The sequence below is a fragment of the Periplaneta americana genome, chromosome 6 (assembly GCF_040183065.1).
Source record: "Periplaneta americana isolate PAMFEO1 chromosome 6, P.americana_PAMFEO1_priV1, whole genome shotgun sequence".
NCBI classification, from domain to species: Eukaryota; Metazoa; Arthropoda; class Insecta; order Blattodea; family Blattidae; genus Periplaneta; species Periplaneta americana.
This window is the reverse complement of record NC_091122.1, coordinates 51,132,475-51,276,653: the sequence shown is the minus strand read 5'-3', so window position 1 is coordinate 51,276,653 and position 144,179 is coordinate 51,132,475. Positions and strand designations below refer to the sequence as shown.

General features: G+C 35.5%; 1 protein-coding gene across 2 annotated transcripts; it reads right to left on the bottom strand.

Annotated features, from left to right (window-relative positions):
• Nucleotides 1-61,214: 61,214 nt before the first annotated feature.
• LOC138701331 (protein IWS1 homolog) lies at nt 61,215-122,435 on the bottom strand. 2 transcript variants are annotated; one of them, XM_069828099.1, is made up of 8 exons: nt 120,823-122,435; nt 98,284-98,397; nt 97,875-97,994; nt 81,957-82,169; nt 69,989-70,151; nt 67,647-67,779; nt 64,523-64,634; nt 61,215-61,843 (listed from the first exon to the last, which is right to left on the bottom strand). In XM_069828099.1, exons 4-8 carry the CDS (start codon nt 82,140-82,142, stop codon nt 61,721-61,723), a joined length of 717 nt encoding a protein of 238 aa, XP_069684200.1. In that variant the 5' UTR covers nt 82,143-82,169; nt 97,875-97,994; nt 98,284-98,397; nt 120,823-122,435; the 3' UTR covers nt 61,215-61,720. The 2 variants fall into 2 exon arrangements, 1 of the variants encoding a protein (XP_069684200.1); XR_011332507.1 differs by lacking the exons at nt 61,215-61,843; nt 64,523-64,634; nt 67,647-67,779; nt 69,989-70,151 and having other exon boundaries at nt 82,155-82,169.
• Nucleotides 122,436-144,179: the final 21,744 nt, after the last annotated feature.

Genomic DNA, 144,179 nt, shown 5'->3' with positions numbered 1-144,179 from the left:
ACACTTTCGTAATTTTCTCTATGCTCTTGTATTGACAATGCTAGATAGTGAATCAGAAATTCACTGATTTAAGTGTGGTTGTTAACAGGGGTTTTTAAGGGGCAAGCAAACTCCTTGTAATGGCTCTCTGTAAAATAATAGGAATAGTGGACGTCTCATGTATATATACTTTATCCTTGATTTTTACTAAATTGCACATAGTTGTGACTCCAATCTCGTATTTTCAGATGAGCCACAGTTTCTCGTTCCCCAAACCACTCAGTTATTTGCAATGTTTTTATACTTAGAACAACATGATTTCTTTTGTTACCTGTGGAAGACATTTTATATAGAAGTTACACAGTACGACAACTGAAACAGTAGACTATACTGTGTAAGTTTAGAGACTTGTAAAAACTCTCTCTATAAAAAGTAACGTGCTAATATAACGTATAGTACTTCATATTATATTTCTATAACAAAAAAAAAGCGAAAGACAGTCGGATAATCCGCCAATCGGTTAATAAGTTGATGGATAGTCGGGGTTCTACTGTATAGGTTAAAAATATTTTCAATTATTTGTTATGGAATATTATCACATACTAGGATTTCTATAAGTTTGTTGCTGTTTATATTATCATGATCGAAAGCTTTCTTGAAATCAATAAATGCAATATGTTTTTCTATATTAAACTATAACATAAAAGTAACAAAATCTAAAACAAAACGTATGGTAGTAAGTAAAGAACCAACAAGGAAAGGACGAGAAAGGTGAGAAGGAAAAGGCGAAGACAAAGAAAACAATGAGAAGACAAGGAGAACAAAGGGAATACAATGAGAACAAGGGGAAGACAAGGAGAACAAGAGGATTACAAAGAGAACAATGGGAAGACAAGGGAATAAAGGGAAAGAGAAGGAGAACGGAGAGAGGCGAACAATGGTTAGAAAATAAGAACAAAGAGAAGACAAATATAACAACATGAATACAAGAAGAACAAAGGGAATTGCATTTTTATGTAACAGTCGATTCCCAAGTTACCCCCGTAGGTCTACCTAGTGAGGAGAAAGACACAGTTCTGCGTCAAATTCTGTATTTCGCTTTATCGTATATATAACGCAAGGAATTACGTCCTTATGACAGAGGAATAGTAAAATGTCGGGTTAATACTGCTCGTAACTAAATCAAAGTGAGGAAGTCGTATCATTAAATGTAGATGAAACGCCGTTGTAAACATAGCTCGCTGCTTACAATATCGCTCAACAGCTTCACGGGCGTAACTAAGTGCTTCCTTTCATTCTAGACTACAGGTAAACCACATTCTACTGCGTTCCAATATGATTTTCTGAATCCTGACGATATTATCGCCTTTCCTTTTCAGCTCTCATCCCACTTCTGTCCCTAAACTGCTCCCAAGGTCATTTAGTAAGAATTTATTTCCGAGAAAGGTGATGAATTTAATCTAGACAAGTTAATTATAGACCAATTTCTCTGCTCTCTGTGATTTCTATTATAGAAAAGATACTAATTCAACAAGATCTGAGAATTCTTACGTATTTTCAAATGATTTAATTAAAAATGTAGTTGATGTAGGTACGTACTTGTATATCCTAAAGCAGCGGTGACAAAAATATAATCGTGCGCCGAGCCACTGTGTAACCTGCAACGTGCATAACACCTATGGAGGGAGGTGGACACCCGAAGGGGAAATGAAGCAACTGTCTGACTTATTAACGGATTTTCATTTTCCTTACGTCAAGCACTTAAATATAATGTTATACAGTACAAGGCTACAAACTAATGTTTAGTACGTGTAACGAAGAAAGAAATGAACAATAAATGAACAATATCACAACCTAAAATTAACTGTCTTCAGAATGTCTCTGCGACAAAGTTTCAAAATCAGGAATTATGTCACTCACTGCCAGTCCTAGTTGATCACAAATATATTTGTCTGTCAGTCGTGATCTAAATTTGGTTTTTACTATTTTAATTGTTGAAAATAATTTTTCACAAACGTAAGTTGTAGCGAACATGGCTTCAACAGAGCAAGCGAAAGAACGAAGCTTCGGATATTTATTTTTTGGCAAATATTTGAAAGTTCAACATTTGTCAAGTCCTTACATCTAGCTTTCATTTGACTTGACATCACATTATAAATCAGTGAGTTCAAATTGAAGAGCTAACCGCATTATTCGTAGATCTGCTGAAAAAGGGTCGAAGTACAGAGATGATGATGATGATGATGATGATGATGATGATGGTGATGATGATGATGATGATGATGATGATGATAACTCTGAACCTTTTAATGTTTCATGAGTAACATGTAGTATAAATCCGTTTTATGTTATACAACCGTCTTCCTCGTAATACTTGTGAACAAATCATACATTTAATATTCTCATCATATTGACAGCAAAAAAAATGCGTCCTCCCATCCTACTTGGAACTTTCGTACATGGTTTCGAGAGAGACATATGCCACTCCAGGTCAGAGACAAATACAAATGGAACGGAGTTTGACTCCAGTGAGTGAGAGGGTGGGGGTTGGCGGAGGTTAGAAGCAAGCGAAATGCACAGCTATCACTGCGAGCCACAATGTGTCGCGAGTCACGTTCTCGTCACGGCTGTCCTAAAGGGACAAGTCCAGGCTTCCTAGCAAAATTTTGGAAATCTCTTTCCCTCCCAACATATATTTTAAAAGAAATAACTATTGCCGCTATCAGAGATTCCTTACAAATTTTTAAAAACCATTGTTATTATTACCTTAATTATTGAACTTTTCAAGATTTTTCACTGCTGTAAACTTTAATTGTATTTAACTGAACATTATATTTAACGCATTATATAAATGTATTATTATTATCTGGTATGCTTTGTCTACGGTCAACATCCAAATTTGAGGAAGCAATATAAAAATATTTTAATTAATTGGATATTACCAGATGTTCATCCTAAATGTGTCAAATTTACTTCGCCTGTACCAACTTATAACAAAGGTGTTGAATTTAATCTAGACAAATTATAGACCAATTTCTCTACTCCCTGTGGTTTGTATTATATAAAAGATACTAATTCAACAAATGTAGGATTATTTTATGAGTAACAATATGATTTCGGAATCTCAATATGTTTCCTTAAAAAAACAGATTAACTTAAAAACCACTTAAGATGTTGCACTGAATATTACTGATGGATTTGAAATTTAAAATTCAACAACAGTTCTTCTATTAGACGTAACTAAAGCTTTTTACACTGTTTCACATGAAATTTTAATAGAGAAACTTAGGTTTCATGCAATAACTGATATGGAATTATACTTGTTGAAATCTTACTTATGTAACACATTAAAATGAGTAAATTGGGAGCAATGACATTGGACCTTATAAAAATTACTAGCGGTATGCCTCAGAGATTCATTTTTGGTCCTTTCTTCTTTGTTATTTACAGTATGTACTCGTATATGATTCTCCAAATTATACTGTATATCTGAGAAATGTGTAACGTATGCAGAAGACACAACTCTTCTAATCCCTCACAATAACTGAAACGCTATTGAATTGGATAGAAAATGTGTATTGAAAAAATATTATATATGGTTTTAATCATAACAATTTAAAAGTCAATAAGACAAAAACTGAAGAAATTACATCCACTTTAAGTAACAACGAAAATATAAATCATATTAAATTGTCAGGAATGTATTTGGTATACTAACCTTACTTGCATACAGGAAATTTATTAAAACAGTATATACAGTTATTTATTTGTTAAAATTACATACAAGCCAGATTCGGTTACTTGTAGCGTATTATGCCAGTCGTAATTCACATTTACAGTATGGTATCCAAATTTAGGGTCATTTTCTGCTGCTAGTCAAGTTTTTAAATGGGAGAGAAAGGCTCTGCGAATTTTTAAAAATGCCAAATCTAATGTATCGTGTAAAATAAAATTTATCGCTTCCGGGTTAAAATTTGTATTCTATTTTATTGGGTTATTTTACGACGCTGTATCAACATCTTAAGTTATTTAGCGTCTGAATGATATGAAGGTGATAATGCCGGTGAAATGAGTTCGGGGTCTAGCACCGATAGTTAGCCAGCATTTGTTCATATTGGGTTGAGGAAAAACCCCGGTAAAAACCTCAACCAGGTAACTTGCCCAGACCGGGATTCGAACCCGGGCCACCTGGTTTCGCGGCCAGAAGCGCTGACCGTTACTCCACAGGTGTGGATTCCGGGTTAAAATGTCCACTCCAAAATCTGCATTAAGAAACCTTATGTAAAATCCACCAGTCATGCTGCAGGCACAACCGCACAATTCTTGTCAGAACTGTTTGTAGAATACTATTTATTCTTCTTTAAGACCAGAATAAAACTATAAGTTTGTTAGTAACTTCAAAATATTACAGCTCCTGAAAGGAGGGGGGAAGGTTTATATGATAAATGCAGGTGTGATTTGTGTTTAGTGTTAGAATAAATGTTACATTATGCTGTATTATAACTAGGCCTGTGATATTGGAGGTTTACAGTGAAAGGAAGCCAATTCACTACAGGATATACACAGAGCACGCAAGTGTATGTGTGTAAGGAGAGAGACAACCGCCGCGGTACAGTTCATTCAAGTGTAATGCAAACTGTCGTGAAGTGTAGTGCGCTCCGCAGTATAGCTCAGAAGGAAAGAAATACGTCTCGAAACGAGAATATTTAGTTTCACAGTATGGTGCAGTTTGCATTCTAAATAAAATCTGTATTGTAAACTTTGCAATGTCAGCATTACATCTGCTAAAAACAAGGAATATAATGTTCAAAGGCACGTAAGTACAATGAGACATAAACGGCTGGAACAAGGAAATGTGCAGAACGTTTTTTCCAGCGTAAAGAAGGTGATAGAGATGTTCGATAAGAATGATGCAGCTTTTATAGATATGGTTCAATTACTTCTTAGTGACCCAAATATTGAACAACAGTGTCATTTTATTGTATCAAATTTTGGATTTATTCCTCATCCGATTCAAAGTTTAGAAAAGAGTGGAGTTAAACTGGTGGAACAAATTTAAGTAATGAATAATATTGTGTCTAAACTAAATAGTATGCAAGGCGACATAGGCAACAAAATCTGAAACAAAAATGAAGTATCTGCAGTATTACAAAATAATAATGGGTTCAGTTCACTTTGTCAGGTAGCTAATTTTCTATCGGGTGACAGATACACAGTAGATAATTTAGATGTCAAATATTTCACGTATGCACACTGTCGTTTCGCACCTTTTCTGCATTCAAATCCATACTAGACAGTAGTAGACAATCATTCGCTTTCGAAACTTTGAGAATGCATCTTGTTGTTCACTGTAATTACAAACTAAACACGCAATAGACAATATATCTAAGCCCACGTGTGTTAAGTGGAATTTTCTAATAGTTGAAATGAGTTAAATAAAGATAGAAAGTAATTCGAAGGGACGTGTGTATTATTCTATTCTACAGACTGTACTGTACAAGACTGAGAGGTGCAGCGTACTCTGTGTACCTATACAGTGGCTCCCATAAATATTCGGTTCGTGATTGATTTTACAGTATTTTGCTATTGTTGGTTTGTTCTGTGTTCAAGCGAACCTGCATTTCCTTGCAGATACATTATTTAAACACTTTGTACATAACATTAAATAATTTACATCGAAAGTTTAATATTCACGATGTAATAACAAATAATCGGCAAGTACAATCAAAGTTCACTCTCCTTAATATTCGGTTTTGATTTCTTTGCTTTCAATCTAATGCACGTTTTCCGTTGACATCATTGTAGGGTTCAGTAGCGAACGTGCAATCATTCTGTCTACACGTTGTGCACAACCCTGGCGAAGTTGGATTAGTCTACAGGTCGTCAAATCGGTCGCAAAGGAAACAACACAACTTTTGTGATCTATCATGACGAAGAGGGGCTAAAATACACAAAAATAGCCAAAATATTAGTGTGAATAAGAATACAGTTGGGGATATAGTGGGAAGAGACAGAAACGAAGGCAGAATCGAGTCCACACCACAGAAAGGGCAGCCAAAAAAATTAACTGAACGAGAAGACCATTCCATCCTGAAGAAAATAAAAGAAAATCTTCGACTAAATGCAACGAAACTTGCAGTATGTGTTCTTGAGGAGTTTAGCTAGCAGGTAGATGCCGAAATAATTCGAAGAGATTTGAGGAAAGAGGGGTTTAATGGGAGAGTATGTAGGACAAAACCCTTACATAAATTAAATAAATAAAAGGAGGCGGCTTCAGTTCGCAAGGGAACATGTCCATAAAGAGGAAAACTGGTGGGACGTTGTGATGTTTGCTGATGAAAGCAAATTTAACGTCTTCGGGTCGGATGGACAACAGTACGTGTGGCATAAGAAAAATGAAGATCTCGGAAAAAAAAGAATCTGTTGCGAACAATGAAACACGGTGTGGGCAACGTCATGGTATGGAATTGTATGGCTGCAGGTGGAGTTGGTGAACTTGTTTTTGTAGAAAAAGAATGGATCAGCATGTGTATTTGGACTTTATTAGAAATAATTTAAAATGAAATGGAGAGAGCTAGGGATTAAAGACAGTTTCAAGTACTATCAGGACAATGATCCTAAACACACAGCTATAAAAGTGCATTTATGGCTTCTATACATCTGTCCGAACCCCAGCACAATCACCGGATTTAAATCCGATTGAGAATCTGTGGAAGAACCTTAATCGCAATATCAGACAAATTTCTATCACTTCCAAGACAGAACTGAAACGGAGATTAACGGAAGAATGGAGGAAAATTAGTCCCCAATTTACTACGAAGTTATCCAGAAGCATGCCAAGGCGTTGGAGGACTGTTTTGAGGCAAAAGGGGTATTCAACAAAATATTGAATTGAACAAACCGAATATTAATGAGGCACTATGTTCTATCAGAAATAATGTAATAATTTTTATAATTTTTTATTATGCAACAGAGAAGATGTTTTTCATTTTGTTGTAATTCTATGTAATTTTACGGAGAGTATACTTTTAAGTTTATTATAGTGCACATTTTTACTTTCACTATTTTTTTTTTTTTTTTTTGAAAATAACTAGTGTATTTATTTTAATCTTACATGCCAGTCAAACCGAATATTAATGGGAGCCACTGTATATTCTGAAGTGAGTTGGCTTTCTTCCACCGTAAACATGCTCCAATATCACAGGCCTAATTATAACACTGCTTACTTATTTGTGGTACTATCGTGATTATGGATCTTTTCCTGGTGCGCTTGTATGGCCGCGATCTTAGTGAACCGAAAGAGGTGGCCCCTTTCTGTGAAGGATTTTATATAGAATTGGACTTGTACAGTACTGTCAGTGTATACTGCAATAATATACAGCAGTTCCCTGACTCTGTTATTATTGTTATTAGTTATTATATCTTACGTCCATCAGTAAACATTGAATGTGGTACAGGTATTTGACTACGATTAGTGAGAACTCCAGTCGAGGAGCGACCAGGTCGACAAAGAAAGAGGCAGCTTGCTTTCCTACGTACTGGTTTGTGCCCACGTAACCTGAAACCTAAACACACCTGAATCCAAAGGATCGGTACGCAGTGCAGTGGAAACAAGTTAAGGACACCTGCACAAGGAGCACTTCCGAAGTAAATCTCCACCTTGGGTGCCTCAGCCCTCCCCCCTTACCAAGACTAGGGGGACAGTGCCACGTCATGCTTGCGAATAACCTGACAGTTGTGCGGATGCAACGCAGTGGCGAACTGGCTCTCGCTGCAAGTTTGCGTGAATGTTGTTGATGCAGGATGTATCGCTTGTTGGATGCTCTCCCAGAAATTATCTAATGCAAGTTAAGATTGTGGCAGTTATCCATTGTGAGGTGGTTTACGAAAAGAAGGACCCGATGTTTTAACATACACATCTTTCACAGATCTGAAACTAAAAATGTGCTGTTAATTCTTTTGTACAGATTTTGTTTTTCAAATGTTTAACTAAAAATTACATTATTCTTTCGCACTTACTTACTTACTTACAAATGGCTTTTAAGGAACCCGCAGGTTGATTGCACATATTTTTCAAAGCATGTTATGTTGTTCACCATGTATGGTGGGTCCCTATCACCACGGCATGGCGCGTCCTCAGGTTGCGGATAGAGGAGACGGCCTCCAGATATGGAGGGTAGCTGCGAATATATTGAATAAGCAGTCGTGGACAGCCGATAAGGGGTGGTCCTCCAGCTTGGGGGTTGGGCGAAGGGCTAACAACCCATCACCGTAAAAAACAGCTTGTTACGAATTCCTACAGTAAGCCTCGGAATAGGACTGATTCTCTGGCACGACCACAGCAAAGGAATAAGGTTTTGAGATTTGGCACTTGGAACGTAACTAGTCTTTATAGAACAGGAGGGGTAACATTAGTAGCAAAAGAACTAGCTAGATATAGAATAGACTTTGTGGGAGTACAAGAGGTTAGGTTAGATGGGAATGGCATATCACAAATAGGAGATTACTTGTTGTATTATGGGGAAGGAAACAATAATCACCAATTAGGAACAGGATTCTTTGTACATAAAAGAATAAAATCAGCAGTAAAAAAGGTCGAATTTATCAGTGACAGGTTATCATATTTAGTACTTAAGGGTAGATGGTGCGACATCATAGTTATAAATGCTCACGCACCTACAGAAGAGAAAGACGACCATATAAAGAATAGCTTCTATGAGGAATTGGAACATACTTTTGATCAATTCCCTAGGTATCACATGAAAATTTTATTGGGGGATTTCAACGCTAAAGTAGGACGGGAGGATATTTTTAGACCAACTATTGGAAAAGAGAGCCTACACGCAATTAGTAGTGACAATGGAGTTAGATTAGTCAACTTTGCCACATCGAAAAATTTAATTGTCAAAAGTACAACATTCCCCCATAAGGATATACATAAATATACTTGGACTTCTCCAGATGGATTGACACACAACCAAATAGATCACATCTTGATAGATAAACGGAGACATACTAGTATAGTAGATATTCGAACTTTCAGGGGTGCAGACTGTAATTCTGACCATTATTTGGTGATTGGAGAATTAAGAGAAAGATTATCAGTAGCCAAGCGAGTAGAGCAACAAGTTAATATTACTAAATTCAATATTTTGAAATTAAAGGACGAGGAAGCTAAGCAAAATTATCAGGTCGAAATTTCGAATAGGTTTGCCACTTTAGAAAGTTCCGACGAAGTTGAGAAAGAATTAGATGTTAATAGCGTGTGGGAAAATATCAGAGATAGTATCAAAATTGCAGCTGAGCAGAGCATAGGTTATTATGAAACTAAGAAAAAGAAACCGTGGTTTGATGAAGATTGTTGCATGGTAGTAGAAAGAAGGAAACAGGCAAAATTGAAATTCTTACAGGATCCAGTTGAGGAGAAGAGAGATAATTATTTCAATGAAAGACGGGAAGCAAGTCGTACACTTAGGAATAAAAAGAGAGGTTACTTGAAGGAAAAACTGAATGAGGTAGAAACAAATAGTAAGAATAAAAACATTCGAGATTTATATAAGGGTATAAAGGAATTTAAGAACGGATATCAGTCAAGGGTAAACGTGATCAAGGATGAGAATGGTGACTTGCTTGCAGACCCTCCATCAATCCTAAACAGATGGAAAAACTATTTTGCGCAACTACTAAATGTACATAGGCCAAATAGAAATGATCGGGACGATATTGAAATACAAACTGCTGAGCCATTTATACCCGAACCCACCCTTTCAGAAGTCGAAATTGCGATAGAAAATCTGAAAAAGTACAAGTGTCCAGGTATCGATCAAATTCCAGCAGAATTAATACAAGAGGGTGGAAGTGCATTATATAGCGAAATTTATAAACTTGTACTTGCTATTTGGGAAAAGGAAATTGTACCAGAACAATGGAAGGAGTCCATAATTGTACCTATTTTTAAAAAGGGGGACAAAACCAACTGTGGTAACTTTCGAGGAATATCACTTTTGTTGACGTCGTACAAAATTTTGTCCAATATTCTTTTGAGGAGATTAACTCCGTACGTAGATGAAATTATTGGTGATCATCAGTGCGGTTTTCGGCGTAATAGATCGACTATTGATCAGATTTTTTGTATTCGGCAGATAATGGAGAAAAAATGGGAGTATAAGGGTACAGTACATCAGTTATTCATAGATTTCAAAAAGGCATATGACTCGGTTAAGAGGGAAGTATTATATGATATTCTTATTGAATTTGGTATTCCCAAGAAACTAGTTCGATTAATTAAAATGTGTCTCAGTGAAACATACAGCAGAGTCCGTATAGGTCAGTTTCTATCTGATCCTTTTCCAATTCACTGCGGGCTAAAGCAGGGAGATGCACTATCACCTTTACTTTTTAACTTCGCTTTAGAATATGCCATTAGGAAAGTTCACGATAACAGGCAGGGTTTGGAATTGAACGGGCTACATCAGCTTCTTGTCTATGCAGATGACGTGAATATGTTAGGAGAAAATACACAAACGGTTAGGGAAAACACGGAAATTTTACTTGAAGCAAGTAAAGCGATCGGTTTGGAAGTAAATCCCGAAAAGACAAAGTATATGATTATGTCTCGTGACGGGAATATTGTACGAAATGAAAATATAAATATTGGAGATTTATCCTTCGAAGAGGTGGAAAAATTCAAATATCTTGGAGCAACAGTAACAAATATAAATGACACTCGGGAGGAAATTAAACGCAGAATAAATATGGGAAATGCGTGTTATTATTCGGTTGAGAAGCTCTTATCATCCAGTCTGCTGTCCAAAAATCTGAAAGTTAGAATTTATAAAACAGTTATATTACCGGTTCTTCTATATGGCTGTGAAACTTGGACTCTCACTCTGAGAGAGGAACATAGGTTAAGGGTGTTTGAGAATAAGGTGCTTAGGAAAATATTTGGGGCTAAGCGGGATGAAGTTACAGGAGAATGGAGAAAGTTACACAACACAGAACTGCACGCATTGTATTCTTCACCTGACATAATTAGGAACTTGAAATCCAGACGTTTGAGATGGGCAGGGCATGTAGCACGTATGGGCGAATCCAGAAATGCATATAGAGTGTTAGTTGGGAGACCGGAGGGAAAAAGACCTTTAGGGAGGCCGAGACGTAGATGGGAGGATAATATTAAAATGGATTTGAGGGAGGTGGGGTATGATGATAGAGACTGGCTTAATCTTGCACAGGATAGGGACCGATGGCGGGCTTATGTGAGGGCGGCAATGAACCTTCGGGTTCCTTAAAAGCCATTTGTAAGTAAGTAAGTAAGTTATGTTGTTCAAATATTGTGTCTCAATTAAAGATCCGCTGAGTGATGATCAGGCTTTGAGACTTCGGACCCAATAGATCAGTTCAGTGGGAAAACCGTATAACGGCGTACTGAGTATAGTGGTAAAGCGTACAGTGGGTGGGGGTACTGTAGAATGAATGCCAACAAATACGCAAAGGAAAACACTCTGGGTTTGAAGGTTCTGACGAATAATTTGGTTTTCATACAAACCTATTTTCAAACTGTGTCTGAAACTATTACACGGTTAGAAAAGTCAGAGCATGAGATGCCGGAAGCCTTCAAATTAATTTAGAAAATAACACAGAGAATTAATGAGACACCAAGTACACCGGTTACTGAACGTGTAAAATAGAAGTGGAAATCAATTTTATGTAAAAATAACGGATATGAAACATTGTGTAACATAAACAGCAAATTAGTGGACATAGAGTAACCCGGGAATAAAGGACTATCTCTTAGAGACTGCAATGATGTTAGCTTTTTTCGTTTTGCTCCTATCACGTCATGCGACGTAGAGCGCAGTTTTCTACAGTACAAACTTTGCATATAACCGAAAAAGATTTACGTTTGAGACACTGAGAATGTATCTTGTATTAGGTACACTTAGCGGCAAAAAGAATGGGCCGGCCGACAATTTCTAAGTTCCAGAGACATACATTGCGCATGCTCGTCTCGTCAACGCCGTAGTTTACTAGGTAACACATAATTAAACCATTTAAATTTGCTGTATTTTGTTTAAGAGGCTAAAATATGTAATAAAATCGAATGGCGGGTTGATTCTAGATACATCAGGGCCCTTGAAGAGTGAAATAATAATAAAATTGATAAATACAAAATCAACCGGAGCGAATATGAACAGGAAAGCCATGTATTATGCCGAACCGATATAAACAGTTACAGTAGCGTAAGTTGTTACGGCATTGGTATATTGAACAAGTTAGTAGTAGTAGCTCAAGGTTCGAATCTCCCCCAATCTCCATTTTTTTTATTACAAAATTGCCGTTATATGTGTCTCGCAAAGCTATAATTATGTGGCGATATCTCTTAGAATATGCCCAAACTCTAATAAATAATATACCTCCCTCTCTCTTTCAAGCAATACTGCTATCTGTTAATATAACGTTCTGTCTCGTCATTACGCTTGAAGATGGCACAGAAACAATAACTCATTGGCCTGGTTCGCATAGGTTATTCTGCTACTCTCCGACAGGACTTCGGTTGGAGAAATGTCATTTTCTCCGAGGAGGTAATTGTCTCCAATAGCAATGATAGTACTGACATAGTTTATTGTATGATTTATTGGAATGCATCCACGGTCTGTTAACGGCAGAAGTCTACGAACACGCCCGAAAACGATATCCAGAAGGAACATTTTTCTTCCAGCAGGATAATCATCCGATACACACCGCCAACCGGATTCAAAGATGGTTTACGAGGAGGCTTGATGTCGACCCAGTCGACTGGCCTCCAAATTCACCAGATATGAATCCGTTTCAAAATTTGTGGGCTGCAGTCAAAAGGATCCTGCAGAACAACCATCCGTTCGGACACCTGAGGAATTGTGGGACAGAGTTCTAGATGCGTGGGAGAAGATGGCCAAGAATTTAGACCTGTTCCATAATCTTGTGGACTCTATGCCGCGCAGAATGAGGGCAGATGTTGACGCAGGTGGTTTGTGGACGAGATACTAGTCCCCACCACAGCCTTGTTTTGATAATATATTAACAAATTGTTTGTTTTTGTTAATTTAATTATTTATTTGTGTTTGATATGCGTCCGTTTTTTAGGATGTGAAACAAGTATTTTTGTTTATACAGACCAGGTCTCACCTATTAATAGCCCACAGATGGTGGGCAATAATATTTTTAAAAGGCAGGCATAACGAAGTTTGTTAACAAATGCTATTTCACATTTACATTAATAAATTAAGTAAAAGTTAAAATAAAAAAATAATAATAATTTTACCGTAGCAGAAGGCGAACTCACTACCTCTGACACGGATGTCAGACTTCTTACCACTGGGCCACACGCTGCTCGTAAGGTTTACTGCATTATAGACGGATGACTTTCAATGAAGAGACACCACAGCAATGCCTTGCACTGGGTTACGTTTACATGAGTGAACCGCGCGATAGAACTTAGCATTTCTATCGACCAAGAGTCGGCCCATTCTTTTTGCCGCTAAGTGTACATTGCAATTCGGTACTGTAACTGCACTTCCTAAAGACGACCAATAGGATAAATGCAAAAATTAAACTTGCTACATGCTTACTTCCACCATTAACACTGTGTATAATTAAACACAAATGCTTATAAAAGACAGGAGAATAAATGCTTTTCACATTATTTTGACATTATCATTGTGTAATGTATATTTACTTTCAGAATGTACATATGTATGTGTTCCCCATACTACCGTACTCTATTCTAAATAGGAACGTTGTTACCTCAACACATCTCTATCTACCTGCAGCGAGTCAACAACCTATAGTGCATGCACAGTAAACTTATTGTATCGGGTCCAAAGTCTCGAAACCTGGTGATGATGTTAACTGTTGAGGAAATAAATGTTTTGAGTTCGCCACATGCTTCGTGTTATGTTACACATACTGTTCTCCAACAAGGAGATCAACCGTGAAAGGAATGTGCTTATTATTGCGTCATATATTGGAACAAAGTAGATAAATAATATTACCGTTATAACGTCAGTTTTAAAACCATGCGCTCTCCTGCATATGTTATTTCCTGTATGAAGAGATTAAAAGACCAGGAGATTAATTGTGATCTAATTTTGTAACTAGGGTAGTATCAATATGTCTGTATCAATGTTATGGTTTGTGCTGTGAGAGCTAGCCAATAGAGATAAGAGTACCCACGTGTGTGACCTTATGACATCTTATGACATCAACATTCATTCACAGCATTACCCCATTCCGTTTCATCCGGCAGAGACTTTCTCGTAGTTGGAGCACAGTAATAACAATCTTGCGAATTTGACACTTGGTGATCGATGACATAATCGCTGAGTAATGTTTTAACTCGTGTATTGTTGAGGAAATAAATATTATGAGTTCGCCACATGCTTCGTGTTGTTACACATAATAACAATCTTGGGAATTTAACACTTGGTGATTGATGACATAATCGCTGAGTAATGTGTTTATTCGTGTATTGATTTCGAATGAAGACTCATGAATTTTTTCTTTTCATGGATGATGAGCTGACGTATTTAGAAGTGTAATGGGAGAATTATTGTGGTGTAGAATAATTGACATTGAACAAGTTTAGATAGTGGTAGGGATAAGAAGATGCATAAGGTGCATTCCAGTGGAAGAATGATTAGTTAAAAAAAATACCACACTCTGACTTAAAGTGAAACGTGATATGTGTTTGTGACACATGCAAAAATGCAGCAATAACAAGACATGTACGTGCTACGTGGTCTACCCCACGCTAGGATATAAGGAATTTCACAATGAGTGCAACCTTATTCATAATAATGAATTTCAAGCAGCACTGTCAAGCGTACCACATAGAGAGGTGCGATGGTTGTCTCCACACGATAACATGTGTGAACTCTAATTTATGGGATCCGACAGTTGCTGTATGTGAGTGCGCTGAGACGTGCCATGTATATCTGGCAGCGCTTATCGCGAAATTGTAAGCACACGTAACTATTATTCATTTATATTATATATGTACTTTTGTTTTATATCATACTAGCCGTACCCGTGCGCTCCGCTGCACCTGTTAGAAATAAATATAAAGTAATTACATAATTAAAATAGGACGTTTGATCTAGGGAACAACTTTTACAACAGCGCAAGATAATCTGCTTCGCTCATTACCCAAGTTTTTTTGCATTGCATTTATTGCATATATATTTTACGTATTTTAACACGATTCAATTGAGCATAGTTAAAATTTGAATTATAAAATAATGAATTGCTAAGCTAACGTACTATTACTGCATACTAAATCAATACACTCTCGTTGTTCGTTAATTCTCTGAGAATAAAATGAGTGTACATAAATATTATTTTAAGAAATACAGAAAACGAATGTACAAAATAGCCTATCAAATTTTCTGTGCATAAGAAGGTATTTTAATCTTACCTGTCCTCGATTTACTCAGACGTTACTGTAATAACATTATAGCATCACAGTCTAGGATATACAGTCGCGAAGCTCAATACGTAGTAAATATGCAAACATTAGATAGTTGCTCACCACTAGGATCGCTAATATCGCCTCATGACAGGCAATGCAAAATAGTACTGTCACAGTCTATTGTTTCTAGCACCCTCAAAACTCAAGCTTCGTGACTGTATATAGTAGACTGTGATAGCATTATGTCCATCTAGAGAAACTACACTTTCCAATGGTGAAATAATAATTAATTATACAAATCGGTTAATTTAGCTTCTGATATTACTTCATACAAACACAGAAACATTCTCTGTAGGCTATGTTTAATAGCTTTCGATTGTTGATGTCGAAGGCCCCTGTTTCGATTGTTTTTGTCCAAGGCCCCTTATAAACGAAGTCATTTGTTCTTAATTCATTGCACCGTCTTAGATGGCGTTATTTTAATTTTAAAACTCATTTATCTCATTAAATATCAGTCCTATCAAAATTTTGTAGAGAATAAAACGTATCGGAAATCATTTTTAAAGAAACTTTTGTAATGTAACATATTTCACAAAAATCAATAATAAGCGAGATATTTCGATTTATTTAATTCAGGTCCCCTTATAACACCCCGTTTAAATAAAGTATTTCGAATGCCATATAACCTAAAATACAACGAACTTAATTTATATTCCAATTTTTATATAAATCGGTTCAGCCATTATCGCGTGAAAAGGTAACAAACATACAGACAGACATACAAACAAAAATTTCAAAAATGCGATTTTCGGTTTCAGGGTTGTTAATTATATATGTTAGTACCAATTATTTTTGGAAAATCGAAAATTACAAGAAAAATTTCGGCTACAGATTTATTATTAGTATAGATTTACTGTATTTATTTTTTATGTTTTTTTTCCGAATGGTATATTTTATACATTATTTTTGTTTTATTTTATATCTATTGAAATTGTATTATGTTTTATGTATGGCTTAATTCATTTTTAAACACAAGTTCATGTACAGTAATAGTGTAATAGTAGCCATTGCATTAATAATGTGTTATAGTATGTTTTATTTAACGACGCTCGCAACTGCAGAGGTTATATCAGCGTCGCTGGATGTGCCGGAATTTTGTCCCGCAGGAGTTCTTTTACATGCCAGTAAATCTACTGACATGAGCCTGTGGCATTTAAGCACACTTAAATGCCATCGACCTGGCCCGGGATCGAACCCGCAACTTTGGGCATAGAAGGCCAGCGCTATATCAACTTGCCAACCAGGTCGACTTAGTAATGTGTCACAATATATATATATATATATATATATATATATATATTTTTTTTTAAATTTAGATGATGTTGCAGCAACCATCTGAGCCAGCACTTCATCGCGAAAATGTAAGCACACTTAACTATTATTATATTTTTATTTCATATTCACTATATTTATTTTTTTTATGTTTTTTTTTTTTGCGAATGGTATATGTTATATATTAATTTTTGTTTTATTTCATATCTATTGAAATTATATTATGTTTTATGTATGGTTTAATTCATTTTTAAACACAAGTTCATGTACAGTAATAGTGTAATAGCAGCCATTGTATTAATAATGTCTCACAATATTTTATTTTTTATTTTAATTTAGATGATGTTGCAGCAACTATCTGAGCCAGCACTTCATTGTGAAAATGTAAGTACAATTAACTATTATTATATTTTTATTTCATATTTATTTGTTTTTTATGTTTTTTTTTCGAATGGTGTATTTTATATATCCAGTCCATCAGCTCAACTACATCCCCTAAAATGGAAAAAGTAAAAGAAATTCATTGCATGGTAAAACAAAGTCAAATGCTAAATAAAAAAGTGGTCTTCCAATGGATCCGGCTCACTGTGGACTGAACGGTAACGAGAAAGCGGACATGTTAGCAAAGAAAGGAACTAAAATCAACTTAAAAACAAATTTCAAGTTCCCATATGAATCAATCAAACGAGTCATAAAAAGAAAAGTAACAGCGAACAAGCAAAACATCAAAATTCAAAATGGAAAGAATCATTCAAAGATCCAAAACTAATTCCTGATCTACCTCGAAAATCTGCCGTGGCCATGTTTAGATTGATTACTGGTCATGATTGCCTCAGTAAACACCTCCATCATATTGGAGTACTGAATTTACCTAAATGCTTACTGTGCACCAGAGAAGAGGACATGGAGATGGAGCAGCTGGCTAATTGTGAAGCTCTTAGGACATTTGTGGACCTTCCATCAAAATATTGGGAAGCAAGAAGGATGATGACTTCATTGTTAAATCCAGAGCATTATATACGCACATATATTATTTTTGTTTTATTTTATATCTATTGGAATTATGTTATGTTTTATGTATGGCTTAATTCATTTTTAAACACAAGTTCATGTACAGTAATAGTGTAATAGCAGCCATTGGATTAATAATGTCTCACAATATTTTTTTTTTTATTTTAATTTAGATGATGTTGCAGCAACCATCTGAGCCAGCACTTCATCGCGAAAATGTAAGCACACTTAACTATTATTATATTTTTATTTCATAATTACTATATTTGGAAAGTCCAGGATAACAGAGAGGGTTTGAAATTGAACGGGTTACACCAGCTGCTTGTCTATGACGTGAATATGTTAGGAGAAAATCCACAAACGATTAGGGAAAACACAGGAATTTTACTTGAAGCAAGTAAAGAGATAGGTTTGAAAGTAAATCCCGAAAATACAAAGTATATGATTATGTCTTATGACGAGAATATTGTACGAAATGGTAATATAAAAATTGTAAATTTATCTTTTGAAGAGGTGGAAAAATTCAAATACCTGAGAGCAACAGTAACAAATATAAAAGATACTCGGGAGGAAATTAAACACAGAAGAAATATGGGAAATGCCTGTTATTATTTTATTTTTTATTTTAGTTGGTTATTTAACGACGCTGTATCAACTACTAGGTTATTTAGCGTCGATGAGATTGGTGATAGCGAGATGATATTTGGCGAGATGAGACAGAAGATTCGCCATAGATTACCTGGCATTCACATTACGGTTGGGGAAAACCTCGGAAAAAACCCAACTAGGTAATCAGCCCAAGCGGGGATCGAACCCGCGCCCGAACGAAACTTCAGACCGGCAGGCAAGCGCCTTAACCGACTGAGCCACGCCGGTGGCTGTTATTATTCGGTTGAGAAGCTCTTATCATCCAGTCTGCTATAAAAAAATCTGAAAGTTAGAATTTATAAAACAGTTATATAGCCGGTTGCTCTTTATGGTTGTGAAACTTGGACTCTCACTTTGAGAGAGGAACATAGGTTAAGGGTGTTTGAGAATAAGGTGCTTAAGAAAATATTTGGGGCTAAGAGGGATGAAGTTACAGGAGAATAGAGAAAATTACACAACGCAGAACTGCACGCATTGTATTCTTCAACTGACATAATTAGGAACATTAAATCCAGATGTTTGAGATGGGCAGGACATGTAGCACGTATGGGAGAATCCAGAAATGCATATAGAGTGTTAGTTGGGAGGCCGGAGGGAAATAGACCTTTGGGAAGGCCTAGACGTAGATGGAAGATAATATTAAAATGGGTTTGAGGGAGGTGGGATATGAAGGTAGAGACTGGATTAATCTTACTCAGGATAGGGACCAATGACGGGCTTATGTGAGGGCGGCAATGAACCTCTGGGTTCCTTAAAAGCCAGTAGTAAGTAAGTAAGTAGTATTTTTAGTAGGTTATTTTACGACGCTTTATCAACATCTAAGGTTATTTAGCGTCTGAATGAGATGAAGGTGATAATGCCGGTGAAATGAGTCCGGGATCCAACACCGAAAGTTACCCAGCATTTGCTCATATTGGGTTGAGGGAAAACCTCGGAAAAAACCTCAACCAGGTAACTTGTCCCGACCGGGAATCGAACCCAGGCCACCTGGTTTCGCGGATAGACGCGCTAACCGTTACTCCACAGGTGTGGACAGTAGTAAGTAATTACTATACTTATTTTTTATGTTTTTTTTTTCGAATGGTATATTTTATATATTAGTTTTGTTTTATTTTATATCTATTGAAATTACATTATGTTTTATGTATGGTTTAATTCATTTTTAAACACAAGTTCATGTACAGTAATAGTGTAATAGCAGCCATTGGATTAATAATGTCTCACAATAATTTTTTTTTAATTTTAATTTAGATGATGTTGCAGCAACCATCTGAGCCAGCACTTCATCGCGAAAATGTAAGCACATTTACCATTTTAACTTCGAAACGTATTTATCTATAGTAATGTCACGAGAGGTCTGAGATTTATTAGAACTATTTCGTGAATAAAATAAAAATAATATATCCCTAAAATTCGCTCACAAAAAGTTAATAATTGTACATTTATCAATACTTAACCTATTCAGTCATTGTCAAGTTGAAATAGATCAATATCGATTACTGCAATGAAGAAAATGGATCTTATTCAGTAATGCCAATTGTGAAAAGCGAAATACAGGCTTAATAATGTTAATTATATGTACTGCGCTTTTCTCTTATTATTAGGCCTATAACAGAAATACATTTTCATTATCTGCTGAAATCATAATTTAATTTAAACATTTTATAATATAATTACAAGTAACCTGATTAATACATTAATTAAATGAAGAATTGGTGAAAACGCAGTTATCAAATCTGAATGAAGGAGTGTAATTTTTTTTTTCCAGATACCTACAATGGACAGCTACATAACAATGCTTATGTTTTCACAGCGAGACATGTTGCTACACAGTGAAGCCATCTCTGTATAGATAATTAAAACACAAATTGTATTATGTCATACGGAAGGCAGTTTGATCAAAGATCTTGGGTTTGGGTTTGATATGCGATTATGTTATATAAATATGAGCATCTGACTTTCTATTAATTGTTTAATTTCATTCACATAATACAAATTTGATACGCTACTGTTATAGGTTAGGTTACCTGTGGGAGCAGGACCAATGTCAGCTGTGCCTTATTTCGACCGTTACTCTGTGCTACAGAATAAGCATTTTTATAGCTCGACAAACGCATTCTCGCTGTAGTGTGTAACGGAACTAAAGCTGCATCTACACAGTTCAATATTCCAATCGCGTATGCATGCAATCTGGGAAGAATATTGAAAGAATCAAGTTTAAAAGGTACGTTCAATTAAGATGAATGAAGATTTTGTGTCTACATCGTGCGCCGTTTTGAACGTTGTCTTCGCTGCGTAAATACAGTATATTAATTAATATTAAATATCAATCCTGCATACATTGCTTTAAAGTTGAAATAAAAGTTTAACCGTGTAGTTGCATCTTAATGTATTCATGATCATCAATTTACGGGGAAACAATTGGCGACAACGACTAAACAAAAGAACGACCTTGCGATAAATTGATAGCGATAAATCTAGCTGCAAAAATTATCGCAAAGTGTGACTGTGATTGGTTGGAATTCAAAATTTCATTACACTTCATTGGTCGAAAATGGAATGACGTCATATAAACGAAATAGTCGTCCAAGATTTCGTGGCGCATGATATCGGCATTTCCTACCGTTTGTTCCCAATCTCAAGACACTCAGTCTGAACTTTTCTATCATCTGTATTATTTTCATCCTAGAGCAACCATGGGGAAAAATGGTTCCGAAGGGCCACTGCACTCAACGTCTCCTTACCTCACTCCACCGACCATCTCCTCCGCCTGGTGCTTCGTAAAGACACGTTTCATTCAGTGGCGGGTATGGCTTCGATCTCGGGACGTCAGTTTCAGGAAGAGTGGCAAAAAGAATTTTTTGTTACTTACAAGAAGAAGAAAGTCTGCTGCTTAATATGCTGGTTTAATAATGCGCATTTAAAACGCTTCACTATTAAACGCCACATAAGGCGGACTTTGGTGATCTTACAGGTATTTATTTACAATTTGAAAAGCTATTTTCGTAATATTTGTGTAAAGATACAAAACAAGATATGTATATGGTATTTTCGGGGTTTAGTTACTTATTATTTTATTAAATCTGGAACTGAACTAACTTATTTAAAACTTTGAGTGCATATTAGGCCTACTTGATGCGATGTCATCAGTTCTGTAATATACTTTTGAATCTATTTATCTCAGGGTAGAGAGAACGTAGATTTAATGAACTGAAATAAAGTGAAATGCACCCCAGGATGAAACCTCTCGACAGAAAATATTACGCGCAAGTTATCGAATATCCTGGCTTATAGCTGAAAGAAACCGCTGTTTTTCAGATGGGGAATTCGTTAAAGATTGCTTAGCGACTACTACTGAGGAGGTTTCTCCAAATTCAATGACTGCTATAAACTTAGTTGCTCTGTCTCGTCGGACGGTCACCGACAGTATTACATAAATGACAAATGACATACAGCAGCAGTTAGAAACAAAACTGGAGCACCTACTTTTCTATTCTTTCGCCCTAGATGAATGCACAGATACAAAAGATACAGCAATACTAGCTATATTTATAAAGGGTGTGGTCCAGAACTTCAATATAATTTGCCTAATCACAGTAATTATTGTATGACACATGTACTTCATATAAACAAAAGACTGTAAAGATTTGGAAACAAGAAATAACAGCGGAGGAATTACTGACGCGCAAGGTGTGTCGAATCCACCACTGCACTTGACTCAGCAAAACAACTGCGTTACCCCTCGCCTGCCAATCTAACGAATGTGGAGTGAGTAGGACACGTACCCTCCCTACTTTGCTGATAGTCCCCATAGCTGTCCTAGAGGTTTCAGACACCCGGTATGAAAGTAAGAAGTCAACTCTAATTTTTAAGGTATTATCAGGTATTAATCAACGCTCCCTGTGAACGGAAAGGAGACAGTGACTAAATACGATATCTTTGATCTGAAGAAAAAAAGAAAGACAATATAGACGATTCTAAGTCACTACATTGAAATGCCTTCCATTTAAATGTTATCGAAAATGGTTATTTAAATAAACGATCTAGACCGACGTATAAACACAGGCGGTAGTACAGACAGGCTGTTTAATGCAGGACAGGTGTTATTCATCATGTGTCACTCTGTGAACGCTATCTGGATATGCGGACAATGGCTTTCTTTTGTGTATATAAACAAACATGTCCATATATTACTAGTGCGGCACTGGTCGCACATGGTACACAGATGGATTGGATGCTGTTGTCTTTTTAAAACCACTTTTCTAGCTATTTCTCCCGAGGTGCCTGGCGACTTTGGTCAAGGTCACGTCCGTACCTACTATGCAGTACGTGAATCTGTACAGTACCCACGATGAAGATTGTAAGAAACCATCTGTAAACCTCCTACTTGCAGTGAAGGACATCCGTTCAGATTAATCGTAACTGCGCATTAACTGATAATTTTCTTTTCTTCCGCTTAGGTCAGGGGTTCCCAACCGGTGCACAGTGTGCAATAACGCAAATCTAGCTGGACAAAATTCATAACTTCTCTGCATTCCAACGGACTGTTATGAAATTTTGTACAGACCTTATACAGGGATATCATTTTATTTTTACTTCAATTTTTGCTGTACCTGAGTTTTTGAATGTACTTCACCCCCACCCCTTCTACTAATAAAGTTCAACCGTCCTCCACACAGATCCAAGACCGCATACACGGTCATAGTAAACAGTACGTTCCAAAAATATGTTCGCGTTTTCTAGTGACGAAAGAGCTTTCAATATTGAATCATTTTCGGACAGGTACTGTCGTCCATTTGCCTACGTCGTATCCCGGTTTCCCCCACTAGCTTTTATTCGCCAGCTAGTGGCTGGGCTGTCTTAGCTCTTATCTGAGAACATTAATTTCTGTTAGGAATTGGACGTCTACGTAATATTATACCCATTAAATTGTTTAAAATAACTTAAATAATAGGGCCTCGTTAAGTAATTAACTGTCACGTGATTTCCTCCCTTTCTACGACGCTGCGACATAACCACTTGGATGGACAGTGATAGCATGTCTGAGTAATTGTCTTTTCGGATCGGGTAGAAGTGAATACTGAATTTACAGTACGTAAGGTACTTTTTTATAGAGTAGGTACACAATTATTTCAACATGAGTTACTAGTACGAAGAACGAAACTGGTAATTGGGATTAGGTACTATAGTCTATAGTGCGATAATATGCACATTAGAACTGAAGCCTGTATCGAAATGAACGGCCACCATTTTCAAAAATGTGTTTAAATATCCATATTATGATTATTTTTCAATTTAACTTCATTCTCTATGTACGCTAATGTGCTGTAGACAGTATGATATACACTGCATAATGAATACGTCCACATGGACAGCTCACTTCGTGAGTAAAAACACTCATTGTTAATACTGTGCTGTATTTTGATTAAACAAAAACCTAATGAAAATGATCAAGCTCAAAATCGCAATATTTCGTAGTTTACGTAAATGGACGAACTAATTTTCTTCCCTCCTATACCTAGTAGAGTGATTTGTTTGTATATTACGCCAGTATCATCGAGCTCCAGTCGTGGAAGGGGGTAGCAAACGGCGTTGATCCAGACGTATAGGCAAGTTAATATTAAAAATGTTAGTAAAAATAAAATGATGTCCCTGTAGATAGCAGATATTCTTTGTCGGACTACGATTGTGTAAGATTAACTACCCCTTTATACGGGGTAGTTTTAGACAAAAATAGTAACTTCTCTCCTATCTAACAGATTTTTATGAAAAATTGTACGGAAGTTACAGGTAGTGGGCCAAGCGCCATTTATTAAAAACGAAAATAGCAAGTGAATACCATAGTTTAAAGAAAATTGACATATCGTTTAGTTTTAATGTGCATACTTTATATTACTTGCTATATGTTCATTGAATTATGGTTCTCACTTAATTTTAACCTTTGTTTCCTCCGTTTTTAATATATGGCGCTTGGCCCACTATGGCTCTGAACCCTTCAATTTACTGCTGTTCCTAATGAAAAAGTAAGAAAGGATGACTGTATCCGTGGTGATAATTCTCCATTACCTGTTTTGATAAGAACAATATTAAGGCCCGGTTGCAGAAACACCGATCAAAATATGATTGGCAATCAAGGAGGGTTTGATTGGCCATCAGTTCTATTTCTGTTGCAGAAAGAACAATCACTGTTTGATTGGAGATCAGTCTTCCATCAGATTTGATCAACAGATTTTTGCTGGTTAAGTCACTGATCATCGATTAAGTAGGCTATTTATGTTGTTCTGTTTATAATGCAGTTACTGTAATGTATATAGTAAATAGTTACAGCGTAACAATATTGTTTTCGACATAATGGATTCTTCTGATGAAGAAATTTTGGAATGAAAAAAGTATTATTAAGAAGAAGGCGTTTCCGTGATAGACATGAATTGTTTTTATGTATAATGACAGAAAATTTGAGCAAAGATTTAGGTTAAGTAAGGATTCGTGTGTTTTGTTATTTTCAAAAATTGATATATGCAGACAGACAAATCGAAACCTTCCACTTTCTCCTATGAACCAAGTTCTAATAATGCTGAGATTTTATGCTGTTGGAATTTTTCAGGCGGTCTTGGGTTATCTTGTTAGGGTCCACAAATCAACTATTTGCCGAGTAGTTAGGAATGTTACGTATGAAATTGCTTTGTTATGGCAGGGTCTCATAAATCCCCACACTTCAAACAGGGAATGATTTGAAATCCAGAGAGAATTTTCAGTATGTCAGGATTTCCAAGAGTAGCCTAATACTGGTTGTATAGACTGTTCACATCCCCATCCAATCACCTGGTTGAAATGATGCCGAACTTTATCGAAATAGGAAAGGTTTATTTTCTGTGAATATACAGGCAATATATAGTCTACACCATCATTGAAATTCTGGAATGATGTAGCCCGTTGGTAGGGTTCTACACATGACAACACAATATTTTTAAGGAGTAGGTTACGAGCTCCATTTGTAAACAGAGAGATGAGAAATGGAATTATTTTGCGTTATGGAGGCTATGCATATTCCAATTTCTTGTCGACTCCCCTAGCAAATCCCACAACAGAAGCCCCCTCACGTTTTTTTTTTTTTTGTTGGCTTCATTTTTTTTTTTTTTTTTTCACTATATTGTAGTCTATATTCAAATAGAATCCACCTGTTTCCTTTCTACAAAAAAGCAACAAAACATTCACTTGAACATTCACTTGTTTTCCTAGTCACCGCCCACTTGATGCATTCGTTTCGCGACTTTTAAATAACATCAAATTGGCTGTGGTTGCTAAATAGCACTGTTGTCAAATGTATTTCTTTCTCAAATCAGCAATTAGTAAATTGAGACAAGTTGATTGGAGATTCACGTTTGTGCAACGCAATGAACAATCAAATAAATCAGACATCAACTGATTGGCGATCAGAGACTGATTTGATTTGCGTTTCTGCAACTGGGCCTAATGTTTTGCAGTAATATATTGACTTCGATTGTTTTTTCCCTGTACTCTTCAAATGTTACAATTAATGACAGTTCCATGTTGACCTTGTGCGCTTAGTCCAAGTGTTTCAATGCTAGTATTTCCTCAAACGTTCCACCAGGTTCGAATAAACCACTGGGAAAACGAATTATCACTTATTAGTTTGGAGCAGTTTAAAACTATAAATATATCTGGACTTCATTGATCAATTGGGCATCAATAAGCTTAGTGACTGGCTGAAAAATGTTAACCTGGAATTATTCGTAGTAAATAACCATTCCGTCAACCTCGTGGCAATTGCTGTAGAGCAGTCTTGAATCATGGCATTCATTTTGAAGATGATGCGGGGTTCTCGTCTGCATGTTCTATAGCGTGATGAATTTCACTGTCTCCTCTAAACAGACATCTATTTGTTCCTCACTCCTACAAGTGACACCAGAATATCTAAATATATTACTGAATGTACGAGGTTCCATTCCGTATTAATCACACTAAAGAACAGTAAATCGGGTGCTTTTGTTCGCGCTTGGAGTGACGCTGGTCATAAATTTTGAGGAAAAGGTAATATCAATTAGCCTATACAATACGGTACTCTTCATTTATAAATACAAAAAGATTCTTCGATATTATCAATTCCCTCTTCTCCCTTTGTGTATGTATTCCTCTGTGTAAGGAGGACGGAAACCCTTTCGCTTGTAGCTTATTTGTTGTTGTTCAACAAAGAGCGATGCAGGGTTTAAGCCAAAGTCGAATTTCTCGCATTTTGCTACTCGACATCTAAAAATGCAACAAACTCTGAATATAAATGTGCAAAAATGCGACAACCACATTGGACTTCAGAAACGAAGATGGTAATAGGGAAAATGAAATCATAGACGTGTTTGAACTAATCTGAATTTAAATGAAATGCTAATGGCATGGACAAAAAGGTATTGAAAACCTTTTAATTGTAGATCATTTGTTGTTGTTCAACAAAGGGCGATGCAAGGTTTAAACCAAAGTCGAATTTGTCGCATTTTGCTACTCGACTTCTAAAATGCAACAAACTTTGAATGTAAATGTGAAAAAATGCGACAACCACATTGGACTTCAGAAACGAAGATGGTAATAGGGAAAATGAAATCATAGACGTGTTTGAACTAATCTGAATTTAAATGAAATGCTAATGGCATGGACAAAAAGGTATTGAAAACCTTTTAATTGTAGATCATTTGTTGTTGTTCAACAAAGGGCGATGCAAGGTTTAAACCAAAGTCGAATTTGTCGCATTTTGCTACTCGACTTCTAAAATGCAACAAACTTTGAATGTAAATGTGAAAAAATGCGACAACCACATTGGACTTCAGAAACGAAGATGGTAATAGGGAAAATGAAATCATAGACGTGTTTGAACTAATCTGAATTTAAATGAAATGCTAATGGCATGGACAAAAAGGTATTGAAAACCTTTTAATTGTAGATCATTTGTTGTTGTTCAACAAAGGGCGATGCAAGGTTTAAGCCAAAGTCGAATTTGTCGCATTTTGCTACTCGACTTCTAAAATGCAACAAACTTTGAATGTAAATGTGAAAAAATGCGACAACCACATTGGACTTCAGAAACGAAGATGGTAATAGGGAAAATGAAATCATAGACGTGTTTGAACTAATCTGAATTTAAGTGAAATGCTAATGGCATGGACAAAAAGGTATTGAAAACCTTTTAATTGTAGATCATTTGTTGTTGTTCAACAAAGGGCGATGCAAGGTTTAAACCAAAGTCGAATTTGTCGCATTTTGCTACTCGACTTCTAAAATGCAACAAACTTTGAATGTAAATGTGCAAAAATGCGACAACCACATTGGACTTCAGAAACGAAGATGGTAATAGGGAAAATGAAATCATAGACGTGTTTGAACTAATCTGAATTTAAATGAAATGCTAATGGCATGGACAAAAAGGTATTGAAAACCTTTTAATTGTAGATCATTTGTTGTTGTTCAACAAAGGGCGATGCAAGGTTTAAACCAAAGTCGAATTTGTCGCATTTTGCTACTCGACTTCTAAAATGCAACAAACTTTGAATGTAAATGTGAAAAAATGCGACAACCACATTGGACTTCAGAAACGAAGATGGTAATAGGGAAAATGAAATCATAGACGTGTTTGAACTAATCTGAATTTAAATGAAATGCTAATGGCATGGACAAAAAGGTATTGAAAACCTTTTAATTGTAGATCATTTGTTGTTGTTCAACAAAGGGCGATGCAAGGTTTAAGCCAAAGTCGAATTTGTCGCATTTTGCTACTCGACTTCTAAAATGCAACAAACTTTGAATGTAAATGTGAAAAAATGCGACAACCACATTGGACTTCAGAAACGAAGATGGTAATAGGGAAAATGAAATCATAGACGTGTTTGAACTAATCTGAATTTGAGTGAAATGCTAATGGCATGGACAAAAAGGTATTGAGCAATAGATGTTCAGGAATGGATTTCAAAGAGTTGGTGCAATTCATGTAACTTAAGTGAACAATTTCTTCTAATTGATTTATATAATTCCATCGCATACTGTAAATTGTGAGCGAAGATTTAGTTGCATGAATCTTATAAAAACTGGAATTAGAAACCGCCTTTCAGTAAAAAAAGAGCACTCTGCTGACAATAAATCTTGAAGAGCCTGCCAGTAAAGAATTTCAATGTTTAGAGTGACCATCAAATAACGTATTTCAATGTGATGTAAATTCAGCAGTAATTGATTCTAAACATGCCTACGTCTAATGATTTACTTACATAAGTATTAATCGACCAAGGGGAGTGGAGCCGCGGGCGTAATGTGAACTATAGCAATACGCTATTAGGAACGTAGGACCAGTAGCGCCACGACTTCGGGCTGCAGGGCTCAAATCCCTCTTCTCCCTTTGTGTACGTATTTCTCTGTGTGAGGTGGACGGAAACCTTCTGCATATAGATCATTTGTTGTTGTTCAACAAAGGGCGATGCAGGGTTTACGCCACATTCGAATTTGTCGCATTTTGCTACTCGCCTTCTAAAAATGCAACAAACTTTGAATATAAAATAATGTGCAAAAATTCAACAACCACATTGGACTTCAGAAACGAAGATGGTAATGGGGAAAATGAAATCATAGACGTGTTTGAACTAAGCTGAATTTAAGTGAAATGCTAATGGCATGGACAAAAAGGTATTGAGCAATAGATGTTCAGGAATGGATTTCAAAGAGTTGGTGCAATTCATGTAACTTAAGTGAACAATTTCTTCTAATTGATTTATATAATTCCATCGCATACTGTAAATTGTGAGCGAAGATTTAGTTGCATGAATCTTATAAAAACTGGAATTAGAAACCGCCTTTCAGTAAAAAAAGAGCACTCTGCTGACAATAAATCTTGAAGAGCCTGCCAGTAAAGAATTTCAATGTTTAGAGTGACCATCAAATAACGTATTTCAATGTGATGTAAATTCAGCAGTAATTGATTCTAAACATGCCTACGTCTAATGATTTACTTACATAAGTATTAATCGACCAAGGGGAGTGGAGCCGCGGGCGTAATGTGAACTATAGCAATACGCTATTAGGAACGTAGGACCAGTAGCGCCACGACTTCGGGCTGCAGGGCTCAAATCCCTCTTCTCCCTTTGTGTACGTATTTCTCTGTGTGAGGTGGACGGAAACCTTCTGCATATAGATCATTTGTTGTTGTTCAACAAAGGGCGATGCAGGGTTTACGCCACATTCGAATTTGTCGCATTTTGCTACTCGCCTTCTAAAAATGCAACAAACTTTGAATATAAAATAATGTGCAAAAATTCAACAACCACATTGGACTTCAGAAACGAAGATGGTAATGGGGAAAATGAAATCATAGACGTGTTTGAACTAAGCTGAATTTAAGTGAAATGCTAATGGCATGGACAAAAAGGTATTGAGCAATAGATGTTCAGGAATGGATTTCAAAGAGTTGGTGCAATTCATGTAACTTAAGTGAACAATTTCTTCTAATTGATTTATATAAATCCATCGCATACTGTAAATTGTGAGCGAAGATTTAGTTGCATGAATCTTATAAAAACTGGAATTAGAAACCGCCTTTCAGTAAAAAAAGAGCACTCTGCTGACAATAAATCTTGAAGAGCCTGCCAGTAAAGAATTTCAATGTTTAGAGTGACCATCAAATAACGTATTTCAATGTGATGTAAATTCAGCAGTAATTGATTCTAAACATACCTACGTCTAATGATTTACTTACATAAGTATTAATCAACCAAGGGATGTGGAGCCGCGGGCGTAATGTGAACTATAGCAATACGCTATTAGGAACGTAGGACCAGTAGCGCCACGACTTCGGGCTGCAGGGCTCAAATCCCTCTTCTCCCTTTGTGTACGTATTTCTCTGTGTGAGGTGGACGGAAACCTTCTGCATATAGATCATTTGTTGTTGTTCAACAAAGGGCGATGCAGGGTTTAAGCCACATTCGAATTTGTCGCATTTTGCTACTCGCCTTCTAAAAATGCAACAAACTTTGAATATAAAATAATGTGCAAAAATTCAACAACCACATTGGACTTCAGAAACGAAGATGGTAATGGGGAAAATGAAATCATAGACGTGTTTGAACTAAGCTGAATTTAAGTGAAATGCTAATGGCATGGACAAAAAGGTATTGAGCAATAGATGTTCAGGAATGGATTTCAAAGAGTTGGTGCAATTCATGTAATTTAAGTGAACAATTTCTTCTAATTGATTTATATAATTCCATCGCATACTGTAAATTGTGAGCGAAGATTTAGTTGCATGAATCTTATAAAAACTGGAATTAGAAACCGCCTTTCAGTAAAAAAAGAGCACTCTGCTGACAATAAATCTTGAAGAGCCTGCCAGTAAAGAATTTCAATGTTTAGAGTGACCATCAAATAACGTATTTCAATGTGATGTAAATTCAGCAGTAATTGATTCTAAACATACCTACGTCTAACGATTTACTTACATAAGTATTAATCGACCAAGGGGAGTGGAGCCGCGGGCGTAATGTGAACTATAGCAATACGCTATTAGGAACGTAGGACCAGTAGCGCCACAACTTCGGGCTGCAGGGCTCAAATCCCTCTTCTCCCTTTGTGTACGTATTTCTCTGTGTGAGGTGGACGGAAACCTTCTGCATATAGATCATTTGTTGTTGTTCAACAAAGGGCGATGCAGGGTTTAAGCCACATTCGAATTTGTCGCATTTTGCTACTCGCCTTCTAAAAATGCAACAAACTTTGAATATAAAATAATGTGCAAAAATGCAACAACCACATTGGACTTCAGAAACGAAGATGGTAATAGGGAAAATGAAATCATAGACGTGTTTAAACTAATCTGAATTTAAGTGAAATGCTAATGGCATGGACAAAAAGGTATTGAGCAATAGATGTTCAGGAATGGATTTCAAAGAGTTAGTGCAATTCATGTAACTTAAATTAACAATTTCTTCTAATTGATTTATATAATTCCATCGCATACTGTAAATTGTGAGCGAAGATTTAGTTGCATGAATCTTATAAAAACTGGAATTAGAAACCGCCTTTCAGTAAAAAAAAAGAGCACTCTGCTGACAATAAATCTTGAAGAGCCTGCCAGTAAAGAATTTCAATGTTTAGAGTGACCATCAAATAACGTATTTCAATGTGATGTAAATTCAGCAGTAATTGATTCTAAACATACCTACGCCTAATGATTTACTGACATAAGTATTAATCGACCAAGGGGAGTGGAGCCGCGGTCGTAATGTGAACTATAGCAATACGCTATTAGGAACGTAGGACCAGTAGCGCCACGACTTCGGGCTGCAGGGCTCAAATCCCTCTTCTCCCTTTGTGTACGTATTTCTCTGTGTGAGGTGGACGGAAACCTTCTGCATATAGATCATTTGTTGTTGTTCAACAAAGGGCGATGCAGGGTTTAAGCCACATTCGAATTTGTCGCATTTTGCTACTCGCCTTCTAAAAATGCAACAAACTTTGAATATAAAATAATGTGCAAAAATTCAACAACCACATTGGACTTCAGAAACGAAGATGGTAATGGGGAAAATGAAATCATAGACGTGTTTGAACTAAGCTGAATTTAAGTGAAATGCTAATGGCATGGACAAAAAGGTATTGAGCAATAGATGTTCAGGAATGGATTTCAAAGAGTTGGTGCAATTCATGTAACTTAAGTGAACAATTTCTTCTAATTGATTTATATAATTCCATCGCATACTGTAAATTGTGAGCGAAGATTTAGTTGCATGAATCTTATAAAAACTGGAATTAGAAACCGCCTTTCAGTAAAAAAAGAGCACTCTGCTGACAATAAATCTTGAAGAGCCTGCCAGTAAAGAATTTCAATGTTTAGAGTGACCATCAAATAACGTATTTCAATGTGATGTAAATTCAGCAGTAATTGATTCTAAACATGCCTACGTCTAATGATTTACTTACATAAGTATTAATCGACCAAGGGGAGTGGAGCCGCGGGCGTAATGTGAACTATAGCAATACGCTATTAGGAACGTAGGACCAGTAGCGCCACGACTTCGGGCTGCAGGGCTCAAATCCCTCTTCTCCCTTTGTGTACGTATTTCTCTGTGTGAGGTGGACGGAAACCTTCTGCATATAGATCATTTGTTGTTGTTCAACAAAGGGCGATGCAGGGTTTAAGCCACATTCGAATTTGTCGCATTTTGCTACTCGCCTTCTAAAAATGCAACAAACTTTGAATATAAAATAATGTGCAAAAATGCAACAACCACATTGGACTTCAGAAACGAAGATGGTAATGGGGAAAATGAAATCATAGACGTGTTTGAACTAATCTGAATTTAAGTGAAATGCTAATGGCATGGACAAAAAGGTATTGAGCAATAGATGTTCAGGAATTGATTTCAAAGAGTTGGTGCAATTCATGTAACTTAAGTGAACAATTTTTTCTAATTGATTTATATAAATCCATCGCATACTGTAAATTGTGAGCGAAGATTTAGTTGCATGAATCTTGTAAAAACTGGAATTAGAGACCGCCTTTCAGTAAAAAAGATTTAGCACTCTGCTGACAATAAATCTTGAAGAGCCTACTAGTAAAGAATTTCAATGTTTATAGTGCCCATAAACGTATTTTAATGTGATGCAAATTCAATATTAATTGATTCTATACATATCGATCGTCTAGTTCAAAAGTGGGACAAGTCAAAACAACAAGTTTTGAGTTATCTTCAGTTGAAAGTTTCAAATAAATCACTTAGAAAGGAACAGAGTTCTGGTTCATAACCACGACAATTAGAAATGAGTCAGTATTCAGGACGAGTTTATCACAATCTTCCAGTTCATTATTGATACATTTCGAAATGTACTAATAATGAATTAGTAAAGTCCATAGTTATAATTATTTCTAAAGCAGTTTATTTAGTTTTTCTTTATGGTTGTAAATATGACTTATCTCAATATTGATTCGGAAAGAGCTCCGAACTAAAAAATGGCAATTCTTGAGTATTCGCACTTTTGAACTGGACGATCGATATCTGCGTCTAATGATTTACTTACATAAGTATATGTAAAGTGTGGTAAAATGGATTGAAAGTAATAAAACGCCAAGAAACAAATTACATAACTCTTTGTTTCTGCATGTTTTCTTAATTTTAACTTTCTGCACAATTATTTATAATATTGCACAAGCATTTCGCAATTTGCACAAATATAATTTTTCATTTGTGAATTTTTGCGACAATTATTTCTTTTATTTTCTAGTTTAAACCCTGGACGATGGTTTTTAAAGATGAATAAAAATCGTTATACTCTGTTTTCAGAACCACGAATCGTTTGATTAGGACGTGCGTACGGTAGTCACAGAGCCATAGCATCGGAACTTATGAATGTCATTAATTAAAAAAATTGGGTCAAACGCAAAGTGAAGCTGAAAACAAGAGACACGTGCATACCTGGGCCTATATACGAGTAGTCACGATAAACTGGATTCGCACTCTGGGGGACATGTAAGGCGATCTAAAAGAGAGCAGACATATGGGGAGTTTCACAGTTCGTTGACAGTGCCGTATTTTTCTTTCACGTTGCTGTGCCTTTCATTAGACAAGAGGTCGAGGAATGGTGTCACTACATTACCTCCGTAACAAAGCGAAAAATTCTCTTTCTTCTTCCTGCACGTAACGTCTTTAACACGCAAGGGGAAGAAAATACTCAGGCACGTTCTCATATAAAGAAGTGCTAAAATTCAGAATTCCGTGCCTGGATTCACATGCCACTTCATATCTTTGCACAATAGACATCTAATTTTGTAATATTCTAAATACGCTATGTTCTCATGGCGTATTTAAAGAAGAATTAGTGGCTTGTGCAGCAAATGCTGCTAAGTTCATTAGAAGTTCAAAATAAAATGTTTCAAATTTATTTCCAATGAAGAATACCGGACATTTTGGAAGTTATTTGCTTCAATAATAATGAAACATACCCCTCTGAATGGTTTCCTTCATGCTAAATACTTTTTATTGAACCTATACATCGTCAGTTCTTGAGTTTCGATGCGAAAACGCAAGTAACAATGTCAGGACGGTCAGTCGGTTTTACATGTGGGAGTGAAGCAATAGCTATTTCAGGTCATTGCGGATTGTAGGTTAGAAAATATCAGATTTGCCATTCTTTCCAACAATAGACATAGCGTCTTGGTATAGCTGCTGCGTGTTTCGTAAACTACTTTGGAATGTAGAGGGTAGAATCATTTTATCCCGCCAAGAGATCTTGCTGAAGTGATTGGGAGACTACAACATTTTGTAGACCTCTTATTTTATCAGTAAGTAATACTTTTTTGTCTTCCCTTAGGCATTATAATTTTTGCGCTTCCTCCAGACAATACTGAAGAGAGTCACACATAAATATCTACATCATTTACTTACAAATGGCTTTTAAGGAACCCGGAGGTTCATAGCCTACTATCGGTCCCTATCCTGAGCAAGATTAATCCAGTCTCTACCATCATATCCCACCTCTCTCAAATCCATTTTAATATTATCCTCCCATTTAAGTCTACCTCCCTCAAGGTCTTTTCCCTTCAGGTCTTCCAACTAACACTCTATATGCATTTCTAGATTAACCCATACGTGCTACATGCGCTGCCATCTCAAACATCTGGATTTAATGTTCCTAATTATGTTAGGTGAAGAATACAATGCGTTCTGCGTTGTGTAACTTTCTTCGTTCTTCTATGACTTCATTCCTCTTAGCTCCAAATATTTTTCCTAAGCATCTTATTTTCGAAAACCCTTAATCTCTCTTCCTCTAACTTTCACCTTTTAAGTATATACACCATACCACCATTAAATATAATATCGAAAAGACCCATACTACTTTATTAAGAACTATAAAAATATTTCATTTTTAATAACAATATTGTTATCTTATGTAAGTTTTGTATAGACTATATATAGCCGTCACTCAGTAAATATTATAGAAATGAAGATCTAAATTCAAAATATTCTCTACGCCTACTTATATAACCCCAAAAGGTTTCACTTTCATATCATTAATAAAGCATTAATCTGTATAATTAGTGACAAATACATCATGGCATTCATTATAATAATATTTCATTTTTAATGGTAATAATGTCATCAAACATTCTTACGTTTTGTAGTTTTTAATGTTCAATACACAAGACAGGTGTACTCAGAAAATTAGGCACCAGAGAATCTGACTTGTAAATTCTTTTTAATAAGTCATGAAGTTTTTAATAACCAATATTACAGAAACGCTCTGAAAAAGTTACACAAATGAAGATCGACATATTGGAATTATGATGTCAGAGAATCTGAGCCATCTGACCTCTAAATATGTCAGCAATCCTGCAGATCGTAGCCTTCGTATGATATTGTTTATTGTAGTGTGTGTTTTGTTTTATTCTGAAAAAACATTATGTATTTCTCAAAGCTGACGACAGATGGATTTTTGAAAATACCAAAATGATGTAGAAAAATTTACATTTCACTGAAAACTACTATTTTTCTGAAAAACTTTGGGTTTCAAGCTTCAAAATGAGGGGTCATTTATTAAAATCTGTTCGGCCGTTTTCCCGTAATTTCCATTACCAGTTCAAATTATATATACAGATTAGGACTGCAATATTAAAATATTGTTGATTAAGACGATATGCTACTGAGGATAGTCGAATTTTGACAAAATGTATATTTTTTTCTGTAGTAATGTCACGAGGGGTCCGAGATCTGCCGATAAATCCACGAGCGAGGGGAGTGGATTTATTTGGGAAATCTCAGACCTCGAGTGACATTTATTAGGACTATTTCGTGAATAAAATAAAAATGTAAATAATATATTCCTGAAATTCGTTCACAAAATGTTAATAATTGTACATTTATGAATACTTAACCTATTCAGACATTGTGAAGTCGAAATAGATGAATAACGATTACTGCAATAAAGAAATTGAATGTAAATGTTTTCTCACCGCACCAATTCCCTCGCTTTTTATTGGAAAGGAAGCAGGACACACTATACATTTTGCCATGCCTTCATCATCATATCTGGCAAAAACCTTATACGAGCAAAAATAGTGGTTGATAACAAAATAATAGAACAAGTGACAGATTTTGTATATTTAGGAAGTCATATTTCTTTGTATAATTATCAAAAAGACATAAATAAAAATATATTGAAATATAATCAATTAAATGGTGTCTTGAGAAGGAACTTTGGAAAACAAATGCGAAAAGCGGTCCAAATCCGATTTCACAACATAATATCAAAATCAGCTCTGTTATATGGCAGTGAATGTTGGACACTGCGGCAAAAGGAAATAATAGAATCGACGCATCACAAATGAGATTTCTACGATCAGTGACAGGAGTTACCTTGCGGGGCCGCATTAGGAGCGAAGACATAAGAAATCAGTGGGAAGTTGAGGAGATGACCGCAGACGTCCAACATTATCAACGTAAATGGAGAAACCACCTTCTTAGGATGCCTGAAAATCGTTTACCAAAGAGACTTTTGTATTGCCATCCACGAGGACGAAGAGATTTAGGCAGACCTCACCGACGTTGGACGGACCAATTCCATTTGTAGTTCACAGACGGGAAACAACCCAAAACTGTACATTGGCAGAAGAAGAAGCAGAAGAAGAAGAAGAAGGTTATTCAGTAATGCCAATTGAGAGAAGCGAAATACAGGTTTAAAAATGTTAATTACATGTACTGCGTTTTTCTCTTGTTATTATAACAGAAATACGTTTTCATTATCTGTTGAAATCATGATTTAATTTAAACATTTTATAGTATAATTACAAATAACCTGATTAATACATTAATTAAATGAACAATTGTTATGAAGGAGTCTCATCTTCTTTTTTGTCAATTTGTAAATCTAGGTTTTTAAGAATTTCAATAGCATATCTTAGAACAACGAACGCATTATTCAATTCATCACCGTTTACTTCTGAGCTGTGGGCATTTACAATTTCTGTAACGCTATCAAAGGTCACTACTTTTTTCAGATTCAAGACAGCGAATTTCTTAAAAAGGGAGGTCTCGCAGTTGAACCGCTTATTTCAATAATGAAGCCTCCTCTGATATACATAACTGCATCTCTTCTAAATATTTCCTGGCCCGATTTGCTTAATTTCTTCAAATTTTGATTAACTTGAAAGGTATAAAATCCATCTTTTATTTTAGATTGAATGTTTTTATGTAGGAATTCTAAGATAGCATAATGATCTGTAAGTTGAATTGTTTTATTTTCGAGTTGTAAAATTGTTGTCGTAGTGCATGAAATGCATATAAAAAAAAGGGAAGTGGCCATTCATCTTTTCCGTCTCTAAAGAGCAAAGCCATCAGCTTTACAAGGAAAAGAAATAAAATAGTCGCATCGTATACGTTAGGGGTTGAAACCATTCCGGAAGTGAACAAATGTAAATACCTCGGAATAACATTTAGCAGCGATCTCGGCTGGGGGGAACACGTTACAGACACAGCGGGAAAAGCATGGAGAGCGTTACACTTTGTGATGAGGGTACTAAGAAAAGGTTCTGATAAATCCAAAGAGATTGCATATAAATCACTAGTACGTCCAGTAATGGAATATGGTGCTGCATGTTGGGATCCTTACAGATTAGAACATATCAAGACATTGGAAAAGATTAAAAAAAAAACGGGCTCTTAAGTGTTGTCGGAAAAATTCACCATTAAAATGGGACACACTCACGGACAGGAGAACGCGAATTCGATTATGCGCACTGTTCAAAACATACAGAGGTGAGCCTGCCTGGAGAGAAATAAAAAATAGGTTGCAGCCGCCAAATTACTCTTCAAGGAACGACCACTCATATAAATTGAGGGAAAGAAGGCAGAGGACGGACACTGGAAAGTTTTCTTGTCTTAATCGTACTATCAGGGACTGGAATGCTTTACCTGCAGACTTACTAAAGTCTTTACCAAGAACCAAAAATGTATTTAAAAATATGCTTAAGGACCTTACTAATAGTCGGTAATTATACACAGTATTTAAAGGGTGTAAATGATATGTTGTTATTGAAGTGTTGTATCAGTGAAGAAATATGTTGTGTCAGTGAAGTGTGTTGTATCAGTGAATAAGTATGTCGTGTCAGTGAAGTGTGCTGTGTAAGTGAAACGTGTTCCTGTCAGTGAAGCTTTATAGTTTCTAGTGGCAGTGCAAAGTATTTGAACAGTGAAATGTTTTTGAAGTGTTAGTGAAATCAGGATAGAATCAGTGAAATGTGTCGTAGTTCCATTGCAGTGAGTGAGTTGACAGCGAAATGAGTGTAATTTGAAAGGTACTTGTGCAGATATGAACATATCATACTCGTGGGTTTTAGTTCGATCTTAGTTTTAAGATACAAATTAGATTTATTTCAAATGTTATTTTAAGTGATCGTTTCATTTAATTTAGTATATTCCCAGTTGCTATTATTATTATTATTATTATTATTATTATTATTATTATTATTATTATTATTAATTATTGTTAGTATTAATTATTAGTATTATTAATTGTATTTTTAATTAATAAGTTTATTATTGTCATTATTGAGTGTAATTAGTTACCACTGCCACCGGGTATATACCCACTGCAGTGTGAATAAATACATACATACATACATACATACATACATACATACATACATACATACATACATACATACATATATACATACATACATACATACTCTTCTTACGAAAGTCCATACTGAAGGATTTGTTTCTTCTTCTTCTTGAGAGAGAAAATAGGATCTTATAGGATTACAGTTTTTGAGCAAACGCTCTAGAGCTGGCAATAGGGACAACAACCGAAATGAAATATGCCTTAACATTGTTGAATATTCTTCTTCAACAAACTGAATAAAGGTATGAGTTCATTAGTTTTCTTACTATAAGACGAAAATTAGTTATAAACTTTTAGTACTAGACAATCGACATCAAATTTCATCACTTTGCATGCATTTTTGGCCATGTTATGAATAACGTGACAATTACAATTCGCTTGAATTATGTTATCATTAGAGGGCGGAAAAATGTGCGTTACCACGCGATACAGGTTAATTTGGTCTCAAGTATGGATGACGTCAAAGGTACAAGCGCAATAACACAAATGTACTACGAAAGGGCGACAGTACAAGTAGGAACCAACAAATGACCTTCAGTGTCAACTTCTAGCCGTATGGGAAAGAAAGCCTGGTAGCTATTTAAATTATTGTTTATTGCCTTTGTGCAGGTGGTGCTGTTGTATATTAGTACATTATGCAACGAGCCTATAATGAAGGTAATTATGAAGCGAGTATGGATATTTATGAAACGAGCGCAAGCTCGTTTCATAATTTTCATACAAGCTTCTTAATTACCATTATAGGCGAGTTTCATACGACTTTTTATGCTCAATATGCTTGATATTATTAATTTTCTTTGTATCTGACCTTGACCAATGTCCCGTATGTTGTGAAATGTTGGCAGACGCGAAACTATTGATTTTTTCCGAGGAACAGATGTTCACATTGACCTTGCTAGGCCATAAGAACCTACAGAGATAACACTGAAATTAAATTATACATTGAAAAACGAGATGACAAATTGAATTTATTTGAATATTATTTACAATTGACGCTAATTATTATAGTAACAGAACATAACCTTCTGCGACAGTATTGGATTTCCAGCCTCCGTGACTTTTCGCTAATTCTCTTTCGATTGCATATCCGAGAATAATCTATACTTGCGGTTTTACAACGGTAGAAAGCTGACCTGTCATTGGCTGAACAGTTGTAACCTGAGTCGTCATTGGCTGAAAGACCTGACTTTTAATGAGTAGGTGTTCTTTAATGACATGCATTAAAGGTCTGCTACCAGGTGTATAATTACTACATTTCGGCATGGTCGAGCATAAAAGTAATTTAAAATATCTAAGTCGAAGGATTTGGAATTAAACGGAAGAGAAATTTAGATTCCGCAAGGGGAAAATATTTTCTGTGCCATACGAAAATGTGAAATTAAAATACAAAGGAAATATTATATAAAGCGGCATTGTAACAGCAAGAAACATACCTAAAACGTACAAAGGCCTTCGATGTCAAATAATGAAAAACATACACGGTCTGAATTTAATATGGATTAATGTAATATGATTTCTGCAAATAATCCACATTTTAGAGGTGAAAAGGTGAAAGAAAAATTCCGCAAATTCTGGAAAAAAAAAAAAATACCGGTTATACAGTTATGTGTAACATTTTGAGTGTAGGGAAAAACGATATAGTATGACGCTTTCTTCATTTGCATCTCTAACATCTTGTGACACGGAAAGAAGCTTTTCGATGTTGAAAAATTGTTTGAGTGAGAGACGTCGAACTTTCTCTTTCGATAATTTACGAATGTGTATTGTGGTTCAGTGTAATATATCCTTTAATCGTTCAGGCGGTGGCAATTAACATTTTAGGTAAGATTTTAAATCATAATAACTATATTACAACTTCATTCCAGTATTTATAGATCGATTGAATGGAGTGATGAGGTTCTCATTACCAGACTGTACTTTCTTGCCGCTGTTTACGTGAGTGAATGACAACAGTATAGTCCGTTGATACTGAACTTAAGGCATAACGCACATTTTTCCGCCCTTTAGTTATCATTAAAAAATTTGAAATTCTGAAAAACTAAGTGGTGTTTTCCGTAGTTGACTGCTGCATTGTCTGCATCAAAACTTGATATATTAGAAACTTTCAAATCGTGTCTATCTAAAATAGATTCCAGTTTCTCAAAAATACCGTCAGCTGTTTCTTTCGAATCATCATAAAAGCTAAGTAATTTTTCTTTAACTCCACTAATTTCATAAAAAATATTTAATACTGACTGGAAAGCACTTAATATTGCCTTCATTTGAGGCATATTCGAAATAGAGGAAAAAGTGTCATCTTTTAAGTCATTCTCTACTAATTCTACGGAATGAGGTGCCAATACATTTTGAACAAGCATCTCACATTTTGTACGTGCACAGTGATGTTTTGGATTTAACTTCGAATATTTGAAAATGCCACTCGCTAACTTAATGCCACAATCAGCAGAAAGATAATTTACTATGGTTATGTATTATTGCATGATATGCAAACGGCAATTCAGTAATTCACTTTCAATAGAAGAATGTTTCACACTAAAAAAGTTTTCAATCGATTTATTTTTAGCACTTGATACAACAGAAAATTTATGTTTCTCTCTTTGTAAATGTTTTCTCACCGCACCAATTTCCTCGCTTTTTATTGAAAAGGAAGCAGGATACACTATACGTTTTGCCATGCCTTCATCATCACATTTAGCTAACCAACTTTTAAACTGTTTAACCATTCATTACGAAATGTATACATTCTTTTCATCTTTTTCTTCCGTTTATCATTTTGACTGTCATACTATCACTATCACTGCATTCACTTTCACTGCTGTTATTTTCTTTAATTTAGAGAACATTTTATTGAAATGAACCCCTACAATGTTGAAAACAATGCCTGTGTCTTGCAAAACTGCCTAACAACAGCTACGCTGTTATTCCCGACGTGACTCCTCCTCTTTGCTTATGTCTTAGGAAGTGAAGGCTCTATAAAGTCTAGGTACGTAGTATCGTTCGCCATTTTTGTTCTTTCGTTGTCGAGCTACCATACGAGAAATCTATTTGCCACACCGTTAAACATTTTCATGTCGTAGCTCCTATGATAATAAATCAAACGCACTGTAATTCAGCAAATATTTGAGCGGCAAATAACGTCTTCGTGTGCTTTCTGCGAACGCCAACGAAAGAGCCAAAATCGCGGGCGATTATATTAAGTATTTATCGAGCCTTAAGAAATGAATAACGTCTTCATCAGAGAATCACAAGACGCACACGTTTAAATGTAGCCGACCTGCAACGTGATTGGCTGCCGGAAATAAGAGCGACGGGACTATAGCTAACCAACTTTTAAAATGTTTATCTTGTAACCATTCATTACGAAATGTACACATTCTTTTCACCTTTTTCTTTCGTTTATCATTTTGACTGTCATACTATCACGATCACTGCATTCACTTTCACTGCTGTTTTCTCTTTAATTCAGAGAACATTTTATTGAAACGAACCCCTAAAATGTTGAAAACAATGCTTGTGTCTTGCAAAACTGCCTAACAACAGCTAAAATATGTGCACTGCAATTTATACTGCCACCAACTATAGTCCCGTCGCTCCAATTTCCGGCAGCCAATCACGTTGCAGCTCGGCTACATTTAAACGTGTGCGTCTTGCGATTCGCTGATGAAGACGTCATGCACTTCCTAAGACTCGATAAATACTTAATATAATCGCCCGCCATTTTGGCTCTTTCGTTGGCGTTCGCAGAAAGCACACGATAACGTTATTTGCTGCTCAATTATTTGCTGAATTACAGTGCGTTTGATTTATTATCATAGGAGCTACGACATGATAATGTTTAACGGAGTGGCAAATAGATTCCTCGTATGGTAGCTCGGCAACGAAAGAACAAAAATGGCGAACGATACTACCTACCTAGACTTTATAGAGCCTCACTTCCTAAGACGTAATCAAAGAGGAGTCACGCCGGGAATAACAACGTCGCGACTATAGTCTTTACTGAATTGTCGCACCGCTCAGCGACAATAAAACACGAACTTCGGTGACATGTAGAAACAGAAACACGAACCCATTGTTGCTCGCTCTTCCGTTTGTAAATTTAAACAGTCATCGACTTAGAATTTTAAAGAAAAAGGAAATGGATATTACTAATATTATTATAAATACTATTTGACATAAAATTTTAAGAAGACTCAATAATAAAACTTGGCTTGTAACCTAAAAACAGAAAAGTAGGGACATCTTGGCGTCCCGTCATACTCGTGTCAGTTCACGGGACAATTACAAAAAAGTAGGAACGATCCCGACAAAATCGGGACAGGTGGCAACCCTACCTATCAGTAATGCCGCTGTTATTATACATACTACTAATCTATAACACATAAAATACGAAGTTCAGTAAGAAGAAAGTAAGACAAATATTATTTTAAAACTTAAAAATAAAGAAGCAGGGCGCTCCCGCGTTGTAGAAAAAGTACCGGGGCCCGCCCTGGTACGACTACACCCCTGAATCCAATATAAACTTAATGTTTATTCTGGTCATAAAGCCAGTTTCCTTCCTACTTTTAATGAGCTTGTAAAAAATATCACATAACTGTTGCACTGATGCTTCAAGTAACAGAGGCCGCTGCTATCTCGCAGTGCCTACAGAGACATCTGTCAGCATAGTAGAGAACCTGGTCGAGAAAGTGGCCTACAGAGACATCTGTCAGCATAATAGAGAACTTGGTCGAGAAAGTGGACGATAATACATTTTGCTCAATCTCTGCATAAATGTATGAATATCTTAACCTCAGATTTACTTCCTTTTCTAAGCAAATCGCCCTTGAAAGTCTATCTCTCTTAGTGGTGTACACTTAGCGGCAAAAAGAATGGGCCGACTCATGGTTGATAGAAATGGTAAGTTCACGGGAGTGGCCCAGTGGTAAGAAGTCTGACATCCGTACCAGAGGTTGTGACCTCGCCTCCCGGAACGGTAAATCATTATTTATTATTTTAATTTTTACTTAATTTATTAGTTTAAATGTGAAATGGCATTTGTTAACAAACTTCGCTATGCCTGCCTTGTAAAAATATTATTGCCCATCACCTGTGGGCTACTAATAGGCGAGACCTGGCCTGTATAAACAAAAATATTTGTTTCACATCCTAAAAAACACAAATAAATAATTAAATTAACAAACACAAACAATTTGTTAATATTTTAACAAATAAAGGCCTGTGGTGGGGACTAGTATCTCGTCCACAAACCACCTGCGCCAACCACCTGCACGGCATGGAGTCCACAAGATTATGGACCAGGTCTAAATTCTTGGCCATCTCCCACGCATCTAGAACTCTGTTCCGCAATTCCTCAGGTGTCCGAACAGGTGGTTGTTCTGCCCAATTAGAGCGTAGGATCCTTTTGACTGCAGCCCACAAATTTTGAATGGATTCATATCTGGTGAATTTGGAGGCCAGTCGACTGGGTCGACATCAAGCCTCCTCGTAAACCATATTTGAATCCGGTTGGCGGTGTGTATCGGATGATTATCCTGCTGGAAGAAAAGTGTTCCTTCTGGATATCGTTTTCGGTCGGAAGGGATCATTACATTTTCCAAAATGTGTTCGTAGACTTCTGCCGTAAACCGCCCGTGGATGCGTTCCAGAAGTCCTGCCCCATCGTATGACATCTACCCCCAACACGCGACCCGACTTGTTAATTGGTCTCACGCAGTGTTCATCGTATCGGTGGCCATTCATGCAATAAACTAGGGCAGTACTATCGTTGCTATTGGAGACAATTACCTCGTCGGAGAAAATGACATTTCTCCAATCGAAGTCCTGTCGGAGAGTAGCATACGCAAAATGCTACTGGAGACAATTACCTCGTCGGAGAAAATGACATTTCTCCAATCGAAGTCCTGTCGGAGAGTAGCATACGCAGAATAACCTATGCGAACCAGGGCAATAAGTTATTGTTTCTGTGCCATCTTCAAGCGTAATGATGAGACAGAACATTGTATTAACAGATAGCAATAGCCTATTGCTTGAAAGAGAGAGGGAGGTTTATTATTTATTAGAGTTTGGGCATATTCTAAGAGATATCGCCACATAACTAAGCTTTGCGAGACACATATGATGGCAAATTTGTAATTTAAAAAATTGGGGGAGATTCGAACCTTGAGCTACTACTATCAACTTGTTCAATAGAGCAATGCCGTAACGACTTGCGCTACTGTGACTGTTAATATCGGTTCGGCATAATACGTGGCAGGGCATGGGCAAATCCAGAAATGCATATAGAGTGTTAGTTGATTGGCCGGAGGGGAAAAGACCTTTGGGAAGACCGAGACGTAGATGGGAAGATAATATTACAATGGATTTGATGAAGGTAGAGACTGGATTAATCTTGCTCAGGATAGGGGCCAATGGCGGGCTTATGTGAGGTCGGCAATGAACCTCCGGATTCCTTAAAAGACTGTAAGTAAGTGTTATGGCAGAAGAATTAGTGAGGATTTACGGTCTTACTAATAAACCGTGTATAGTTTTTATACGAGACTTATGCAGCGTTGAGACAGAAAATGTTACTAATAAACCGTGAATAAGCTATGGACGTACAAACAGGCTGTAACTAAACAATGGGAATTGCTTTGCAGTAGTTATATACATGAAACCCCTTGTTTAAGCGTTTTATATAGAGGAAAATATGGCCGCCCCTCTAACAGCTGTTCGTATCGTCTGTCATTTTATGATGATGGATGCCTTGTAACCACAGAAGAACACACCAAAGAGCACAGAATAAGTAGAATAATATTGCTTTAGCTTGTACTCTTTGACCAAAATATAGTGTACTATCGATACTTTAACACAGCACACTAGAGCGCTCTACCGGATGCAATAGAGAACCTCAGATATTCTATTATCTTTCGTAACGAAGTAATGACGAAACTATGACGTAGCTGTGCAACAGTTATACTGTTATACGCGACGTATGTAGTGATTATTAGTAAGGAATTTACACACGACTTATAAACGAGCTACTCATTGTATAAGTATAAGACAGTTAAACGTCTGTATATAGAGTTTTTATTAGTAAGACCGTTAGTGGATGAAAGGATTAAAGAAGCGTGAAGGCTCGGTTGAGCTAAGATAATACCGGAAAAGCCTAAAATAAATAAAACCCTCACCTTAAAAACTATGGATCATACTGCTGCGTATTCCATAGTAAATACAATTTCATACGCTGAAACAATTCATTGTTTGTTTGTTTAGTTACTGTTTTTACAATAAAACAAGCAGAGATGTCTGTATGTCATGTTAGGTTTCCGATAGAAAACAAATTTAATGTGAAATACTTTTGCTGCTGCATGGACAACCCTAGTACACACTATCTCTCGTGGTAGGCAACAGAGCTTCTCCGCTCAGACCCGTTTAGACACGAGTAGGACACATTTACAAAACGAGTGTTATTTTTTGCCGACGCTGATCTACTGTATACTTCGTAGCTGACTTGGTAGCTTAAAAATGGTAAAGCAATAGCTTACAGTGGCCGCAGACTCGTGTTCAAATCCCAGCAATGGCGAAGTTATATTTATGGTGGATAAAACCAAGACTGTGAGGAATTTTTTCTGGATTCTCCTGCTTTTTCCACGTCATTCTACCAACATTCGCAGGCTTTTATTATGCGTTGCATATGCACTGTTTGGTAGATAGATCACAAATACATTTACCCGCGGTATGCGATATAATGTTGCAACTACTGGATTACGTGATGATTCCTTGAGAAAATGAGAAAATCATCGGTCGGATAAACATATAAAAGATGAAGGTATTTGGGGCGAATTAGATGCGTTTGTAGCTCTCGCGCTGACCACATCGTGTCTTTTGAGAGTTATGTTACAATGTTAAGGTTATTTTACCTCATTTAATTACGTTTTTTTTTTCTCCCATATGTTGCGCGTAACGGAATCGATTATTTATTTATTTATTTTATTGGGTTATTTTACGACGCTGTATCAACATCTCAGGTTATTTAGCGTCTGAATGAAATGAAGGTGATAATGCTGGTGAAATGAGTCCGGGGTCCAGCACCGAAAGTTACCTAGCATTTGCTCGTATTGGGTTGAGGGAAAACCCCGGAAAAACCTCAACCAGGTAACTTGCCCCAACCGGGAATCGAACCCGGGCCATCTGGTTTCGCGGCCAGACGCGCTGACCATTACTCCACAGGTGTGGACAGCGGAATCGAAGAGTCACAGAAAAAATATACATGTCCTCAAAAGACTATTTAGAACTTACAAGTCAGAGAACAAGATTCCAGTAAAATTCTATAAAAAAAACTGCTCAAATAATTGTTTCCTGAGAAAGCAATGGCGTATACCACTGTAAACAAATATTTTGTTATCTTGTCTCATTTAATTTTAAAACAGTTTGCCCTAACGTGTGCAAATCTATTTTCTTTATATTAATTCTCTCTCAAATGAGGATGATGATGACGGTGATGACTGTAAAAATGTGACGGAATAGGGAAATATCCTAAGAAAATGTGCCCTCACATTGTCTCCGAAAATTAAAAGTTGTATTATCCAGGTGGAAAACTTTTATTCATTCGAACTCTGTTGTACCTTATTCTAAAATCGTTAGAGTTGAAGGATTTTGAGGTAAAAGAACATGGAAGTTCAACAGCAAATTTACGCCAAGGAAAGTTGTTTCAATGTTTGGATAATGCTACTGCTTGACACTAAAATAATTTATTATTGCACATTAATGTAATTTTAAATTTAATTTAAAAGTCCGGTATGTAACAATTCCATTCGTAATCGGTAAAAGTCCTTATACTAGTAAGTTATTTCAATTCACATTCATGTACTATAATCATAGTCTAGTATATACAGTCACGAAGCTCAATACGTAGTAAATATGCATCCATAGATAGTTGCTAACCACTAGGATCGCTAATATCGCCTCATTACAGACAATGCGAAATAGTACCGGCACAATCTTTTGTTCCTAGCACCCTCACAACTCAAGCTTCGTGACTGTATATATATATATATATATATATATATATATATATATCATAATTTCAATGAATGCACAACACAGTGGCGGCTGATTGACTGAGGCAAGTGAGGCCGGGCCTCAGTCACTTGGCTTAACTGAAATCAAATTTTGTGTTTTTATATAATGTATTAGTTATTTGAATGAAGCATATATCGCTGTAGAAGCATTTGAAAACTTTGATGTGTATAGACCTGTTTTGCAGTAAAATTTGTTCCTGAGGCCAGAATCGTTTGTGCCGGGTTTGGCTTAATGCATTTCATGTCCTTTCGCGGGCTTTGAGTTGACGCTTAAAACGTTGTAGCTGAGGCACAATTCGGCTGGCCTGGTCAGGTTTCACTCCTCCCATCCATGGGCCGGCCTCAAGGGTAGAGTGGGGTGGGAATAGCAATGGTGACTTGTCTTCCTAACTAGGCCATAAATAACAAAATTCCAGCTCTTTGGTAGGCAGAAACCCACTCAAGATTCTCTCCCCTTATGTCTCAGTTTATGACATAAGCGAGGGTGTTCTACTATTGTACTTCGTAGTACAGTAGTGAATCTGGGCCAATGTTATATATTTCGGGAAAATATAAACAGAAACAAATGAGAGAAATAATGCTGGTGCAGTTAATTCATTGTTAGAGTGTCCTTTTTCGAGAAGAAATAATACTAAAAGAAAGGAAGTTTTAAATAAAGAGAGAGACTACCGAGATACCTACGACATCGCTGATAATTTTCCTGACACATAATCTTAAAACGCGAGTTTCTATTGCATCCTGGTATGGACAACATAAATAGTTATGTGGTAATGTGATGCAAAATAAACTTCTCTTGGCCTTGTTTGTTGCTGTCAAAGGAAAAAAATAAAAAGAAAAGAAAGAAAGGGGAATTTCAACACATAATATGGAATGCTTCATCACACTGAAACAATCACTGAAACTCAGAGCATAACAGCTTATTTGGTGAGTGAAATTATTATTTTTCATTGATAGTAATAAGAATAGACTAATAGTAATAATAATAATAATAATAATAATAATAATAATAATAATAATAATAATAATAATAATATAGTAATAATGATATTAATAATATAATAGCAATAATAATTAATATCATAAACAAACATTTCCTATCGGAGGCACTTAAACTAGTTGCACCTGGCCTCACCGAGGATTTTGATCACCGGCCGCTACTGGCACATCATCAAGATATGTGGATCGTATGCGGAGACGAAGAGAAAGGCAGGAAATAGGGAAGACTGGAGAATGCTGGGTTTACAGTGAAAGACCTGCCCTTTGGCAGAAAACTATGAATGAATGAACCTCAATGATTTGTTAGTTTTTTAATGTGTGTGGTGAGATCATTTTTGACACGTTTCTTGAAGGTGTTCCTGTTCTCTTGATCTTTTTGACCGTCGGCCTATATCCCTTTTTGCTACTGATTAATACTTTCATGATAATTTTGATACACGATTTGGATTCATTTTTTTCTACGTGCGCTAACCATTTTTGCTGGTAAACTTTCTCTCTTGTATAATGTTATTTATTACTATGCCGACTTTTTAAACGTACTCTATAAATTCTGGCGGCCGGGTAGCTCAGTTGGTAGAGCAGCTGGCTACGGACTAGAAGGTCCGGGGTTCGATCCTAGGTGGTGACAGGATTTTTTTCTCGTTGCCAAACTTTCAGAACGGCTCCGAGGTTCACTCAGCTTCATATAAAATTAAGTACCGGATCTTTCCCGGGGGTAAAAAGCGATCAGAGCGTGGTGCCGACCACACCACCTCATTTTAGTGCCGAGGTCATGGAAAGCGTGGGGCTCTATCTCCATGCCCCCCCCCCCAAGTTCCTTCTTGGCATGTTACGGGGATACCTTTTTTTTACTGTATAAATTCTATTTGCTAAAAAGTAATAAGAAAAATGTCACTATAAAAATAAAATAAAAATTAGGCCTATGTACCTGAATATAGCTGCAATGCTTCGCAAATATTGTAACATTCTTCTGCACTATGTCGGAGCCACTTCGTTCTAATTATTGTGAACATTACTGACACACAACTCAGCAGCTGGTACCAATACCACATTTCGGTAAAAGCTAAATGTAATGCAAATATTTCACACTGCACCAAATAACACTGAATTATTATACACAAAACTCGTACGAACTCCCGCGTAACGAGCACTACGAAATGCAAGGACACAAGCAGAGACACAAGGCATCGATAACAAGTGTCACTCTGATGCTCGTTTGTTTCTCACTAACTGAACTAAACCACAGGACGACGAACGATCGTACTGAAGCCATATAACTAAAGCATGTCTTTGAACTTCTTTCCGTAAATCTGTAGACAGTTGAAAACGACAAAGGAAAAACGACTATCATGCATGAATGATGTAATTTGAAATTGTTTAATTCTGTCAAACAATAAAACCATACTCATTTGTTTTATTATGTAAAAAAACGAACCTATATTACAGTCTAGTATATATATATAGTCACCAAGCTTGAGTTGTTGAAGGTACTAGGAACAATTTATTAGACTGTGCAGGTACTATTTCGCATTGTCTGTGATGAGGCGATAGTAGCGCTCCTAGTGGTTAGAAACTATCTATGGATGCATATTCCCTAATTATTGAGCTTCGTGACTGTATATACTAGACTGTGCTATAATGATGTCCAAACATTTTAAAATAACATAAAATATGCAACTATTTCTACTGTTTTTTATATCCAAAATGGCATTCTTCCTGGCATTCAGTGTTTACACAGGTTTCTCTTCCTTGTACAAGCGGAAAAAATTATAAATTATTGTGTCATCCTCGTCATCATCATAATATGCTGTACGGATTAGACCATTGGGCCTACTACATCTCCTGCTGGATCATCATCATCATCATCATCATCATCATCAAAGTATGCTGTACGGATTAGAACATTGGGCCTGCTACATCTGCTGGATTCAGGCTCAGCTCTCTCCAACGCTTCTTTGGTCTGCCGATATTTCTTCTTCCTCTTATCTGTAATAATAATAATAATAATAATAATAATAATAATAATAATAAATTCTAGTTTTCTGCCCAATAGACTACCTCGTTTCGAAAATTACACAACCAGAAATTTCTTTAAAAATAATAGATCTACTGCTTTACGAAAGCGAAAGATATTAAAATGTTGCATTAGAAAAAAAAGTTCGTATGATTTTGTGCAGTAAACCATTATTGTTTACTTTTTAGACGTATAATTAGAAAATGGAGCAATATTGTTAAGTAAAATGGAAATTTGCCATAATGTTCCATTAATGAGATTGAAAGTTTGTATTTGCTGCGCGTTTTATGTAAACAACAGCTGTCCTGGTCCGACCCTGCATTCGAACAGAGCATCTGTTTTGTACCGGTATCTCTGTACCCGCTTCAGCTGTACTGTGTACTTGTAAACCCATTTCCCCCCCACCCATCCAGCAACGTTGAAAAACGTCTAATATTGTAAACTTTAATAATTAGTTAAATATTGCAATTAGAAAAAAATTGTGAGGACATTTTTTCTTCCTTATGACATGAATAATCATCAGTTAAAATAATAGCACATACCCCTTACACCCTGTATATAGTAGTAAACATTAATTTGATTAGTACATGAATTGTTAATGTTATTTATAACCAGTTTATTCCCGATATTTTATATTTATCATGTAATTTCCTTCCATCGAATTTTCGCCTCCGAGTTTTGAGAAGATTGAAGGCAATTATGAGACTAAATAACAAGTATTGTATGTATTATTGTTATAGGTCTCGCAACCAGGGATTACCGACGACAGGAATGCGAACGAAACAATTCGATAAGGAAGAGCGGGCGACAGGAAAGGTCACGAGATAGCTTCAGTGCTATTCAAGAGTACAGTCGGAAGAGAAACGACATCGATAGAATCAGTCTTGCATTGTGATAGTTTACGGTTTCAGTTTCAGTTCCACTGCATGTGAATACGTGTCTTGTTCCAAGCGCGTTTATTCTATTATGTAGTGATGGAGCGTTCCCCTCGCAGAGTATAATTATTTTATTCGTAAACATATGTTGCGCGTTTAATTCGCTTTGAATTTTTCTCTTGCTACGCTCTTCATTTCCACAGGCGACGTCCCCACATGTTCATCTTCTTGGAAGAGAAGTACTTCCATCATCCCGCATCTCTCGCTCCCTCGGCGTGCCTACATACACACGTCAAAACAGACAGTAACGCTACCACTGCTTTTCGGTAATCGTTCTTTGCGCGAGCTATACCGGATTTTAGTGATGGGGTATGATTTGAAGACCTGTGATTTTGTCGCTGGTTTCCGACTGTGACTATAATTCCAAAATCACAGCTCCGAGATCGCCATTTCAGACCACCATACTATGCATAGCAGTGGGTACAGGTCCGAGCGATACGTGATTCATAGCTATGGCGACAGAGGATGGACACTGGAAAGTTTTCTTTTCTCAATCGTACTATCAGGGACTGGAATGCTTTACCTGCAGACTTACTAAAGGTTTTACCAATAACCAAAAATGTATTTAAAAATAGGCTTAAGGACTTTGCTAATAGACGGTAGTATATTATACACACTACTTAAAGGGTGTAATTGATATCTTGTTATTTGAAGTGTTCTATCAGTGAGGAAGTGTGTTGTGTCAGTGAAGTCTATTGTGTAAGTGAAGTGTGTTGGTGTCAGTGATGTGGCTGTGCAAGGTATTTGAACAGTGAAATGGTTAGAAGTGTTAGTGAAATCAGGTAGAATCAGTGGAGTGAGTGAGTTGACAGCGAAATAAGTGTAGTGCCGAAAGGTACTTGTGCAGATATGAACCTGTCAGAATCGTGGGTCTTAGTTCGAGCTTAGGGTTAAGATACAAATTAGATTTACTTTAAATGTTATTATAAGTGACCATGCTTCATTTTAATTTAGGATGCTCCTTGTTATTATTATTATTATTGTTATTATTATTATTATTATTATTATTTTATTATTATTATTATTATTATTATTACTATTATTAATTATTGTTTTTTATTAGTTGTGTTTATTATTAATTGTCATTATTGAGTGTAATTAGTTACCACTGCCACCGGGTATATACCCATTTGCAGTGTGAATAAATACATACATGTATGTATCATCATCATCAATAGCTATCAGGGTTTAGGCCATTTGGCCTGTTCCGTCTCAGGTGAAAAGCTTGTCTCTCCATCGCTTCTTCGGGCGTCCACGATCTCGGTATCCAAGGAGTCTGTAATTTAATAATCTCCTGGGTAGTCTATCATTTGGCATCCGTAGAACATGCTCATGCCAGTTGCTCCGATACTTGTGGATTGTCTCTGTAATGGCTGCGATAGTTAGTTCTTGTCGGTACATGTATGTATACAGAGTGGAAATCAAATAACATTGTAGATTGCTGCTAGCGTAGCAGTATGAGTAGGATTGCTACACGTTCCAGATTTTCTGGGACAGTACCGGATTACAGACATCTGTCCCGGTGTTCCGAAAGTGCTTTTCTTTATTTATTTTTCCTTGTTTAACCTTGTTTCTTGGTCTTACAAACCAGTGCCCGTAGCGTATACAGTATTACAGAAAAGGAAACCATGTGTAAGAATGAGAAATGTTATAGTAAACAGTGTATAGAAGGTGGTGACAAAACCATATGTTAGTATTAGCATTATCTCGATCAGTAAATTATAGCCAGTGTTAATAGAATAAAACAAATAAAACATTAAGAAAAACCTTTCATGGATTGCCTCATCATAGGAGATCAACGGACTCAATCTTCCTTGAATAGGAGGCCATTGCCCAATTTGAATCTACTGACTATCCCATATCTCAAACCTATCGCATGTGTAAATGAGAGAAGAAACATCTTATTAGATCCCATTTACTTTTTGAACACCAGACTAAAGGCGATGCGATGGAAATTAAAGAATTGTAAACATGGGATGTACTGTATGTAGACAGATAGGAAGCTCTATCAGCAGGTTCCGGTCTGTGGAGATTACTCTAGAAGCACTTGTTTGGGTTCTTCTCGTAACACAAGAGTCGGAGCGTATGTGGCTTAAAAGCAGATCAACCGAAAACTGACCTTTCTACAAGAAACATTGTACAGTATTACAAATGATTATCAGATTTCCTTCTGTCTTCTTTATACGAAATTCAAAAATATGAAGTGTGAATACGTGACTAAGCGCTGTCCGCTGCTTATTTGAATATATTAAAACTCTTGATTCGTCCCATTATCCTTACTTATAGCGAAATTAGTCTGTTCTTAGGCTTAATGTAGTATTAACTTGTGTATTATCACACTTTTGAAGAAGTGTATTATTTTTATACTTCTCAGTTTATTTTTATACTTCTCAATTATATAATAATAATAATAATAATAATAATAATAATAATAGTAATTTATTTATTTATTGATATTTATGTACTGGACAACAGCCATTGGCCAATAAAAGTCCAGCACAGTGATACAATTAATACATTAAAATGAACAACTATGGTACAAATTAAATACTTGAGTTAACAACAAAATAAAGACCATAGATTACAATAATTTACAAGAATTAATACTATAGAATATTAGGGAAAGGAGTTGATTCTTACTACCAATTTGTGTATAAGGATTATGCAAATAATATTAGCAAAGACATTGCCATATTCTAATACTTCTATACATTGAATGGATCGAAATCCCTACATGTAAGTTAGCATGTTTAATACATCTGGAGACCGGCGAGGAAGATTTAGAATTTCTAATATAGAAGAGTTTGTGATGTCTCATGTCCTTCACAGGAATACGAAGGCAGACACTGTTTAAGAAAGATTGACAATTAAAGTCACCTTCAAGGACCTTGCATAAGAATAAGTAATCAAGATCATGACGTCTGGCATACAGGCTTCGACAATGAAAGTGCTCGCATTTTTTATCATAGTTATACCCAGAGTTATTAGCCAGGAATCTGTACGAACATAATGAAATAAATTTCCTTTGAATATTTTCCAGTTTTGCCGAATCAGTTCCAAACTACAGATGCATATTCGAGTTTCGATCTCACTAATGTATAGTATAGCATTAAAAGAGAGTCAGGTGTTGAAAAATAATAAGTAATTGACCGAATTATTCCTAACATTCTTATTGCATGGTTATAAATATAATCAATGTGGTTGTCAATACTCCGTGGTCTCTAATACAATCTTTTCTGTTAATTAATACATTTTTTAGATGATAGTTATATTTTAGTGTAGAGGTTTTCCTTGAAAATGATAATAATAATAATAATAATAATAATAATAATAATAATAATAATTATTATTATTATTATTATTATTATTATTATTATTATTATTTAATCTGGCAGCGCTAAGGCCAGTAGACCTTCTTTTCCGCCCAGCCAGACTTATATCGTCGTTGTTCCTGCAATAATACCCATGTGCAAAATAAAAAAATTTGAGAGCGCGGCGATAATATATGATTAGATTTACCTTAATAAAAGTGTTCTTCAGTTCATTTTTTAAAAAATAATTGTTATAATTTAATCCTAATTATTATTTATCCCTTACACAACTCCAAACAGTTTCTTTACAATTAATTTTTCCTTAATATTTTTGACAGCTGAATGACTGATCTCATCTCCTTTCTCTAACCATTTTATTGTTGTTGCCAAAATTGAAAACTTACCATTGACATATGAATTTGAGGATCAGACAGCAAGCCTTGACAAACTGCTATAGAAGCAACACTTTCTCTATCTATACTGTCTTCACTTGTAAGATACAGTATGCTGACTGTGAGCACTGCGGCTGCAGTATTTGTACTGTTGCGTTGAATGGGGGCAAGCACGTCACACACATGGTCAGGAGTTAAGGTTGATGCAACCATTAGACAAATTTCTGCATGACACAAACTGCAGTAGGTTCTGGAATGTAGGCTACGATTACATCGTAAAAAATTCCGTTCAAAACAAGGAAAGGGCAATAATGCAACAAAAAGTAGAACATTTCCTAAACAAATTATAAGTAAACAATAAAAGACAAAAAATGCAAATAAATGCAAAAAAAATTGTAGTCATAGAATATATTGGTTCGTGTTGAATTGAAACGAGTTTATATCGCATCTCGCTTTGTCTGTGATATCAGAAAAATTAAGATATTTCATCAACTTCGAACCCTATACATCAACTCTCCACTATTTTTCCATCTCCCTTCTGATATTCCCATCACATCCACTCATTTCTTCTCCTTGCTTCCTTCAAGTTTTCCATCTTACCTGGCAGGTCGAGAGTTTCAATAGATCTTCTTTCTTCTTCGGTGATGGCTTCCGCCATGATACGCTCTTCCTCAGTATCCCCTTCCCGGACATCCGAACAGGGGGATAGTTTACGTCCGGAATCTTTTACCGAGAAAGGACGCATCATAGCATACATTTTTTTTTCAAATCTTCTTTGGGATGGATAAATGCGGAAGCTTCCCATTGCTTTCCGCACACCACTCTCTTTTTCGCATCTTAAAAGATCCCAGGGGACCCCAGCGTGGAGGTGAAGAGAGTGGATTTGACTAATTAGGCCCTCCGGACTTCACCGAAATTGACCGCAAGAATTAAATATCAGTTCCATCAGGGTCTTTGACCCAATCAGAGATCAGGAAATCCCAATTAGCCTTCGCCCCCCCTTATACTGTCTAAAGGATTATAAAGATCATCAAGGTGATAAGACCAACAAAGATTCTTATCGGACATGACACCAAAAATGTTAAACATAAAAAACGATTTAAAATTAAAGTAAACAGTCACATATGGTACCTTCAAGTTCTGCATGAAGTTTCATGAAAATACATTAGGTAGGAAAGACGTTATACATTTTGTTTCAATTCACTCCCTATAAAGGGGTAATTTCCCTTACAGAAACATTATCAGAATGTGTACTCAGATCACATGGCTACCTTTAAGTTCTGCATCAAGTTTCATAAAATTATGTTAGATAGGAAGCAAGTTATTAATTTCGTCTAAATTCACTCCTATAAAGGGGTAGTTTCCCCTACACAAACATCAGAATTAGTACTCATATCACATAGCTACTTTCAAGATCTGCTTAAAGTTTCATGAAAATGTGTTAGATAGGAAGGAAGTTACTAATTGTGCCTAGGGATACCAGAAGATGTTAATGCTCTCTTGATTATGTTGTTAATTGTTGAATGTCTAAAAAAAACGTTCCTTGCTTATATATATATATATATATATATATATATATATATATATATATATATATACACACACATGAGTGTATATATATATATATATATATATATGTGTAATATGTGCACTTCAAAAAGAATTGTACGCACATCAAAAACCAATTCAATGATACTTTTGTCATGTTCCTAATGTGGTATGTAATTATGTATGTAATCCCACTGAAAATAACTCTATACTAATTTTAAAATATACTTCACTCAAAATATTTCTGTTCACGTCCGTAAATGTATTATTTAGAAATTCTATCTGTGTACTCATACTGCCAATGTTAACCGTTGTGGAAAGAACAATATCTTCAGTTCTAAAATATATGTCACTCATAACATGTATATGTTCTCACGAATTATACTGTACGTTTCTCTTTTTGTTTATAAAATAAAAAATAATAGGCCTATAATTAATAAGATCTGAATTTGAGACATAATCAAAATTTCTCAAGTCATATTTTAAAAACCAGGTGTGATATAAGTGGTCATACAGCGGTTAAGAGGTAAATAAACCCCTTTCAATATAAATTAAATTACATACGTATATACTGATTCTTGCTATCTACAACTGTATCGAGAAACTCATAATACGGTCCTGGATTGCTTTTTTTATTTTTTTTATTTGCATTAAGAGATACTACAGATTATTTTTTATTTTTGCTGAAGGTAGAAATGAACTTAATTTTTTTAACCTACTGTGTAAAATACCATCACATTGATATCATTGTATATTAATTTCAGCCTTCTGGATATAATACTTTCTGAGAAAAGTGCACCAATATCACAAAAATAAGAAAGTGCAGAAAAATGGTGTCAATGTTTCCATATCATGGAATATTAAATTCCTCAATTTTGGAAGCACTTTTCTCAGAAGAAGCACAAATGTGGGAAAAATAGGGCAAATATATCATACTTTTATGTACAGAATCGCATAAATAAATTTAAAATTTCACTGAGAGGTTGGCAAAAAAATCCATTCACAACATTTTTTGCATTAAGGGGTTAGGTACAGCTTACAGCAGTAATTTTTTTGTAAATGTTCAACTTTTTTTCTCCATTGATGTATCTTGTAAAATAATGAAAATTGGTATGTGTAAAACACTGTCCTTCTGCTATATGAAAAAAAATATTTTTGTGCGAGATCGTGCGTATTTGCTTGGTTTCCGCACAAAACCAATCCGCAGTAAGTCTAAAATTCCACATTCAGTATTCCCAACCTAACACACTAAACAATTTCCCTCTTCTTACCGCTTAAGTGACATATTGATTTTACTGCTTTAGGCTTCTAACATATTATTTTTAGAGACGTTCAATATAGTAATAATTCTGGGGTGTTTGGGTAAAGGGGGATAAGTCATAAAAATGAGTTCGGAGATAAATGAAAATTAAACTTGAACCCTTATTACAAATAATTTTCTACACAAATAAAACACATCAAACACTAGTATTCTTTGATTTTTGCACACCCACTCGTATAATTTAACTTGTGTGTTCATCTGGGGAACAAAATTCCACCTGGACAAAAAAATGACTTATACCCCTTTACCCGAACACCACAGAATTATAAATTGGAAACTTACCACTGCAATTTCACCTAAATTGCACTGTTAATTATTGTTTTTAAATATTTGCAAAAAATTAAGTAAACTCTACAACTCCACTAAAGTTACTGCATTCGTGATGCAAGTAACATTAAGGAAGCCGTGAAAAAATCAACAAGATTCCAGATGCCGATGTTATTACTGCAGTATGTTATATAAATAATATTGTTAAAATATTAAAATGAAAAATAAATCATTACATAACCTTACAGTTTGTTTTAAGTTCGCATTTATGGACTGGGGGGAAAAAAAAGACAGACGTATATCACGGCCTGCTGGAGTATAGTAAACACAGAATCATTTTAAAGCAACAATGTTGAAGATAGATATTTTTGTCTTGCAAATTTGCCGTCATTGAACAGAAACCAAGATGGAGATTTCATTGCAACTAATTAGAAATTCCTCTTTCGGGTATGTAATAAACGATCTCCGCACAAAATAATGTACGATACACGAGCGGTATGTTTTCTTTCAATTCTCGGAAATTAAAAAAGCTCAACTACGTTTCGCTTTTTCAAACTTTTCCTCGAACATCAAAACTTCAACCTAACGCTCTTGTAACGCATATTAGCCTACTATTACGGTTTAAAAAAATTATTTACATTTTTTTTTTTTTTTTTTTTTTCAAAATTCAAAACGGTGGCAGTTTACTGTGCAGTGATGAAGCGTTTCCCTCGTAACTCATAAACTTGTTAACTTTTTCATATTCTCTCTTTTTTATTTTACTGCTCAAACTCATGTTTACAATATCATGCTTTTTCAACTACATTCCTTAATAAATAATATATATTTTTTTATTTTGTGAGAAGAAAATACTGATATTTGACCATTTTTCAAAATTAATTAATTTTTTATCATACAATCTATCAAAAGCACAGAAGTATTTTTGCATCATATTACAGATATGACATGCATAAATACGCACAAAAAATTTCATCACAGAATGTTGGATAGATTTTGAGTTATGTGGGAAACGTTTCATCACTGCACAGTGAACTTTGAATTTTGAAAACAAGTATAATTTTTTTTTTTGTTAAATCGTGAAAATATTTTTATCATATAGCAGAAGGACAATGTTTTACAAATACTAATTTTCATTACTGTACAAGATACAGTAATGGAGGAAAAAAATGTTGAATATTTGCAAAATTTTACTACTGTAAGCTGTACCTAACCCCTTGAGAATTACTACAATATTTTTAACCGAAGATAGGGTTAAAAGCTGACAATTAGAATAAATAGGCCTAAAATCGTATTATCATTTTACACTTATTAAACTACCGAAAAACAATAAAAACCAAAATTCCATTTTTTTTGTCAAAATTCGTTGTACAGATTCCCCTTAATTAGCTTTCCGGCACGTCTCCACCACTCTGTTCCCTCACGTAGCAATTTCACTAGAAAAAAAAAGGGCTACGTGAACAACAATACGGAACTCTGAAATATTTCTCAATCCATTTTGAAACTTGCGTACACTACTTTTAACACTTGAATATAATTAATTGATTAACTAGTGGACTTACTAGTGTTAATTATGTAAGATTTGTCCGGCTTACAGCTGTTTCAGTGCTTCACGCACCATCCTCAGAGCCTACTAGATCACGGCGTCATATCGAACTTCTCTGCCTGTTATGTGGGTGTGTTTGATTGTTGAAAAATACAACACAAACACAAGAACACAAGAAATACATCACACTAACATATGAAAACAAAAGCACACACAAGATCGCATCTTCATTCAGAAAGCAGAAATACAACATAACATACAGAACAGAAAACACACTACAAAGACATCTGAACACACAAAAACACAAACAAATAAATACGACCACACAGGTGTATACAAACTCACATGTAATAGTTGCGATAAGTTCTACATAGGACAGACAGGCAGATCATTCCAAACACGCTACAAAGAACACATTGAAGCACACAATACATCTACATACGCCGATCACATAACCAATGCTAACCATACATACAATAACATAAATGCGGACATGGAAATCCTACACATACAACCCAAGAACCAAAAACTCAACAGACTAGAACAATACGAAATATACAAACACACTAAAACACACCCCGATCAAATTCTCAACACACAGATCAATTTCAGTACACACACACTATTTGACTCCACACTTCAACACCTTTCAACAATCAAACATACCCACATAACAGGCAGAGAAGTTCGAGATGACGCCGTGATCTAGTAGGCTCTGAGGATGGTGCGTGAAGCACTGAAACAGCTGTATTTTTATTTATTTTATTTTTTATTTTATTGGGTTATTTTACGACGCTGTATCAACATCTAGGTTATTTAGCGTCTGAATGATAGGAAGGTGATAATGCCGGTGAAATGAATCCGGGGTCCAACACCGAAAGTTACTCAGCATTTGCTCATATTAGGTTGAGGGAAAACCCCGGAAAAAAACCTCAACCAGATAACTTGCCCCGACCGGGATTCGAACCTGGGCCACCTGGTTTCGCGGCCAGATGCGCTGACCGTTACTCCACAGGTGTGGACGAAACAGCTGTAAGCCGGACAAATCTTACATAATTAACACTAGTAAGTCTACTAGTTAATCAATTATATTTCTCAATTCTAGTGAAAGAGATTACAACATAACAGAAATATAATGCGTAAGTAATTTTTATTAAACAAAATTTTAACATCAAAACAAACAAAATATCGATATTACATAAAATTTCATACGGCACCAAAGTTCTTCAGTCTCAGACTCTCCAAGCATTTAAACAGTTCACAGGGCCATTTTGCGACCGTCAATAGATAGAGACACAGATGCAGTTCGTCTTTCCTGCCTCTTGAGTCGCTCCATTTTCAGCAAATACCTTTCGAAACGGTTCAACCTTCTCTTTATGGACTGAAACAAAACAAAAGTGACAAGCAAAATTAGCTTCATATACTTGACTAAGGTTATCATTAAACCTTTACAATAACGGGAACCATCTTATTAAAATCCAAAATATCTAAAGCTGTGGGCTATGCCACACTTTGTGCTAGTAGAGAAAATGTGTACTGCTATGCTGTACAACGCATACTTACTTATGGCTCTCAAGGAACCCGGAGGTTCATTGCCGCCCTCACATAAGCCCGCCATCGGTCCCTATCCTGAGCAAGATTAATCCAGTCTCTATCATCATATCCCACCTCCCTCAAATCCATTTTAATATTATTCTCCCATCTACGTCTCGGCCTCCCCAAAGGTCTTATTCCCTCCGGCCAACACTCTATGCATTTCTGGATTCTCCCATACGTGCTACATGTCCTGCCCATCTCAAACGTCTGGATTTAATATTCCTAATTATGTCAGGTGAAGAATACAATGTTTACAGTTCTGCGTTGTGTAACTTTCTCCATTCTCCTATAACTTCATCCCTTCTAGCGCCACATATTTTCCTAAGAACCTTATTCTCAAATACTCTTAATCTCTGTTCCTCTCTCAAAGTGAGAGTCCAAGTTTCACAACCATACAGAACAACCGGTAGTATAATTGTTTTATAAATTTTAACTTTCAGATTTTTTGACAGCAGACCAGATGACAAAAGCTTCTCAACCGAATAATAGCAGGCATTTCCCATATTTATTCTGCGTTTAATTTCCTAAACCACACGCCACTGCAGTCAGATTCTTTGTTCGTGAAAAAGTGACCGCACTGCATCCTAAGCTAGTCCTTTAGAAAAAGTATGTACAGAAAATACAATACTCCTCGCCTGTGAATGTAGAACTATCTTTTTGCGTATAACAGATGAAACACCTGAGCTACTTGCAATACTTTCAAGAGACATTGTTACGGAAGTTACACAGCACACAAGAGAAAACAGTTCACGTCTGAATAATTTGAAAATAAACAGAATCTACTTTGTTTGCAGAGAGGGACTTCTGAGCAAAATATGTTGTATATTGTAGATTGGATATCTCTGTTTAGTCTTAAAGGGATAACACGCGACCCAGTTGACATATAATTGCCATTCTTGTACAGTTGAATTCAGAATTCATAGCTCTATCGAATGGCACAGCTTAAAATTCATTCTTAGCCATAAATACGCGAAACTAATACGCGACGCTTCAGCAAGACTTCGCGACGATTCAACTAGGCAATATACTGCTTCACTGTTACTGGCTAGTCGAGATAGACCGGTCTGAACTAGCTCCTTATATGCTTTCTTATTCTGAAAGCGCTCTAGACTGTGTTTTTATTATAATGAAGAACAGTTTTCTTCCAAGATGGTTTTCTTTCGAGTAGTACCAAACAGATGGTGTTGCTTCCAAAATGAGAATTTTAAGGATCAAAGTGAATTGAAACAAAATTTACGTTTTAGAAAACTAAGACGATAAAAGTTGTGGTGACCACAGAGTTGAGTGTTATCCCAGACCATGTTATTAACAGAGTTTTAGCAACCTGAGATAACAAATTAATTTACCGCATTGGTGAAAATGACCTTTAGCTGCAAAAATGGAAAATAATATACCGTACGGTATTTGGTAAACGGTATTGTAGTAACTCAATAATGTAAACACCTTAAATTTTTAAAAATACATATGGGTTCTGCATATATCGGATATAAGGGATTATGGATTTGTGTACCATCACGGGTACCTACTAACGAAGGAGTAACTCAAACTAGAGAAAGAATGATCCAAATCAACTTTTGATTTTCATTCGACAGCAACATACAGCATTTCCGATGTATCTGTGACTTAAAGACAAAATGTGATATGTCATTTATTGCAGTTTTTTCAGGATCTTTACTTTTAAGGTTTGAACAACTGTATAAAATCAATATAATCAGTTACAAAACAATAGGTTAGAGAGAAAAATACCACAGATATGCATATAATCTTTTGTCACAATAAAGATACCTTTAGGATGCACAACATATTAGCTACAAAATATCATTTCGTAAAAAAATGATATGACAACTTTCACCTTGGAATCACAGAATTATAACATGCAATAATCAAAAGAATACTAGCAGTTGATGTGTTTCATTTGTGTAGAATTTTTTTTTTCAAATTTTCAAATTTATTCACAATTTACATTTGAAATGAAATCACATGAATAGATACCCAAAATGAGCATATGCTCGTGCTCGGGTACAGTCCAGTAGCCTACATAAATTTACAGAGATCACTAATAATGTTGATAATAAAAATAATAATAATAATAATAATAATAATAATAATAATAATAATAATAATAATAATAGAATAACCGTGACGGAGATGATACAAAGATAGTAATATAAATTAATTCATTAATAATAATAATAATAATAATAATAATAATAATAATAATAATAATAATAATAATAAAACAAAAATATTAAAAATAATAAAATAAATACTAAGACGGATAAAATAAAATATAAAACCACTTAGCGAGAGGAATAAGGGTTCCAAGTTTAATTTTCACTTATCTCCAAACTCATTTTTATGACTCACCTACCTTTACCCAAACAACAAAGAATTGTTCCCGAATGTCTTACAAGAACCATCCCATTTAACACAACAGAGTTGCTGTCAATCATGACACACTTACCGTGCTCATGTCTATCTCATTTTTCCATTTGGGACGCACTAAGTACTCCATATGACTAGGTTCTGGCGCACGTGCCCTAGCCACCCAACCTTTCTCTCCAGGGCGGAGTGGTCTGAAACATGACAGCGACCTGTGTAGTCATTGAAACTAACCTTATAAAAGCTGCAAGAGAAGTCGCGAAAATTATGAGTAGGGTTATTTTGAGAGATCTCGACATTTGGGAGATCTCGACAATTCCAAGAAAAGTAGCCATTGCGAGCACTGTTCCTAGTGAAAAAAGTTCCAACTATATCCTACGAGATCTGTGTTGACTGTGTTTGTAATCTCTGTGTAAGTGAATCTCGTGGCTTCAACTTGTGTTCACAGAAGGCAATAAACACAATAAATGTGATTTAAACTTTCGTTTTTGGTCATGAAATATAATATATACCAATTTCAGACACTTTGTAAAAATGTCACATCACAGTGCGATTAATTGTTGTTGTTATTATTATTATTATGTTATTACTATTATTATTGTCCCGCGCCGTGGCGTCGCGGTCTAAGGCATCTTGCCTAGGACTCGCGTTACGGAATGCGCGCTGGTTCGAGTCCTCACGGGGGAAGAAATTTTCTCATGAAATTTCGGCCAGTGTATGGGACCGGTGTCCACCCAGCACCGTGATGCACTTGGGGAGCTACGATAGGTAGCGAAATTCGGTTGCGAATACCAGCTATAACGGCTGGGAGGATCATCGTGCTAACCACACGATACCTCCATTCTGGTTGGATGATCGTTCACCTCTGCTTCGGCATGTGGGTGTGAGGCCAGCAGCCGGCTGGTCGGTCTAGGCCCTTCACAGGCTGTAGCGCCACGGATTATTATTATTACTATTATTATTATTATTATTATTATTATTATTATTATTATTAATGTCTGCCACTATTGAGTTCATTCTACGTCCTTTGATTTTTCTAATATACTGTTTTTAATTTATTCTCATAATATTGATGAATTCATAATGTCATCTATGATCACTATTAAGTTGAAATATTAAATTGGACATTTAATTGCAATTTTCAATAAAGGTATTCGTTTTTCAGTGTACAAAGTAATTAGCATTATTTGCAGACGTGTCCTTGGCGGATTCGCCCTTATCTCGTTTACAGGTAAAATACTTTAAACATCGATTATCTCTACAGGTACATTCATAGGCGGAGTTATGGGGAGGATGGGGGGGGGCACTGCCCCCCCCAAACTTGTCTGAACTCTTTTTTTTTTCTATTGACGTTAGAAAATAATGAATTCAAAAGATTTTTTTTTTTTTTTTTTTTTTTTTGCTTTTGTTTAAGATTAAATTCTATGCTTAAAATGATGAATTAATGTCTTCAGATCATGTGTCTGGACTATAATAGGCCTATTTATTTTTAATTTCTGAATATATAAGAATTCCTATACCTCATTTGAGGAATGGAAGCACTGTAATGTTTCTTTTGTAACAGCCTGTACTCATGTATTAGAAGTCTGCAGGTGTTCAGGCCGCCACTTGGAGATGTAGGCCTATGAATAACATACTCCACAACAATGCAGAAAAAAGTAAAAGTGATCCCGGTATAATGTGTAGACTTAAAGACGATTAAATAAAATAATTAGAGTTTATATTTCATATGATATCTTCAGGAAGGTAAACTTCATATAAAAAGTTTCTGTTAGCACTATTACGTAGTTTTATTGATGTGTGCATATGTTTCTGTACGAGAGAGAAACAGAGGGAGATTGTTTTAAATTATGCCCTTTTATAATTTGCAGCAGACCTACAGTTCAAGTCCTGTCCAAACAATGCGGATGTGGATGTAACAATGTAAGAAACACGCTCTCGAAAATATAGTAAAAGGTGTTATCCTGTATTCTGAGTGCCCCAAGACAAATTCCTGGATGTCATCAAAAGCAAATTTATAAATTTCAGAATACATTAATGCAATTAAAATGTCCAGCAATCTGCGGTTAGATCTGTGCCCGGCAGAAGTTTCAACACAACCCGTTGTCGCAATCCCGGCTGCAACGAGACGGAAACTCTTGGTCACGTGTTGGGATTCTGTCGAAAAACGGAGCTGCTGCGCAACAATCGACACCATAAGGCCAGGACCGGTATTGCTGATGTCCTCAAGCGTCGTGGATGGGAGGTACACGAGGAGATCCACTGCGTTTCATCCTTAGATTCGAACAGAAGAGCAGATATTGTAGCCATCCACAGACTCAATCTAAGGGATTAGTCCTTGATCCTACAATCCGGTTTGAGAGGGATGCCCTGCAGGCACAACACGTTGATGAGGAGAAGTCCATTTATGAGTCCTGCATCCCATACCTAAGTGAGAAATATAACATTCCCACTAGTCAGTGGAGTGTTTCTGGTCTTTTGTTTGGTGCGCATGGCACACTTCCTAAATTCACATGGACTATTTTAAAAACACTCGGACTCCGATTTTTTTTAATTAAAAAAAAAATGTTGAATATTCTTAAGGATTCAATCCAAATATTACATTGCCATTTATATTTTGGTCATTGATGATTCTGTTGGGTTTGCATTTCTCTGAATTTTTTACTAAACAATTCCTGTCTTTCTAAATTATTTTGTAGTGTTTTTATTCTGGATCTTTATGGTCACCCTCATTGCGGGCAGATTATTTTCTTTAAATATTTATATATTCCGATATACTGTACCATGGTCAAACTATGAGATAGATGATGTCCACCGTAACCCCGTTATATGGGGATTGTAAAGTTTTGCTTTGCCGCCCACGCCAAAAGGAAACGGTTCTCTCTCCGCCTATTGGTACATTTGGCGGGTTCGCCCTTCTCTTACGGAAAGTCTAATATATTTTAATTACTTATGACAAAAGACTGTTGTAATATGACTAATTTAACATGTTCATCAAATCCTTATCTTTGCCTTGATTTATCCGATTACAAATAAAGAGTATTAAATGTAACCAATTCATTTATGAATTCAAGCTACTGTTTGTGTAATCTTTACTGTATTAATTGAACTTAATTTAAGTAGCATCTATTTTAATTTATAGTTCTAGTAGAGATAAGACGTAAGGTTAAAGCGACTTTATATAAACAAACAAATCAAAAACTCACTTTCTCCCTGTTTTGCCAGATGTCAGGGCTTTGTCAAAATCTTGCTTATCCTGACGATCTTTTTCGTCCTTGGTGCGTTCCCTTTTAGGCATCTGTTCCAGATCACGCTGCTTCCTCTCCTCTTTATTTACGTCTACACAAAATTATACTCGACTCAGTAACAATGTTCTTCAAGAATTTCAATCTTTACAAATATTTATTCCTACCATATGAAAACAGTAATTTCATGTCAAATCAACACACTGATTCTGACTTTCTGGGATTTTGATGAAACTTGTTATTTCAATGTAGAATTGCTTATTTCTTCACCACACTTACAAGCGGATCAAAAATACAACATCATTAACACCTCAATCTGTCATAGTCTAATATATACATTTCAGACAGTGCCTCCAAAAAAAATTTCTAATAAATTCATAGTGGATACAGATATTATGATAAGGGGTGTGCTGAAAGAAATACTGTAACTGCCTGATGACCTTCCTACAGATATGTTGTATACAGACACAAAATTCAAGGGATTAGGTTTCTTTTTTTCAGCATGGGAATTATATTTACAACATATAAATGCATGTAAGATATTGCTTAAATCCAATAATTCCTTCCTACATGCTAAAAGGCAATTATCCCAAGAAATTACATCCAGTCTCACAGCATTCAATATCACCGAATCAGCAAATATTTTAGACAAATACGGCACTGTGGATACGCGAAAGGTACGGCAAGTATTAAGAGAAAAAGCGTTTGAGAACTGGAGACAGAAAAAACATAAAAGCAAAGGCGGTTGAAATCCTTGCCCATGTCCTGGAGGCCTGTCCACACGGTGAACTTCTACGAAATACGCGGCATCATACAGTAAGATCTATAATAGCAACTCCCTTAAGGAACAAAAGTTATTCAGTATATGAAGTAGTACACGGCATATTCATTTAGGGCAGTAATCGAAGAATGGACATAATTGCATTTAAACCTCCCTCTCTTGAAGGTTACATCATAGACCCTACTGCGAGATTCGAATCGCATGAACATCAGCCAGAAGAAGTACACGAGGAAAAAAGGAATATATATTAACCTTCCATCAGTTTTTATAAGGACAAATACCATATGGAATCCATCGTCATTACGGGACTAATGATAGGAGCCGTGGGACCATACCCGGGTTCCTAGTCGACTTCTGTAAATCTTTTGGCCTGCATAAAGATATTTTAAGAGATCTAACAATTGCAACACTCAAAGGAACAATATCTATGTTCAGGCATCATACATATGGACCATGACTTTAATTCGCATCTTCTTGACGTTACTTCGTTTATTATCATGTGTTTCAATCTAATTCAAATTGTTATTTTTCACTCTAACAACAATGTATCACTAAGCCTCAAGGCATTTACTCTATTTATTGTATCGTGGTATTCTTTGTCAATGGCAACCTGTAGTGGTTACAGGAAGAAATAAATAAATAAAATAATAGTTATGAATGGAAATCGTAAGACTTTTTTTTGTCCTGCGTTCATAAGTTATTAAATATTAATTTTTGTATTATATTTTATCAAAAATTGCTGCGTTTTGAAGTATCGGCGGTTCGCGCAATACCGGGCAGAACCCTAAGCACAACCTTCTGCCGTCATCCAGACTGTAGTGAGCTTGAAACACTTGGACACGTGCTTGGACAATGCCCCAAAGGCGAGCTGCTGATCATTGCTAGCCATCATCGTGTACGACATGCTTTGGCGACATCGTTAAAAACTTTAAATTGGGAGATTCATGAGGAAGTACATATATTGTGTATCATCAGATGGTTCTTTTAGACGGGCAGACATTATTGCTATTAACGGACGCTTAAAACGGGCTCTTGTTTTTGACCCTACTATCCGTTTCGAAAGAAACCTAAATCAGGCCACCGAAGTTGATATTGAGAAGAAGTCTATATATGAACCTTGTCTGCCTTATCTTTCTCAAAAGTACAACGTCCCTCTTAAACAATGGTCTGTCATTGGTTTGCTGTTTGGCAGTAGAGGTTCTATTTCCAAATTCACATGGAATTATCTTAAGGAACTTCACATTCCTTTTGATTATGTAATGTCTGTCCTTATAAATATTATCAAGGATTCTCTTCAAATATTACATCATCATCTCTATTTCAATTAATCCACTTATATTTGCCTTCAACAATTAACTTTCTTTTTTCTTTAATGTATCACATCACATTATTGTACATGTTTATTGTATTCAGGACCCTTGTGGTCACTCAAATTCTTTGAGCTGATGTCTATAATTTAGAAATATATATAGTTAATTATTATCATCTGCACGTTTTAAATAATGTAAACAAATTCACCTACCTTTGAAGTCAGTCGATATACTGAACATGGTTCGAGCCCACTCCTCCATAAGTTTGCGAGCACGCTCCTTGTTCTCCTTAGTTTCTTTGGGGTGCTTATACAGGTACATCACTGCCTTTCCAATACCAGATTGCTTAAGAGTGTCTTGACTGATATCTGTGAACTAAATACATGAGCATGATATTATTAAGTAGTTTATAATACCGTAATTAACTGTGCTTTTCCACTGCAATGCGTTACACCCACTGGCTTTTTAATTTGTAAAAATACCTGTTGCAAATTGCATCCATACGTAGACTCACGAGAAGAAAAACTGACCAGCTGAGAAACGTTGTCATAGTAGCCATGCTGTATAGCTATACAGAAATTTTTCATCACACCATCTCTATGATTCCACTTACTGTTTTCCCTCCCACGACTTCAAAACGAACCTAACCCTATTCTGCCGCTATCTATGTCTAATTTAGATAATTATTTAACTCACGAAACTTCCATATACACGAATTTAACAACACATAAGTCTTCAGATGACCGCGCTCTTCACCAGCTATACACATAGAAAGCACGTTGGCAAAGTCTTATTCTGAAAATGTGTGGTAGCTCATTGGTAAAATGCTTGACTACCTACTGCAGCGGTGGCGAAAATGTAATCGTGCGCCGAGCCACTGTGTAACCTGCAACGTGCATAGCACCTATGGATGGAGGCGGACACCCGAAGGGGAAGTGAAGCAACTGTCTGACTTATTAACGGATTTTCATTTTCCTTACGTCAAGCACTTAAATATAATGTTATACAGTACAAGGCTACAAACTAATGTTTAGTACGTGTAACGAAGAAAGAAATGAACAATAAATGAACAATATCACAACCTAAAATTAACTGTCTTCAGAATGTCTCTGCGACAAAGTCTCAAAATCAGGAATTATGTCACTTATTGCCAGTCGTAGTTGATCATGAAGGTATTTGTCTGTCAGTCATGATCTAAATTTGGTTTTTACTATTTTCATTGTTGAAAATAATTTGTCACAAACGTAAGTTGTAGCGAACATGGCTTCAACAGAGCAAGCGAAAGAACGAAGCTTCGGATATTTATTTTTTGGCAAAGATTTGAAAGTTCAACATTTGTCAAGTCCATACATCTAGCTTTCATTTGACATCACATTGTAAATCAGTGAGTTCAAATTGAAGAGCTAACCGCATTATTCGTATATCTGCTGAAAAAGGGTCGACGTACAGAGATGATGATGGTGATGATGGTGATGATGGTGATGATGATAACAACAATAACACTTAACATTTTAATGTTTCATCAGTAACATGTAGTAAATTATAATACCGTTTTATGTTATACAACCGTTTTCCTCGCAATACTTGTGAACAAATCATACATTTAATATTCTCATCATATTGACAGCAAAAGAATGCGTCCTCCCATCCTACTTGGAACTTTCGTACATGGTTTTGAGAGAAACATATGCCACTCGCAGGTCAGAGACAAATACAAATGGAACGGAGTTTGACTCCAGTGAGTGAGAGGGTGGGGATTGGCGGAGCTTAGAAGCAAGCGAAATGCATAGCTATCACTGCGAGCCATAATGTCTCGCGAGTCACGTTCTCGCCACGGCTGAGTCCTACTGCAACACAAACTGCTCTGTTTTAAGAAACAAAATTTACAACATTTCATCCCCGCTTATTGCTTGATTTTTTTTAAGTTTGTATTTTCACGTGATAGTTTTATTCCACTATCGCTGTCGTAAAATTTTGTTCAAGTATAATGCTATAGAACAATATGATATGCATTACATGATAATATAATAATAAAAGACGATAAACTATTTCGAACTGACCATACCAATTTTAGTTTAACAGCTTTGACAGATCTTGTCTTATTTGCATGATTCTGTCTGCACCTCGTGTTGTATTCGCTATGATACGTGTTTCCAATGTTAAAACAACTCAATGAGAATCAAAAATGTTCATGAGCTATATTTTGTCTTTCGTTCATAAGATTATACAATTTATTTTAAAAATGCGGTAATTATAGTAATATGTGTTACAAGAGCGGTATGTTGAAGTTTTCATGTTCGAGGAAAAGTATCGTACATTATTTTGTGCGAAGATCGTTTATTACATACCTGAAAGAGGAATTCCTAATTAGTTGCAATGAAATCTCCATCTTGGTTTCTGTTCAATGACGGAAAATTTGAAAAACAAAAATATCTATCTTCAACATTGTTGCTTTAAAATGTTTTCTGTGTTTACTATACTCCAGCAGGCCGTGATATGCGTCTGTCTTTTTTTCCCCCAGTCAATGGAATCTTGTTGATTTTTTCACGGCTTCCTTAATATTACTTGCATCACGAATGCAGTAACTTCAGTGGAGTTGCAGAGTTTACTTAATTTTTGCAAATATTTAAAAACAATAATTAACAGTGCAGCAATTTAGGTGAAATTGCAGTGGTAAGTTTCCAATTTATAATTATTACTATATTGAACGTCTCTAAAAATATGTTAAAAGACTAAAGCAGTAAAATCAATATGTCACTTAAGCGGTAAGAAGAGGGAAATTGTTATGTGTGTTAGGTTGGGAATACTGAATGTGGAATTTTAGATTTTCCGCGGATTGCTTTTGTGCGGAAACCAAGCAAATACGCACGATCTCGCACAAAATATGTTACCGGTACCCTTTTATACACATTTCATTCTTGTTTCTTTTACTTAATATTACATTATTAACATTTTTATAATATGAATGTTATACAATAATTCCAGTTGTGAAAAAGAAGAAAATAATAAAAACTGAGTTACCTATAGGCCTTAGTCTTTAAATTATTTCTGAATTTATGACTATTTTATTTAACTAGAACGTTTTAAATATTTTGTTCATACTTCCGTCCTTCATTCTTTAAAGAGTGGAATACACAGCCATTTGATAACGTTAGTCGTATATTATAATTGGCAATTATAAATTATTCTTGTAGTCTATAATTATATCCGTTTCAATCTTATAATATGCTTCCGCGAGTATTAACCCTAGAATGCTACCGTCATTGAGTAGTACTGTATTGCTATTGATACGTAAAAATGACGTAATAGGCGAAATGAGTGTTTTTGGATTCTATATTCATTTCGGAATATAATTTTTATTTATTTCTTTGTAGTTTTACTTGTTTAGGTTTCGGAATATAATTTTTATTTATTTCTTTGTAGTTTTACTTGTTTAGGTATCTTTTTCGTTTCTAATTTTTTTTTTTTTCATGAAAATAAACTTAGGCCTACATGAAATACGTATATCTATATTAATAATAAATCTGTAGCCGAAATTTTTCTGGTAATTTTCGATTTTCCAAAAATAATTGGTCCTAACATATATATAATTAACCACCCTGAAACCGAAAATCGCTTTTTTGACATTTTTGTTTATATGTCTGTCTGTCTGTCTGTCTGTCTGTATGTTTGTTACCTTTTCACGCGATAATGGCTGAACCGATTTCGATGAAAATTGGAATATAAATTACGTTCGTTGTAACTTAGATTATAGGCTATATGGCATTCAAAATACATTATTTAAAAGGGGGGTTATAAGGGGGCCTGAATTAAATAAATCGAAATATCTCGCTTATTATTGATTTTTCTGAAATATGTTACATAACAAAAGTTTCTTTAAAAATAATTTGCGATAAGTTTTATTCCTTAAAAATTTTGATAGGACTGATATTTAATGAGATAAATGAGTTCTAAAATTAAAATAACTGCCATCTAAGGCGGTGTATTGAAATAAAAAACAAATGACTTCGTCTATAAGGGGCCTTGAACACAACAATCGAAAGCTATGAAACATAGCCTACAGACAATGTTTCTGTGTTTGTATGAAGTAATATCAGAAGCTAAATTAACCGATTTGTATAATTTATTATTATTTCATCCTTGGAAAGTGTTGTTTCTCTGGATGGACATAATGCTATAATGTTATTACAGTAACTTGTGAGTGAACTGAGGACAGGTAAGATTAAAATAGCTTCTTATGTACAGAAAACTTGATAGGTTATTCTGTATATTCATTTCCTGTATTTCTTATAATAACGTTTATGAACATATTCATTTTTATCTCAGAGAATTAACGAACAGCGAGAGTGTATTGATTTAGTATGCAGTAATAGTACGTTAGCTTAGCAGTCCATTATTTTATAATTCAAATTTTAACTATGCTCAATTGAATCGTGTTAAAATACATAAAATACATATGCAATAAATGCAATGCAAAAAAATTGGGTAATGAGCCAAGCAGATTATGTTGCGCTGTTGTAAAAGTTGTTCCTCATGAGATTCAAGAGCTCCCACAACAAATTAAAAACTTTCTAATTCGAGTACATCCGTTATCAACACACTTTTTCATAATATAATATAATATAATATAATATAATATAATATAATATAATATAATATAATATAATATAAACATAATAATAAATCTGTAGCCAAAATTGTTCTGTTAATTTTCACTTTTCCAAAAGTAATTGGTAATAACAATTAAGAAACATGTTAAAGGAATTGTCATTGCACCAAATGAGTGGTCAGTGGATCAAAATGATCGCATTTTAATATTTTAAATACAATTTAAATTAAGTAACATATTAAACGATTTATCCTTCTATCAAACACGAATGTTCCCTGGATCAAATGTCCTATTTTAATTATGTAATTACTTTATATTTATTTCTAACGGGTGCAGCGGAGCGTACGGGTACGGCTAGTCTTATAATAACTTGGCTAAGCGTGTAAGTTGCAACCTGCTGTCATGACTGACAGCTCACAGAGGAACAAAAAATAACTTTTTTTTGTCTTAGAAAGAAAAATAAGTGATTCTGATAGTATTTTTTCTTCCGAATTCAATTATGATATCGGGTTTTCCCCATCACGCGAGGTTTCCGAGAGACAGGCGCTTATAATTTCAAACACTTTAATATTTTCTACATTCTTAATTACACAATATTCAAACATTCTAAGTCACCTAGAATGTAAGAAATGACGATTTTCTGCTATATTTCGCCTTTGGAGCACCCCTCTTGATGGTCCAACAATAAATAGTCAGCAACTCATAGATGGAGGCATAGCTAGAAGAAGGATGGACTCGCTGGGCGGGAAAACCAGTGAGGATCAATACACGTCAAAATTACGTACGATAACATTCTATGGTTAATTAGCGTATCCTTTCCCACTCGAATACAAAAAACCTGTGACAATAGAGGTTAATGATGTGTATATTGAATGACAGCCAAAAGCAGGCCTTTCCCGATCTACATAATTTTCTCAAAATGTATTCAGGAAACAGGAACATTAAATCCAGACGTTTGAGATGGGCAGGGCATGTAGCACGTATGGGCGAATCCAGAAATGCATATAGAGTGTTAGTTGGGAGGCCGGTGGGAAAAAGACCTTTGGGGAGGCCGAGACGTAAATGGGAGGATAATATTAAAATGGATTTGAGGGAGATGGGATATGATGATAGAGAGTGGATTAATCTTGCACAGAATAGGGACCGATGGCGGGCTTATGTGAGGGCGGCAATGAACCTTCGGGTTCCTTAAAAGTCATTTGTAAGTAAGTAAGTAGGCCTATTCAGGAAACATAAAATAATTCTGAGCAACATACGTTCAAATTGAAAAGATGTGATAATAGATCCTAATAAAAAATACTCGCAGCCGGGGATCGAACACGGAACATTTCCTTAGTAGGCTGACGTGCTTTCCATTGAGTTATGAATGAGATACAAGATGCACGTGTGTAACATTGAAGGTGATTGGCATATACTAATATTCTCTCTAATATCTATTTTTAGATCAATAAGCATTTACCTAAAAATGTAGCTTTTGACCATTCTAAATCTTGATTACTATGTACACCATCAGGATTACTTTTACTTGTGTTACTCGGGTTGAATTAATGCGGATAACTGTATCATAAAAAACACGATCGGTAAATTTTTTGTTTCTTTGAGTGTATATATCTTCACACCAGCCGTCGGCAGAAATGTAATCGCGATGCCTGTTACTAAGTGACGTTGCAGAGGCAGGCAAGGAATACACATCCCCTCTCCGAACCAACCCTTGTACATTGTACAAGTAGCTACCAGTGGTGTAACTATAGTAACTACAGGGACATCATTTTATTTTTACTTCAATTTTTATTGTACCTGAGTTTTTTAATGTACTTCACTCCCACCCCTTCTACTAATGAAATTCAACCGTCCTCTACACAGAACCAAGACTGCACATACAGTCATAGTAACCTTACGGTCATAGTAAACAGTACGTTCCAAAAATATGTTCGCGTTTTCCAGTGACGAAAGAGCTTTCAATATTCAACCATTTTCGCACAGGTACTGCCGTCCATTTGCCTACGTCGTATCCCGGTTTCCCCCACCAGCTTTTATTCGCCAGCTAGTGTCTGGGCTGTCTTAGCTCCTTTCTCAGAACATTAACTTCTGTTAGGAATTGGACGTCTACGTAATATTATATAACTGTTTAAGTTATTTTAAATAAAAGGGCCTCGTTAAGTAATTAACTTTCACGTGATTTCCTCCCTTTCTACGACCCTACGACATAACCACTTGGACGGACAGTAGATAGTATGTCTAAGCAATTTTATCCTTTCGGATCGGGCAGAAGTGAAGATTGAATTTACAGCACGTAAGATAATCTTTTATAGAGCAGGTACAAAACTATTTCAACATGAGTTACTAGTACGAAGAACGAAACTGGCAATTGCAATTAGGTACAATAGTCTATAATGCGATAATATGCACATTAGAACTGAAGCCTGTATGGAAATGAACGGCCACAATTTTAAAAAAACATGTTTAAATATCCATATTATGATTATTTTTCAATTTAACTTCATTCTCTATATTGTACGCTAATGTGCTGCAGACAGTATAATATACCCTGCATAATGAATACGTCCACATGGACAGCTCAATTCGTGAGTAAAAACACTTATTGTCAATACTGTACTGTATTTTGATTAAACAAAAACCTAATGGAAATGATCAAATTCAAAAGCGCGATATTTCCTAGTTCACGTAAATGGATGAACTACTTTTCTTCCCTCCTATACCTAGTCAAGTGATTTGTTTGTATATTACGCCAGTATCATCGAACTTCAGTCGTGGAACGGGGTAGCAAATGGCGTTGATCCAGAGGTATAGGCAAGTTAATATTAAAAATGTTAGTAAAAATAAAATGATGTCCCTGTATAACGTCATTGGGTGTAACCAACGAGCTAGAAGTAACATATATCTAGTTAAGCATGACTCTGTCCAAAGGTAGGAAACGTATATTTAAAGAAGAATGGGAGAAGACGTATTTTTCTTGTGGTTATGGAAACAATAGTCTAGTATAGGTTTATTGTGCTCGAAAGTTTTAAAGGTTATTTATCAACACAATATTAATAGTACATTATGCAACGAGCCAATAATGGTAGTAATTAAGACGCGAGTGCGTTTATGAAACGAGCGCAAGCGAGTTTCATAATTTTCATACAAGCGTCTTCATTACCATTATAGTCAAGTTTCATACGACTTTTCATGCTCGACCATATTGGTTTTTTCCGGCAATTGGTGAAATGAATTAGCGGGAATGTGCTTTGTGAAAGGCTGGAAGATGACGGTGAATTGATGTTAATTTGTGTGTTGTTTTTTTTCGACTGAGTTTAATATTGTCTAATCTCGCGCTAGTTGTCTTTCGATTGCATACCCAAGAATAATCGATACTTGCGCTTTCATATTGCTACAATGGTATTTTCTGATTGGTGGAACACCTGAACTTTAATGAATAGGTGTACTTTAATGAGGTCCGTTAAAGGGCTGCTACCAGGTGTATAATTACTACATTTCGGCATGGTCGAGCATGAACGTCATTATAATGTAGCCTGTCATGAAGAGCATCAGAAGATCACAGGTATTTAAGAACATTTTAAATCTAGATTGCAGTACGAAGGGCAATAGCAAAACGTAGTAGATATGTACGATATGGTACGATCATTCATTACAATGATAGATATCTGGAAATCAAATATGAGGGAAAAACAGTTCCATCATTTCTCATGCTTACAATCTCTTTCTGATATTTCTGAATCAAATTTAAATAATTATGCTCATCTAAATCTAGAAACAGAATTTCAACAACGGAGATCCGGTGATTTTAAAAATATTGCTAATGATTTCTTACTTTTTGCGAATCATTTTTACCATAGACACAAACAAGGTTAAGCCAGAAATGCAGTAAGTAGTAGTTGATTTACAGAGTGATACATATTTACAAACGCAATGCAAAGACATGTGTGGTTTAAATTTCTTTAAAATTCTGTCTACGGAAAAATACGCTTCCCTTAGGTTATTTGCCGCCAATATAGTGGCTATGTTTGGTTCCACTTACAGTTGGGAACATTTTTTTTTTTTTTTCAAAATTGAAACTTGGGAAATCATAACAAAGATTTCGGCTGAAAAATGAAAGTTTATTCGCTATCTTGAGAATGACTACTTGTGACATAAACTTAGAATTCTGTGGCACCTTGAAAGTTACGGTACAGTAAATATGAAGTTTGTGATGACTGCACGCCACTGATGTCTGAGCGGGCCCTGAACCCTACCCACAACCATGACGTCATGTGTATTGCTGGTTGCATTGTCTGATGTCATCGTGAGTACAACTGAGACAGGGAGATCAAAAACCCACTAACTCCAATTTTTGACAAAATTGAGTTATGGGCTGTATGATGCTTTTTAGTTTGTCCCGTATGCGTGGAAGGCTAGAATACACTAATTTTGACATTCATCTGCATTCTGGGGGCTGTTTTAAAACTCGTGGAAGTCAGAGCTCCACTTACTCCATGGAATAAGAGAGTTTTTACATTGCAAGCTTAATTTCCCGGTAGGTGGCAACACTATCGCTCAACCAGCTGAGTAAAGTGATACGATACGGTATTCAGAATGTCACAAAAATCTATGAAATCCATGTAAGTAAGACTGTTAAAGGCACAATATCGAGTCGATTAACTTCCAGAAACCCAATACAGATGCATCATTCCCCAGTCAACTAAAGTACAATTCAGCATTGCCATTGAAAGAAGAAAGCAAAAGGACTTACAAAATTTAATGCAGTTTATTTCTGAGGAAAGTAGGATGAATTACCAAACTCTGTTTGCGGACAGTAATAATCTAGAATCTAGATGCATAGGAAGAACATGAGAGTGAGAGAAAAAAACAGAATCTGTAACATGAATGAGACTGTGTTAACATTTTAATATTGTTTGTGGTTTTATTTGTGTATTTTTATGTGCTTTATGGTAATTTGTGATTTTCTGTCTCATATAGCTATTTGAAATTTAAAAAATGTTGTTGTTGTTTTCTAATGACAGGCGTTTGACAATAAAGTCATTTGACCTCTTGCACTCCAATATTTTTCAAAGATATTATCATGGCCAGCCACTTAAGCACATATTTTGAGGTGTTCTGAATCCATTTCTTGGTTTGAGTTGCACAATGGGCAGTTAGGGGACTGATATATTCCGAGTCTATTCTAAATACCAAGTTAATCTGTTTGAGATCATGGACTCCATGGTTTTTTGCTATCATGCTTAATAGTGCTATTGGTCGAGAACTATTAACATGATGAGCAGGTTTCCCTTTTTTGTGAAGTGGTACAATGATTGCTTTTTTCCAAGCTGCAGGAACTGAGGTGTTCCATGATAAATGGAAAATGGATAAAAGTACAGACTTGGCTTTTTCCCCAGATGTTTAAAAAATTCGGAATGAATGTTGTCGGGGCCAGGAGATTTCTTGGTTTTTAAATTTTGTACAGCTAGAGTTAATTCTTTGGAAGTAAAATTTTGATGAAATATTTCAGGTTTTGTACTAGTAATATTGTTTTTATTATTTTTATGTAATTCTCTTTTGATAAATTTGTCATTTTTTTATATTGGGATATAATCCGTGAGAGTTTGAGTAGTGTTTATTAAATGCGTTTGTTATATCTCTACTATTTGTTAGCGTTTTGTTATTATGAATAATAGGTTGGCTAGTATTTTCCTGTGTATTGGAAACATTCTTCAGAAATTTATATGTTTTAGCGCTATCAGTTCTGTAATTAATATTTTCAATAAATTTAATAAAACTGTTCTTTTTTGCTGTTATGATTGCTTTTTTAAGAATGGCAGTCTTCTTCCTCCAATCTTGAGTATTTCTGATATTTAAAAAATGTAGCAATGTTAATCTTAATAATATACTTACATTTTCTCATATATTCCAATGTTGCATAAGGGAATTATGATATAACTTAATTACCTTTTTTCTTCACATGGCTCATATGTATTCACTTTTCTTAATTCATACACTGTGGTAGTCAGAAAACCACTAACTCCAGCGGTGTTTATTTCAAATTGTAGCGTAAGATAATATAAAAATTTAGGTTTTGAAGTATTTAATTGATAAAGAATGTATTTTTAAAAATATTAATATATAAATGTATAATATTTAAAATTAGTAAGAGAAATAATGTTTTTTCTCTCTCCTGTAAAATTTGGTTTATTGGAGTTAGGGAGTTTTTGATTTCCCTGTCTCAATTCTGCCTATGACTGCTTTACACAATGAGGGGCAGTGGCGGTTCCTCGGGGGAGGGAAGGGAGGAACGTCCTCCTCACATTTTTCTTCTTTTGAAAGTAAATACCAAATAAAAATATGTGCCTTGAAATTCGAGGAAGATTCGATAATTTTTAAGTTCACAGCTATAAGAAAAACTCGGTTGATCGAGTTTTAAACGACGCGCGCTCATGTGCTGTAGAAAACTGTGAGAAAGAGGCGAGATTGTTTGTGTGGAGGAAAGCCAATCCATTCCTCCTCTACTGCAGTTAACACACATAGACAACAGCGCACTAGCGGCCAGAGAAAGAAGCAGAGTTTTAAAGCAAGTAAATGAACGGAGAGGGAGGAGATCCTCCTCTGAATCAGCGCATGGGCGGGAAATAGAAACCGACTGGTCTTGCAGCAAGCTCGCTACCGCTGCCACCTAACGATGTTGCATTCAACCGGACTATAACACATCTAGGAGGAGACACAACAAAAACAGTTTTAACGCAACGCTATGAAAGACACTATGTAAACTTTTTTAAATTATAAATCAAAAATATTATTCATTGCAATTTATATAGGCTACTATTCATGGTTTGAAACTTTCGTGAATATTTGAAAGTTAAAGTCGGGTTTATGTAAAACAAAGAGGAAGTAGTTCTACGTAGTTGGCCCCTGAAATTCACTTCTATTCATTGTCTACTAGACAGGGCAACAGCCAAGCTATCAGTTTTGTACAAATATGTTTGAAACTGAAAATAGGTACTCAAAACTACATCATTTTTAACATAAAAAATTAATCGGCCACCGGCAGCTTTGAACAATAATGATAGTATGAATTTACAAAAACTGACATTCTTCAAAAGCATGTGATACTGAACTTGTAAAATGTACATGTGGCAACACAGACTACGTGGGTGGGTGCAGTGTTCTCGCTTTCCTCAGAATATTTCCCATTCTCATTTCGATTTCCGTAAAACGGTTCCGGTTACGAGTTAGTAGCTAGTCTCTCCAAACACGTGTGATGCTGTAGTGTGCTCGAAAAATGCTACGAGGTTGTGAATTTCCTTGTAATTGTTTAATTTGTGTAATTATTCAACAATGAATGGAAGTGAAAACATAATATATTTTGGACAATTTAGGAAACTCAGTTTACAAGAACAGATTATTGCTATACAGAAGGGAAGGCCAACCCCAACACTACCTGGTCTTACATGTATGCATGTAGGCTAATTTGTAGTATGTTTCATTCAAGAAGGTGTCATTTCGTGCTGTTAACTTCTTTCATCCTCTTAAGAAATATGCAGGAGCCGCCACTGATGAGGGGTACATAACTGACTTACCTCCCAGAGTAGCTTGAGGAGGTTATCTCTGATCTTGAGGCTCGGCATGCTGCCGTCAGGCATGGGCGCTAACCAGATAGCCAGCACGAACAATACCCCGTGTTCAATAAACGCGTGCTTTAAGTTGTGCTTCCTCAGCTGGGACATCACTTTGGGGAGCATTGCAATCTTGTTTATAGCAGGCATCTGCAGCTCGTTCAGATACCGATCTTGCTGCAATAGAATTGCAACTACAGACATAGTGCTGGCTAGACAACAAATTTTCTGAAATATTACTTGACAGAAATTACCTTCAAGAAGACTGAATATAAGTAGGCCTACCTAATGTTATTTGACTGGTTGGCTTTCAATGGTAAGTACAGACCGATTATTTAGTCCTGACAGCTCAGCGACGCGAAAGAGGGGAAGTACCGGTAATAGGAGTAATGGGGAGAGCACTAAATTCAGAAGTCCTGGCAAAACTACCATATAAACCATTTTACTGATTCCTGCTTTTAAGAAAAATCCCACTTTAAAGGAATATATCTGAATGGATTTGCAAATATAGAATCTATTTAGTGAAATTCCGAGTCTATTTCAAGCATTTGTGACTGATTTCTGTGCAAGATATGATTCCACAAGTGTGACGCTAGTAGCCGTAGATTGCAATCAATCTCTATTAAAAGTATTGAAGTATTGGGACTATTGTTCGGAGCAAGCGGAACAATTCCAAAATTCTCAGTTGAATGTTTTAAGTCTCTTGGAATTCCTTTAAAATTTTTAAAATTATTGCTACAGACGTAATGAAATATTCTGTTCAGATTTTACGTAATCACCTGTACATCTAAATTTCTTTATATTCTATCTGATTACTAATAATTATTGAATAAAAGTACTTTCCCAAGGGTAGCTTCCATTTGAAAATAATAATCATAAACAGTGATAACAGAAATGTTTATTTTTATTTTTATTTGTTTAGTATGCTGTGTATCTTGGCAATCCTTACTGAAGGGCAGCTACCCTTGTGGTTTTATTATTTATAGAAATGTTATTACACATTTACATGTGAAAATTTTAAATTTCATTAGGACACTTTAAAATAAGTTATTGTAATTTTGTGAAAATACGAGTATAAGTAAGTAAAATTGAAAGTCCCTAGCTAATAAAATTAACTGTGCGCAACTGATCTCCTCTACAATCACCTGTGCAGCATATCTCATGTCAGCCAGCAGGTGTATAATAATATCGTCATTATCGTTCATGTCGATATATTTCGTCTTCCTTCTCTTTTTATCTAACATCTGTTTTTTCCTCAACAGCATAAGCTCAAAATCACACATTTCGTCAAATCCTCTATTGAAAATAAAGAAAAATGTATTAGTGAAATACTGGAAAACATTTACACAAAGACATAAAAGAATATCTTGAAATGTACGACATGCCATGACTGGATTCACGACAGTAACTCCAGTAATATGAGGCAAGACGTAATAAAATTCTACAGCATAACCTTGAAGCTAAGTATCAGCACAGTCTAACATATACAACCACGAAGCTCAATACGTAGTAAATATGCATGCATAGACAGTTGCTAACCACTAGGATTACCTATATCGCCTCATTACAGACAATGCGAAATAGTACCGGCACAGTCTATTGATCCTAGCACCCTCACAACTGAAGCTTCGTGACTGTATACTAAACTGTGGTATCAACATGCTACTAACAAGCTTCTAGGATAGCATATGCGAAAAAAAAATCTGCAACACAACTATCACAAAGTTCTTTACACCAAATACTAATTACAAAGACATTTAGCTGTACCACAATGGATCATGTACAGATCAAGAGTGCTATCTTAACAGCAGAAACAAGAAACATTTCCAACATTTAAGGTAGTGGTTCCCAACCTTTTTTGATTGACGACACACTTTACTGAAATCCCACGATATCGCGACACATTTGTTTTTATTAATAAATAATAATGATAACAATAATAATAATACTAATAATAATAATAATAATAATAATAATAATATAATAACAACCAGTGATTTTCTTCTGGATAAAAAGGTGGTGAAACTCTGCGTAGAATATTCTATAGCGGACGGGAAGATGATTACTGTTCACTGCACGGGAATTTTGTCGTTTTTATCCTCCTTTTCGTCCAACTAAGACTTTCAAGGTCTAAGCGGAATTCAAAGAAAAATTATATTAAAAACATATTTATTCACACATATTTCGCTTGCATGATGAAAAATGCAAGAAAAAGTGCCGGAACGCCATTCCAGCGCGTTCCGCCAGAAAAAAAGCACTGATAACTTCTATGTAGTGTCGGATATCCTCTGTTGTAGATGGGTGGATGTTAACACGCAATCGAAAATTCTAAAAGACATGCAGCAACTTGAGTGGAATTAGAAAAAAAAAACGTATATAGGGTAAACTAGGGTCTGTTGGACAGTGGGGCATGTTGGACACTCTGTATTTTAACGTGTTACCTCGTCACTTGTGGGCACCACATTCTGCTAGAAGTCAATGACGGAAGTAGCCACGAGTTTACCCTATCAAAAATTTCAACCTATCTATGTTGGAAGTCCGATAAAAGATTTTTACTATCGGTTTTGAAAACTCGCCTATTTAAATTAATGTGAAGTCTGCGCAGAATCTCTCTATACATGGCCTTATGTTTGACAGGGCACGTAAATCATCTTCAAGATGAAACAGTCTAGACTAGTCTGTTCCTTTGTTTCGATTTCACTATTTTCATGGTATAAAATGCAGATTCACACAAGTATGACGTTGAAAATGGCAGTTCTAAACGTCTTTTTAGTTTATTCGGCACCATCGACTGATTTGACAAAACATTTCCGCATATAAGACACTCGGGATTTTGTTCATACTCATCTCCACGCCACGTAAAACCACATCCAAGTATTCATCACTATATTTACGAAACGCATTACGTTTCTTTGAACCCTGAAAGGAATTTTCGCGCACATTATTTGAACTAGCACTGCTGTCTTTTTCGAATTAAAAATTTGTCCATGATAAAATATAAATAAAGCACTTTTCATAAAATAGTCACACTGTCAATCGCTCACACGTATATATACTGAAACTGACCAATATATTCTGACGATTCTATTGTGGGAAGAGTCAACGAATTTATTACTAAGCATTGTTGTAGGTGTCCACGCTTCATTGGTAAAGTCTGCTTCAAAATAAAATATATTATATCAAAGACTTCGTTATAAATAAAAAAATGCGTTGTAAAGAGACTTTCTGGATGGCATAAAAATTATTTTTCAATTCCAAAATTTCGCGACACATTCCATGGGGCTGCGCGTCACACCGGTTGGGAACCCCTGATTTAAGGTACAGCAAATCTTTCTACCAATGAATCGGGCGGAGCTAAAAGGAACTAAGTCAAAATATGCAGTTTTGGGTTATGCAACAATTTGAACAACGGATGTCATGCGTATCGAACGGTGGAAGAAGGAACGAAGACTTTTAAATATTCCTTTGTCTTCTATAACATAAAAATATAATATTTGTGTTATTAGTGGAAAGTTTTTTGCTTCTCCTAAAAAGTTGTGAAAAGTGAAGTGGTTCCTTTTAGCTCCTACTGATTCAATTGTAGTATGACAATTGGACGGAATTTCGCAATAATAAACCAACCGACAATTAAAAAAAAAAGAAGATATTTGGACAAATCTGTTCATGGCAGGCTAATTTAACTGGGAAAAAATCAAGTATGAGATATCTTAATTTTGCTGCTATTTATAAGCTAATATTCCTTTATTGCATAAAATTAATTTATTTATTTTGCTTTGAAATATTAATTCAACTGCTGGTCTCTTATTAAAAATCGGTTAGCCTTTTTTGGTATTATTTGTGCTATTTTTTTGTGATAGTATGAATGTTATAACACTTCTTGAATAAAACGTTTTATAAAAAAAAACAGATTTATTTCAATGGCCAATATCTCGAAACAGGTTTTTGGCGCTTGGTCTATTATTGCGGAACTCCGTCCAATTCTACAGTGTATACCATAGTATAGTGAAAAACTTAAAAATGTATGATTACTAAATTACATAGAATATGGAACACAAGATGTAATGGGAAAAAAATTGGCTACACTTCAAGTTTTGTACAATGTGTTCAATTTAAAAGAGGACCGAGCATTGAAGAATGCATAACATAAATGTGTGTATATACGTAGTAGTAATATTATATGTACGTTATATATATATATATATATACATACATTATGATTAGCAACCAAGCAACAATCAACTCTTTTCTTTTTAAATATATCAATAAGCTTGCAGTTTAATATGGTAATATTATTTGTCTCCGACTACTGTGAGTATGATTTAACTCTTCACTTTCAGAAAATGATCAAATGTTCTACTTTTTAATTAATTTTATTGTCCGATCGAACTCAAGACCTTCAGTTCTACGTACTAAATGCTCTATCATTGAGCTACGCCGAGGCTCCCCAGTGTCGAAGCACATTTTTCTTCGTTAATAAAAAATAATAGCTATAACGGAGAATACTGCAGGCTTAAAAAATTAATAATATCATCACAGATTTCCATATTATGCTTCATTTCAATGTCAGGTAACTTTTCAATTAACAGAAAATTTATTGTTGCAGAGAAAAATAAATATTGGAACGTTATTTCTTAAAAAAATTATATGAGCTAACCCAAGTGTTGTAGAAAAAAATCCTGGTAAACAATTACTTGACTATAGAAGAAGAGTAAAAAAAAAGTAATTTACGTATCTTCATTAGTGTTTGTAAAAGCAGTAAATGAGTAAAATAAAAATTATAAAAAAAAACATAAAATCCATTCTTGTCCAAAATACCTGTTCAGTTTCATGAAAATTATTATACAGAGTCCGCTAAAAAAAATGTAGGCCTATACACTCTTTGTCAGACTGTATCGAGATATTTTTGCCTTATGCCAACGGGGAACATTTTGAACATCTAAAAAAACCATGTGTTTAACTGAAGACAGTATTCATGTGAGATCGTTCTTTAAATGTAAAACAAGCACATAATAAATAGTTTTCGTTCCATAAGGGAATCAGGTAGTGATTGGGGGTCAAAAATCCGATTTTTTATTTTGTGTTAAAAAAAAAGTAAAAAAAAACTTGCTGTTTAAAACAATATAAATATTGTGGGAGGTATTTCTGCAGATAAGCCATTTAAATGGCCTCCTTAAATTTGGCGGTGTATGTAATTCAATATCTTTCTCTTTTTTTAAATGCAGTTTTCCGTAAGTTGTCATTTTTCAAACTTAAGTGCATTTTTTCTCTAAAACTACTGAATCAGTTTATATGAAATTTTACAGTGTTTTCTGCAACCCGTGTTATACATAGTAGACCTACGGGTTTAAGAATATCACATACATAACACGAAAAAAAAAATATATATATATATATATATATATATATATATATATATATATATATACACTAAAAAATTACAAAAAAATGTTAAACAAAGTTCAATATTTTTTCTGTTTCACTAGAAGTTAAATATTTAACTAAATTTTGCTTTAGAGTTTACAATATACATTACTTGACAACTTAAAAAAATATAAGGTATATGAGTGAAGATTGTAGCAAGTAATGTGCACCTGAAAAATTAAGTACACTTAGCAAAGTAGGAAAACAGGTTATCAGTTATGGCCTTTCTTTTACACTTGGATTTGAAACTAATTAGTTGTCTTATATACCACTGAATTCAGAATGATTGATTGTATGAGCCTGGAAATTTTTACTCCACTCTGAATACTAAAAGTCTAGAAATATTCAACTAAACTTTTGTGCTGAAATTTTTTAATCGCAGAGGCATCACTACCCAGCCCCTTAAAGAGTGTATATATTTTTTTGGCGGACTCTGTACATGCTTCACATGTGTCTCATGTCCAAATATCATGATGCAATGACACAAACTAAGGGTTTCATGAAATGTTTAACGATGTAATGCAGACATAATAATAATAATAATAATAATAATAATAATAATAATAATAATAATAATAATAATAATTCACAATACGTTCATTATGTGCAACTGTAATGGCATGGAAAGAAGCTTAGAAGTTCTAAACTGTAAATTTTAGATCAAGTTAAGACGAATAGGCCTAATTCAGCAAAGTACAAGAAGCGATAATGAGAATAAAACTGAACCATAAAATATGACTTTCAGCATATTGTTGTTTTGTTCATACTTAGAAAGAAGACACTAATCAGCACTGCAAAATCTGTCACTTTCCATTACATAAGAAGTAGGCAAACGAAACTCATTTCCATGGTAACAATATACAATGTATTCGTTCCAACAATTAATTCCATTCATTAATAATACCACTTGAAACCAATAGAATTGACCAAGCATTGCAACGAGACAGAAACTCTTGGCCACGTGTTGGGCTTTTGTCGGAAAGGAGTTATTGCGTAACAGGCATCATAGAGTCCGTGGAGCTATCGCCTGTCTTCTTCGGAACAAGGGTTGAGCAGTTCATCGGATATAACAGCAATAAACAGGCAATAACAAAAGGCTATTATCATAGATCCAACTATACGCATGGAGAGAGATCTAAACCAAGCTCATCAGGCTGATCAGGAAAAGAGGACCATTTATGAACCTTGTATTCCCTACCTTAGTGCCAAGTATAACATCCCTCTCTTCAATTGGTCAGTGACAGGTTTATTTTTTGGTGCTTGGAGTTCTTTACCAAAATTTACATATAATTTTTTAAAACAATTATCAATATCATCTTTTGAAATTCAAAAAATCATCTCGCAAATTCTTTAAGATTCCCTGCAGATTATACAGTTTCATTTATACCACTCAGAAGGCCTTAATTAAGGATATGCTAATTTTAAATAAAATATTTTATTTATAAGTATAATTTTATAGTCATCTTCTAAGCTTTTATTTTATAATTGATAATCAATGGTGCTTAATTATTACATTTTATTTTTTATAACAATATTTATATTTAATTGATTATATTTGTTTGCTATTAATTTCCGTATCCTCGTGGTCATCCTTAATTAAGGCCGGACGAGTTATTTCTCTCTCTCTCTCTCTCTAGGAGGCCTAGACAAGGAAGTATTGCGATCCTTCTTATAAGTTATATTTCGGGAATATTGGCTAAGTGCTTCACTTAATATATTCACTTCTTTTCACTTATTTGTTTAAATATTGTATTCGTGTTCATGTACAAGTGTTAGGAAAGTTAATTTGAATTTTTGTGTTACAGGATTATAATAATTGTGAAGACATCAAATTTGTGTCTATTTCATCAGTCGTTGATTCTACCTCATTACCATCCATTCTTTAGAAATAACTACCTAATTATACACTATTGGAAAATTATTTATTATTACTGATTCTAAATCAATATTATCAACTCATTCTACACAATTAGACTAGACGGCAGTTCGGAAGGCGGTCGGCTCCTACATGCGCCGTAGAATTTCTGATATGTGACGTCACAAGCTTGTACAGTAGAACCAATCAGAATCAGTCTATAACAAGTACTTCCAGAGCTCGTTTGTTCACGTGTGAGTGTTTCAATACATTGAATAAGTAAAACTAACATTTACTGTGTGTTTGTAAGATAAATAAATGGAAGAAGAGACTGTGAAAAGACAAGTATTGCACAGGCAGGTACGGAAAATAGTGTTTAAGGTGTATAATTATTTTAAAAACGTTGACGAGCAGAACGCTGCCGGCCATCTTGATGCTGGCTGCAACGTTGCCAAAGCGCAAGAAACAACTGCAGAAGCATGTGGTGTGGGATTGAGAACCGTGCAAAGAATATTGTTAATGAAGGAAAGAGCTTATGTATGGTGTCATGCTTACAGTAATCAAGGGCTAAGGTCATTATTGTCTTTTGACAATTTAAATTCTCTCCTGCGCTATTTGTATTACACGTGCGCGTGAAGTACAATGTGGCAATGTTGTACGCTGCCTTGCTCTCTCTATCTGTCTCTCTTGACGCAAACGCTAGCAGACTACCGCCTTCCGAATTGCCGTCGACTCTAATGTATATGAAGTCATTATTTCGGACTTATTTACTACAGTTAGTAGTTTTGATACGAATAATATATAAATGCTTTATAATTTTGTGATTCCATGCCCTCTAATCAAAATATAAATGTAGTTGCTGCTGAATGCCCTGTGTATAAGAAGATACGTAAATCTACTGCAGATGTTAACATAAATTTAGGAAAGACGCATCCTGAATATCGAAGAAGTAAAATAGTTAAACATTATTCTTCAACCAGTTCTCTTCAGATAATACTAAATTCTCCATCGACTTCCAGCCAACCTGATCAAAATAATACCATTACAAATACTCCTCTTATACAAAACGCACCAGTTACGAATCAGCATTCGAATCCTGATTTTGTATCAGACCATACACTTCTTGAGTCTACCGGAAACCTGTCAAATGACGAAATCTTCGCAGAGAACTCATCTACTAATTCTGAAAACGATCGGCGATCAAATCCTATGTCTGAATGGGAAGAAAAAATTATTAAAATGACGTCCGAAGGGAACATTTAAAATTTTGAAACACTGTCACAGGATGATTTTGACTTTATTGCAAATGAAATTTATGATCTGCCTGGACCGCAACATCCTGCAGGTAAATATTACAAAGCTTGTAAAGTAAGTAAGAGCATAAGCAAGCATAATTATAAATTATCGGCAAACCCAAATAGAAAATCCAAACGGCAAAGAGCTCTGAATAAACAGAAGTGTCAATATGAACGCACTCAATACAATTTTTGCAATCAGAGAGCGTAAAGTAGCTCGACAAATTTTGAATAATTGAAATAAAAAGGAAATTTGTAAAATCCCTTTAAATATAGCCTAATAACTGAACATTTTGAAAATGTATTTATTACAGCTGACGACAACTCTCCTCTTCATGGTGACGTACATAGCGAAAATGTTCCAGAAGACATAAAAGTGAGTGTAGAAGATATTCATAAAGTTTTATACAACATTAAAGCAGACACATCTCCAGGTCCGGATAAAATAACTTTTCGTGTCTTAAGACATTTAAAAGCTGAGAGGTTTCTATCATTATTGATGAATACTATTTTCCATTTTAACTAACTTATGTTCCTAAATCACTGAGGTTCGCACGAACAATTTTAATACATAAAGAAGGAGATGTTAATGACATCAAGGAGTGGAGATCTATTTCAATTTTTTCAGTAATTATAAGAATTATTGAACGAGTTTTCGATTCAAAACTTCGTTCTTACCTTATCCTAAATACTTATCAAAGAGGATTTGTAAACTTGCCAGGAACACACATTAACGCTTCTCTAGTTAATGGATGTCTTAAATCTGCTAAATTGAAAAAGAAGAATTGCTGCATTGTATTTTTGGACGTTTCGAAAGCTTTTGATTCGATTGGACATGAACACATTTTACGACTCTTAGGAAATCAAATATTCCAAAAAATTTATACTGCATAATTAAATCCTTGTTAATAGACAACACACAACAAATAGAAATAAATGCATTTAAAAGTAAACCAGTCAGAGTAAAGCGTGGTGTTCCGCAAGGTTCTCCATTGTCACCTATATTATTCAATTTGGCTTTAGATTATGTACTAGAAAATCTGACGGATTATGATATCAGTAAGCAGTACGGTTATGCTGTTAACAATGACCTGCCTTGCGTAAGTGCATTTGCATTTGCATTTGCAGATGATTTGACTTTAATCGAAAAGACAAAAGATCAGCAGTTGAGCTTATCAATCTGGCAGAGAGTAAGCTAGCAGAAATAGGCCTCGAAATTAATCCCAACAAAAGTAAATATATTATAATTAAAAAAGGAAAACTATCGCCAGGAGAACTTACATCATTACATGGGTCTGTTATTCAAAGTTTGAAGAACAAGTCAGAAAGCACCAAATACTTGGATGTTGACTTTAATGACGAAATAAAGTTAGATAAAAAAAATTAAACTACTTTGTCACGTGACCTCAATAATTTCGTCCGATGCATATTGTTAAAACCAGACCAAAAAATTTAAAAATAATTAACAAATATATATGGCCAGGTCTTATTTATCCCTTGCAATGCGCTCCACTCAGCCAACTTCCTGAAATTTTTTTGAAAAATATTGATAAAATTATCAGAAGTGTAATCAAGGAAATATTGGCCCTCCCAGATGACACTCCGAATGCCATGCTGTATGCATCGAAGAACGTAAGAGGTCTTGGAATTCAGAGAGCTGAATGGGAAGCCAGTATTCAACACTAAAACATCTGTAGGCGACTGGAACACGTGAATGATGCACATCTACATCACATGAGAAAATCTAGAAGAGGAGAAGAAAACATCTCTCACGCGCCTGAAGATTGCTCCAAACAGCGTCACTCCTCAAACTAAAGGAAAACATCTCAGAGAAGTTCTCAGAAAACAATCATTCCATTCATGGTGCCAGCTCCCACATAAAGGCAAAGGTGTTTGTACATTTAAAGAATGCGCCAAAGCCAACTCCTGGATCTCCTCTAAAAAGTGTCTTTCGTCCTCTGAATACATCAATGCTATCAAGATGTCTTGCAACGTCACCGCAGTGAGATCTGTCCCTGGCAGAACCTTCAGTACTACCCGTTGTCGCCATCCCGGCTGCAGCGAGACTGAAACACTTGACCATGTACTGGGGTTCTGTAAGAAGAGAGAGCTACTGCGTAACAATAGACACCATCGTGCCCGTATAGCAATTGCCAATCTGCTAAAAAAAACAGGATGGGAAGTACATGAGGAGATTCATTGTGTGTCTAAAGATGATTCTCATAGAAGAGTGGATATAATTGCCATCAATAGAAGAACCCAGAAAGCGATGTCTTAGACCTACGATTTGCTTTGAACCAGACACGAATCAAGCACTGCAGATAAATGATGAAAAGCGAGCTAAATATGTACCTTGTCTTCCATACCTCAGTGAAAAATATGGCATTTCGCTTTACAACTGGGATGTTACAGGCTTACTATTTGGAGCGAGGGGTTGTGTATCAAAATTTACAGGTAATATTCTTAAATCCTTTAAAAATCCCTTTTATGAGGTTCAGAAGATTGTGATGGAAATTCTGAAGGCCTTTCTTCAAATTCTACACTATCATTTATATGTTAACACATAATTTTTGTTTTACTGTACAAATCGAATCATTATTTTGCTCGTTTCATTTCCCTTTATCTTTTATGTTTGTTAATTCCATATCCCAGTGGTCAACCTCACTTGATGACGGATGATTTGAAATAAATCTTAGTAGTGAGTCACGGTTTAATTAAGTTACTATCTGTATTCGGTTATTTTTATCGACTTATCAAAAAGATTGTCAGATCTCTAATTTTTCTGTCATTCTATATTTCATATCATTTTTGTGAATAGACATACATCACGATTCATGTAAGGAAGAAGTTCATATTTTATTGTAATTAAAAATTTTGAGCCCACCCAAAAATTTTCCAAAGTTAGCGCCACTGGTCACAATGACACATCTTGTTACAATCATCATTTCCACATTAAATTAAACAACAAAATACAACTTCATCTTCTCACTGATCTGAACGAAATTTCAACAATTTACGTGTCACGAAATCATGCTATACTAAAAGCTAAATTTGTGAAAGATACGGATCTTTGAATGGTGAATAAACGGTGTCCATTTCGCAGTTATGCTAAAAAGATATCACAGTCGGAATAACTATAAAAATAAACGGTAAAGCAAGCAGAAAACTGTGCGTCAGTCCACCCCTTCCGTACACATGCAGAGCTTTTATGGCACCCGAACTGACTGGTATTTCACCCTTTTTCTGCTCGGCGCTTTTCTGAGATCTTTGAATAGCAATACACCCCGAGGCTTCATAAGGCATTTTCCGTCGAATGCCGAATACAGGGCATATAATTTCACGCAGTTTAACCTGGTTAGATTTAAACTAAATATAACACTATTTGACATTTCTGCGGAAAATAAGATCAGAAAAATAAATATCACTAAAATAATAATAATAATAATAATAATAATAATAATAATAATAATAATAATAATTTGAATTATAGAGAGTGTGTTTTTTAAAATACGAGTACAGTCCGTGTCACCGTTTTTGGCGTGTGAAATAAGTAATGGGAACGTTAAGAGCGAGTGTTTTACATTTGCCGCAGTCAGTCCGACAACTGTGTTTGGCAAATGGCTGATGTGACGTGTATAGGAAGTGGTATCATTCTCAGCTGCACTAGCAATATGCTCACAAACTGGGCACTATATATCTAGGCTACACGCCAAAAACGCTGGCGCCAGCTGTAACAGAGCATGCTCTAAATATTCGCCACTGGTCGAGATATACTGTCAGGATTTTTTTTTCCCATTCCCATAATGATTGTCAGTCGCTGCAGGTTCCCACCTACACTATACACGTTGCCAACTCAAGGTCATGCTCGCATCATAGTCATATAGCCAATGGATCGAGAACACGTCATGTTAATAAATATGAAGTTACAGTGCTGCGGAATGGATCGCACTGTGAACTTCACATTTACGTTTCTGTCCTGGTATCCCATGTGTCGGTCCGAAAGTAAATTTTTGACCATTTTCACTGAAATCTCCTCTTAAGTTTTCACTTAACTGAGGCCTACCAATTACAAAATTTGAACTTGTGCTGCAGAATCAACTAAAATATCATGAGTTTATACGACCTATCCAGCAATGATGAATTGCTGACCGGCAGACTGAGTTTGAAACCAGTGAAATACTATGTATAAAATTTTAAGTAAGGGAACTGTGCCTATTATCGCACATGCGCCTAATATCGCACCCCATGGTTTATGAGCTCAGAACAGGCATAAGACCCTGAATGGAATAGCAACTTATTCAATTCAATTAAAAGGAATGTTAGCGCCCGCAGATGGATTGCTGCGAGCTTCAATACTTACTAGACGCCTTGAGTGAGGAATAGGTAATGGAAAAATATTTGTAGTGTGTGATGTTAGGGATGATTATACAACCAACGGTAAGGAGCAAAACTTTTATACACTGTTAGTTTGATTTGGTTAGTCGTGTAATATTTTTATTCAGTTAAAGAAATATTGTAAACGTTTTATTTTTACTGAGACAAACTATTTTGTATTCTCTATGTTATTTGCCCAATATCGCACAGTTATTGTTTTCCTATTATCGCACAGTGCGATATTAGGATGATGTTACTGCGAACTAATATAATCGTACAATTAATCTGGTAATTCGAAAATTCTTTAAAAAATGTCATTGTAGATGAGTCCAAAATGTCGTAAGCTGTGGAAAGAGGAGGTTATGAAGGCTGCAATCATATCGGTTAGGAACAAAGTCATGGGATTGCAACGTGCTTCCAATTCTTTCAATGTTCCCAAGTAAACTTTAAAAGATAAAGTCAATAACAAAGAGGGTGTATATAAACTAGTGAGCACGAAACTTGGTATAAAACCTGTACTTCCATTTGAACTGGAAGATTCTTTGGTTTCATATTGCTTAGAAATGGAGTAGCGATTTTATGGTTTATCTGAAAAGGACTTAAAAGCTATGGCTTTTCAGTTAGCATTTATGAATGGTCTGAACCACCCATTTTCGAAGAACGATGAAGCCGCAGGACGGAAATGGCTGCACAGTTTCTTGAGAAGACACCAGGAATTGAGTCTCCGGAAACCACAAATCACGCCTATGGCAAGGATCAGAGGTTTCAATCAGGAGAACGTAATTAGGTTTTTTTTAACATTTATGAACCATTGATGAACATTGTCAACCATTCACTAAACAGACTGTACAACTGTGACGAGACAGACTTGACAGTGATTCAACACAAAGGCAACAAACTAGTTAGTCTGAAAGGTAAGAGGCAGGTTGGATCTGTATCTTCAGCAGAGAGGGGGTTTTTAGTGACTGGAGTGACATAAATGAGTGCAGCTGGCCATTTCCTGTCACCGTTTTTGGTTTTTTCCTAGGGTCAACATGAAAGCCAAACTTCTGGATGCAGCACCAAATGGTAGCTTAGCGGTCTGTCACAAATCTGGCTGGATTCAGAATGAAAGTTTTGTTCAATGGTGACATCACATTCTCAGCAATGTGAAGTCTACGAAAGATGACCCAGTAATTCTAGTGTTAGATGGACATTATTCCCACACTAGACATGTTGAACTCCTTGAACTATCACGTGTTAATGGTGCTCATATTGTGTGCTTACCTCCACATTGCAAACATAAGATGCAACTCTTGGGTGTGGCATTCATGCTACCTTTCAAAACTTACTTTGCTCAAGCAATTGAACAGTGGCTCAAACAAAATGCAGGCAGAGTAGTGACTCACTACCAGGTTGGTATGCTATTGGGAGAAGCTTTCAATAAAACTGTTGCTGTAGCTACAAATGGCTTCAGAAAAACCGGTCTGTATCCTTGCAACCGCCATATCTTCAGCGACTTTGAATTTCAAGAAGTTTCTCCTAATACCCATGAAGCAAGTGATCATTCATCTGAAGCTTTACCAAATAGATTGGATGATGCCAACACTTCCCAACCTCGACCAAGCTCTAGCAGTATCAACGAGCCAAAAACTCCACAAAATTAGTCGAGAGGCAAACTCTATCTTTTGTTACACCTGCTGACATTTCACCAATTCCTAAAATAACTTACAACAAAAAAGTCCAACTGATAGAGGACGTAAAAGTGGTTCTGCTGCTCTACTAAAAAGTTCACAATATAAAAACGAATTTGGCTGATGATTTTAAGAGGAAATTACTCACAAATAAGGAGACATATGAACGAAAAAGCGTTCAAAAGAAGCAGACTGATGAAGTACCTACTCAGAGGAAGAGACAGAAAAAACGAAGTCAGGTATCTTCAGATTCAGAAGACGAAGAGTTGGATGAGCCAGTATACATCTCCATTGATAATGGAGATAGCGAAAATGATGCAGAATGTCCTAATTGCAACGGGAAGTTTTCTTTTGACAAGAGGGGAGTATGCACTAAATGTGGAATTTGGTGCCATGAAGAGTGTTCTGGGGATAATGACTACAAAATTTTCATTGTGTTATTGTTTGGAAAGTTAGATTTAGTTCTCTAAATATCTGAATTATGTTTAATTAACAAACATTCTATAGCTTGCAAATCAAGCTTTCAGGTATAACTCCCTGTAAATTTATTTGAATAATTTCGAGGGAAAAATTGCTTCGGGGCTGGGATCGAACCCGGGACCTTTGGTACGTTAAACCAAAGGTCCCGGGTTCGATACCCGGCCCCGGAACAACTTTTCCCTCGAAATTATTCATTCTATACTTTGATAGCTGAATATGTAGTTATTTACTGTCAAACACAATGTATCAGAGAATCTTATAATTTCCGTGTTGTATTAGTATGTTATTAAAAAAAAAACATGTTTTTTGCTTAAATACAACAGATATATAATAAATATGTAATAAATTTGTTTCTATACAATAAACTTAACATTTGTCCTATGTATTTTTCACAAAATGAGGGGTGCGATATTAGGAGCACTATTTCTCCTTATACCGTTTTTGCAATTTTTCTTTTGTACTTGAAAAACAAATGTAAAATAAAAGTAATTTTTAAATTTGACCTCACTGATATAAGTATAATAAACCCGTATTAAGAATCCGTATTTATTTCAAATGTATGTAATATATTAATACTTGAAATACTACTTTTTCAAAATGGGTGCGATATTAGGCACAGTTCCCTTACTACTATCTTTCTCCAATAAACCTAATTTCTTTATTACGCCTATATGAAGAACAGGCAACTTTTTTACTTGTTAACCACTACATAATACACTCCTACAATGTGAAAACTTGACATGACTGCTATATGTAAAACATATTCAGAATGAGCAATACTCACTCATTGTCTCTGTTGGTTCCAGTGTCTGAATCACTGTCCGACATTTCAGACACAACAGCACGCCCTTCTGCATCTTCCCGCTGGTTCTCTCTCTCCTGACGCTAGCAATGAGGATTCTACCTGAAATATAGGAAACGTCTGCTGATTTTGAACTATGCTATATTGCAATACTAACGTTTAGGTCATCAAAATCCGAGCCCTAATCATAATTTATTATTTTCATACATTTTGCACGTTCTAAACAAGAGTTCAGACGATAAAGAATCAGCAGTAAAATTTTCATAGAAGTATCTATAATACATTCTGAGATAAAGATATTTAAAATTATTATTAATTTAACACTTGTAATGTAGAGCCTATGATCTCATGTTAACTAATGCGAAAAAAATAGTCACCATCTTTGTCTTACCTGATCTATTACGACGTAACTCCAACACCTGTCTATATACTCCAAGGAGAAGGCACAAATGCACACACATTGTCTGTACATAAGGTCCTGCCTCACAATGCACCCAAAAGATGCCTGCAAAAGAAATTTGTTGGTTGGTATCCAATGCTAAACATTTCACAACTAATTTATTGGTTCTCTTCAAGTGATCTTAGTTCAATTTACACCCATTTTCAGTTTGAACACCATGTACAAGTACACACAAGTATACCCTTGAGTATAAATTACACAAAGAGGGATGTGAGCCACTGATCCTTTCAATATGGATGCTTCTCTGCACAGTCTGTTCATTCTTCTATTTTGTGACTTCAACCATAAACTGAAACAGAATGCTGTCACCTCTCTTTCATTCTTCTATGCTAATGCCAACCATGAAAATTTCATATGTCTCTAGCAGTGTTATACGCTGAAAGGGAACATCATACTGAAATTTCCAAAGTCCATATTCTTAAAGCTCCACTACACAACAACAACAAAAGGCTTTTAAGGAACCCGGGGGGTTCATTGTCGCCCTCACATAAGCCCGCCTTCGGTCCCTATCTTGTGCAACATTAATCTAGTCTCTATCATAACATCTCACTTCCCTCAAATCCATTTTAATATTATCCTCCCATCTACGTCTCGGTCTCCCCAAAGGTCTTTTTCCCTCCGGTCTCCCAACTAATTCTCTATATGCATTTCTGGATTCGCCCATACGTGCTACAAGCCCTGCCCATCTCAAACTTATGGATTTCATGTTCCTAATTATGTCAGGTGAAGAATACAATGTTTGCAGTTCTGCGTTGTGTAACTTTCTCCATTCTCCTGTAACTTCATCTCTCTTAGCCCCAAATATTTTCCTAAGAACCTTATTCTCAAACACCCTTAATCTCTGTTCCTCTCACAAAGTGAGAGTCGAAGTTTCACAACCATACAGAACAACCGGTAATATAAGTGTTTTATAAATTCTAACTTTCAGATTTTTTGACAGCAGACTGGATGATAATAGCTTTTCAACCGAATAATAACAGGCATTTCTCATATTTATTCTATGTTTAATTTCATCTCGAGTATCATTTATATTTGTTACAGTTGCTCCCAGGTATTTGAATTTTTCCACTTCTTGAAAGGATAAATTTCTAATTTTTATATTTCCATTTCGTACAATATCGTGGTCACGAGACATAATCATATACTTTGTCTTTTCGGGATTTACTTCCAAACCTATCTCTTTACTTCCTTCAAGTAAAATTCCCATATTTTCCCTAATCGTTTGTGGATTTTCTCCTAACATATTCACGTCATCGGCATAGACAAGCAGCTGATGTAACCCGTTCAATTCCAAACCCTTTCTGTTATCATGAACTTTCCTAATGGCATACTCTAGATCAAAGTTAAAAAGTAAAGGTGATAGTGCACTCCTTGCTTTAGCCCGTAGTGAATTGGAAAAGCATCAGATAGAAACTGGCCTATACGGACTTTGCTGTACGTTTCACTGAGACACATTTTAATTAATCGAACTAGTTTCTTGGGAATACCAAATTCAATAAGAATATCATATAAAACTTCTCTCTTAATCCAGTCATATGCTTTTTTGAAATCTATGAATAACTGATGTACTGTACCCTTACACCCATTTTTTCTCCATTATCTGTCGAATAAAAAATATCTGATCAATAGTCGATCTATTACGCCTAAAAGCACACTGATGATCCCCAATAATTTCATCTACATAATTATGGAGTTAATCTTCTCTTTCTAGCTGATGAGCGTAAACTTAACCCGGATTATGGTATGGATGATGATGATGATGATGATGGCGAAATGAGACCGAGGTTGAGGTAAAACCCCGGAAAAATCTCAACCAGGTAACTTGTCCCAATCAGTATGAGGATTGTACTACTATGACAGTCTATACTTCATACAGTATGTCCGTATGTAATATTATATCTATTAGTTTAATATTGTATTCTATATTATTTTATGTGTGTTATCATTATAAGTTATACAATGTCTTTAAATGTAGAGACCTACTAATTATTTACTTTCTTTAATTCAATCTGCCGTTAACTTCAATAATATAGTGCACAATTACTATTGAGAATTGCTAGATTGCAGTATATAGAGCATATATTGTTGACAATTAGTAAGACATGTTCAAACTACACATTTATAAATGAACGTAATAAAAAGGATATATCCCACGAAACAATATGTCTCGCATTTCATCAAGTAAACCCAATTACAAAAATGAGTCACTAATAAAATTCCTGTCATGTTAGATAGGCTATGATACTCTTGCATTTAATAATATAACACGACATTGTTGAATCAGTTTTACAATAGAAAAAAATCTAAGATTCTCATGAAGTTCATGCAGGGTTGCCATACGTACGACTATAGTACGCATACGACTATTTTGACTAATTGTACGAGGTACGACCGCACTCTATGTCGTACGAAATTTTGTACGACAATTTTACTGAAGGGGAAAAAAATTGGGAATTTATAATGTTGGTTTATAATTAACATAAAATTGATGGTTAATTCGTCCCATTTAGACAAGTTTTCTTAATTTAATATGTCTTGGATTAATGTGAAAAAAACATGCTTTAAAAGGGGAAAAATGCTTTGAAAATCGATCTGTAGCTATGCTTGCCATGCAAGTCATAATTTGTCATCTTGAGCTCTAGGTTTCACGTAGACGGCGCAGTTATATCAAAGTAATACGAGTTTAATTTTATTAACTTCCTTGTTTGTTTGATAAAGGAAATCTTTTGTCAGTTAAATAGTACCGCAGTAGCATTAAGAAGTCCTAACGCGCCGACATTATAAAGATATCGGGTTTGAGTCGACTGTAGATGAATTAATTTGATATAATTTTCAGCCGCCGCATTTATTGATACTAAAGTAGGCCTATCTGCCGCCGCGCCAGCCAAAGATCAAATTCTGCTGACTTGAAATATAAGAAAGTTGTTTCTAACCAAGCGTCATCGTGCACGCCTTACTGCGATGACAGTGTTGATGATGAAGAAATGGGTGGAGATTTGTTTCAATGCTGAATGTCATTGTGGATGTGAATAATAATTAGTATTTTTAATTGGAACTAAAATTTATTGGTAAACATATATTATACAGTATATATATGATTCTTTATCAACTGCGTAATGACATGAAGGTGATAATGCCAGCGAAATGACTCCAGCGCCGAAAGTTACCCATCATTTGCTCTTCATGGGTTGAGGCAAAACCCGTAAACAATCTCAACCAGATAACTCGTCTCATCCAAGATTTGATTTTACTGCACAGCGGTAGACTAGAAATATATTAGAAAGTTGCGAAATGTACGACAATTTTATGCTGAAATACGATAGTTTTCATAAGTTAATATGACGGTTTCGATTCCTTTATCTGGCAACCCTGAGTTCATGTCCCTGTAAGTGCAGAAGCATAAAGGAATCAAAAAGCAGTTATGGCCGTGCGTAGAATAATATTTTTACCTGATCAGCAAAATTACGGCGAGGGGTTCCTGCAATAGTTATCCATTTGGTCCCGGCTTTGACACTGAGGAATATGATCACCTTAGGTAATGTAAATATTTCACACGCACCAAATAACATCGAATTATTTATTATACATAAAACTCGTACGAACTACCGCGTCACGTGCACTACGTAATACAAGAACACATGGCAAATTACAGTTTGTTGTTGTTTAGTCAACTGTCCGAAGACAGGTCTGAACCTCACAAATGATATCAACAAGGCACCACTTACGAAGCAACTAAGCCAAGAGATAATGGGATAAGGTGGCCAGTTTCCTATCCTCCTAAAATGATAGTGTTACATATAAAACATTTTGAACCTAGATTAATTATTTGGAAATATATCTGACCTATCATTAATGGTGATGCTTTTCGTATTCCTCGGGAAATTTCGAACCTTACCAACGACGCCTAAATAACCATATTTCCTAACCAACCTTCATACCGTACTGTTAGTCATTCTAGAGCCCGAAAGAATCCACATCAACGGAAAGGAAAACAGATGGAAAGGGAAGAAGAATTTTTAAAGGGAACGGTGTAAAAGGGCTATTATTAGCACTTTTGATCAGTTTCAAAGTGATGTTCAGGAAATAAGTGTGGTTTCATTTATGACTATTGTCTAAGGTGACTATGTTATTTTCTTGAACATGAAAGATGACAATGTAGAAGAAATTCCATTATTAATAACTGTGCAAAGTTGTTGAACGGGGGAAAAACATTTCAAACAAATTATGGAGAAAAATGAAACGAAGTCATGAAAAGTTAGGCCTAAGTCTAAAAATGACAAAACAAAGAACTGAAATTCAAGACTAATTAGGCTAAGAACTAGAGCTGAGGACGGAGCGAGTAGAACTGTTGAGTTACTCGGTTCTATCGGTTTATGTGCTTGCCAGCGGAGCACCGAAGTTACTCGGTTAACCGTAGCCGTTACCGGTCAGTTCAAACGTTCGAACAGAGTTCACGTGTTTCACTTGTTTTACTAGACAAAAACGTAAGTACTATCATATTTAAATATTTTCTGCTGCAGGACAAATTGTTTCCTTATCCCCAAGGCGGGCTGAAACTCTAATATTGAAGAGAAATAATAAAACACATTTCCCAAATTTTATTTCTAAGTTAAGGGATGCCACATTGCGCATGCTCCGAGCCGGTTCATATGATGAGATATTCGATATTGAACAAACCTATGATGTTATGAATACTACAGTTACTTTAAAAGAATGGGATCGTTGAAGTGTAGCCTACATTATATATCCTTAAAACCCGAATCCGTCAAAACCAGTTTCAATTAGTAAAAACTAGTTTAAATAAATGAAGATAGATAAAAAGCGAGTTTTCGTAAGGTCTAGAATCGGTGACAGGTTAGGTTTGATTTATTTAGACTTTTAATAGGCCTTACGCTTTTTGTCCATGCTTTTGTTTGTTTAAACTAGTTTTTATTAGCTGAAACTGGTTTTGATAGTAACATAATACGTAGGTATCTTTTTTTTTGTTGTTTTTTTATTTTGACGGTGACATAATAAGTAGTTTCTTTTTTTTTTTTTTTTTCCTTTATCCACATCAAATGGCTGAGAAGTAGTTTTATAGAAACCCACATCCTGGGATTCTGCCAACATGGAACTCTCATCCGGAATACTAGACACCATGCAATACGAGAACTTATTGCTAAAAGTCTTCCTTCCTCCTACGAGGTTCACCAAGAAGTCCACTGCCTTGCAAAAGATGGAAGTTCTCGGCGAATTGACATCATTGCCATTGATACAAGAAATGATAGAGCAATTATCATCAATTCCACCGTGCGCTTGAAACTGCAGTTGAACAACCTGTAGAAGAAAAGAAGACCATTTATGACAGTGATGTCAAAGCAAGCGCATTTTTCTGACCTTGACGTCGTGCATGGGCAGCAAGCGCTAAGTATGGAAAGAGGAAGGGTTGTGTATATGAATAAGCAACCTGTTGGATTAAGAAAACAGTGGTGCACAAACTTCAAACGGAACGTGAAATTTTATGCCGTTATTTTTATATGGCTTATTTCTGTTTAATATTATCTATATTGTCTGTAAAACAAAAGTACTAACACTGATTTCTTAATATTGCACTTGTGTTTTAAATCTTAATAACATAATAGAGAGTTAAGAAGGAATATTCATTTAAATTCCATAGTAGTATAATATTATACTGTATTAAGTGGATGAAACACATCATTCATAAAGAAAGTGATATTCCAAAGAAAGAGACTGAGTATGACATGATATGTTGGAATTTATTTTGATGGTATCTTTAGCCTTACAAAAGTAATCAATAAACTAATCAAAACAATATTACAGTACAAAGCAAAGTTACCTAGGTACTGTATCTGTTTTAAGTGTAACTAATATTACATAACAAAACTCTTATCGCATTATGCTTTTAAGGTGATATTTGTGAGCAACTTCCTATCATCAGGATATGAAATTATTTTCTCGAAATCTGCTGAAGCTATAGAGCTGACATTTTTACAACACATGGGCACGTATCTTTTGCTTATGATGTAACAGTATTTGCTTTGTTAATTCATTTCCTTACAAACAATTTCCATGCGAATATTTTCAAAATTTTCAATACACTATCTTCAGTAATACGTATATACGGTATATTAGATTTACGAAAAGATTCTGTAAGACTACTAAATAAATAGGCCTATACCTGAAAATTTCACTTTTTTATACGAAAAGTTGAGAAAATATTTCTTTTGAATAAAAAAATCAAACTTGTGAAAAATGAGCATTAAAATTAAAACTTACATTCTTATTAATGCACTTATACTTCTCAGACAAATCTAAAAATTAATATGGATACAGTTTTAGTAAGCTCTCTTCCCCTTATCTATTGAATCAGTGCTGGCCATCCCTGAATATGAGCGTATTCCGAATCTCACCGGTGAGCAATCCGATGGCATCACGGTGTTCCGAATTCCACCGATGACGTCATTGATGATCCACCGGTGTCGCACCGGTGCCATCAACTTGCAGAGGTGGTGGCAGGCTCCATCAGCCGTCATCAGTGAATCTGATTGGTTCTTGTATAGGGCGGGAATTAGCAGACGAATGACATCGTGCACTGTTGTATCATGGCGGTGTGTTCTGCTTTAGTTCTGCTGTATTGTTTGTAATGAGCACAACGTAAAAACAATATGTTAATGGCTTATGAGCGAACATGTCAACCGACCAGTTATTACTACCGGTTCAAGAAATAAGTTGTTTATGATCTCTTTTATTTGAACGAGATGGCAGTAAGGAAATTTCGCAAAATTTTGCTAGAGTAGCACAGATAACCACTTACACAGTCGCCATGACAGCATCGATTCTTCCAGCAGTTTTGTTCCTTATTTTCGTTGCAACGTGACGTCATTGATGCCACCGGACCGATGAGATTCGGAATACGCTGTATAGCTCGACCAAGCGGCATATACCACCTCTTTCGTCTGTCTCTTTCCTTTCCGCTGTAAAGCGCTCAGGCTCTCCTGGGTTGTAAAGTGCGCGCTTGCTCCTGTGGGCATCAATTGACATGCCTGATCTATGACCCTACAATTCAATACTTCAGAGATTATTATCATATACAAGGACAGATTGAAGTATTTGGCCTATTGTTCGGAGCAAGGGGAACAATTCCAAAATTCTCAGTTGAATGTTTTAAGTCTTTTGGAATTCCTTTAAATATTTTGAAAATTATTGCTATAGACGTAATGAAATATTCTGTTCAGATTTTACGTAATCACCTGTACACCTAAATTTCCTTATATTCTATTTGATTACTAATAATTATTAATAAAAGTACTTTCCCAAGGGTAGCTTCCATTTGAAAATAAAAATCGTAAATAGTGATAACGCAAATGTTTATTTTTATTTTATTTGTTTAGTATTCTGTGTCTTTTGGCAACCCTTACTGAAGGGCAGCTACCCTTGTGGAATTTATATATAGAGTTCATTGTATAGGATAGTAATCAGAATACGGCCACCTGTGTTCTTTTTCAGAAGAGCCAGCGTTGAGAATTCCAGTGTTTTTATAATCAAATATCGACTTAACTTTAATGGATTAACTCGTAAACGTTGGAAATTATTCTCAATATCAAAGCCGCAACAATCGGAAATATTGACCACTGCCTCCTTGAATGCCAGTTTCGTTAGGATAAATAAATAAATAAATAAATAAATAAATAAATAAATAAATAAATAAATAAATAAATAAAAATAAATAAATAAATAAATAAAAATCCCATGCGTGTTTTAATGACTTTCTAACAGAGTCATCTTCAGTTACATCTTGCAACTGAAGAAGACTCTGCCCTCTATAGTATGCACATAAGCAGAGCTTTCTTCAGTAACAGAAGGCTCTGAAATAAGCCATTGCCTGCGATCCAGTGACATAAGCATTATTGTGAGATGCTAAAACTTTCTTTGAGCTGAAAGAAAGCAAAATTTAATAGAAAATGTTTACTAAATCAGAAGATTTGTGTAACGTAGCCTCTGCCTTGGTGCAGTGCAACGACGATAAAACCTATCTGCTGACGCAAGGAGTGAATGAATTTTGGATTCCTTCTGTAAAATTATCTAAAGACAGTTGGGGACTTTCTATTCGAAAATTGTTAAAAGAGGCAAGTTCGATTACTGCGTTCATTTTATAGTTTACCTGTAGTCCATTTAATTATGTTCTTAATAGAATTTTATTATTATAAATTTATAAGCTACGTATGTAATAGTACATTATGTAACGAGCCTATAATGATAGTAATTAAGAAGCGAGTATGGATGTTCATAAAACGAGCGCAAGCGAGTTTCATAATTTTCATACGAGCTTCTTAATTACCATTATAGGCCGAGTTTCATACGACTTTTTATGCTCGACCATATTTCTAACTTGAAATTATTCAGATGTATACATTTTATTTGTATCTGACAAGATCGGAAGTGACCTTGTTCTAGGTCGTGAATTGTGAGATGTGCGCAGACGCGAAAGTATTGGTTTTTTCCGAGGAACAATAATGTCATTGACCTTGTGTAATCCCGTTAAACTTGGTATAACCTTGATTATTGAATTCGACATTGAAAAACGAGATGACAAATTGAATTTATTTGAATATTATTTACAATTAACGCTAATTATTATTGTAACAGAACAAAACCTTCTGCGACAGTATTGGATTTCCAGCCTCCGTGACTTTTCGCTAATTCTCTTTCGATTGCATAACCGAGAATAATCGATATTTGCGGTTTTATAACGGTACAAAGCTGACTTGTTATTGGCTGAACACCTGTAAGCTGAGTTGTCATTGGCTGAAAACACCTGAGTAGGTGTACTTTAATGACATGCTACCAGGTGTATAATTACTACATTTCGGCATGGTCGAGCATAAACTCATATAAAGAACTACTGTACATTTTCAGCACCAAACTTATTTTCTAATACGCCTGTTAATCAATATTAGAGTTAACCGCAAAAAATATGCATTATGTTTCCTACAATTTATATTTTGCTAATTTTACATTCAGCTTAAAATTATATGCAATGGTACTTTTAAAGCAGTAGGAATGTATGCATTGTAATTTTTAGTAGGTTATTTTATGACGCTGTATCAACATCTTAGGTTATTTACGTCTGAATGAGATGAAGGTGATAATGCAGGTGAAATGAGTCCTGGATCCAGCACCGATAGCTACCCAGCATATGGAGTTGAGGGTAAATCCCGGAAAAACCTCAACCAGATAACTTTCCCCGGCCGAGATTCGAATCCGGGCCACCTGGTTTAGCGGTCAGATGCACTAACCGTTACTCCATAGGTGTGGACGCATTGTTATTGATATGAAGATAAATTGATAGAAGATGTATCCTTGTATTTATGACGGTTTTGCTTTAACTATCGGTAATGCAGAAAATTATGATAATTTGTTCTCTGGTCCAGATCAATGTTTTTGGATGCATTGAAGAAATGTGTGTGTATGTCTAATGCCTACCCTCTTCATTTGTGTGATTTGGGTTCCGCATATTGCGGATAGATGGCAAGACTGTGACCCATTTTCAATTTGACACCACTTTGGCGGGCCACGCTGTACATGTGTAGTATCTGCAAAGAGTTGTATTGTGTACTAGGGGTGAGTGTATGCGTAAGTGTTCGTGTAAGTTTAGTGTAGGGAATGGGTGAGGATGATGATGAAAGTGAGGAAGGGAGAAGGGGAAACCCGGTGCCGGCACATAGCCTACTCCTGTCGAATAGAACCAAGGGGGCCGCGAGGCTTAACGTCCCCGTCCGACGGACGAATTACTATCAACAGTGGCATATGCCTGCTCTTCATATGCAGTGCGGAGTGATTTGGGATTTAACCCAGGCATATTGGTGCACAATTTAGTGATTGGAAGTTGTGCACCGCCATCTCTCCTAGTCCCGAGGTAGGAATTTTACGTGAAAATTTCTGACCCCGCCGGAAATCGAACCCGGGCGGCTAGTCTGGAGGCAGACGCGCTGCCACAGAGCTAACTCGGCGGACCATTGAAGAAAAGTTGTTTGTTCAATTTGTGCCGAAAATTGTCGGCTGTTTCTCAACAAAGAATACTTGCGCCCTAGACCAAATAATCGAAAACTCAAAGTGCTCTAAAGTCTTAGGGCCGTATTCATAGACATTTTTAGAGCGGGCTTCCGGTGGATGATCAGCGAACTATATATCATATCATATGAATGACATATGAATCCCGTACAAGTAACCAGTCGATAGCCGGGGTTAGTTTAGCACGCTCGTAGCGCGGGCTAGCGTAATGTCTATGAATAGCACCCTTAGAAATTAGGATATAGATTATGGTGGTGGTCGCAGTAGTAGTAGTAGTAGTAGTAGTAGTAGTAGTAGTAGTAGTAGTAGTAGTAGTAGTAGTAGTAGTAAGTAGCTAGAAGATAGAGAGACAAGAAGCGGTAGGAGAAAGTAGTAACATCTAGTAGCTAATTAATTTACTCTAGATTATAATAATGTAAGAATGGCATAAGTACTTACGCGGTATGCCTTTGATCCAGAAGATTTATTTGAATGTCTTCTTATTATTAGAATTTTTCTACAATACAGTAACTTAATTATTCTTCACCCAATGAAATTTTCCTCCTGCATAAATGCCTATCCTCAGCATCTTCTTCAGTAAGATCTCCTCTAGTCATTTTCCTTCTGACGCCATCCATCCACTGTTCTCTTGGTTTTCCTCTTCTTCTACTTCCCTTCGCAATCCACTCTAACATCATCTTCGGCATTCTTCCATTTTTCATCCTCTTCACGTGTCCAAACCATTTTAATCTTCTTTCTTCAATTACTTCAATAACGTTCTAACAGATGCATTATAGGTACCACCAGTTATACAGTACATCCCCTAAAAAATTTCAACGGAAGTAGCAGTACGGTACTCTATTTGTATTTTATTTTTGTTCCAGGGAAAATACTCGTCTTTTACGACATTATTAATAATACGATTATGTTCCATGGACAAAGAAATAAAATGTAGTAATTCCAGATAAAATGAATCGAAATTACCAAATAGGCTGGCGGTACCTATAAAGCATTTAAGCCAACGTTCTTTTCTACCTCCATAATTTATCTAATTGTTTGATTTCTTATTTTTTTCCCTTCTTAATTTTCTTGCTGCACTCCGTCAGAATTCCATTTCAGTAGCCAATAATTTGTTGTCATGTATTCTGTCTAATATTCAAGATTCTGCTCTATATAACACAACACTTCGCGCTATACTTCAGAATACCGTACAAAGACTGCAAATTAAAAATAATTGAAAAACATGATTTTCATTTATGGTAGAAGGGTAGATAAATATATTATAAGTACATAACAAGAGATGCCCCTTGCACCAAAAATAAATAATTCAATAATGAAATAACATATTATGTAATTACGCGGTATTCTGAAGTCGTTCCGCACTTCGAATGTAATAAACATAACATTTCCCGAATTTTTGCCTTGTAACAAAGAACAGAAATTAACATTTTCGATATATTACGTAAAGCAAAACCGACATAGTTACATGGACAAGTCTCCTATCTTTTTATTTTATTTTATTGGGTTATTTTACGACGCTGTATCAACATCTAGGTTATTTAGCGTCTGGATGAAATGAAGGTGATAATGCCGGTGAAATGAGTCCGGGGTCCAGCACCGAAAGTTACCCAGCATTTGCTCGTATTGGGTTGAGGGAAAACCCCGGAAAAAAACCTCAACGAGGTAACTTGCCCCGACCGGGATTCGAACCCGGGCCACCTGGTTTCGCGGCCAGACGCGCTGACCGTTATTCCACAGGTGTGGACCAAGTCTCCTATCAATTTACCCAATATTAATTAGTGTTTAACTGGTAAATTTATTATTAATGCATAATTGTGTTAAAAGTCTTCAATTACGTGTATTTTTTACGTGTTCCCTCATTTTAGGCATTCAGCATGGATGTAGTTAACGAAACTGTAATCAAAATGTACAGAGTATGGAGGCCACCAGATAATGCGTATCTGACTCATATTGTCTTCAAAATAACTGTGAACTTGGACTCTAAACAGAAGTGTACGCCAACTTCGAAGGTGAGGTTGATATTTTCTCTAAGTAGTTCCTTTTCACTTTCTGGAATGGTATGTTATATGACCTACCAGTCTATACGATAGTATCTCAATGTAATCAATAATTGAGTTATTGTTAGTGTTACCCGCCCTCATCACTGCTTGAATAATGTAGGCCTAATGCTACTATTAACATACAGTATATTTCCTCTGGACCAACAAACTCCTTACGCGAATGAACCAGCGGCAAAGCTTGGTTTGATTGTGTTCCCCTCTCCGCCGCTTAGCTCATTCCTATGTTAAAATCGGTAGCACTTTGAAGATAACAACCGCCAGGATCGCTCTTTGTGGGTAGACCGATCTGAGGCATGAGGCAGTTCATAATCCAGATATAGGCCTATTACAATTTGGTACCGCCAACAACGACATGCAGCGTAAAACTACAACCATTAGGAGCCTGGAAGTAGTTTTTTTTTTTTGTTAAAAATAATATTCTATTTTCTTAAAAATTATTTCTTAATTATTTTTCAATTTGAACACTTCAGGTTCACAGCAAAGGTAAATAAGGTAAATAAATAAATAAGATATTCCTTGCACCGAAAATAATAAAATCAATAATACAATAAAGACGTAAGTTCCTACGCAGTATTCTTAAGTTCCATTCAATTAACAAATTTGTGGCTAGCAAATTGACAATGTTTTGTGACTTTATAGTGTTTCACCTCTGACGTGAAAGGTCTAGGATATCATATACATTTTAATTTCAGATGATTATCTAACATGCTTTTCTATAAATACCGTATTGCAGATGCCCAGGAAGCCACTTTTAGTTTGAACCTGGCCAGTCACCATAACAATATTGTTATCCTAAATTATTTGTTATAAACTTTTTAAAATATAATTTTAAATAAATATAACTACAGAAAACAAGGTAAGAATGTAAATTATGAAAATAAAATAAAAATGTAAACATAGCAAACTACTGACATATTATCATAAAGTATGAGGATGTAAATACAGTTAGGAAAAGTATAAAGATCTATAAACAAAATGAAGAAACATACCTTCAACATAATATATAACAAAACATATCATTATCTATTATTATGTGCCAATTAGCGTAAACCAAGAGTGCTTAGAATATATGTATATGAGAAGGGTTCATAAGCCGGATTAAGTGTAATCTGTCACGGCCAACTTGATGCTCTCTTCGCGAAGGGAACATCCAGTCGGCCGTGAATCTATCAAGAAGCTTCTCGTACCTACCAGAGGAGCGCCACAAACAAGCAAAAAATTGCGGGAAAATACAGATTTTTCTTCACTTCCCCTCTGTAGTAGTATTATTATTTACAATTTCAAGACTTCCGCCGATATTTACTTACACCTCCACGTGAATTTTTTACAAATTATCTCCGTTATATTACTATTTATATCAATGTTTGAAATGTAACCATCCCTATTAAAATTATTTATTAATTTTTTTGGAATAAAGATCTTGAGCCAACATCATCAGGATTTTCAGAACGTGATGTGCCAGGAAGCGAAGGTATGAAAAGGGCTGTGAAATATGAAATGAATTAGACATGACATTAAATTTCTAAGATCGCTTGGCGCAAACTCAGTGAACTTTAAATCCTGTAAATACGAAGTGAAAAGAAACATGCTTATACCTAATTGATTACAAAATAAATAATATTAATAAACAAACCTTAAAAACCAACAAAGTGATTGTATGCATCTACAAATTATAGGTAGTTCTGACGTAGGCTATAGCAGGCGTTCAGAATCTTCAACAAAACTGCAACATTTATGGATCATAAAACAGCTGTTTACAATGAACTTGAAAATCAACGGCGTAACTTTACTGATATAGCAGGCGAGACCCAACAATTTGGTTAGAATTCTGATACACCACAAACCACAAATAAGACTATAAAAAATGTAGTTTATACAATATTTAATATTTAGAAGAATATTAAATTACTTTGTCATCATTAACCGTAAAAATTGCCAAAGACTGCAATCATTTTATTTTCATTTATTGTCTTGTTTTTATCGCCAACAAGCACTTAGTTTATAATACATCAACATTGGTACGACCGCGAACATAATTCCATCGACACACACTTATATTGTAACATTAATTTACATTGAAAATCGGCATTAGCACAAACACGTGTACTGTATCGTAGGCCTCCGGTTGACAGTTAATTACAGTGTTGCTGACGTATGGCTCCGGCTTGTAACTGAAGAAGGCTCTGGTTTGGTACATATTTTATTATATTAAATATATCCCCTTGGAGTCGGTAAGTATTCAAATAAAAGATGACAATCGATAAATAAACCCAACACGCGAAATAAAAACGCTACGAACTTATGTACCAACCCAATATTTTCCCTTCTGCAGGGAAATTTCAAAGTGTCCGTAATAGAGAGGTGTCCGCTATTCAGAAATTAAGAAAAGTTTCACTGCATAATTAAAAATAACCGTGACGGACTATAACCATATCTTACGAGACGGAAATGGAGTTCCGCTCCAGTCCATTTCGAGTCTTAACTTTCCAACTATATTAAATTTAAAGATAGTAGTTGAGTCGCAATCCTACGTGAAATTTATACCCTGTTATGTTTGGCATAAGATCTAGCACTTAAAGTGCTGCGTCAGCTGGGTGAGCACTATCTAGTCAAGGTTTGAGGCTACTCAATTTTTCGATAATCTGTTATTCAATTTTTGGTTTGATCTTACTGTTAATATGGGCAGCTAATTTTTTTGTATCTGGCACAGTTTGAGGGGAGATTTCGATAGGACCTCATTTACAGTTTCCTTGTGAGTCATTGTGTAGGCCTATGGTTGACTTTACATAATATCGTTGAGTGTAATCTATGTATTTCAGTAAATGTAAATTGTTTTTGTGTTAGTTCCAAGGAAAGATTAGATGGGCTTCAGAAAGTGAAATAATGAACCTGTCACTGCAAGGAAATCTGAAAAGCCCTGAGCTTGTTGATTACGTGTCGGCAGTGAAAGGAGTTATATTGAAAGATGTATCAAGAGATCCTAACAGTTGGGCTAAGCTTCTGGATTACAGCCCACTTCATAACTTGATTGAGATTCTGGAAAGTCACATCATTTTTCCAAGTGAACGTGGTAGCGTTCCTCTTAGTCCTAGCGAAATACTTGTTAAATCTGCAGGCTTTCAAAGAGAAGGTAAGAAGCATTGATACAGAGTGACCGGGCTAAAGGTGTACAGAAATAACAGTGCATAATGCGAGAATTGTGGATTATAATTTTATAAAGTAAAGCCCAATCTATATAAAATCACTCCGAGATTTGTTCTGTCACATTGCAAGACCATTATTTCACCACTTGCCGCGCAAGCACAGAAACGGAATGAAGGAAAGTCGTGTATCACTTGTTTCTTTGTCAGTTGAGATGTGGGCGCCACAGATTAAAGTGCAGTGCGTGATGATTTTTCATCGATATGGCGAATCATTTCAACACCGAAATCAGATCTTTTGTAGCAATCGTCTAGTATAAAGCACTATTCCCACTGTTCGTTTTTGTGTGATGGATCGCATGCTGGGAGCGCTGATGGCAGCTCTGCGTGCTTGTATGCTGGAAATTCTCCCCACTGCTGGCTGCTTTACTATCATGCTGGATTTCAGGATTAGTTGGTTGCTATTTTTCATGGTGGCTTGTATGCTGGAACCAAAGAATACAATCAGTACTTTTTGGCTGGGTCAGTTTAACCATGTAAGTGGTTTTTCAACTAACATTGTTTTTCTGTATTCTTTAGTTTCTAAGAATGCAGCAGTTAAATATCGGACTTCTGTTGTTTTACACTTCTGGTTTGATTACTTTATTACAGGGCTGTTCACCATGCAATGCATTGCACAGTGCACAGTGCAAAATTGCTTCGTAGGAAATGGACCCCTCACCACCGCTTACATTTTTTTTTTTTGGTAGGTTATTTTACGACGCTTTATCAACATCTTAGGTTATTTAGCGTCTGAATGAGATGAAGGTGATAATGCCGGTGAAGTGAGTCCGGGGTCCAGCACAGAAAGTTACCCAGCATTTGCTCATATTGGGTTGAGGGAAAACCCCGGAAAAACCTCAACCAGGTAACTTGCCCCGACCGGGAATCGAACTCGGGCCACCTGGTTTCGCGGCCAGACGCGACCAGCGCTTACTGCCACACAAAAATATATATGTTGTAACTTTTATTACCAAAACAAGAATGTAACTTTTATTATTTCAACAATAATCACTTGCTATAATTGACTGTAAACACTCCCGTCAACAATGGGATTTCCACTCCACACAGTAACACAGTATTCGTTATTGCACTCCATAGACGACAATGACAATTTACTTGAATTATTGAGAACAACAATGTGCTACTAATTTTGACTAATGTTCACAAAGCACTATTTAAAAATCAGAACTGTCAGTTCTCAGTTCGTTTGCCTTGGCTAGTTCTTCTAGCTCAGTCACTCGAGTTCACAGTATCTCGAACCCCAGACCTTCAGAGACAATCCGCTGAACTTCGAACTCAGGTCCCCCAACTGCGGTCCACTACACTCGAATTCAGGACTTCGGATGCCCACACAGCTGCAGACACACTCAAGTCGAATTGCGCCTAAATATTGTTAAACCAAAAATAAGATGCACAGTTTGAAAATAAAAATGCATTAAGGATAAGTGATAGATTAGAATCGAGAAGAAAGATAAGAATTCATTTTGAATCTTGCGTACACAACTTTTAACACTTGAATATAATTAATTGATGAACTAGTGTACTTACTCGTGTTAAATATGTAATATTTGTCAGGCTTACAGCTTACACACTAGAACAATACGAAATATACAAACACACTAAAACACACCTCGATCAAATCCTCAACACACAGATCAATTTCAGTACACACACACTATTTGACTCCACACTTCAACACCTTCCAACAATAAAACACACCCTCCTAACAGGCAGAGAAGTTCGAGATGACGCAGCGATCTAGTAGGCTCTGATGATGGTGCGTGAAGCACTAAAACAGCTGTAAGCCTGACAAATATTACATATTTAACACGAGTAAGTCCACTAGTTCATCAATTAAAGATAAGAATTCTATTTTAAGTGAAGCAACTATTTCCTTTCCCAGAACTCAGACGCTGGTAAGTATTAAATGTGAATAAATTACGTTTAATTACTAAATCCGAAGAGTGTGCAGTATTTTCTTTTGAAATCTGGCTCTCCCAGAGAAGTAGCTTCTTCCCGGAGGCGTTCATTTTATTGCGGTGACCAGTTAAGGTAAGCGTTCACTACATCGTATCGCACTCATCGTACGAATCGCACGCAACGGATATTTTAAGTGCAGTGCGTTCACTGTAACGGCTTCACCTCATCGGATTCCTCTATCAGCTGTTTATAAGATGATGTACGATATTGACATTACTGAAAGCAGAGGAGTTGAGGTTAGGTCTATTAATTACGTATGTTAGCGAATAAGAATTTGTAATTGCTTCATGCGTCTTAATTGAAGAGGAAGAAACGAAAGAAATATTGGTTACATAATATATTTGCAAGAAACGACTTGATTACTGTAATGGGAACGCCTCAAATTATATCATTCTTCGCAATTTTCTACACGCGAAATAAGTTTTTCCGTCTGCCATTTTGGCGCGACACTGAACATGGCACAACATAATAGTAACAGTTGACCAATTAAAATTGATTTATTAAAAAAGGCCATGATCGCACGCATCGGAAAAGTTGCCCATCCGAGAAACGTGGACGGATTTGCCGAGAGGCGATGCGTCCGATACGATGTAGTGAACGCAGTTACATAACAATTACATCAAAGATAGTTTTTTTTGCGATCCATGCGATTCGTCCGATGCGTGCGATACAATGTAGTGAACGCTTACCTTTAGCGTTCGCGCAACGTATCTAGGCAGCTGGGTCCCCTAGCTCTCTCTCGCTGCCCCGTAACCAAGAGGACTAGATCTAGCCTTCTTGTATCTATCTGACCGTCGCTGCTGCAGTTGTACGTACAGTTACAAAAACATCGTTCGGTATTTATTTCAGTGCAACAATGGCCTTGCATCTTGCAAGTGTGACAAAACAAATCCCATTGAGATTTTCTATCGATTGAGCTTTACGTTACAATTATTCTCGCATTATATGTTGTTGTTTATGTATACTTTAGCCCGGACTTTTGTGTATTGAATCTCTTAATATAGCTTGCATTCAATCCACAATGTGTTATATGTTTTATCAGATAAAACTGTCTCTCATTCAGCTAAATCAAAATTATATTTAAAAATGACGAGGCATAGCCTATTTGTTGTACTTACAGAAACCAAGAGCAACAGTAAATAATAATTTAAAACTTCGTCCATACTACTTAAGTAGTCTTAAATCTGCCACACGAAGTTCTTGTTCATGGATTTTACTTCCACATGCCTTAAGTTGTAATTGAAAACGGAAGACAAAGCAGTCCACAAATAATTCAGTAATTTCTTTCATTTTCCATATTAGTATTCACTGTATATTTCAAGATGGACGAAATCTATTAGGTATGGTACTTGTTTTGGCTGTAAGCTCTAAACCAACAGGCGTGACTGTCTCGCGCAGATGACGTATGCTTACGTTCCCAGCATGCTCTCACGCCTAATGCAGGGGAGGTAAGAGGGGCATAGCATGTGCGCCGCGAGGAGTCCGAGCTGAGTTTTCCTTGTAGGATACCTATAATAGGGACATGCTTTCTCTTCATATGTACTGCGGAGAGGTTTGGAATTTAACCCAGGCATATTGGTGCACAATCTAGTGATTAGAAGTTGTGTACCACCATCTTTCCTAGTCCTAAGGTAGAAATTTTGCACGAAAATCGCTGACCCCATCAGTAATCGAACCCAAGTCGGCTAGCCTGGAGGCAGACGCACACTATAGCGTAAAAATCAGGATATAAAGAATTTTTGTTTTAATATGTTATTTATTTAACGACGTTGTATCAACAGGACAGTTACCTAGCATTAATGGAATTGGTGACATTATATTTTAGCGAGAATTTACTATGGAATTATATGAAAATCCCCTTCCATTGAGGAAAATCTCGAAAAAAGACAACCTAGGTTCATAGATCAAGCTGGTAATTAAAAGGTTCCATGTCAGATATTTTATGTAACTAATAAATTTTCTTCCTATTATTTTCAGAGCAAATACAGATCTATCTGTATTTTTTGGTAAATTGTTTCCCAGCTATGTACATGAATAATGGATTATTCGTAAGAATCCTTCAAAATGTTGGTTGGACAAACGATATGGCAGCAGATCTATTTAGGTAAGAAACACAAAGACATTTTTTTTTCTGTTAGTATAAGTACAGTATAATAGTACATACCAGGTAGCTCACTTACTGCAACTTTTTCGTCTCCGATAACATTTTAACTCTTGCTGCTATATATATATTACGACAAATGCAGAATGTTTAAAAAATGATGGTCAAAAATTTAGGGACGAAAATTAGAAAGAAAAAGAAGAAAAAAGTTCAAGTAAAGTCCGCAAATTAACCGTTTACGAGATAATGCCAATTTTGTGTTGGTTAGGGCCCGCTGAATGCTAAGTACTAATTCCAACAAAAGCAGTGACAATTTTATTTAATTTATTCAATCACGAGATAGTAACATTCATAATTTTGTCTTCAACACCACAGAAATATGATTGAATATCGTCGTTGTTCCTGCAATAACTTCTGTGTGACATATTTATCGATTTTCAGATTTTTGCTCTATTAAATAACTTAAATAGTGATACAGCAAATAATAAAATCTCCTATATGTGGTGTAAGAGCAGAAGTGGTGTAAGTCAAAAATGGGTAATGAGGACTAAAGTAAACATTCTGTAAAATACAGTGCAAAGTAGCAATTAATATTCAATTTATTTAAACTATTAGTAGTCAGTGGATAGCAAGGAGGACATATTAATTGCTTCTTTGCGCTGTATTTTACAGAATTTTTACTTTAAATCTCATTACCCAATTTTGACTTACACCACTTTTGCTCTGAACGGCTCATGTAATTATATTTCATTGTTTCGAAAATGTAAGAATTCACAGTCTCCTCTGTATGGCTGCCATAGGATGAATAAATATGTGTTTTTTCTTCCTACTGAAAATTTTTATATTTTTCACATAAGAGTTATTGCAAGAACGACGACGATATACACAAAAGAAACTTTTTTGTTTGAACAACAGTATAGTTCATGGATAAACAAGGTATACCTTATTTTATTTCAAGGAGTGCAGTTCGGTGGCTCCTTTGAACACCCACTTACAGATTTATGACTTCCTACACAAACAACTCTGACAATTCCATCCTGTCCCCTCGTCCCAACATTGCACAGTTGCCACAATCCTGATGACCTTCGAAATTATGCAGTGAAACTGACGGGATTCTTGAAATTCGGAAAAGATGCGGCAACTCTGCCTCCACGTGGATTTGACGGGCACCTGTCAATTCTTCTGAACGAGGGTTGTGATTGGTTACTAACAAGAGAAGACAAGATTTCCGTCACAGTAAGGAAGACATTTATTTATGACAACCAATTAGTAGGGGGCAGTAGAAGGTCTGTCGGCAAAGTCCTTTCTGTGAAACTGCACTCCATGAAAAAAAATAAAGTATACAGCACAGTATGAACATGTTAACTGAAGAATTTTACAGCAGGTGTTAAAAAATACTGACCATGTACTTGATTGCATCTGTATAGTCTCTTCACAAAGACCCAAGAATGCGCTCAAGCAATCCTGAGTCTTTTTTCATTTGCTGGAAAACTTCTACAATCCGATGATGCAATTCTTCAGGTGTGGTGATGTCTGTTGTGTAAACAAGACATTTTGCATAACCCCATACACAAAATTCAAAGGATTTCATTCTGGTGATCTAGGTACAGGTCCTCCTCTACCAATCCGCCATTCACCATAACGTCTGTTTAGATATCGTCTCACACTTAGACGGAAATGGGATGGAGAGAGTGCGGCATATGTACGAAGCATGAATGTTGCCACTTTACCATATCCAGTATTCTGTTCACTATCAGTCCCAACAAGCAAAAAAATGGCATTATCTCGTAAACGGTTAATTTGCGGACCCATGTTTACTGGAGCTTCTTTGCTTCTCTTCGTTTTTACTTCTCATTCCTAAATTTTTGACCATCACTTTTGAAACATTCTGTATATAGGGTTTTTCAAAAATAAGGGTAGGTTTAATTGATTATATTTTCTTCATTTTTACACAATCTTATAAATTCTGGCACTGGCATATTACACAAAAAATGGGATTTTTTTGCATCACCACCCATTGCCATAACTTCATCATAGACGTTGTATGTGTCCACCATTTTGTTCTTGTACAAGAATAACATCTCTTCAATTATGTACCAGTATAGGCTATAGCAGCTCTAAGTTCGTGCTGTGGATTATCTGCCACAGTGTATTCAATGGAGTCCAACTCAGCAATTTTATTGTAGATTTGCTAAAAACACACTTTCCTTCAGATAGCCTCACAACCAATAATCTGCTGGGTTAATATCTGGCGATCCTGCGGGCCAAATTACAGGAAAATGGCTATTAATATCACGATCACCAGAACAATTAAAAGGAACTCATGGTCATGGTGACGAAAAAAGTCTCATTTATTGTGTAATAAGCCAGTGCTAGAATTTTTAAGATTGTGTAGAAAATATGAGCAGTTAAACTTACTTGTTACTTTTGGAAAACCCCACAAATTAACGTTAACATTTAATCTTCCTCAACTTGGTGAGGTTGCTAAAGACAAAGAATGTTAAACAGTAACATTTAAGGGAATGAACGAGTGAAATATTCAAATTATGCATTTGTGATGCTAATGGACTGAAATTTTTACCACAGAGTGCTGATATGTATTTAAAACATCCCTATAAATTTCATCAATGTATCTTAATTAGTTTTGAAGAAATTAATTATTTACCAATTAATACTAATTAATATTTAAAAAATGCTGCATGATGAACGCTTAACATTATGAATTTAAAAAAAATATAGAACAGTTCCTCTAACAATAATAAAACATCTATCACATGATTTTTAGTTAGCACTTCTTAGTTACTGAGAAAAAAATTCAAAACTGGGTGAGTGCCAATTTAAAGAAAAAAATTAATTTCATGCATCTTAATCAATTTATATCTTGGCAAATAATAAATATTTTAAAAATCCATGTGACAGTCTTTTTCCTTTAGGTAATGTGGGCTTGTGGTAAAAATTTCATCACTATTGGTTAAGAAATGCATCATATGGAGCAATTTGAACATGTTAAAATGTAATAAAATTTAAAAGGGAGAAAATCAAGTTTTAAAGTACAACACTATGTTTGAGTACTTACACATTATGGAAATTGCTTAAAACCCTCCTGCCTGATATGTTGACCCCTCCTGCTGCTTTTTCCTACTTTCAGTGACACTTTTTGACAAACGTAGCTTCTTCCTGCTTGTTTTGAAGTTCTCACTGGTTGAAGTAGCCGCTTGCTGCAGTCGACGCTTGTCTCTCCTATTGCCAATTTTGTATGCTGCAGGAGATAATTTCACTGTTGACACTAAATCTCTCATGGAAATGTTTGCTGTACAACCCATGTTAAATTCAGTCACAGCAGAAGTAACAGCCACTTCAAGTTTTTTTTTTGATACAAAAATTTCTTTTGGGCACTTCCGCCATATCACACTATGAACACTTTCATTCACATTTTGAGTTTTTCCTGCAGTGCACTTGCTAAGAAGTTCATCACTAGCTAGTCTACAGTACACTAGCATGATTTTAGCCACAACATCAGGTCGCAACACTGTCTTCATGGTTTTCAAGTCATGCTTCGGAACAGCTTCTTGCTTCGCAATGGCCCGGTTGAAGAAGCACCATGACTTTTCACCACTAGGGCATCTTGAATGCAGGGGCTTGTCATCCGTGGACATTGCATGGTCAAGTGTTGCATAGATGGCTTTCTTCATCTTGTTTACATCGGGGATATTATCAATAATGGCCTTTCTGTAGTAATTTTGCAGTCGAGGTATCATTTCTGCAGTCAGACTTCCCTTTTTTTTGCCTCCGATTGAGGAATCTGTCCCTCTCCATTCCCTAACAATATTCTGTAGACCTTTACCTACTCTCTTAGCAACGTGGTTCACACATTCTTCTTTTCTAATGTCAATGCCTTCACCATAAACTTGAAGCTGCTGAAGGTGATGGTGTGTTTTTGCATCCCCGTCAGACAATAAGGTTGTGTACCTCATATTACACAACCTAATGGACCGGGTCCAGAGAATTTCTGCAGCTTTCATCTCCATGGCATTTGAAGATCCATCAAAATTTTTCTCACAAACACCAGCATCTTTGTGACTTTGATACCACTGTTTATATTCGTCACTTGCAACATCCATTTTTTTTTTCTGTCTTTTCACAAGTACTGCAATATTTTGACATTATTTCAAAATCTAACACTAGCCCTGTTAAAATATCTATGACTAAACCTAAACCATACTTTGATGTATGTCCACGCTTCATCCATGTGCCATCGTATGACACACCAATATTTATAACATCACTATCACTAATAGAACTGTCCACTTCCATGTGAGCTCGTCTAACTGCAGAGTGAGCATTTCTCAACACATGTTGTCTAACAAGTTTGTTTTCTTCCGTCAGTTTTATCAGGTGAGAGTTGAAGGATGGTGAGCTCAAACCTGCCATACCCATAGCCATACAATGTTGTTCCATAGCAGAGTGTCCTTTTCCCATGGTAACAAAGGCGTTGACCATTCTCCTATTTACATCGAAGGGAGGTCGAGTTGACTCAGTGTTACCTACCTTAGGGCTTGTATACATTTCATTCAACACTGTGTTGCAATTATAACACTTCACTATCACTTTAAATGCAAAGCCTGATGGTTCAGTAAGCTCAGCTTTTGCACTACCCATTCCACATTCACCACATTTTACTCCTTTATACAGTTCACTCCACAAACTTACATGCACTAATGTGTAGTCTTCACTACACTGGGGGGCACTTATATTTGAATTCTCCTGCAAGTTGCCATATTTTATCAACTTTATCTCACTAGCACTTTGTTTATTATTTGTTTCTTTTGACACTTGATCTTCATTATCACCAACTAGGCCTAACACATTTTCTTGTTGCACACATTCCACAATAGTTTTGGCATTCTTCCACCTTATATTTGCTAAATTTTTAGCCCTATTAGCATATTTTGATCGTTTCTTGCCCTTATTATGAATGTCACTTAGTCTATTCATGTTTAGAAAACTAAAACTATGCCTAAAATGCTAAATGTTGAGTTATACACGTGGTCTTGAATGTTATTGTGACGATTCCTAACCTAATGCACTTATACTAACTTATTCACACTAATATATACAACTAATTGAATACAAAATTAGTGTAAAACTTTAATAACATCCTAAATAACACGAAATCAGCAAAACAAGTATGAATATTCACGTACAAACGCACAAACTCGAGAAGAAACGGTCCACAAACAATATTTTGCCGTTCAGTTTCAAAACGAAGTATTTGCAGGGCTGACAGGCAAGCTGATAGTATATTCAGGAGTGACAACAAACTTAATTTCACTAGATACACACCAGAAAAAAAACTAGCCCGCTTTATTCAAATTACAAAGCTCAACATAAACTTTAGAGCTGACAGCTCGTTTAAAGGGCAACGAAGCACGTGCAAGCAGACATTTAAACGTCATGTGACACGGTTTAAAGGGCTCCCAAATAAAAAATGAGGCCATATTATGAAAGTAGAAGGTTTAAATAAAATTATGAACATAAAAACAAAAATTTGTATTTTTTTCCATTTTTCCACATTTTTCACTTGTTCGTTCCCTTAAGATGAAATTGAAAATGTCTTACAATAAATTTGTTAACAATAAACTAAAATTTACAGTAGATAATATTTCAAATAATGAAAATTTGCAGTAAAATAAAAAAATACAGATAGAAAAACGAGAAAATTCAACTGTAATTTGAATTGAAATACAAGTGTCGCCGTAAAATCTGCAGAGAACACTTCAAAGCTATCATAGAAATTTCCTTAATTTGTTGTTGTTGGGACTCCAAATTTGTGACAGAATGACATGAATTGTTTTGTTATGGTCCCTCTAGCGCCCACCATTAATCCGATGACTTCTATATCCCTGAGTTTATATGATGTTTTGTAATAAGGGATAGTCGGTTCATAAATTCTCCTTTTCTTTAGATTAACCTCCTTGGGTTGATTTTTATGCGTCTCGAATCTGATGGTCGGATCCAGAAAATAGCCTTTTGTCTCTCTAGGTTTAAAGTGAAGTCCACAACTGTGGAGTAATGGTTAGCCTTCCTGACCGTGAAACGAGCGGACCCGGGTTGAAATTCTGGTCGAGACAAGTTACCTGAGGTTTTCCCTCAACCACCCGAAGCAGAATTTCTGGGTAACTTTCGGCGTTGGACCTAGGACTCATTTCGCCTTCATTAGTATCATTTCATTAATCATCTTAATAGTTATAGATGGACTAGGAGGACATGGCGGACATGGTTCAAGGATCCGCCCACAAATGGCATCTGTCTGTGGAAGCTGCACGTATCCAGAGAAGCCGCAGGGACTTTAATAAACAGACTGCAGATGACTGGAGGAGTGTAACTCCCTTGGATAGATGGCGCCTTAGTAAATTGTGAAATCGATGGTGACTGGCCTTCTGGCTGAGGATGCAGCAGACTCAGGCACATGAATTGCGAACAGATGCATCGATTTGGGGAGGCCGCAGAATAACATCACAGGCAGGCAGAGAAACGTTCTCTTGTCAGAACTGGATGCTGTGGGTGAATCGATATGATGGCATCATGCAGTGAATCATGTTTGAAGAGCGATCCTAAATGGACTTCATCAATCATTCAACATAAGGATGTTGCACAATAAGCCTAAAACTGCGGTGCTTGCCTGCAGATCCTCCTCCAAAGAAAAAATAATTATAGTGAAGGAAACACGTAATGATGTACATAATAAAATATTTCTTACGAAATAATGCTCGAGATACGAAGATGAAATTCATCATTTCTAATGGGAACCCAATGTTTTGTAGTGAAATTGTTGGGTTAATATGTCTAATAACAACTGAATAGTTTACTGACTGTTTGAATGTCACCAGGGGGAGTAAACGTAAGAACAATCTCTGACATACTCCCCTTCCTAAGTTTTAAACGTTCATAATATTGACATCAGAATTGAAGATCGAGAGTACAGATGTTTCTTGAGATGTACCTTACCCGTAGGCCTATTGTTGGGAAATGTGCCGCAGAATTTGCGTCAAATGATATGGTGTCTGCATGATCAATGTCCTGTTCATAATGTATAATGGTAAGAAATGCACTAAACAGGCTATTCCCAAATTGATGAGTAGTCCTGTTCAGAGATTTCCAGCGTGATGACTTATTCTTATACTGTTAGATTTCTTTCTCTTGGGACATGTAATAATAGTGTAATAGCAGATTCCAACTGCAGTGGAAGACATGAAAATACACTATCTACCAAAAAGTAATTGGGCACTGTTTTTGCCCCTTTAGAACCTCGTGATATCACCTCTTGTTGCTGTAACAAAAGCCACCCTGTCAGGCATGCTCTCCACTAGTTTGTGTAAGATATCCACTGGAATGCATCGCCATTCCTCTTGCAACATGGCACTCAGTTGGACAATGGAAGTTGGCCGCATCTCCCAAGATCTCAATCGCCGGTCCAATTCGTCCCAAAGGTGCTCAATGGGATTGAGATCAGGACTCTGTGCAGGCCAGTCCAACCGGTGAACATTATTGTCTGCATACCACTGCATAGTAGCCGCCAAAATATGGGGCCAATTTCCATTGCCCAACTGAGTGTCATGTTGCAAGAGGAATGGCATCGCATCCCAGTGGATATCCTACACAAACTAGTGGAGAGCATGTCTGATAGGGTGGCTGCTGTTATAGCAACAAGAGGTGGTACTACGAAGTTCTAAAGGGGCAAAAACAGTGCCCAATTACTTTTTGGTAGATAGTGTAGTTTAATGGGTTGAGTTATTTGGACTTTTTCCATGGCTAATTTTCAAAAATTGTAGCACAACGTTTTCTCTCTTCGTCATCAGGTGAAAACCTACTGTGGGGATCGTTACAAAAGCTAGCCTGTCTGAGTAATCGACGACCGTCAGGTCAGTGCGAAATATAGAGATGGAACATACAGTGCCATAAGCTGTTGTAACATGAAATATAGAGAATGAAAAGTAGAATGAAAAGAAGAATTCCGTGATTGTAACTAAACTAATACATAGAATAATAACACCAAAAACAAGGAATAATAGGCACTCTTGATATTAAAATGGTCATACTTTTTGCTACTCCACTGTCCTAAATTGGATGACAATGATAAACAACAACAATTTCTATTTTTGTACATACTATGTATAGCAACATAGTTAAATGTTACCGCAGGTGAAAAAGTTAAGTGAGCCACTTTCTATATAATAATAATAATAATAATAATAATAATAATAATAATAATAATAATAATAATAATAATAATAATAATAATAATGATTCTACGATAGTTGTTAACTGCCATTGAGTTCTTCATATGATTGATAAGAACAGAAGTGTCTGTAAAATAAAACGAACAAGGTGGCCATGCAGAGTCAGTTACAGCCCTGCAAATATCATGTAATAATATTTCTCCCATACCGTGGCAAAATTTTAATGTAAAACTATGTGAAAATATAAATATGTTGTTGTTGTTGTTTTCTAATGCCAGGCGTTTGACAATAATGTCATTTGACCTCTTGCACTCCAATATTTTTCAAGGATATTATCATGACCAGCCACTGAAGCACAGATTTTGAGGTGTTCCGAATCCAATTGGAGTGAAAAATGGCAAGTTGTAGCCGATTTAAGTAAACACCATATTTTAACGTTTTGGTGGCTACTTCATTCACACACAACCCCCAGAATGTCTAGAGGACCACACCTGCTGTTGGTCGACGGGTCCATTGGACCTAGCTGGGAGATCTTGTTGATCACCAGCTTTCCCTCCTTAAGCCACTGGAGGACGATTTTAGTGCCATAGCAGGTCAGCACTAGGAACAGAAAAGTAGAAAGAGGAGGAAAGAAAGGGAAATGAACCCCTAGGCCTCGAATGCTCTAATGCCATCGGGGTCGAAGAAAGTAAGAGTTCAGTCGGAGGACTGGATAGGAAAGGATAAAGAGGGAATTAGGTATTGAATAGAGGAAAATTATACCAAATTCAGTCATTAACTCATCAAGCTGACCAGTGCTAATTGATGAGTAGCCCCTCACTTTAGTTCAGCTCGTAAAATTATGCTTACTAACAGCTGCACCACGGGAAGGTAGGGATGGGACATTGGGTATTTGTCTAGGTTGGTTCCTTAAAGCCTTCAATGGGAAGGATTAATGGCTCTCCCCCCTGTATCCGACAGATACCCTTTTCCAGCCGTGAAATGTAAATATTGAAAAAACATGGCGAAAGAAAATGTAATGCACAAAAATGAGCAATAATGAAAATTTTCTGAACCTTTTACTATGTCATAATTAATAATTTTTTTGTATTGAAATTTTGAAATGACTATCACAACGATATAGATCATTTTGAAACACATCCCAATCATCGATACATTTTTCTTCATAACAAATCTGAGGTTTATTTTTAATTGCATTTGTAAAAGACTTCATAATCTGAGTTAAGCAGGCTTTAAGCTTCAATATCAGGTAAATTCTCTGTACTAGAATAATAGAGCACTGTTACCAGTACCGAGTAATGAAAATGTATGAAATAAAATAATGGTTCTGAACAGCCTGTCAAATAAATATTGTATTATAGGGTGTTTTTTTATTTAATTATCCTGTTTTATTTAACCTCTGTTTCTTTTAAAATATCCTATTGTACGAAAAAAAATTAAAAATTATTCCAGCATCCATCCTGTTTTCAGAGCTGCAGATCTGTACAATCAAAACGGACTTTCATTTAGGGATTTCTTGTGTATCTCAGCAGCCATTGATCCTAACACGCAGCATGGAGGCACTTCGGCTGAAGTACGATGTCAATATTTGTTCAGGTTAGTATAATATTGCATTATTTCTACCAATTTCATTATTTTATTTTACTTAGGAGTTATTTAACAATGCTGTGTCAACTGCTGGCTTATTTAACATTGATGCAATTGATGACGGTGAGATGGTATTTGGCGAAATGAGGCCGAGGATTCGCCATAGATTACCTGACATTCGTCTTATGATTGGGGAAAATCTCGGAAAAAAACCCAACCAGGTTAATCAGCCCAAGTTTGAATCAAAGCCACGGTACAGCACAACTCTGGATCTGCAGACATGTACTATTATCTGGGATGAGCCAGTGGTAACTAATTTAATTATTGATTATTACATCCCATGCTTTCGTACACTTTCTGTTTGCATTATTAATTAAGCTGTTGTTATGCTGTATTTCTGCATTTTAAATTTTGTTTTTATACTCTTTTGTACTTGTATCATTTAGAAAATTCTATATTACCAGAATTTTTACACAAACTGTTCAAAAACAAAATGTAATTACTTACGTGATGTTTCTAGTTCAGCAGAAAACCATGACATACAAGAAGCATTTTGCTTTCTTTGCATACAATTGATAAATTTAAAGCATTTATTATAATGTTCAAGGAAAATATAAAACATTGCACTAGAATTTGTTAATGAACAATCGTAAATCAAAATAGTACACAAATCATTATCACTCAGTCTATACTAATAATAAATCTGTAGCGGAAATTTTTCTGGTAATTTTCGATTTCTCAAAAATAATTGGTCCTAACATATATAATTAACCACTCTGAAACCGAAAATCGCTTTTTTGAAATTTTTGTTTGTCTCTCTGTATGTTTGTTACCTTTTCAAGCGATAATGGCTGAACAGATTTCGATGAAAATTGGAATATAAATTAAGTTCGTTGTAACTTAGATTTTAGGCTATATGGCATTCAAAATACATTATTTAAAAGGGGGGTTATAAGGGGACCTGAATTAAATAAATCGAAATATCTCGCGTATTATTGATTTTTGTGAAAAATGTTACATAGCAAAAGTTTCTTTAAAAATCATTTGCGATAAGTTTTATTCTTTGAAAAAATTTGATAGGACTGATATTTAATGAGATAAATGAGTTTTAAAATTAAAATAACTGCCATATAAGGCCGTGTAACGAAATAAAAAACAAATGACTTGGTCTATAAGGGACCTTGGACAACAACAATCGAAAGCTATGAAAGATAGCCTACAGAGAATGTTTCTGTGTTTGTATGAAGTAATATCGGAAGCTAAATTAACCGATTTGTATAATTAATTATTATTTCACCATTGGAAAGTGTAGTTTCTCTAGATGGACATAATACTATAATGTTATTACAGTAACTTCTGATAAAATAATGTAATGTAATGTAATATAATATAATATAATATAATATAATATAATATAATATAATATAATATAATATAATATAATATAATATAATATAATATAATATAATTTAAGTTATTTGAAGGGTTCAGAACCATAGTGGGCTAAGCACCATTTACTGAATACGTAGAAACAACAAGGGTTAAAATTAAGTTATTACCATAATTCAATGGAAACATATAGCAAGCAAAATAAAGTATACACATTAAATCTAAATGATGTCAATGTTCATTAAACTATGGTTGCATGTAACAACAATTAAGAAACATGTTAAAGGAATTGTCATTGTACCAAATGAGTGCTTTCTGGACCAAAATGATCGCATTTTAATTATTTAAATACAATTTAAATTAAGTAACATATTAAACGATTTATCCTTCTATCAAACACGAATGTTCCCTGGATCAAACGTCCTATTTTAATTATGTAATTACTTTATATTTATTCCTAACAGGTGCAGCAGAGCGCACAGGTACGGCTAGTAGATTAATAAAATTAAAATTATTTTATTTAAGTTTATTAGTTATATTGTCAAGAAATTTAGAATAGGCTTATTATTAACATAAGGCAATGAATATTGTTCTAATTCAAAATATTCAGAAAATTGTTAACCACAATGTCTTTAATGTTTACAAACCAACATTTAAATCTGCATAATAAATTAACATCTAAAACTTTTTCTGGGCTCTATAAAAATAAACACACCTGTGGAGTAATGGTAAGCACGACTGATCGCGAAACCAAGTGGCCCAGATTCGAATCCCGGTCGGGGCAAGCTATCTTGCTGAGGTTTTTTCCTGGGTTTTCCCTCAATCCAATAGGGGCAAATGCTGGATAACATTCAGTTCTGGACCCCGGACTCATTTCACTGGCATTATCACCTTCATTTCATTTGGACGCTAAATAACCTGAGATGTTGATAAAGCGTCGTAAAATAACGCAATAATAATAATAATAATAATAATAATAATAATAATAATAATAATAACAATAATAACCATTAAGTTAACTATATGCAGAAATTATATTACAATAAAATTCTCCAGTTTTGCAGCAGCAAACTCTGCATGCATTTCAATAGATATATCATTAACTTTATCAACTGAATGAGCTTTAAGACCTTCAAGTAGAAACACAAAAACACCTACATGAAAATGAATTGGTCTACAGAAACTACTCACTAAATATCCATTCACAAGCAAACATTCTGATGGGAGCAGATAAAATGTTCCCCCCCCCCCCACCATGTTAACAATGTCAAAACAAGTGGTTGTACAAATTTTGGCCACTCGATGGCAATTACAAGGGCCGTAAAAAATAAGTTTCCCATTGGCCATTTACAGAACGAAAACACAATTTCATGGAAAGATTTATTGGAACACATACAGCATTTGTTGAGCTATTTTTCAACATATTCCAAACCGGAACTGAGACTTTGTCATACTGTGGGATCAACTTCTGTATCCCTGTGTCGTAAAAGTCTGCCGCATGGAATCGGAACCAGTGTGTGACAGCTGTCTGCATCTCCCTGTCGATTCCACAGTATGACAAATGTTTCAATTCCAGTGGGGAATATGTTTAAAAATAGCTCAATAATTCTTGTGTCTGTTCCAATAAATTTTTCCCATGAAATTGTGGTTTCTTTCTGTAAACGACCCCAGGGAAACTTATTTCTTTGCGGCTCTCGTAGTTGCGCTCGAGTGGCCAACATTTGTACAAGCACTTGTTTTGACATTATTAAAATGGTGAAAAAAAAATCAACTTTTTTATCTGCCTCCATGAAGATGTTTGCTTGCTAGTTTTTTTTTTTTTTTAATAATTTCATCTTTAATCTTAATGCAACCAATGTCGACAACAGACAAAATAATGTCATTATTGTATATAAGTGTAATTTAGTTATCAGATTCCTCAGATACTAAATATTTTAGTGGAAAAAAAAAGTCTGACTTTATTTCTTTATTATTGTCAGTGTTTGCCATGAGGAGTTGGGTATTTGAGGAGCTGGGTGCAATAACAGCATTAATGTAAAAAAATTGCTTTTGAGAAAAATTTGATAGAAATTTTAAAATTGTGAAGTACGAAATCGTTACATTTAGTAATAAGTAATCTTATGTTAAGGGGTTATATATTAGTCAAATTAGAGATTTTATAATGTACACCGTGTCCCACTTATAGGGATCGAGAAATAAGTGCTAATTTAAAGTATAAATAATGGTTTTATAACATAACTTTTTGTATGACTTGATGTAAAAACTCTCCGAGTTTCGGAGAATGGTCAGTGCAACTCGATGTGTGCGCCTCGAGCTACCCTGAAGACATCCAAAAGGTACTCAACCTTCTGCCAAGTGTTCCATAACATTTGTGGGGTGATTAGTGCAGCTGCATTTATAATGTGTTGTCTCAGTTTTTCCAAAGTGTCAGCTGTATCACGTTGGTACACAACACTCGTCACAAAGCTCCAGAGAAAGATCAATGGGCGTCAAGTCGGTGACCTAGGTGGCCAGGCAAGGGTTCTCCTCTTCCGATCAACCTATTGGGAAAGCTTGCATTCAAGAAGCCACGCACTGCTCCACAGTAATGGGGTGGAGCCCATGTTGCTGAAAAACCGATCCTGGAGGAGTTGATCAACAACAAAAGTTCTGCACATGTCCAGATACACATTCCCTGTGACTGTTGCCTCGATGGTGAAGAATGGTCCAATGACTGAATGTTCTACTGAATGGCGCCAGGCTTGTTTCCATGATAAACATTAATGCGCATGCGCATGAACATCCAACTCTTTTTAAACCATTGGTGCATAAACTTGGACAGTTTCTGCATCTTGTCAGATGTAAATCACAACGATATCTGCATCTGATTTTAAATGGTGAGTATTTATTTCTCGATCCCTCTAAGCAGGACATGGTGTATACTGTTAAATAACAGCTATCTATGCAATAACAGAGTTAACAGGCTAATGCTCTTATTGAACCAAACTCTTCAATCTCACTATACAACTTAAAACTTACTTAGTTGAAACGTTAAAAGTGTTATAATTTTAAAGAGGTTATGTACCTTATGACATACAGGTCCTGTTTCGACACCAGCGTGGAATCATCTTCAGTGTCTTCTGCAGCAACAGTAGTTCAAAAGACACTGAAGATGATACCACACCGGTGTAGAAAAAATGGGATCCGTCTGTCATAATGTACATACTTACTTACTGGCTTTTAAGGAACCCGGAGGTTCATTGCCGCCCTCACATAAGCCCGCCATTGGTCCCTATTCTGAGATAGATTAATCCATTCTCTATCATCATATCCCACCTCCCTTAAATCCATTTTAATATTATCTTCCCATCTACGTCTCGGCCTCCCTAAAGGTCTTTTTCCCTCCGGTCTTCCAACTAACACTCTATATGCATTTCTCGATTCGCCCATATGTGCTACATGCCCTGCCCATCTCAAACGTCTGGATTTAATGTTCCTAATTATGTCAGGTGAAGAATACAATGCGTGCAGTTCTGTGTTGTGTAACTTTCTCCATTCTCCTGTAACTTCATCCCTCTTAGCCCCAAATATTTTCCTAAGCACCTTATTCTCAAACACCCTCAACCTATGTTCCTCTCTCAAAGTGAGAGTCTAAGTTTCACAACCATAAAGAACAACCGGTAATATAACTGTTTTATAAATTCTAACTTTCATTTTTTGACAGCAGACTGGATGATAAAAGCTTCTCAACCGAATAATAACAGGCATTTCCCATATTTATTCAGTGTTTAATTTCCTCCCGAGTATCATTTATACTTGTTACTGTTGTTCCAAGATAGTCATAATGTACATAACATCTTTAAAATTATAACACTTTCAACGTTTCAACTAAGCAAGTTTTAAGTTTTAAACAAGTGTTACTGTGAACAAGAAACAATGATTCACTATACAATATAAACTTTCTTGTCATTATTAGTCACGTCAAAGCATACACAATTTTTTTTCTCTGTCATTTTCACTATCATCACTACAAAACTTAATTGCGTTGTCGTAAATAAAATGCATTGATTTAGATAATTTCGCACAAATTAAATAAAAATAATTACCACAATCATTACATTTCACTCCATTCACTACCTATCTTTAATTTACAATGCTTACAAAAGCGCATAACAGCTGATGTAGGCACAAACTTTAAGCAGTAAGCAGACTATCTTCAACTAGTAAGTATAGAGCTGAAGGGAGCAGAACTACAAACACATCTATCTTCTTAGGACGACGACCAGACCAGGATATAATTATCTTGTTACTTAATTTTATTTAAAATTTCCAGATGTTTGGACAAAAATAATGATGGAAAAATGGAATTTCATGAATTCAAGAACATAGTGCAGCAAATTCGCAAGGCAAAGAATCAGCAAACGAATCAAGCAGTTGTCAACAGTGAGGCAGAAACTATAGCCAGGTGAGCTCAATAGATTGTTGCTCAATAAAATCCAAAATGAAGCAGCGTGTATGTGAAATCCGCAATGTAACTACCAGTGGCGTAGCATGAAATTTTGAGCAGGGGAAGCTAACTTAAGTTGTCTTTCATGCAATATGAGAAAACGTATTACAAAAATACAGTCTTAAAATAAATAGTAGTCAATTTCAAGTCAGCAGTCGAAGATTGGTTAGAACATCGTAAGTAACACCAATAAGACATGACCTCAAATGATAGATAGTAAAATATGATTTCACGGTTTACACATATCTCTTAACAAATAGACACGTATACGTATAACATTAGCTCACTCCCTGTTATACTTAGAGAAATCACAATATTAGTATCATTACGTAAGTATGCGTCTGTCTTTTGGTTGTGTCCTTCATTGACAGTAAGGGAGTCGGTCATTTGTTTTTTAAATCACACTTTTGTTCGTAAGTCAGTCTTGATAATACAAATGTCCTAAAAAATTCAAGTAAATTAGTGTCAGGAACTGTTATTTCACTCATTATTTATTATATCAGCCACAATGCACACTAACACTTCAACTGAACACAACTGACGAATAGGGATAACTCGGAAATTACTTACTTTAAATTTTAAAGCTAGCTTCTTTTCGAGCCTTGCGACTAGGGTAGTTTAAAAGGGATGGAAAATCTGCGGGGTGGATTACACAGAAGAAACCAGTCTGCTTGGAAGCTGGTGTGTGCAGGCTTCTTGTTTACTGCTGCATCACAAATAATCCTGAGCTGCCGCATCGCAATATTTAATGCGTAAATATAAATTCTATTAAAATTAATAAATAATTTTCTCCATAAACTGCAGGTTTATTATGAAATTATTATTAACTGGGGAAGCTAAGCTTTTTAGCTTACATTGACGCTACGCCACTGGTAACTACAAGCATTTATAACCTATTTGCAGGACCACCTATAAAGGGGGAGGGACACCACTCGAATGGGGGTTTGGGTGTCAGTCATACAAATCTTGGATTTAAAATATTGGCATGCTAAATTTAAAATTCTATAATTAGAATGTCCCAAATTGTTCATTTTTTACAAACAAAAAGTCTTACGTTATTAATTATTTTTATAACAATATTGAATGCATAACCTTTAAATTACATTTTAAAATCTATACTAATAATAAATCTGTAGCCGAAATTTTTCTGGTAATTTTCGCTTTTCCAAAAATAATTGGTCCTAACATGTATAATTAACTATCCTGAAACCGAAAATCGCTTTTTTGAAATTTTTGTTTGTATATCTGGATGTTTGTTACCTTTTCAAGTGATAATGGCTGAACCGATTTATATGAAAATTGGAATATAAATTAAGTTCGTTGTAACTTAGATTTTAGGCTATATGGCATTCAAAATACTTTATTTAAAAGGGGGGTTATAAGGGGGCTTGAATCAAATAAATCGAAATATCTCCCTTATTATTGATTTTCGTGAAAAATATTACATACCGGTAACAAAAGTTTTTTTTAGTAATGATTCCCAATAAGTTTTATTCTAAGAAAAAATTTTGATAGAACTTATATTTAATGAGACAAATGAGTTTTAATATTAAAATAATGATGCCACCTATTGGCCTGTAATGAAATGGAAACAAATGACTTCATCAATAATATTTTTTTTTCATATAGCAGGACAGTGTTTTACACATACTAATTTTCATTATTATACAAGATACAGTAATGGAGAAAAAAAATGTTGAATATTTCCAAAATTTTACTGCTGTAAGCTGTACCTAACCCCCTTGTGGAAAGGTCGTTAAAAATTCTGATCCAAGAGAATAACAAAGCCCCCACTTTGGCTATAGCATCTGTATCATTCAGTCTATCCAGGATTCTAGTGAATGTGGTTTTCTTCTTCCAAATGAAATAGATTGAAATTTAGTTTCGCTTTGCTAAGAGTTAATACACTATCTACCAAAACGTACTTGGGCACTGTTTTTGTCCCTTTAGGACCTCGTGGTATCACCTCTTGTTGCTATAACAGCAGCCACCCTGTCAGGCATGCTCTCCACTAGTTTGTGTAGGATATCCACTGGAATGCGTCGCCATTCCTCTTGCAACATGGCACTCAGTTGGACAATGAAAGTTGGCCACATGTTTCGGCGGCTACTATGCAGTGGTATGCAGACAATAATGTTCACCGGTTGGACTGGCCAGCACAGAGTCCTGATCTCAATCCCATTGAGCACCTTTGGGACAAATTGGATCGACGATTGAGGTCTTGGGAGATGCGGCCAACTTCCATTGTCCAACTGAGTGCCATGCTGCAAGAGGAATGGCGATGCATTCCAGTGGATATCCTACACAAACTAGTGGAGAGCATGCCTGATAGGGTGGCTGCTGTTATAGCAACAAGAGGTGGTACCACGAGGTTCTAAAGGGGCAAAAACAGTGCCCAATTACTTTTTGGTAGATAGTGTACATAGGTTATCAGTCAAACTTTTATTTTTATTTTATTAAACTTATTCATTTGAAAATTCCAGTGAAAGATTTTGAATTGTTTAAGATTATACAGCTACTGATAGCATAATTGAAGCGTGCATTTCCAGAACGTTGTAAGTGCCAATTTGTAAAGTTTACAGTGGGAGCAAAAATAGTTTTATACAGTCCATACAACGTTGTAACTTGCACAACCTGAAAGTGCACTACTTTATTACTTGGACCAGCACTTTCTTCATAACCTTTCGTAATATTGTCAAACAGGGTACCTACAACTGATATATGTGAAAAAATAGATTCTCCTGGTTTCGGCACTTACAATGTTATGGAAATGCATGCTTCAATTATTAATTTATTACTATTTAAGAAATGGACACTGAACTATTGTAAATGTACAACAAATTGAGCAGACCTGAAGTTAATAGGTACTTCTGCATTCTTTAGGAACATGGGTTTTGCTCCAGGATCTTCAGTATCACTATCTGATTTTGTGCTTGCTGTGAACGATCTCAAGTTACGTGGGACATCATTGCTGCTGCGCTCTACAAAAAGTATACTGCAAGTTGTTATAACAACTATGTGCGTATTACAGAACCACTATGAATATAATAAATCCACTATAATTCACAACTGTGTCATAGAATAAACTAATATAGTGATTATTAAGAATATGTCCTATGTTAATTACTGGCCAACTGTTTTTGCTGCATCATGTTTCCCTGCTTTAACTCAAAAAACATTTTTTGTCATTATCTCGAATAAACAGTAATTTTTCTGCCATTTTAAGTGCAATAATGAATTACTGCCTACCAAACCAATGATGCTTAAGAAGTTATTTTTCATATCTAATGTTTAAATAATGAATAGGAAAATATTCTTGCAATATTTTAGATTAATATGCTTGCACAGGTAAACAAGTAGCTATGCGAAGAAACAAAATAAAAAAAAACTAGCTTCCTCTAAAAAGAAATGCTATGAACGAATATTCGTACGGAAATAGATTTTTATTGCATCAACTGCTATATTGGTATTTTAAATGTTTCACATTTATTGGACTTACATTTTTCAATATTGTATCACGATATTCCGCTTCATTTAAAATAGCCTCCAATGTGTGGACAGCAACATGTTACATATTGATGATGATAAATTGATAATGATGATGATGTTGGTAATAATAATAATAATAATAATAATAATAATAATAACAATACTACCACTACTACTACTACTACTACCGGTACTAATAATAATAATAATAATAATAATAATAATAATAATAATAATAATAATAATAATAATAAAACTCAGATGTTCAATGCCTCACAACTGCGGAAATGAGATTTCTAAGGAGGACATGGAAGACGATCTTTGGGACGCCCCCTGAAAAGATGGATGGAGACCGTAAAAGGCCACTAGGCCTAATACCTGCAAGGACGATGATGATGTTGTTAATAATAATAATAATAATAATAATAATAATTATTATTATTATTATTATTATTATTATTATTGTTATTATTATTTATTTATTTATTTACTAATATTTGATGTGCTGTACAACAGCCAGGGGCCAATAACAGTTCAGCACATGACAATTTCTTAACAAGAACACTAATGATGATAGAAATTACAATAAAAGTACATAGAAATAATTATTAAAATAATGATAATTATGTAGATGTTAGAGTATGTGTTCAGCTAGGGCAGCGAATTTCAACCTTTTTTAACATGTGGCACACTAAAAGTGTAATTTAAAATCCCGCAGCACACTGACTAATCTAAACCAGTGGTTCCCAACCAGGGGGAATTTTGAGGATTTTGGGAGGGACTGTGTTTACTAAATGTTGGCTTGTGCCACATTCACTGAATGTTGACTCTTGTGAACTCGCTTTTTTTTTTTTTTTTTACTACACTTTTCACTTTAAGTTTTCCAATTTTTGCTATGATAACCTTTGCTATTTTCATTTTCTCGCAGCACACTGGCTGAGCTAAGAAGTGTCATCAGCAGGGAAAGGATTTATATGTAAATACATATTTACTTATAAAGCTAATATAATTTATATTTTGCATTATCTTTATGTTTCACAATGTGTAGGGTTGAAAAATCCTACTTTTATTTTCCATATTTTTCCATATTTTAGAGTTTAGTACATATTTTCGTTAATTTCCATATATTTTCCATATTTCATATAAAACAGTCCATATTATATTAGGTTTAACAATAAAACAAAACAAAATTCCATTAACTTTTAAAAATACATTTCAACAATAGAGATTTAAACACATGTTCAGTAATCCCTTTAACATCAGAGTTATTTGAAAATTAGCAGTCCTATCAACAATGGGAAAGTAAGTTACAAAACTGTATTAATTTAATTTAAAATTTTTAACAGACTTCAGTTGTGCAGCTCAACAGTTAAATGCCAGTCAGAGTACACATAGGTTCAGTTTTGTAAATCATACTATAAAGACGGTAAATATGCCAAAAGTACGTCATTCAGTCAATTTAAAATCAAAACTAACAAGTTACATTTCAGAATTTAAAGAAGATGGTTTATCAACTGACAATAAAATATTATTTTGTAATTTGTGTCAGTGTGCAGTATCATCTACACAAAAGTTCCTGGTGCAACAACACATTACAACTAGTAAACATCAGGCCAACAAACAACTAAATTCCAAGCAGAGACAATTGTTTTTAACACAACCAACAACATCGAATGTAAGATCTGAGTTTAACATCGACCTATGCCGTTCTCTCATCTCTGCTGATATTCCTCTCTACAAACTAAAGAATAAGGTCTTCAGGGAATTCCTTGAAAAATATACTCAACATACAATCCCGGATGAGTCAACACTTAGGAAGACGTATGCTCCATCCATCTACGATGAGACAATACAGAAGATAAGAGATGAAATTAAAGATAGTTCAATTTGGGTTTCCATTGATGAGACTCCCGACAAAGAAGGTAGACTTGTTGGTAATGTAGTTATCGGTTTGTTAAGTGAACAATATTCTGAACGAATTCTTTTACATTGTGATGTTCTAGAAAAGTGCAATAACAAAACTATAGTTAAACTGTTCAACGAAGCTATGGGTATCCTGTGGCCAAAGGGTATTATGTACGATAATGTGTTATTCTTTATTAGCGATGCTGCCCCTTATATGGTCAAAGCTGGACAAGCATTATCTGTTGTATATCCTAAATTGACTCATTTTACTTGTGTGGCGCATGCATTTCATCGTGTGGCAGAAGTGGTCAGAGACAATTTCCCTAAAGTAGATTTGTTGATTTCATCAGTGAAAAAAGTATTTCTCAAAGCTCCCAGTAGAGTTAACGTGTTGAAAGAAATGTACCCTGAAATTCCATTGCCACCAAAGCCAATTTTAACTAGATGGGGTACATGGCTAGAAGCAGTTGAATATTATGCCGAACATATAGACTCTATTAACAATGTTCTCCTTGCATTGGACTCTGAAGATGCAGTCTCAATTGATACTGCGAAAACAGTTACCTGTGACATAAGTGTGAAGAATGACTTAGCTCACATTCAGCATACATTTTCATGCATCATAAAAACGCTCAAAAGTCTCCAAAATAGGCACCTTTCACTATCTGAAAGTTTTGAAATTATAAATAGTACTGTGGAACAACTGAATCGTGGTAGAGGTAAAGTTGCAGATGCAGTAAGAGCTAAGGTGGACACTGTACTTTCAAAAAACCCTGGATATGAAGAACTACAAAAGGTTGTTGCTGTGATGAGTGGTGAATCAACAGTGAAGATTAACTTGGACTTATCCCCAGCAGACATTGTGAAATTGAATTATGTACCAGTTACTTCTTGTGACGTCGAACGCTCTTTTAGTCAGTATAAATCTATCCTCAGAGACAATAGAAGAAGATTCACTTTTCAGCACTTGAAAGAAATGTTTGTAACCTATTGTTATGGTAACAGACAATAAAAATTGTGTTTTGTTGAAACTACATTGGAAGATAAGGTACGTCCATTATATTTTTTGTTTAGTTTGATTAAAATGTACCAATATTTAACGTACATAGTCATTTTTTTATAATTTTAAGTCCATATTTAATTCCATATTTTGGTAAAAATCCATATTTAATTCCATATTTTGGTAAAAATAACTACATATATATTTACATATTTCATATATTTTTAGTCCATATAAATCCGTTCCCTGGTCATCAGGCTATAGCTTTCTTCTTTCTTAATAACCAATTACCTGTTTAAAGATTTTAGGTACAGTGGCCTAAATCTGAGCTACCGAAACAATTAAAAAGACACGTAGAAATGCAACAAAAAGTGCTGAATTATACTTAGGAGTGGATTTTACACGTAGTGTTCCTAAATTAATTTCTGAATTTCTAAAAATAAAATTTTACTACATAGCATCATCAGCAGGGAAGAAAATTTCACGCTTCACCTACATCTGAATTTGGGTAAAACAAATCCGAAATTTTAGATAGAGTAATTTTTACAATTTAGCTGCACAGCCAATCAAAAGAAACAAATTTCATGTCTCAAAGCAACAGTGCCATTCGGTTCATATTTGTTTTATGGTCAAGTTAACTCCAGTAGTCAAATTTTTCTCAGTTTACAGTATGAAAAATAGTTCATTTCTTAGGAAATAGGAAGGGAGTACACCACACGGTATATCCTGTAAGACCTTCCCTAAAAAATCTTGCCCCTCAAGCAAAAACTGAAATGATAGTACAAACTCCACTTCCACAACGGTCTTGTGGAAGTATTATATATAATTACATAGAAGTAATAATACTCCATTTTTGCATATTTTCAGTAATTATTTAAATAATTAATGAAATCAGAATTTGCCAATTCATTTACAAGGTTGTATATTGATACACGAACAGACAAGTCAAAAGACATGTTTCGTTTATCAAATACCTGTACTGAAAACATGTCTTACATACTTACTTAATTACTTACTTACTTACTTACTTACTTACTTACTTACTGGCTTTTAAGGAACCCGGAGGTTCATTGCCGCCCTTACATAAGCCCGCCATTGGTCCCTATCCTGAGCAAGATTAATCCAGTCTCTACCATCATATCCCACCTCCCTCAAATCCATTTTAATATTATCTTCCCACCTACGTTTCGGCCTCCCCAAAGGTCTTTTTCCCTTCGGCCTCCCAACTAACATTCTATATGCATTTCTGGATTCGCCCATACGTGCTACATGTCCTGCCCATCTCAAACGTCTGGATTTTATGTTCCTAATTATGTCAGGTGAAGAATACAATGTGTGCAGCTCTGCATTTTGTAACTTTCTCCATTCTCCTGTAATTTCATCCCTCTTAGCCCCAAATATTTTCCTAAGAACCTTATTCTCAAACACCCTTAATCTTTGTTCCTCTCTCAAAGTGAGAGTCCAAGTTTCACAACCATAAAAAGCAACCGGTAATATAACTGTTTTATAAATTCTAACTTTCAGATTTTTTGACAGAAGACTTGATGACAAAAGCTTCTCAGCCGAATAATAACATGCATTTCCCATATTTATTGTGCATTTAATTTCCTCCTGAGTGACATTTATATTTGTTACTGTTGTTCCAAGATATTTGAATTTTTCCACCTCTTCGAAAGATAAATCTCCAATTTTTATATTTCCATTTCATACAATATTGTGGTCACGAGACATAATCATATACTTTGTCTTTTCGGGATTTACTTCCAACCCTATCGCTTTACTTGCTTCAAGTAGAATTTCCGCGTTTTCCCTAATCGTTTGTGGATTTTCTCCTAGCATATTCACGTCATCCGCATAGACAAGAAGCTGATGTAACCCATTCAACTCCAAACCCTGTCTATTATCCTGAACTTTCCTAATGGCATATTGTAGAGCGAAGTTAAAAAGTAAAGGTGAAAGTGCATCTCCCTGCTTTAGCCCACAGTGAATTGGAAAAGCATCAGATAGAAACTGGCCTATACGGACTCATTTTAATTAAGACACATTTTAATTAATCGAACTAGTTTCTTGGGAATACCAAATTTAATAAGAATATTATATAAAACTTCTCTCTTAACCGAGTCATACAGCTTTTTGAAACCTTTGAATAACTGATGTACTGTACCCTTATACTCCCATTTTTTCTCCAATATCTGTCGAATACAAAAAATATGATCAACAGTCGATCTATTACGCCTAAAACCACACTGATGATCCCCAATAATTTCATCTACATATAGAGTTAATCTTCTCAAAAGGATATTCGACAAAATTTTGTACGACGTCAACAAAAGTGATATTCCTCGAAAGTTACTACAGTTAGTCTTGTCCCCCATGTCTTTCCATAAAAATTTCGAAATGGATTTTTTGTAACATTATACTTGTTCCATAGGTTGTATCATTCTTCTGCTTGGTAACTATGGCTTTTTATTTCTCAGGTCAAATAAGCCAGCCAGTGTTTCTACAACATTTTCTGCTGCAAGTTTACCTACAAAGTCAGAATCCCAAGTAAGACTACAGTTACGAAGACCATCTGCTGAATCGAAGAAATTGAGGGCTCCTAGTAAGTGTTGTTGATCAAATTTGTAATTGTTACCAGGCTTTTCTACAGAGACAGCTCTGCACAGTGGAATTGGACAACAATGAACAGGGCAAGAAGATTTTTTATATAAAACAAATTCAACATGCTCTCATCAGAGTAGATTATCTCTCAAAAGCCCTGAAACACTCTTCAGTGTACAAGATGTCAGCGATATGGTCACATTAAAAACTTTTGCCATCTCACACCACGCTGTGTGAAGTGTCCTCAAAATCATCACTTTTCTGAATCGCTACACGTAGAGAACCAACATGTGTAAACTGTGGAGAAACATACTCTGCAAATTTTAAGAGTTGTAGTTATTATCTTAGCTTAAAGAAAAAGTCTGATTCAAATCCTCCACAGCCTAACCTTTCCTAATCTTACAGCAAATTCTCCTTCTGCCTCGCCATCTATACCGTCTTGAACACACTCTGTACCCATTAAAACCAATGTTACCAATATTTCAATCAAGATACTTCTCCTGATGTTATTGGAAACTTTCAATTGATAACTTCCCTCAAACCACACCTACTACTGGTTAAAACTTTCCTCCTCCAACTTGTCACAGCCTTCTTAATAATGAACATTAAAGCCAATAAAACGTTCTCTGAACTGATTATTTTAAACTGGAACGCAAATGAAATCAAAGCAAGTGAGGAGCCTTCTTAGAATTTCTCTCTCGGCACAATGTAGCTGTAACATGTGTTGCTGAGACTCATCTTATTCACCCAGAGAAGTTTACAGTTCCTGATTCCAATATTTATAGACCTGATTGTGTTGCTCCTGAAGCTTCTGGTAGTGTGGCAATTATAACTAGGAAAGATATACAGCATCACTAAATACTTCTACCAGAATTGAACTGTTTTGAAGACTATGCTATTAAGATATCTTCACATAATCTTTCACGATTTACTATAATTATTACTTCAGCATATAAACCACCAAAAGTACGCTTGAATTCTCAAGATGTCGTTAATCTTTTTTCTGATACTGCACCAACAATACTTGTAAAGGTATCCCCGTAACATGCCAAGAAGGCACTTGGGGGGCATGGAGGTACCGTATCTTATAAATATAGTTAATTATAGTAGCGATTTTCTATTTAATATGATAAAAAACTAATCAACTAAATAATATACCAATTAGTGTTTCACATTAGCACTTGTTATTATAATTAACTATACTCTTAAGTCATACAAAGTGTTGAAAGTGTGTAATCAAGATTTATAATAATATCTTATTGATTATTTTCACTGAAGTTCTACTAAGAATGTGACGGTATGTAAATAATATAACATTACCAGTAGTCTATATATTAATAAAAAAATATTGCTATGTATATTATATCCAAACATTTTGTAATACAACATTTGAAGCACGAAGCAAGCAAGGTTATGTCATGAGATAAGTGCCGTAAGTGTTGGTCTATTAGGAAATAGAAAATAACAGAAATGTGACGGCCTATCATAACGTAGATGTATGTGTGATTGAAAAGAAATGAAACAGACCATATAAACATATGAATGAATGAATTGTGTATAAAATAATTTACATGAATTGCAAACTTAATTAAAAATAAGAAATTAAAGGAAATACAATTTTTAAAATGCAGATGAAATTATTGTAGGCTACTGTTATTATCAGACAGCGGATTTTCGGTCCCAATACTAAATATCAGGTGTACCGGTACGTCAGTTGCATGCAGATCACTGAACTT

Excerpts from the sequence above, each read along its gene's own strand:
- LOC138701331 (XM_069828099.1), bottom strand. The coding sequence starts at position 82,142 with ATGCCTGCTATAAACAAGATTGCAATGCTCCCCAAAGTGATGTCCCAG. Across the intron at positions 67,780-69,988 it reads TATATCGACTGACTTCAAAG|ACGTAAATAAAGAGGAGAGG; the intron begins GTAGGTGAATTT and ends AATTTTGTGTAG. Across the intron at positions 64,635-67,646 it reads TCTGGCAAAACAGGGAGAAA|ACCACTCCGCCCTGGAGAGA; the intron begins GTGAGTTTTTGA and ends GTCATGTTTCAG.